Raw genomic sequence first — 144,179 nt, 5'->3', positions numbered from 1 at the left:
GTATCTCGGGATTATCCAAGTACTCCCAGTCTACTCATAGGATCCCTTTCTCCCACAATAAGTAGAGGAGGTCAATTAGAGAGATTCATGAAAATAACTTAATCTACCATTGCTGGTTCTGAAGATGGGAGAATGAGGATCACAAGCCAAGAAGTTCAGTGCTTCCAGAAGCTGATAATGACTTCCTCTCTTACCTCCTTTCCTCTACATTCTTAGCAAATAACTTGTTGGAACTTTTTGCTACTTTTCCAATATTCCACACAGTGACTTCTGCTATATACTACTTAATATGAAGATTAAATCCATTATTCCCTATCTCCTTTTCTTATTTTTTCTCCTTTTCTTATTCTACTCATTTGAATTTCCATTTCAATATGTTCTTGCTCCTTGGCATTTATTATTTCATTAGAGAAGCTACATCTCTTCCATATAATTCATTGGTGATGCCAAAAGATTTTTAAAGCTATCTTTCAATTGTATTATATTTTTTAGAGAAAAACATAGTGAATAAAATTTATTTCAACTATTTAATTAAAATATTTAGTCAAAAAACCTGTACAATAAAAACACTAATTAAGCTATAATAATATATAGAATTGTATTTTCCAATGAAACTCACAGAGACTGGTGATACTATTCACTATTAGCTTACAAACAATTTTAAAGATACAAATAATTGAAAAACACAAGTGAATATGGAGAAGTTGAAGAATCCCAGCATTTCTGCATTAGAACTCAAACTGTCCAGGGTGTGTCACATGACGTCTCTGAGTCATGTATGATATCACAAGTGTTTACATGGATAGGACTGTTTCAGTTATGAAGAAGCTCCACTCTTTACTACAATAGTTGCATAGTTTACAAAATATTTTCCAAGGAACCTTAATAACCTAATAACCTTCAGATTCCAGATTTGTTCACAAAGTCCAAATATATATAAAAAATTGTATCACTGCACAAATATTGTTGCATTTGCAAGAAGTGTGCCTTTGATATGTTTACAAGGAGATTCAACAGGTCACCATTCTTCATTCTTTCCAGTTGGGATATATACCATTGTACCTTTGTAAAGAGAAAGAATGGATTGCATGACTACTATTTTCTTTCCCTAAACACTGTGCATGTATCTTAAGATTTACTAATTCACTTTCCTTAGAACCAATCTCATTAGGCATGTATAATGTCCATGTGCTCAAAATGCTGCTAAAGAAACATTGTTAAAAGCATTCAAATCCACCCATTATAGTTCAAACAAGTGTTTACAATTGTCAATTTCTAACCCTTTGCTATGTCTTGCTCTGAGTTTAGTAAGCTTTTTTCTTTCCCTGACACCCCTCAAGCCTGAGCAAATGCTAAAATGCCTACTCTACACCCTCCCTCCATACACATTAACAAATCCCAAAAATCAACTTGCCATGGAAAAACAAATTTCCTATTTAACCATGCCATCGTACTGTCTGCTCATTCTGCCTTGCATGCCCAACTTTTCATTTTTTGCTAGGACTAAGCATTTCACTGTTTGATTCTGAAGTGCTTGCAGATTTGAGATCACAGTGTTCTCATTGCAATAACTTTTTTGAGTAAAGTCTCTCTTTATCTAAGTCCATATTTGTTTTTTTCTGACAGTTTCTACCTGAAAACTTCAGCCGCTGCTTCTACCAAATTATTCAGTTTTTACAACAGATTTGTAAACTGTTACAATATGTCACAAAAGGTCTAAGTATTTCTGTTTCACCGCAGCATTCAAAAACTGATTTCTGGAATCAGATTTCCTAATCTCAAATATCAGCTAGCCACTTACTTGGTCAAATCACTTTATGCTCATTAAGAATTTTCCTTATCTGAATACTGAGAAGAGAGATATAAAATCTCTTGTATATATGATATGAAGTTTAAATGAAATAACACTTTAAAAATTCTCAGATTAGATTGTACATAGAAAATGCTCTATTTTAGTTATTATTAGTATTATAGTATTTCTTCACAATATCTAGTTTCTTTTGAATACCTCTTGTTTGTAAAAAAAAAGAATGAAAATGCCTGTTTTATTTAATATCTCAAAAACCTCACATAATAATCTAATATTACAGATATTAAATTTATATTTTTCAAATTGGAAATTTAATTTTTAATAGTCAACTAAAAATAAAATAAAAATAAGTGACATATTAAAAGCAAAATGATTAGCACTAAAGGAAATAAGAGAATTATTTAACAATTACTCATCATATGGGTGCATCTTTTTTTTTACCAAAAACGACATCAAAAAGTTACTACTAAAACAATATATACTTTATTAAGCAAAATACTAACTTTATAGCCTAGAATGCTGACTTGTCATTTCTATGCTGAGTCCATAAACGAATTGGATGTAAATTTGAGAGGAGCTATATATGTTTACATAATCCATGATCAAGAAGTAAGGATCTCACTATAAGTAAAATGAAATTACAATCAATTCAATTAGTCAATATTGGACTAATTCTAGTAATCCAAGTTTTATGAGTACAATTTCTATATTAAAGATCAACTTGGGCAGCCCAGGTGGCTTAGCGGTTTAGCGCCGCCTTCAGCCCAGGTCCTGATCCTGGAGAACCGAGATTGAGTTCCATGTGGAGCCTGCTTCTGCCTCTGCCTGTGTCTCTCTGTCTCTCTGTCTCTGTCTCTCTCTGTGTCTCTCATGAATAAATAAATAAAATATTTAAAAAAATATAAAGATCAACTTGATAATATACCAGTTTAAGAGTGAACTATTGCATTGTATTTCTTAGATACAAATCCAAGTAAGCATGTCATAAATAGATTATATTTCAATGCTGTTTTTCTTTAAGTCACTGAATCTATTTCTTTCACCATATTCCTGTAGAAGTAAAAATAATAAAAGATTAAATGTTCGATTTTACTTCCTTGAAGGAAAAGACATTCTATGCTTCTTAAAAAACCTAGTCATGAAATACCTTAAGTGGAAAGTGAAATGACCATATGGGATGTCAAAGAAAAAAAAAAGCTTATATAAAAAATAGATCTTTATCTAGAAAAAAGAAGTTGTAAGGTTGTCAAAAAATATTTGAAGAATGAGAATACTTGAAGAACCACCTTTTAGTGATGATGCTGCCACACCTCAAACTATTCCATTAGGGACAGTGGTGGAAATCTTTAGCTTTGGCTTCATGACTCACTTTAACAAAGTCTAGTACAGATTTCCACTGAGCTCTGATGTATTATTGGCAATATTCAATAATGAATTATTCTCTCTTGCAGATCTTTTCCCAGTAGAACCTCTTTCACAAAGATTTTAACCTGTTTGCATCCCACTACTTGGTAGCGTAAACGAAAGTTCTTATTACTCTTCTATGGCTGTCTTGATATTAAAACAAGATTACTCTTTAGAAAGATGAATTGCCATGGCTTGAAAACACTATCATTCTCTGCTTCCTAAAGATTACTACTTTATTATCCCTGATGGCCATCACCATGATATCAAACTTGTGATAAAAGTAGAAAAAGGTATAAGTCTAAAGACACAGATGTGTTTTATTCATGGTATTGCTATTTGCAACAGCAAACCTTGTCTCATGAGTAAATTATATTAATCAAATTAAGATTATCTTTTTCATAAATGAGATATATATTTTAAAATTTATGCCTAATGTGCAAAGTATTTGTTTCAATTGACATTAAACAATGAATTAGTCCTTTGCTGTTCAATAATAGCCTCCTGGTGACTCTACATATTAAACAAGAAAATATAAAATAGGCTAAAAGTGATGAGATCGAACTATTAGAATCATGATATTGAAATATATCCATTCTTGGGGCACTTGAATGGCTCAACTGGTTGAGTATCTAATTCTTGATTTCAGCTTAGATCATGATCTTAGTATGAGATGGAGCCAGAGTCTGGCTCTGCACTCAGTGGGGGAAATCTGCTTGAGATTCTCTCTCCTTTTGCGCCACCGTCCCTTGCCTCTGTCTCTCTAAAAGAAATAAATAAATCTGAAAAAGAGAAATAAATTGGGATGCCTGGGTGGCTCAGTGGTTGAGCATCTGCCTTTCGCTCAGGGCATGATCCAAGAGTCCAGGATTGAGTCCCACATGGGGCTACCTGCATAGAGCCTGCTTCTCCCTCTGCCTACGTCTCTGCCTCTCACTCTCTGTGTCTCTCATGAATAAATAAATTAAATATTTCAAAAAAAAAAGAGAAAGAAAAAAAAGAAAGAAAGAAAGAAAGAAAGAAAGAAAGAAAGAAAGAAAGAAAGAAAGAAGAAAGAGTTTGTTCTCTAAAAGAAAATAGTGTTTAAACTTGTCAGCTCCTCTATGTTAAACTTTTATCTTTTAGATTTATTTTAAGACTTTCTTTATACAAAAGCAAAGTATAAAAACCATTTGCATACAGTATCAATTTGTTAGTTTATATATGAAAAATAACAAACATAGTAAAGAGGGTGTTTAGAAATTTAAATATTTAAAAATTAAATTTGATTTTAGATTGATTTCTTATAATCAATTCAATGGAAAATGTCCTTTGTATATATAGTCACATTTTCAAGCCTACCCATTGTTATAATTATATGTAAGTCAATAACCATTTTGTACTAAATATTTAATTTATCTAAATATATATCATCTAACATTCTCTCCAGTTCAAGTTTTTCTTTTATGTATAATTTCTACACATGTGCTGTATTTCATCTACAAAATACAGTATTGGGACCCAAATACTATTAATACTAATACCCTTAACTATTATTATATCTACATCTTTCATATTAAAGCATAACGCTCAGGATGCCTCAGTGGCTCAACGGTTGAGCATTTGCCTTCAACTCAGGGCATGATCCCATGGTCCTGGGATTGAGTCCCACATTGGGCTTCCTGCATGGAGCCTGCTTCTCTTTCTGCCTGTTTCTCTGCCTCTCTCTCTCAAGAATAAATAAATAAAATCTTTTAAGAAAAAAAAAAAAAAAGCATGACAGTCAGTCAGAATCTATGCCAGTAAAATTTTGAGTATAAACCATGCCTATGAGAGATTTGGAAACCAAAACTGAGACTTGGATCTTCATTTACACCTCAATTCATTATGACATTTTGTTTATTCTCAAGATTTGCTTAGTGGGAAAATCTGAGACAATGCGTATAGAGAAATTTATTTTATAATTATCAGCCTAACTCATAATGCAATTTCCATATGGTATAATGCTGGCACAATTGGATTGATCATAACCAAATCTATAGGATTAATATCATTGATCAAATGTATTGGGTGATTGATCTTAAATTTCCACAAATAGTCCCCCTAAGGAAACTAATTACCCAGAGGAGAAACTAGATCTAGTTAACAATTAGTTAATTGTTATAGATTGGATAACTAGAAAAAGTCTTTTGCACATGTACTCGTGTTTCTAGATGGGAAAACATGTTAAACTAAGTGTACATTTTGTAAAATTAAAAAAACTATTTTTTAATTAATTAATTAATAAGTATTTTGTGTCCATATACCTCTTATCTAATGTATAGAACCTCAGAATAATTACACCACAATAAGGGATCCATTATCCATAAGAGCAACTTAAATCTGTGTTTTCAGTGCCGACAGAGTACAATGTTACCTATTGGTTATTTCATAAATGTGTATTTTAGGTCTCATTAGAGGCAAGTGATTATGCATAGATAATGCAAATGTATCAGTATATCTCAAAAGATGTTTCTCAATAGCAGTATTACCCCAGAGGAAAAAACATATTTTTAAGCCAGCATTTCTTTTAGTTTTTTTTTATTTTTCTTCCATCTGGAGGAGCATATTTAACAGCCCATCTTTGGTCAATGCATGCTTTTTCCTATTTTTCTTCTCTAGCGTGCAGTACAACTACCTGTTGAGTTTGTTTTATTCATTTTTCTAAAGCTGTGTTACATGTGCAGGCTAATTACCATTTTTTCCTCTTCCTTCTGAAAAAATGTTCTTTCTTAGTGGCCAACCTGGGGCAGTACACTCTTTCCTCAGTATATGTGTCTTTTTTAAAAGTAAATTCAGCTTGACCTTGGGTTCTGGAGAACTGTCAATGTTGATGCTCCAAATATGTCATAATCCAAGTTATAGAAACATGAAATTGATGCAAATTCCCCAAAGAACATAGTACATTGAGCAACAAGAGGAAAAAATGAAGTGAATGACAGAAAATAAGAAAAAAATAAGATATATTGGGACAAAAGAAGAAGAAAAACAAAGATGGAAATGGAAAAATCAGGAGAAAGAGATGAGAGAGAAAAGGGAGATTTGAAAATAGGTGTATTTGATGTACTCAGAATAAAAAAGTAAGTACTTAGAAAGTATTTCTTTTTCCTAAATATAGATACAATAACATGCAGTAATTGTCCTGCTGTAGGAGAATCATAATTTATACAAGGATGTAAAGAAAAATCAAAATATAAGTAGCACAAGAAGGCATAAATCTAGATACATATACTATGAGGCTCTAGCGAAGAAGGAGTGACAATGACTTAATTATTTGAGACTTTAGAGAATTCTTCAGCTCAGTCTTCTTGCAAGAGAACATACAATGTTTGCTCAGAGAAGCAAGTACTTGACTTTGGGTAGTTTTTGGTTTCCTTAGACATGTTGATTATGAATTTTAGAAAGAAAGGAGAAAAAAAATGCCAATAAATTTGGAGCAGGAAATTGACCTTTAGGATGAAAACAATCCAAACACTTAGACTACAGTGGTAGCCGCTGCTGAAGTTCATTTCTGAATGTGACTATTAATGAACTTCCTGTGGCTTCTGGTGAAACTTAAACCTATACTCAAATCTGGAGAGATCACTATAAAGGCTAACAGTGCTAACATAAATAAGTGTGAGGGGCAAAGCAGAGCTTCTATTAGATTAGTTACACAAAATATATGCCAAACAACAAGAACTATATTATAATTTAAAAGAGCCAAAACAATATCAATAACAGAGTGCCGATTTAATAATAAATAGCAGTAGATGTCAAATTGCTGTAGTCTTCATTTTTGTCTCTAACAGACGTCGGTGTAGTTATTGGGCGATACAGCAGTGTAAGCCAGTGAGGAGTCTGATGTTTAAGAATAATAATGGCGAGTAGAAAGTCCTAATATATATATTGTCCCCCCGGCCCACATTTAACATCAGAGTGCATTGTTCCTTGGCATCTACCTTCAAGTTGTTCGTTAGAGAGCAGTTATGGAATTTTCATTGCCTGTTCATGCATGCACTTAATTGTTTGTCCTATTGGCACAACAGTATAATTGCAATTCCTTGTTATAAAAGTCAAGAGAGGGATCCGTGGGTGGCGCAGTGGTTTAGCGCCTGCCTTTGGCCCAGGGCGCGATCCTGGAGACCCGGGATCGAATCCCACCCACATCAGGGCTCCAGGTACATGGAGCCTGCTTCTCCCTCTGCCTATGTCTCTGCCTCTCTCTCTCTTTCTCTCTCTCTCTGTGACTATCATAAATAAATAAAAATTAAAAAAAAATAAAAGTCAAGAGATTAAATAAAGACATTGGGGGAAAGAATATGAATATTACTTGTTATCTAAAAACCTTTTATTAAATCTTCCAGAAAGATCAGGTAAGCAATAGTATCTAAATATGCAGAAAATATTAGTATCTTAGGAAACATATTAAGAGAATACTAGTATCATAGGAAATATTGTATCACTAGAGCTTTACAGAATATTATAACCTGTGCATAAACATATATACCAGTGTCTCTTAAGTCAATAGATGATCCACAAAAAGGTGATCTAGAAGAGCCAGACTCTGAAAGTATAAAAGTATTAAGAATATCCTAAAAATATATTTTGTTTACATTATCCTTGTGATATGTATACAAGTTAGTATTATAAAAATTTGTATGTAATTCTAAGAGTTCTTCCAATGAGCATAAAATTTCTAATTTATAACAAAGAATACATTGACAGTATATTTTCTTTTATACTGGTTCATGAAAGAGGGCAGGTGTTACAATTCATGGTAACTTAAATTTGATGAAAACATGGTATTTAAAAGTATTATATGAATAGTGTGGAGGACCCACAATTATTGTTGGAATAAACAAGGAGATATGAAGAAATGAAAAGCCACTCCTTATTAGCTGACATGTGGCAGAGATTACAATCTCCACAGAAATTGCTTCAGAATGATTAAGCAGAGATTTTATAGAGCTTTGGAGAGACAGGGATACTCTGAAGACATATAGCAAAAATTACAAGAATATGAGAGATATTAAGAAGTACCAACAACAGATTCTCCTGACCTTGGTTAAGCATCCTTATGAAGATTATTTTGAATTCTCTGCCAAGTAAATCATATATCTTGCTTTCATTCGAGTCACTTTCTGGAGATTTATCTTGTTCCTTTGTTTGGAATTATTTCCTAATTTCTTTATTTTCCTTGTCTCTCTATGTTGGTGTCTGCACAAAAGACGAAACAGCCACTTTTCCCGGTGTTCATGAACTGAGCTCATACAGCAGTAGCCTGTCACCCATCAGGCTGGTTATAGATTCTAAAGGCCTTTCAAACTTGTGGTTGTTCAACCCACTTTCTTTGTTCTTTGTGGTCCCTAGGTGTCTAGAATATGCCGAGATAAGTGGAACTAAAGTCCCTTCCTCGAGCAGTCCCCAGGAAAGTTAGATCATGGGAGAGTTGGTCCATCTATTTCTCTCCTCAGGGAGAAGTTGGGGTCCGGTTTGTTTGTTTGCCTGTTTGCTCTGTGCTAAGCCATGGAGAGGTGCTATCACAAGTTGCATGCTAGATCAAACTATCACCTTTCTTTCTCATTGGCCTCCGATGGCTAGAATATGCTAGGTCTCCTTAGCACTCCAAGATAGTCAAAACTGATGCTAATCCTTTGGGCATCCTCCAGAAGAGCTGGGGCTTTGGATGGATGGAGCAACTCTTTCCTATCCCAGGGAGAAGCTAAGAGATGGGTGTATTTATCCACTTGCTTTGTGCTATTCAATAGGAGTGGCTATGATGAGTGTCAGCCAACCCAACGCTGGGTCTCTGTTCTTACTAGCTAGCTCCCAGAAGGACAGATTATGCTGGGTCCTGTCAGCACTCTTTCACAAGCATAGCCAAAGGGAAACTTTTTGTGTTGAAAGCACAGACTAACTCCTTTCCTCCATGGGGAAAGAGATAGAACTGTGTTCCAGGGAAATGTGTATTTCCAGCTTGCTAAATATTGCCAAGTAGCCCTTCAAAATGAAGTGCCAATTAACTCTTCCTCTAGTATTCCTTGAATCTCTTCTTCTCTTTAGCCTGTTTCCCAACTCTCTACTCTGTTCCTCATTCATCGTGTTTATTCTTGCATATCATCACAGTTTCAATTTCCATGTTCCCAGATAGGCCCCATGGATTTCTGTAGGACTAGTCCCTCCTTTTTTCTTCTTCATTATCATCTTGGCTATTCCTGGACTTTTTTTTCCTGGACTTTTTCTTTCCACATTTTTTTTGAGTAGCTTACCCAGTTAAAAAATATTATAATAGGGATATAATATATATAATAGGCAGTGGTTGAGCATCTGTCTCTGGCCCAAGGCATGATCCTGGGGTCCAGGGATTGAGTCCCACATCAGGCTCCCTGCATGGAGCCTACTTCTCTCTCTGCGTATGTCTCTGCCTCTCTCTCTCTGGGGTTCTCTCATGAACAAATAAATAAACTTTAAAAAATATATTATAATAAAAATAATAAAAAGACGCTGATGGGTTCTTGATTGGGATTGTATTAAATTCCACTTATATAAGGTATGTAAAAATAGTCAAATTCATAGAAGCAGAGAGTAGAATGGTGGTTTCCAGGGGATGAGGGGAATAGGAATGGAGAGTTGTTATTTATCAGGTATGTGCAAAATTTCAGTTATGTAGATAAATAAGTTCGAGAGATCTACTATATAATATAATGCCGGTAGTTAACAATATAACAAACTTTAGGGTTTGTATCACAATTAAAAAGGAAAGATAAAAAGAAATAACTTGTTTTCATATATATGAAATATATCTGTGTATATATGTATATATATGAGTGTGTGTGTGTGTGTGTGTGTTTTAAAAGAACTGTTCTATTCATTTTGGAGAACTTCATAAGTGATCTGATGTGTTCACTTGCACTCAAGAATCTTGTTTTGAAATATTAAGTTAAATTTTCTCCTTAATGTCTTGTATTTCTAATATGACTATCTTTGATCTTTCTCTTCCCTTTATTGGCGTTTCTTTCTTTGTTCTCTTTCTTTAGATTTTTGTAAAAGATGCATTCACCTTCATTTTCATTTAATTTTTGACTGTGCCTTCTACTGCATCTTTGTTGTCATATTCCTGATGTCTCTCTGTGGTTTTCTTTTTATCTAAGAATTCTATTCCATTCAGCTTTTAATCTTTTAAACCTATTCTACCAACACAGTCTCTTTTAATCTTCTCTTGGTGTCCCTTTTTGTGTGGCTCTTGATCTTTTGATTTAGTTTCCCACTTTATCAAAAATGACTCACTGTCCTGCTTTGTTTTCTGATTAAGAATCTTAGATGGAAATTATTTTATAATAACTAGGAGAAAGTTATCACAGGCATACAACTTTTTAATAACATGCTAATTCATTAGTAAATATCAGATTCAATTTAATTATGAAATATTCTATGCTGATTGAAACATTTAACATTAATAACAAACCCACTTCATCCATGTACTGTCTTCCATAATAAAAATATAAAGATTTCCCCAAATCATAATCCAGTGAAGGATTGAAGGGCAATCCAGTTTATATTTGCCTATAGTGTTTAAAAAAAAAGGGAAGATTACTTTCCTTGTTCACATAAAACTTACTTTTTATTTCTTTATAGTTTTATACATATATATATATTTTATAGCTTCGATAATTCTGATGGCAATATTTTCAAAAATAATCCATAAATGTATGGAACAATATTGATAAATTGCAGTAATTAAATATAGTAAGAGTAAACTAAAAATCATTCAGGATATATAAACTTCAAACATTGTTACAAGCAGAATGATATAAGTCACAAAATGTTTAAATATTGTGAGTGAGTGGAAGTGCAGATTACCCCTTTTGGCTTTTAAGTGGTTTGAAACTCAAGAATAAAAACTAGAATAGCAATCAAGAAGGGATATTTTTCCTATGAATTTTTCCTATAATTTATAATTTATATATGTGTGTATATATTTTAGAATTACTTTTTGCTAACTATAGTATAGTGAATGATTTTTACTTCTGTTTTGTATTGCTTTCAAATTTAAACCATATTTACACCATAGCTGAAAACTTCTTATGAGATTATGATATGATACCTGAAGTCAAATAAAACATAATGACTTATTTGACTTAATACTATATATTTATACTGTGCTGAGTGCTTTATATGTGTTAATTCATAAGATCCTCATCTTTACTTCAGTATTGTGAATTATAAGATATATATGTGTGTGTATATATGAAAATTATATATATATATGTATATATACACCAAAATATATTCTTCATATAAACTTGGTCTTCATCCATAATTTAGAGTTTACAGCTCCCAAAACCCTTGGAATTTTCTGAGAAATAAGAGCAATGGGAGCATCTTTTGTCTTCAGTTCCTGAAAAGATTTCAGAGCCAGTGAAATGGGTATGTGGTTATTCATAACAAGGCAGTTTACATCAAGAATGGGTTTATGTTAATGGATTTGACTTTTGGAAAGCTCCAAGGATGGGGGCTGGTTGTTAGGGGAATCAATTATAAATTAGTGGGTCGGAATTTTCAGTCCACCTCCTGATTTCTGGGAGGGCAGGTGCTAGAGGTTGGATCAATCACCAATGGCCAAGGTGTTAATCAATCGTGACCATATAATGAAGATTTCATAAAAATCCAAAAGCAGGGGGTTCATAGAGCTTCCAGGTTGGGGAAACCAGAGTACTTCTATGTGCTACTGTGCCAAGTCACAAACCCCAAGAGGACACCCTGCTGGTGTCTGGGGATTGCTTGCTGGTATAGGAAAATTCCTCTTCACATGCTGGAGTTGGGTCCAGGAACTCAAAAGATTTATTCTCCCTACATCTAATTAATTTTTGATCAACTTTTTCCAGCACAATATATGTATAAGTGCTTATCATCTATAGTTATATAAAATACTTATATAAGAAAAATTTTTAAATGTATCTTGAAGCAATCTAGTATTGGCAAAGAGGGAAAAGCATAATTTAGAATCAAATTATCTCTGACAATTCTCATCTCAAATGAAGTATCATTAATTCATGCTGGTTCAAACTAATTCTCTGAACTAATTATTTTTTTTACTTCACACTGGCTTCTAACAGTTGGAGATGGAACAATGAAACTTTTCCTACTTCTTTGTTCTCAGAAAAATAGGTTTCTGAGTAAATGACAGCCATATTTTAGTGAGGTTTTGCTATGCCAGTTATATAAAGAACTAAATAGGGAGTGCAGAGATAAATGGCTCTCAATTATAAACAGCAGATAATTAAATATCTGGGAGGAGGCAAAAGTAGTGTCCCTCCTAAAAAGGAAAAAAGAAAATCCTAAAAGCCAGAGAAGGGCAGAGGTACAGGAAGAGAGGCTTGGAGAAACCATGGTCTACATGGGTGTTATTTATTTTTTATTGTTGCTTCTGTTTATTAAATGTAAATGGTGGGTGCCTGGGTGGCTCAGTTGGTTAAGTGTCTGCCTTTGGCTCAGGTCATTATCCAGGGTCCTGGGATCTAGCCCCATGTGGAGCCTCTTGCTCAGTGGGGAGCCCCATTCTCCTTTTCCCTCTGCCCCTCCCCCTTGCTTGTGCTCTCTGGCTCTCTCTCTGTCGAATAAATGAAATCTTTACAAAAAAAAATGAATAAACTTAAATGTTTCTGTGACCCCAAAACTTCAGTAAAATCTGCTACCATAGCCTGCTAAATAGTCTTTGTTTGCTTTTGGCAGAAATTAAAGAAGAGCCATAGTCCCATTTCTGAAATAGCCATTACCTAGAACAGGAAGAGTTGTTCCAAATTCAGGTTAAATATAAAAATCAAATTCACATTACCAAGTCATGAATAGTTGTAGTTGTTACAAAATAAACAACAACGACAACAAAAATCCAAAAAACAAAACCCATAACATCCTCAAATACCCTCCACTCACCACCAATCTTTGAAGAGTTTAGGGAGTTATGACAACAAGGAATTTACAAGATAAATGAGGTGTGATTCAAATATATATACTTTTTAATTATCAAAGGCAATGTCACTAGAAATATTGAAAATATATCATTATGTATGTCACATATTTTATTGTTATCTATTATATTCAAAATATTGAACATGTTATAGTAGATCTAAGTTACATGGGGCTTTGAAGAGGCTTGATGTAGGATTTTATCTTTATACTGAACACAATAGGAAGCCTTTGAATTATGGTAAGCAGGGGATATAATGAGATCTGATTTGAATTTTTGGCAGAATTCAAAATGAAACATTGATTTTGAGGAAGGTCAGTGTGGCTTCTGGGAGTTCAGCAAAGCATTTTTATATAGTTGAGGTAGAGAAATAATAGTGGCTTATCCTACTTTTATGAGATTGCTAAATTTCCACTCTAGAAAGGTGGTGTGTCTACGTGTATGTATGTGTGTCTGTGTGAAGACTATGAAGACTGGTCTTCACTGGTAGGAAGTGTTGGTAGAATCAGTGGACATTTAGAAATGTACATGGAAATGAAACGTTAAAGATAACAGACTTCCAGTGAATGGATAAAGCGATTATGGTACATCCATACAGTAGAATGTTATTCAGTGATAAACATAAATAAATAATATATATGCACAAAACTTAAATGATTCTTAAGTATATATCGCTAAATGAAATAGTCTGTAAAGGCTGCATTATGTATAATAACATTTAGTCATACTGGAAAAGCTAAAACTATTGAGACAGAAAATACATCAACGGTTGCCCAGGGTTTTGAGGAGAAGGGAGATTAAATGAAGCACAAAAGCATTTTTAGTGAAACTGTACTGCACGACATAAAGATGGTAATTAAAAGGCAAAATACATTTTTTACATGTTGAGTGCATTTTTACATGGTAAATGGTGGGCACATGACATTTTACATTTTTCTTCCAAGACATTAGAACCATACAGAACCCAAACTGAACCTTCATGTATGTGAATTTTTAAAAAAGCAATTAGAAAAATCAAGGAGTCCCAGGATGTACAGGAAACCATAAAAAAGAATTCTGAGGTCTTAAAGAGGTGTGAAAAAGTCTTAGTATTGGAAGAGGCCAAAAAGATGCTGATTGAAGTCATTTTGGAAATTACTGTTGTCTTACAAACTATGGGCAAAAGGAGAGATGCATAAGCACTGTACTTTAGGTGATAAAGTATTTTCCTGTGAGGATATGGGTCAACAATTCTAAAACCACTATAGATGTATATTAGAATTTAACAATTTAATTAAGTAGATGTCTGACTGTGAGAGATAGATTTCTAACTGTTGGAGTGGAAGTTTACAGATTAGCAAGAAGAGAAGGCTACATGATCAAGGAGGTGGTGGATTAAAATTGGAAGCATCAGCATGAGTGATATTTGGCTAAACATAGATGAAGATGGTTGATTACACATAGAAATATTTATAAATGCCTGTATAAACACTGATCAGAAAAACATATATTTCTTGCTCTCTTAGATAAAAGTGTCTGGAAACAATGATACTTCTGTAGCAAGAAGCACACTTAGTGCTCACATCTTTATTTCTAATAGCATTCTTCAAAATGAGAACAAGAAATTTCTAGATAAATCAATAATTCTAAAATCAGGAAAATAGATGAGATGGGCCTGGACATCTTATAGTTCCAGAAAGTAAGGAAGTACTGAAACAAATAACAATTACCCAAAAGTACTATGATTATAGGGATATGACAAAGAGATATGGGATCCAAATGAAGGAGCTCTCAATGGACAAAATCAGAACAATTTAAGCAAAAAAAATTGTATTGGATTATAACCCAGTGTAAAATATAAGTATCCACATATTCATAATAATATAAACACATGGAGTACATAATAAATGAGAAAGAAGAGACGATCTACTATGCAGAAAAATCCCAAATAATTTATTCTCCACATTTAAGGAAGTTGCTGATAACATCCCATTCAAGTGTGGGCACATAAGTGACTTCCTTCCAAAAAGTAGAATATGGAGTTGGAAGGAAAAGAGTAAATGGAAAGATCTGAAAAACACTCTCTCAGCCAGGTAATCATGTGTGACATCAACAGTGACCAGTCATTTTGACAGGATGTATTCTTTATAATGATGTACTATAGTGATGGAAGCTGTGGAAGTGGGAGTGAGGTAGATGGTAATGGTCTGTGCTATCTTTGAAGTTTTACTATATATCTAAAACAGAAAGGTTAGTAAAATAATAATGATGTTATCGATGATGATGATAATTATAAAGTTAATACCAAAATGTTTACCTCTCTACTTTTAATTTCTCACAAAATATGGAATTCTCTTCCATGCAAACTGAGAGAATGTATTAGACCTATTTCTGGTCCTCATTTCTTCTACTGAGTCTGTACCAGGATACTTGACTCCCTCTTTCTGTTTTTTATAAACCACTTTACCTTATAAAATCCAAACTGAGTCAAGCCCCCAATCCTCTTTCTCTTTTCTATACCTTGAAAGCTAATTTCTACAAGGAAAAATAACCACAACACCAAAACAAATAAGACATTTTGACCTGACCCCCATAGTCATTTGGGTCCCCCAAACTTCCAACAGTTTAGCATGAAGTTGTATGGGCTAGAACTCCTCTCTCTATATCTTTCATATAATCTTTGTGCTTTCCTGTAGCCTTAGGATGAAGAGTGCCTCCTTCTCATGGCCATTGTTCCCATGCTTGCACAGACTTCTTTTCTTTCGAATCTCCTCAAATATCTATTTCATCAAAATCACTTCTATCTCCTGTGTAGTCAACTATTTTTGCTACTCACAAATTCCTCAATTTATAAAAACATCATCAAAAGATATATATCAAATAAAACCAACCAACCGAACAAGCAACAATAGCAACGATAGGCCCATATATTCTCTCCACTTCCTCATTTCCTTCTCATTGGTAGTTTTATGCATTTTAACTTTCCTGAAAAAAAAATCCATGGACAATATTTTACCTTTGTCATCACTGGTCTCTGAAGTTCCAAGGTCCATGACTAATGTATTCTTTATTTTCATTGCTCTGAGACTTACAAAACTGTTTCTATTTCCAACTTCAAGCTCTTTTCCCTGTCATTTGTTTGACATTATTTATTAGTTCACCTTTATAATAATTGTAATGGTGGGTTAAAAAGAAAAGCAGGGTAGGATAGTAGAAAGTGATTGAACAGTGAGAATTTTAGAAAAGATGATAAGAAAGTAATTCTTTGAGGGGTAAATTTGAGCAAAGATCAAGCCATACAACGATATGAAGATATGTGAGAGGGATGTTTAAGGTGTAGTGTACAGAAGATGCTCAAGTATGGAAGCAGGAAGAAACCTGGAGTAATCTAGTATGAAATAACAGGAAGGCCAACATGGTCAGGGTTAGTAAAGGGTAAAGGGAGAACAGATCACAGAATTAAAAAGGGACTTGACGTAGCAGGAACATAGTAGTTTACTGTATTCTGAATGTGATGGAGTAGTGTGTTGTGATAGAGTTCTTGTAAAAGATAATCCCAGCTATAAACAAAATTGACTGCAGTGAGATGAAGATAGAGATAAAGAGATGTGTTGGAGACCAATACTGTAGGCTAGTAAGAGGGTAGTGTGGTAGAGAAACTGAGATATTTCTAGCTTCACAGTTTAAGAAATGTTTATTAAAACTATTTTGTTAATCTGCGTTAAATCTTTAAAGACTCAATAGACAAATACACATTAAAGAAATGTTATAACATTTTATTGCTGTAGATACAAGTGAAAATGTGACAGAGAAGTAAAAAAATGAAACCAGCTTTTATATTTTATGCACATAAAATATTTCTGTAAAATTCTATAGTTTCATAATACAAGCTAACAAAATGTCCTAATGTAGACAACTACTATCCTGATATAGTTGATATACTTTATTGGGCCTGGCTTAGTGCTGTTTATAATTAATTGACAGCTTAAAAAAGTATCTTTGAATAAAAATATTTGAAGCATTGTATGAAAGTGTCCATTGTCTGTCAAATGTAATAAATTTATCTGTAAATATATTTCAAATTATGAGATTATTCTGAAACAAATGAACACTTTTACATTCACAGTGTAATATAAAATGAAGATTAAAGAATATTTTTTACTTTCAAAAATCTTTGCACTGGTAAAGTTATATCACGTAAATTTTTCCTGTCATTATGAAATATGTTAGTATTTTCTTGACAACTTATAAACTATCTTTTTCTTTTAGGTTTTTTTTTTCTCTTATAACAAAGAAGCTAACAGCAGGTAGGAAATTTCAAAGTAAATATATGAACATGTTAACATTTTTGTATTTCTTTTTTCTCTCCCTCACACACCTTCTCTCCTTGTGGGAAACTTCTATGAATTTTTAAAATAATCTTTTCAGAATTATCTTATTTCTTCTATTTCAAAGAAGACTTCCTTACCTACCATTATTCAAGAAATATAAACCACAATATTTATTAAATTTTAGCTTTAGCACTGCAGGAATGTACCTGGTATTGATTTGAAGTTTGAGTAATAGTAATTATGTGATTCATTAGAGCATTGTTTTTATTTAAGGTTTATTTATTTATTCATAAGAGACACAGAGAGTGTCTGTGGCAGAGAAACAGGCAGAGAGAGAAGCAGGTTCCTTGCAGGGAGCTCAATGTGAGACTCTATCCCAGGTCCTGGGATCACGCCCTGAGCCAAAGGCAGATGCTCAACCATTGAGCCACCCAGGCATCCCCATCATTACAGCATTGTTGTAGGTTGTATTATACGAAAGAAGTTCATAAAAGAATATTAAGTCCTTAACTTTCCTATATTGTTTCAAAGTTCACTTATTTATATGTTTTTTTTTTTTTTTTTTGTTTTATCAAGAGTCACGTGCTTTACTGAGTGAGCCAGCCAGGCACTGTTCTTTTTATATTGTTTCAGGAAAAAAAAAAAAAAAGCCATCTACATACTTTATATTTCACTTCATCTTTACACACATACATGTATGCATAAATATTATGTATATATATTATATTTTTTCTTTTATAACTGAGAAGTGTAGTAGCTATGCTAGAGAAGAAAATGTAATTACCTTTACCAATGTGCTCCCCTTGTTACATTCTGCTTCATACTTTTCTGATCCCTCCACCAAACAGAAAATTCTGAACTGAGGAAATCTTGGTCCACCAAATGCCTGGTGTACTGCTAGGTTTAAATAACTTTGAAAGATATTTAATTTCAGTCTTTTAGGATTTAATTTAATGAAAACCACTAAACCTAATAAATCCCATGCTGGAAATGGACTCTAAAATATTTGCTTTTATGAAGGAGAAAATCTCTATAGCAAAGACTTTCTCCTAAGCATCTTAGATATTTCTTACATTCAGTTTATCATTAATAATTACTCTAATTGGTGTGCTCTTTTGTTTTATTTGATGGAGACCCATTTGGAACACAAATATTCATTAACATGAATTTAAGGAAGTATAGTTATTTTTTTGTTTATTTTTTGGTTTGGTTTACAGAATTTTCAGCTTCAGGTCATGGTATAGATTTATTGTTCAAATTGAGTTCACTGAACTGTAAAGTGTGGGTGTGTATTTGAGAGCTGTTAGAAAAGGCTTTCTGCATAAATGCCTGTAGAAGCAATCTGTTCATGTTCAAAATAGCATTCTCTTTTCACTTCTCCTTATTTCCTACATATTCTGTGCTTTATCACTCTCAACATCACTCATTTAAAATATACGCATTATTTTACAATTCTTGAGAGAATTTGTTCAACACTTTTATTACTTTCAGTGGCCTTGTTAGCAATATTATTTTCTATCATAACTTCTCTGAATATTGATTTACTCCAAAATTTGAATTTTGACATTTAGGTTTGCCAAAGAAATGTTTTATCTGAGAATATATTTACTATGTTCTTGATATAGGTCAAACAGTAATGATGCTACTTTTGTGTAGTTGGCATCATGAACATTTTATACCATATAAAAACTATACAATAAACTCATTGCAATGGCCTGTAATTTTATGATTCACCTGTACGATAGGTAAATTCATCAATCCTGTAGGTAATATCAAAATAAATATTTGGCTGACTATATAAAACAAACAACTATGCAGTGACACTAATCCCCTAAGGACTCCATGCACACTGCAGATACCACGTTTTGGTAAATTGCACCACTCCCTCATTTGCTCAGCCAAAATCTCTTTGTCATTCTCATCACTTTGCCTCAGCCATAATATCTAAACCTCCACCATTATTGCCCTTGCAACATTCATTACACTGTTTACTTTCCTCTGCCTCCTATGTTAGCACACCAATCCAAGCTGCCATCATCTCCCACTGAGATGTTTAAAAAACTCTAATTGATCCCCCCTCTTATAGTGTTGCTGCACCACAGCACACTTTCCACATAACAGACAGAATCATCTCTCCAAATCAAATTATAAATATTAACAAGGTGCTTAACTTTTAATTTTCTTCTCGATGTCATCACAAAGAGGTTTCTTTTCAAATGTCATCACATGGAAGTGGTCTGTTTGACCACCAACACAAAACTGTTGTACTTTTATTTCCTCATAAATTTATTTATGTGTCAAGAGATTGTGTCTCAGTCATATATATGTAGTTTCCAGTATTAAAAGATACATTTCCATAGAAAGTAAAATCATGAATCTCATACAAAAATTAAAAAATGAACATATGCCAAAGATTTTATCTTACTTATCAGTGAAGGAAATAGACAAAAGTTGTAAGTGGTTTAAAAGAGAATCTGAAGAACAGATACCTTTAAGTTCAGTAATATTTAAACAAATATGAAAGTGGAGACAAAACTGGTTTGCCTCAGGGTGGGAGTAAAACATCAGGACAGGACAGAATTTGCATCCTTTTCAGCCACTACTACTAACAGAGATGCAAAATAGCTTGTAAAAAAATAAAAGTAAATTTATTCATAAGGCTAGTATTTAAAAAATCAAAGGCTGGTATCATGTAACCTGAAAATGTGTGTCACATACAGACAATGTATAGGTTGCGTGAAGCACAGATTTCTTTCTTTACCAAGATAATCCCTCATCAATAGTTGGCACATGCAAAATATGACTCTTTGAGAGATTCCTTCTTTTATGGGATAGTCTAAAATATATTCAATATTTGCATTTTTTGGTTATTTACAGTGTCAAGAGTCTTATCATAAATGTTTTTCCATTTAAATTCTATTGAAAGAGAAAAATAAGTTTATTAACTTATATTAACCAATTATGAACTACATCAGATAATTTAGAAATTGAAATAGTTGTTAAAAGTAATTTAGTATAATTGTTCTTTTGGTAGACAAGGGAAATTTAGCTAGAAAGACATTAACTTAGAACTAGTTACACAGATGTTATATTTATGTCCACACTGACTGAATCTTGTAAAATAATAACCAAATGATATTTACACTATGAAATAGCATTTCAACTTTTGATAAGCTATAATACTTATCCTATTAAAAAGCTGTCACTTACATAATTCATTTATTTTATATATTAATAAAACGCATTTCTAAGCATCATGTATATGAGCTGCTGAATTAACTCATCATGGAACTTTCTGAATTTGTTATGTTAGGTAGCAAAATATCATATTGGATTCACTCACTGAGGTTTTTGTTTTTTATTTATTTGTTTGCACCCTAAATCGTCCTAATTATTATATCATTCAACAAAGACATAGTAAGTTCATGCTATGGGCTATACTGTGGAAATGTAAGTGAATGGGAGAAAAAATACAACATGGGAATCAATGACAGATTGAAATATAAGCAAATAATGCCTTTGTCTCCTAATTTGCCTTTCAAAAATAGAAATAATCATAAAAGTTAGAATTTGATTATCTATTATTCTAAGTATTATTTCCAATCTAATTTTAATCTAATTTCATATTTAAATAATTTGTGTAAAGTTATATGGGCTTACTTTGATAGAAGAGAGATATAAACTCAAACATGTTTGGCTCATCTTTTCTGGCCTTACTTTTTACTGTAATACACTAAGAAATATTTAAAACATTTGAAAGAAGTCTTGAATGATAGGCTAAATTTTAACAGATTTCAATGACAGAGTAAGGGTAAGATTTAGATTACAGTACTGTTGTGTTCTTCTTATAACTAAATGTAAAATCTCTGATCTGCCCTTGGCTCTAAATATTTGGTCAATAAGATAGGTAAAAATGCTCATGTCATTTCTGTTCAGAAGTTATTATATATAATTCCTGTCCTCATAGTTTATAAACCTAATGCTTACCAGGCAGTATTTAGAGAAGTTGCATTGTATTAACGATCTGTGAGAACAAAATAGTCTTATTTATTAGAGTATATTTTTTAAAGATAAAACGTGATTCTTTTTAAACAAAATGAATTCATGAAAAATATTATCTTCAACTCATTAATTGATATGAGAATCAGCAAGATGTTAAAAATTGCTTCAAAAGCATTGGAAAAAATAGGTACATATAAGGCAATTTAATAGATTGCTGGATTAAATTAAAAACCAATTAATGACTAACAAGGTCATAAAATACAACCTGCAGAGTATTTGCTTTTATTGAAAATAAATTATTTTTAACTTGACAGGGCAAAAATCTATCCATTAAGGTTTTCCCCTTCAGAGCCATAAATCAACCCAGACAATAGAAAGTCAAGCTCAGAATTCACTTAAAAACATCCACTAATTCACTTAAAGATGTCTATTTCTAAGCTTTGGATAATTTTTATGACATATTCTAATAACAATTCATAGAGAAGTTGCTGTCTGTTTTGACATCATAACGTTTGCAGGAGTGACTCTTTGCCAGGTGAATTTAGATTCGTACTTCAAAACATCTCTCCCACACTTTACCTTCTCATTCAATCTTTCCCAGAAACCTGCCTCTCCTCTACCTTCAACATGATAATTTGAAGTACTTTTTGTATTTCCATGAAAAGTTTTGGATTCTTATATTTTACATTTACGTTATAATTTATTGAGAAAGGAATTATGTTTTATTTATCATGCATTCCCAGCATTGCATGTGTCTGGTGCTTGAGGGTATAATATGTGATTCTAAACAAAATACTTCTGTCATTGAAGTTCTATGGTAGAAAATAAATAGTTGTACACAGATACTGCACTTTAAATTATAGACATTTTAGAAAGTATATTAGAGAGCTCAGAATAATGGATATAATCTGATAGTATTTTGGAAGAGAAGAAAGCTATGACCCATGATAATGGTAAAGAGAGTCACAAAAGTCAGTTAAGAGTGGAAGAGACAGATCCAGGGAATATGGAGTAAAAAACTAGCATAGTATCTGTTTAAGGGCCACACAATCAGTGGAAAAAAAACAAGCGAGTCTTCTAATTAAGTAAGCCAGCAGTCTTCTTCAAATTCAGTGTCCTTTTCATTGCACTGTAGTAATTCAAGTAAGGCAAATGGGAAAGGTGATATTTAACCTTTTATTTTCTAAATTGAATTGTGTTCGTAAAGCAATAATAGAAGGTGTTCTTTTAAAATCTGGTTCGATTTCCTATATTTATCTATTTTTGTATTTTGGTTTACTTTTTCATAATTTATCTCCAAAATCAGCTTTTATCTAGGTTTTATAAGATGGGGGTAAATAAATAAACCAATTCAGCCACATAAAAATGTATCAGTATTACACAAGTATGAATATTCATCTAGAATTAAAGAAACTAAATAATCACTTATATATTAATTTTGTATCTGATGACTGACAGATGTAAGTTGTATATCTCTAGGGTCTAATCTGTTCTCACTAATTTATATAGGATTTCCTTTAATAACAGATGTCAAAAAACGTACAGTAATATATTAAATGTTTATTTTCTTAGTTTTCCATATAATTATAAAGTACACTTTTGCTTTTATTGATCTATTGCAATTTCAATAAAATTCATTTACAAGGGAGGTCCTGTGAGGAATAATGTTAACCTCAGTTTGACAGATACTAAGTTCTGTCTCTTTGCAATACCAATTATCAGAGTTATTATTGGGGGTTATCATATTATCTAAAGAGAACAATTGATTTACTGTTCTTATACAATGCTAAATTAATATATAAAAATAATTAACATAGATTAGATTAATAGAATAGTTGAAACCTAAGAGAAATCTTGAATGCTGGAACATAGGCAAATAGACACTGATATAAATAGTGACATGCTGAGAAAGAGAAGGAGGGAGGGAATAAAGGTGAATGATCACATGAGGAAGCATAATATCATCATGGTTATACTGTAATCCTGTTGCTGTTCTAAGTTTTCATGTTTTAAAAGATTGATCGATCGATTGATTTGAGAGACAGAAAAAAAGGGTGGGCCAGAGAGTGGGGAGATGCAGAGGGGGAGAGAAAAGAAGCGAGAAAAAATCTCAAACTACCTGTGCTAAGCCCTGAGACCCCACCTGGGGCTCAATTTCACCCTGGGATCATAACCTTTGACTGAACCAAGAGTCTCATACTTAACCAACTGAGCCATCCAGGCACCCTTTAGGTATTTTTCATACATAAACTTAACTAACATGGTGTCTTATATTTTGAACTGCTTTATAAAAATTGGTGACATGTATGTGAAACGTAAAAAAATTCAGAACAGAGAATTTAAGTGCAGGGTTTTATGATAATTTTTCTATTAAAACCAACCAGTAAACATTATAAATTATGCTATTAATAATAATAATACTAATTTTCAAGTTGAACTATTTTGAATAAATCTAGTATTTTTTTAAAGGCTTTATTTATTTATTTGAGAGAAGGAGGGAGAGAGAACACAGGCAGGGGAGAGGGAGCAGCAGGCTCCCCAGCGAGCAGGGACCTGGAGGGCAGGGCTCAATCCTAGGACTCCAGGATCATGACCTGAGCCAAAGGCAGCCACTTAACCAACTAAGCCACTCTGACGCCCCAAATAAATCTAGTATTATTAGGCACAGTTATAAAATAAAATTATTTATTTTTAATACCTGTAGCAGTATTTTTTAAAGATTTTATTTTATTTATTTATTCATGAGACACACAGAGAGAGAGACAGAGACACAGGCAGAGGGAGAAGCAGGCTCCGTGGAGGGAGCCTGTCGTGGGACTTGTTCCTGAGACTAGGATCATGCCCTGAGCCGAAGGCAGGTGCTCAACTGCTGAGCCACTCAAGTGTCCCCTGTAGCAGTATTTTTATATAAAATAATGGTGAGGTTGCAGGGAGACTGAATCATTTATATATTGCTGGTAATAATGTGAAATAGCACAGCCACTCAGAAAAACAATTTGATACTTTCTTAACAAAATCAAATGTATAGTCACTATTTCAACCCAGATATTGTACTCTTGGGTATTTATCCCAGAGACACAAAAACTTATATTCACACAAAAACTTACACAAAAATGTTCAAAGCAGGTTTATTTGTAATGTCCCAGATAGAAAAAAAAAAAACAAATATCCTGCAACAAGTGAATGATTAAACAATGTGTGGGGCATCTGCACTATGGAATACTGTGTAGCAAGAAATAGGTACAAATTCCTGATACATACAACAACCTAGAGGAAGCTCAAAGACATTAAGTGAAAAAGGGCCAGTCTCAAAGGTTGCATATGACTTCTAACTTCAGTCCTGCCACCTAAAGAATTGGGTATGTGTGGCTATAAAGGGTAGCATGGGGAGCCTTTTCTTTTTCCCTTAGGTTGAGAGGAAGGGCAGAGGGAGAGGAGAGAGAAAATCTAGCAGGAGGCCCAGCAAAGGGCTCAATCTCAAGACCTTGAGATCACGATCTGAGCTGAAATCAAGAGTCCGGTACTTAACTGACCCGGCCATCCAGGCACCCCAAGGGTAGTTCAGGAAGCCTTATGGTGATGGAGCACTTCTTTATCTTGACTGTGGTATGAAATTGTGTAGAACTAGATACACGAACACACACACACACACAAACACACCCCACACACAAACAAGTACATATAAAACTGGGAAAATTCGAATACATTTTGTAGATAGAATGAATGGTAATTTTCTGGGTGTGATATTGCACTATAGTTATGAAACTGTTACATTGGTGAAAACTGTTGAAACTACACAAGGCATCTCTCTATATGGTTTTTGCAACTTTCTGTGGTTCTGTAATTATTTCAAAATAAAACTTCTTGAAAAAAGCTAAAGAAAATGTGAGATAAGTTTGATTTTTAGATATCTTTTGTTTCTTTGAAGCATTAGATCGCTGAATTAAATTTTAAATTTATAGTTTTGAGTGTGAAAGAAGGGATTATCATCTTATTTTTATTACTAAATGCATGTTTCACATATTACTAAATAAACATATAATTACAGTCATTAAAGTTGTAACTGGTTCTCTGACTTTTGAATTAGGAATAGGCAGGGATCTTACACTTTTTACAATGATAATCATGTTACTCCCTATTTTTGGTAAAATTAGCCTTACAAACTGTAACATCCTCTTTTAAACATCTTGCTAGAGTCTATATCTTAACTATTAGATTATAGATTTCATTTTTTTAAGGAGGCAGCAAACCACTATATTCAAGGTAGGTGAATAATAGGGCTTAGAAAACTCTGGAGATAGTTACTAAACAAGTGAGCAAACAAAAAGCTCCAAAATATCTGGAAAAAAATATTTTTTAGTGGACCCATTGCATGTAAGTATAATTCCTTTGAACTGTAGTATTATTTTGATATAAAAATATTGTTCATAGTTTTAAGCTGTATGGGTAATATCTTAAAAATTTTCCCCAAATGATTTTTAAATACAGTTTATTGAATATTCAGAGGCTATATGTACGTAGCCTCTATTTTTTTATGGTTCAGTTTACTGAGATACCTGAGTCTTACCGGAGTGACTCAATGGTAGCCAGATATAAATACCCTTATAATCTAGCCTCAGTTTACACCTTCAGCTTCATCCACTGCTGTCATCCCTCTTAAACTTGGTGCTTCAGCTGAAATGAACACACCTTTTATGCTCTGAGACATTTGTAAGTTTTTCGCATTTTATGAATATTATTTTCTGTTCATGATATACTTATAGGACATATGATAGTACAGTTGTCACTCAGACAAAATTGGAAACTGGTAATATTTTGTGTATTATTGGAATTATTATATATTTGATGGTTTTCTTTCCACTATAACACTACCAAGTACCCATGGCAAAGATAACTTTTTACTCCAGGCCTAACAGATTTCCTGGCCTATAACATAGTCCAAATGCTGAATCAATGAATAGCTGATATGCAAAGTCACCAAAAATGTGTAGTTTTACTTAAGAAGGCTTTTATTTTGGGGTATCTGGGTAGATCAGGCAGTTAGTTGAGTGTCTGCCTTTGGCTCAGGTCATGATCCCGGGGTCCTGGCATCAGGTCCCATATTGGGCTCCTGCTCAGTGGGGAGTCTGCTTGTCCCTCTGCTTCTCCACCCCCCCCCCCCCGCTCATGCACTCTCTCTCTCTCTTTCTCTTTCTAAAATTAATAAATAAAACATTTTTTAAAGAAATTTATATTTTTATAGTTGGGCAGAATTAATCTATGTAACATTATGCCAATCGTTTATTTTAAGGGCAGCTGTATAGTACTATGCTATTAAGTAATAAGGTAAATGTCCTGCAATTTTTTAGTTGAAAAATGCCCTGTAATTGAGCTGTTCTTGGCCGGTATGATATATTTTCTTATTTCATTACATGCTATCTGTGGAGAAAAGGGACTATATTCATTTTATAATGTGTCTTGGTTTTATAAGATAAAATAGGACAGGATGGTAATACTCTCTATTCTAAAGACAGTGTAATCTTGAGTAAATGGATCCTGATTTAACAAAATGGACTCAAATTTTATATGTGACCTCAAAAAACATTCTACATTCTTATGTGAAATCATTTTTTAAAAAGGCAAGAAAATAAAAGAAATGACCAATTTTTACTAGAAAAATCTTATTGGGGACATGGGATGCTAATTATTCGATAAGCTTGAAAACTTTTTGCCATAAATGTGTATTTTGTAGATCCAAGTATTCCTCATCTTTTTCTTTTTTCTTTTAAATAAAACTACTTACACAAAACTGCTAAAATAGCAACATTTCTATCAATTAGTGACTTAGCATAGTGGAGAGGCAATTGGTAGATTTCATGGACCTAAAATTCTCAAGAACGTTTTATAGATTTCAGTTTCCACTTGAGTCTAGGAGTATTTTGGCATATGCATATTAGGTACTCAACTGTATATTTGAAATATAGTAAGTAGACCATATTTGTTTGGGTTTCTATCTGGCTTTCTATTCTGTTTACTAATTTGTCTATTCTTTCACCAATACCACAGTTTTATGATTATAGCTTTATAGTAAGTCTCGAAATCAGGTTGTCTCAGTCCTCTGAATTTCTTCATTCTCGGTATTGTGTCTACTATTCTGAGTCTTTTGCCTTTCCATACAAACTTTGTAATCAGTCTGATATCCACAAAATAGCATCCCTGGGATTTTGACTGAGATTATGTTGAATCTATAGATCAAGTTTGGAAGAACTAATATTTTGGCAAAATTCAGTTCTCAGTATGAACATGGAATCCTCTCCATGAGCATGGAATATCTCTCCATTTACTTAGATCTTTCATTCCTGTCATCAGAATGTTATAGTTCTCCTCATACAGGTCTTGTACATATGTTACAATGGGTATATTTACACCTAAACATTTCATTTTTTGGTCATAATGTAAATTGCATTGTGTTTTTAATTACAAATTCCAAGTGTTCACTGAGTAAACAACTAATTTTTTTATATATTAACCTTGTGTCTTGCACCTTGCTGTATTCACTTTTTAAGTTCAAGGAGTTTTTTTATTTATTCTTTGGGTTTTCTACATAAACAATCATATCTTCTTGAACAAAGACAGTTTTAGTTTCTACCTTCTCAATCTGTATACGTTTTCTTTTCTTATCTTATTGTACTAGCTAATACTTCCCAGTATGTTGAATGAGAGTGTTAAGATGAACATCTCTACCTTGCTATCAGTTTTAGGGAGAAGGCATCTAGTCCCTTGCTATCAACTGCAATGTTAGGTATAGATTTTTTGTAGATTTTCTTTATCAAGTTAAGGAAATTCTTCTGTACTAGTTTGCTGAGATTTTTTTTTATCACATATGGGTGGTGAATATATCAAATGCTTTTTAAAAAAATTTATTGAAATGATCATGTAATTTTTTCTTTAATATAAATTTGTTAATATGAATTACATTTACTGATTTTCAAATGTTGAAACTGCCTTGCATACCTGTAATAAATCCCAATAATTATGCTGTGTAATTCAATTATACAATATTAGATTCTATTTGCTAATATTTTGGTGAGAATTTTTACATTTATGTTTATGAAATATTTAATCTGTAGTTTCCTTTTGTAATATCTTTCTATGGTTCAGGTTTTAGATTAATGCTGGCCTCATAGAATGAATTAGGAAGGGCTATTTCTGCTTCTGTTTTCCAGAAGACAATAATGAGAACTAGCATCATTCCTCCTTAACTGTATAATAACAGTCATTTATGGCTAACCTATATGGGTCTTGTTCTTTCAGTTTTGGAAGATTTTTAGTTGCTGCTTGAATTCATTCATAAAAAGAGATCTATTCAAATTACTTACTTATCTCTGTATGAGTTTTGGTAGATAGTGTTTTTCAACAAATTGGTCCATTTCATCTAAATTATCAAAGGTGTGAGTATAGAATTGTCCATAATATTTATCTTTTTAAGGTTCATGGGATAAGTAGTGACACTATTTTTTCATTTCTGATATTAATAATTTGTGTATACTGTCTTTTTTTTCATGACTAGAGCTATAAGCTTTATTATTATTTCAAAGAATCAATTTTTGCCTTGTTAACTTTCCTGTTGATTTCATGTTTTCATTTTCAATGACTTCTGATCTAATTTTTATTTTTATTCCTCTAATTATCTTGGATTAAATTTTATCTATTTTTTCTAGTATCCTAAGATGGAAAGTTAAATTATTGAGTTTAGGATTCTTCTTTTCTAAATATTCATTCAATGCTACAAATTTCTCTCTGAGCACTGCTTTCACTATATCACATTTATTATTATTATTATTATTATTATTATTTGTATTTTCATTTACTTTAAAACAATTTTTAAAAACTTTATCTTGGTGTTCTGGGTGGTTCAGTTGGTTAAGCATCTGCCTTTGGCTCAGCAGTCTTCCCTCTCCCCCTGCTCATGCTCACTCTCTCTCTCAAGTAAATAAATAAAATCTTAAAAAAAAAAGAACCAAAAAACTCCATCGTACATTTCTTTGATCCATAAGTTATTTCAAAGTGTCTTGTTTAATGCTTAAATATTTTAAGATTTTTCACATATCATTTCATTACTGATGGAATTTCATTGTGATTTAATTCCATAGTGACCTGAGAATATTCTTTGTATAATTTCTATTCCAAAATTTGATAATTTTTTTTTCTCAGAATATGGTTTATCTTGGTGAATGTTGGGTCTAATAAAACCTCGACCAGTTATACTCTGGTTAAATAGTTGCTCCTGAGAAGCAGAAAATGCTCTAGCATATTACAAAATGGTTCTTTTTCACTGTCCTTGCTGGAATTGCTAGGGGATTTTTTTTTCTCCTATATTTACTATGAGAGCCAGGTAGAAATCCAGTAGGTAAAACGGAGAAAAGTGTGACTTCAGTATGCCTTTTTATGAATGTAATGTTTTCTGGAAATAGGGACTTTCCATCTGTAATCAAGTTAATATGATGTCATTCTGAATTTGAGTGGGCCCTAATCCAATGACTGGTATCTTTATAGTAGAAAAAAAGAGTGGGATTTGAACAGTGATACTAAGGTGACACACACACAGATGAATTTCATGTGACAGTAGAGACAGAGATTGGAGTGATGCAGCTAGCTGAGAATGCCAATGCTTACTGGCAACTACCAGAAGCCAGGGGAGAATTATGCCACAGATTCTGCCTCTGATGTCCAGTAGTAACTAACTGTGTCAGCGTTTTGATTTTTAAAGCCCCCATAACTGTGACTTCTATTATTTTCAGTCACCTCATTTCTGGTATTTTGTTACTGTAGCCCTTGGAACTAGGATAATGAGTCACAGAAGCACCTATTTTCTCTTGTTATCAAATTTTGACTTTTTTTACTCTGATATTTACAGAGTAAACATATAAGCTCTTATATATGAATGTTGCTTCCTTTATATGTATCACTATCTGTGTGTATTCCCATAATAAGTGCACTTCTTAAAAGCATGAGATCTACTATAAAGAGAAAGAGAACTGACTGGTAGTAGCCCATTGAAAGCATTCAATAAGAAGGCCTAATAGTGTGTTTACAATGATGTTTTTCACTTACAAGAAAAGGAAGGGGGCTGCACAGAAAAATTCTCATTTCTGGGAAACAGATGTGAGTAATAATGAGATGCAAAAGGCACACTGAATTGAATGCTAAATTAAAGTAACTCATCCTAGGCATACGAGGCAGGCTCAGTTGGTGGATCATGCAACTTTTGCTCTCAGGGTTGTGAGTTTGAGCCCCAACATTGGGCATTGGTTTACTTAAAAAATAATAAAGTAACTCATCCCAACTAAGTCATTGGAGGGCAAATGCACTAAAGAATGAGTTCAAAATGGAGATAAAGGGAACAATATTTTCACTATCTGAATCAAGATTTGTTGATTAAAGGCTCATTTAAGGAACAAAGACTCTCATGTAGGAGTTGTGTAAGTAATCCTTATTCTTTTCATTCCAGTGTATTTTAATTGGAGTCTTCTAAAAAACACAATGACTCCCATAATTCTCCATAACTGGGCAGAGTCCTAATCAAAGTGTTTGATGCTTTTGTTATGCACACTTACAGTTTTAATGGCCTGGCTCTAGATTAATAAGGAGGGTCAAATTTAGGAAGCAAGACAGCTTCATTCCCTAGTTTAAATGCAGCTTATAGTTTCTGCTACATGGCCAGCAGGGTTACTCATTAGCACGTTGTTTCAAAATACCCCATAATTGTAAATTTGACATTAAGATGAGGAAACAAAGAAAAGAACAATTCTTCTGTCACATAGATTAACAGAAATATTGGAGTTTTTTCCCAGAAGATAAATGATGTCCATAATGGAAGAAACCCCAGTAATCTGAAGTCCACCAGTGAGTACTTTTGCTGTGCAGGAAATAATTCAGAAGTCTATATTCCATGATGATTAATGTTGAATTTTAAGTTGGATACTATTCTGAGCTTTGGTCACCCTCCATTATCCACAAAACTTCAGTAAAATTAGTTTTCCTTCAAAACACTACATTATTTATAAGTTGGTGAAAAAATGCAGAAATGCAAGCATTGCTTTTATCAGATTTTAGATGAGATAGTAAGAATAAAAAAAATATTACAAGTGTATCAGAAATTTGGAGTACTGATTGACAAAGACAGTATTTTAAAATATTTACCACCCAACTAATAACTTCACACTGCATTTACTCAGAAATATTAAGGGGAGGCAGTTTCCAGAATGTGAACACGAGTAATTTTATTTGAGTATTAAAGGAAATGATGCCTACAGAATGCAGGAGATATTTGAGGAAAATGGAATAATTACCTTTTATATAATGATTGTAAAAAATTCAAGACACATTTAATGGGTTTTTAGTAGTTTCCAGAAACTGAATAGCTATTGGCACACAACTATTAGAAACTTTAGTCCAACAAAAAGAGACTGATAAATACAAAATTTACAATAATTCAATGTGTAGTATAAAAATATTTTGGGGGCACCTGGGGAGCTCAGTGGTTGAGTGCCTTCCTTTGTCTTAGGTCATGATCCTGGGGTCCTGGGATGGAGTCCGGCATCAGGCTCTCTCCATGGGGAGCCTGCTTCTCCTTCTGCCTATGTCTCTGCCTCTCTGTCTCTGTCTCTGTCTCTCTCTCTCTCTGTGTCTCTCTGTGGGTCTCTCACAAATAAATAAAATATTTAAAAAATAAAAATATTTTATGATAAGAATGATATATCCAATTTTGAATATCTGGGTGTAACTCAGGATAGGTGTGTAATAAAAATTAGTTTGTATTGGTCAAATAAGAAATACTGAGAATGGGGAAATTCCAATAAGGGAATTGGCAGGTTTATGACAAATCATTGTTGAAAGAGTAGATGTGAATTGAATTTCTAAGAGAGAAAAAAAGGAGAGACTGCCTCCTGTGGAGAAAGTCCATGCCATCATTGGCAGAGTGGAGCCACCAAAAGAAACCCTTGAGGTCAGAGAATCAGCAAGGTGTTGTTATAAAGCCATAGAAGAGACAGTTTAAAGATAGTAAAAGTAATTAATCATGGTAAAGTTCTGGAAAGAACCTAAGGATAACTAAAGTTGAGAATAAGTGAAGATATGAAGATATTTGGGTATAAAAGTTTTAAGAATCAGATGCTGTTAAACACACACGCACACACACACACACAGGAGAGGGGAATCTCATTTTTGCATTTCTCTTAGGATTAGCTAGACGTGTGTATAATTTTGGATTCACTTCCCAGAGTTAGGAGTCTCTCACGTTCTGTCTCCCTTTCTGATATTTCCCACTCATTTTTTCTCTTTTCCTTTTATTTCCTTTCACTATTTTTTATATTCCCCAAATGAATGAGAACATATAATGTTTGTCCTTCTCCAACTGACTTATTTCACTCAGCATAATACCCTCCAGTTCCATCCACGTCGAAGCAAATGGTGGGTATTTGTCGTTTCTAATGGCTGAGGAATATTCCATTGTATACATAGACCACATCTTCTTTATCCATTCATCTTTCGATGGACACCGAGGCTCCTTCCACAGTTTGGCTATTGTGGACATTGCTGCTAGAAACATCAGGGTGCAGGTGTCCGGGCATTTCACTGCATCTGTATCTTTGGGGTAAATCCCCTATGGGGGGATGGAAGGGGAGGTGAGCGGGGGTTGGGGGTGTCTGGGTGAAGGGCACTGAGGGAGACACTTGATGGGATGAGCACTAGATGTTATTCTATATGTTGGCAAATTGAACACCAATAAAAAATAAATTTATATTAAAAAAATAAAAAATAATAATTTTGGATTCACAAGAAAGAGCTAATAGAAAGTTAGAAAATAAATGATCCTCAAATTCCTCCCTGAGGGTTTGAAGACTACCAATCCTCACTTTCACTTGGGTTTTGTGTTACTGGATAGAATTTTATGTGTGAGTGTGTGTGTGTATGTGTGTGTTTCTTAGAGAATGATATGGAAACTTGAATCAACTACAGAGTAAAAACACAAGAATTATTAGTAGGTCTCAAAACATAACATTTGAAAAGCAATATTTTTAGATTTCTCTACAAAGGTGATTAAAATGGAGTCATAGTTATCTCGAGGTAAAATATACCACAATTTTATGAATTACTCTTAAATTCTTCCTACTTGATAAAAGTCTTAGGAGATACTTTGGTTTACTTTGCCCTTGAAAATTACTATAAACTTGAAATTTTTAGTTTAGTTATCAAGCTTAACAACATGGAATTTTGCCTATTTTAGACCTAGTAAGAACTATTTATGATTAATTTGTATATTTACAAGTTATTCTTTATTGTGATGGATTGTGTGAAAATATAAAAAGTTTAAAGCAAAAATACATAAATCAAGTTTTATGCAATGAAAAAGAAGACATCTGTCATATACTTTGCATTTATTCTCTTTGTGGCTGTCGTAGAGGTTAGGAAAACTAATTAGTGAAAGGTTAGTTCAGTTTTTCACATGCTGGCTTTTCATTAATCTCTTCTAAGTATTCAATAAGCACTCAGATGACTCAATCAAAAGTGTAAAAAATATTGTTTTTAAATTCCAGCAGTCTAAAACTCTGAGATTAATGGGTGTGATTACATTTTAGTTTACTCTATGCTTCAATTACAGAAAAGGTACACAAAAGTGCTAAAGTTCTCATTTCATTCATATTAATTTTGCTGATAAAGACAAAAGCTATAGCTAGAAAATAAGCTTTTAAGTTCCATAAGAGAATTATAACCAGAATTGTTATAATACATTGTATTATACATTGTATTCCCCTTTCTATCATTGGATTAACACTACTAATAACATCTCAATAGGAAAGGTTAAGGCTTTGAAATTTGTGAGACTTTCTATGAAGCTGTAATTCCAATAAATTTCAGGGAGTATACAAAAAAGATGGTATATATTTAAAATCCATTTCCGGATTTTTTTCTAATTCAAATACTTTGGCATTTATAAGTAGTGTTCCTTAAAATGATGAAGAGTGGTAACAAAAAGAAAATTTTGTCTAGGGATCCCTGGGTGGCATAGCGGTTTGGCGCCTGCCTTTGGCCCAGGGCGCGATCCTGGAGACCCGGGATCGAATCCCACGTCAGGCTCCCGGTGCATGGAGCTTGCTTCTCCCTCTGCCTGTGTCTCTGCCTCTCTCTCTCTCTGTGACTATCATAAATAAATAAAAAAAAAAGAAAAGAAAATTTTGTCTATTTTATCATGATATACATTAAACAAAGTCATGCAAAATAGTCTCAAGCTCTATGGAGTCTTCTCTGGGTATTAGAAACTGTATTTAGAATAACTTCTAAATTTGGCCACATTTCAATTTTTAAATTTGGCTACATTTTACTGGATTTAATTATTTGAACACAGTTTTCATTTGTTTTTAGGAATATATGTACACTATTTGTTTGTATGTATATAAAATAAAATACATCATACACCAAATGTGACCTAAATACAAGAAAGACTTCCTGTTTTATAACCACCTTCATACAACTGAATTGTTTTCACTGGTAGCTAACAAAGGACTTTACTCAGCATCGATTTGAATTGTAAAGTCCATTTTCTATCACAGCTCTGACTAACATAGACCTAAGGAAAAATGGACCCAGATGCCCCTCTGAGGAGCATCTTGGAGAAATTTCCCCGTTAGGTAGATTCACATCCATTAGGTAAAATCCCTCTTCGGGTGTATTGATTCAGAAACATTTAGACTTAAACCACAAAAGGAATTAAAATAAATAAAGACAACTGACAGTTATTTAGATATAAAACAAACATCACTGATTATCAGTTTGACATATTTGTCAAAATATTTATGATTAACTCATTTCCATTTAAATTGGAGTCTGCAGTGCATTTCAAGACACGGGTAGCTGCAGCATCTGATTGTGACCCCCAACTGGGTGTCTATGCCATAACACAGGTCTACTGTCCTACAGTATCTGACCTGTGTATTTAACATATAGTGAATGGTTCTTCTTTATGGATTTGACAGAATAAAAAAAAAATACAATCTGAATCTATTATTTTTTAAGAGGGAATTTGTTTTTGTTTTTTGGATTTGTTATTTTAAACCAAAAGACTTGTTAGAATAGTGGCACTATACACAGCAGCATTGTTTGACTCAGCAGTCTGTCAGTCTTTGGACAGCACTGCACTCTCTTTGGCAGTGCTGAACAATTGTCTGTGGTCTGCCATCTGCATAATTTGATGCATCACAGAGGTGATGATCTGAATGTAAATTGACATATTGGGTATATAGTCCTTAATCTTTGTGATTCCATTAATTTCTTCCTTTACATCATCTTTAGGTATTTTGCAGAATTGGAGCAAATTATTACTCAAAATAGCCCCCTGGCTATTTGCTATTGTACAATATGATCATGAGATACATGTCTTCATCCACTAATTAGCATATGAGTGAGTATGATAGGTTTAGCAAGTGACTCACATTTAAATCAGAACCGAATTCTGGAATAGCTTACTAGTGCAGCACTAAGCTATTCCAGAATTCGGTTCTGATTTAAAGAACAAAGTCACACCCACATAACTACAGGGTAACTATGTCTCCTTTTAATTTTTCTGAAATATCTCCTCTCTGTCATATAGAGAATGCAGACATTCCATTCTTAACATTTTTAAACAGATTTATTTACTTAAAGATTATTTATTTAAAGATTATTTATTTAAAGATTTATTATTCATTTTTTAAAGATTATTTATTCATGACAGAGAGAAAAAGAGAGAGAGAGAGAGAAAGAAAGAGAGAGAGAGAGAGAGATGGAGGCAGAGACAAAGGCAGAGGGAGAAGCAGGGTCCACGCAAAGAGCCTGATGTGGGATTCAATGCCAGAACTCATGCAGACGTTCAATTGCTGAGCCACCTAGGCACCTCCATTCTTAACATTTAAGGGAAAATATGCTCCATCTATACATGGGTAAATGTCCATATAACCATTTGTTCTCTAAGCAGGATGCTACTGGAATTACCTTTTCAGATACTGTCTTGTTTCCTCTCTAAAGGAATATTTCCTAGAAAGAAATAGATGTTCACTTCTATTCATTCACCAAATACTGGTAGTTGTCAGTTTTGTCACCCATACTCTTCTGGATACTTAAGGCTATATTAGTGAATGAAACAGACTAACTTCTCTGCTCCTGTGGTGCATACATTATAATTGGCTGGGGTGGGCATGATGGGAAAACAAAACCCAAAATAAATGATTCAAAAAAAAAGCCTGATAATTTATATTTCTCTGGAAGAAAATAGAAAAGAGAAATAGAAAGGTACACAGGCAGTATGAGAATATGCAAATGGCAGACCACTAACTGGGAGGTGAAATGAGAGGACATTTAGGTGTTATATGCTTTAGATTTTACTTGAGAAGAAGTCATTGGAGGATTTTAAGCACAAAGAATATTATTCCACTTTAATGTGATCACTTTCACTATTTTGTTAAAATATGTTACGAAAAAAGGAAAGAGTACATCTAGGTGTAAGATTGGAAAAAATATTGTGATTATTTCGGCCAGACGTGATGACAGTTTGGACTAGGTGGTAGCGATGGAGGTTTTGAGAATCAGTTTTATCCTACATAAGTTTTGAAGCATGAAACAGCATTTTCTTGTCTTTTGTTTGAATTTCTCAGGTCACTACTGACTAGTATATTTACTTTTCCAGTAGAGATTTATGGCTGCCTCTACTACTCCTTATATTAGTTTTCTATTGCTGCATAACAAATTACAAGAAGCTTAGTAACTTAAAACAATACAAATTTATTATGTCTCAGTGTCTGTGGGTTAGGAGGACCGAAAGTTGGTTAACTGGATCTTCTGTTCAGTCTCACGAGGTTGAGATCAGAACGTTGGCGAGTGAAGATTCATCTGGAGGCTTGATGAGGAAGAGATTTGCTTCTTAGCTCCCTCAAGTTGATAGAGAAATTCAGTTTCTGCCACTGTAGAACTGAGGACCCTGTTTTCTTATTGGCCATCAGCTAAGGATCACTCTTGGCTCCTGGTGATCACCCTCAGGTTATTGCCATGTGGCACTCACTCTCCACAGCCAATTCACAACATGAATATTTGCTTCTTCAAGTACAGATGGAGAAGTTCTCTTTTTCAAATCTCTCCCTTTAGGAAAGACTAAGTCCTTTTTAAACATTTACTTGATCAAGAGAAGTCTACCCAGTAAAATCTTCCTAATGAATAACACAAAGACAATGGATTGGGGATACTAGCTACATTTGCAAAACAGTTTGTAATAAAGCCTAAACTTACCACAACTGCAAATTATATCATATTCACAGTCAGTCATATTCAGGGAGACAGGGAGACTTGCAGATCAGGTGGTGATCATGCAGCCCTCTTAGAATTATGCCTACCACTTTTCTCCAAATAAAATATAACCAGTCTCTGAGTATAAATGGTGCTGTATTATGAGTTCACTTACTTGGCTTAGGACCTTTGGATTTTTCAGAGATCACTTATCTTAAATTTACTTTTTAATGTTCTCTAATGTATATGTAATATATTAATTATTGCTGGCCATTGTTCATAGCCACCAGTGTTTAGGAGGATATAGATTTAGAAGAATCCTGAATGTTCAAATGCTGTCTATACTGCTGCCCAGTGCCGCCACGGATGTTGTGCTTCAGTGCTTTATGTAACAGATGCTTCCTGGTATTACTTACAGGCCTTGCACACTTAAGCAGGATGATGTGCTACTATTATCAGAACTCATAACTGCTCACTAATTCAATGATCTCTGGACAAGCTAAGCTCATGTGGTATAACCTCTTGGGCCACAGCAGACACTTGCAAAAATCCAACAGATTTCTGAACCTACATTGTATATGTGGTTTAAGGTCTTTCCTATAGAGGACCTGGGCCTATTACAAATCAATCATGTCTCTCAGTATCTCTGATTCCTTGACTTTTCATTTCTTTCACAAAGTGAATTTATGTCCTAACTACAAGGACACAGATTTGTAACAGCTAAAATTAAGCTACTTTCTTCTCCTAAAAGAGAAAAACAGAAAGCAATTTATCTCACAGACAATCTTCACCATCATAATCTGTGATCAAAATCAATATCGTCAAGGTTTATTGGATGATCATGCTAACTAGTTTTATTTTTATGAAAGACTGTATCAGTCAACATTTTTATTCCTTTACATATTTCCTCATATTAGAAGCTTTTCTTCATGTCATCAATATATGCTGCTCTTTATTATGCTGTCTAAAGTGGCAGATGCAATACAAATATAATGTAGAAAATCCTTTGCTGTCTAAAGAGTATGGTCTGGATTTTAAAAAGGCCTTACAAACTTTCAGATTCACCATATGCATAGCAGCATATGTTTTTGTATTCTGTTATATAGAGCACACTTTCCTGGGCACTTCTAAAAGACTTCATAAGTGTAATTTAATATAATGCTATTTAATACTCAAGTTTCTTTTGAGAGAGATAGTATAATTAACCTTATCTTACAGATGCAGAAAGGAAGCCTAGGAAGATTAAGTTACCCAGTAAGCCATATAGTTAGCTTTATTTAGGGCTGCAGTGTATGATCCTGGTCACTGCACTTTGGTACTTCTCTAGTCAGAGAATAAAGGACAAACCAGCAGCACTAGAGTCAACAACTCCTGGATTCAAGCCTTAAGATAAATACTAAAAAGGAATGAAGGTATGGCATGGAAAGTCTATAGGAAAAGAAGGAAAAGCAAAATCAAGATCACCTTACTTCATCAGTTCTTTGGTGGGGAGGATCTTTCATCCGTATCCCAGAACCTTTTTTTATGCTTCCTAAGAACTTAGTGTTTCACTTTATGGTATAAAGATGTTTTTTGGCAGTCTCTGAAAAAATACAGTGATGAGTTCAGGTCATGGCTTATTTTTATTTTATGTATTCATGATTCATTAGCTATTTTGACCAGAAAATCCTTTGCTGTGACACTACACATTTCCTTCCAAGAGCTAAGTCAAGATATTTTGGCAAGAAAATAGGTTAAGCTCTCACATCTTATAAATTTGTTATTCCACTCAGGACTTTTTTTTTGTTAATGCTAATTACTTATTTATTTACTATAGGCATGTGAAATATAAAGAAAACACTTCTGTTTGACTCCTGTTTACCCATGTTATGGCTTTCTTTTCGTCAAGCAATAGTAATTATGACTGTGTTATCACAATTACAATTCAAAGAAACAGACTGCTGTCCACAGGATTTTTATTCTAATCCAGACTCATTATCTTAACTCATCTGATACAAACCAATTTGTAGTAAGAAGGTGATAGTAAAGTGATAGTGCAGAGAATCAATAGGAATTACAGAATGCTTGAGAAATTTGCTTCCTGGTGTCTTTTGGCAGGATTCAAATGCAGAAGGTTAATAGGAAATAAGGAAATGAGTCTAGACTACTTAACTATCACTTTATAAAGTAATGAAGTCAGAATTACATTTGTAGTCAGTGCTGCTTACTGGTGAGAGAAATAATAATAAAAATATAATCCAGTGACAAAGACCTGAGTATTCAGAAAGTCCAATTACACCTTGACTTGCTATGCTTTTCATAGGATACTACACTGCTCCATGATAACGGATGCCCAGTTTTCTCTGCTTATACATCACCATCAGGAATTTCTTTATCATTTATTATTCAAATTTTGAGATGGGGAAGTAACAATTCTATTTTGTATCATCTTGAAATTATAATTATTAAATGTATTAAATGAAGACTAATTCTAAAGGCTGAGATAACTGAAGAACATATAGAGCATGCCATGACTAAGTAGATGTCCTCTTGTTAAGAAATATATTTTATAATGCAATCCCACTACACCCAATCAGTCATTTGCAAATAATGTTTGAACTTCAGTGCCAGCTTGATTGATTAAAAATGGGTAACATAAAAAAATGAGTAACATCAACACATTGCCTGATTTAAAGGCAAATTGAGAGTTGTGTGCACAGAGACAGAGGGAAGAATATCCCACAATTGATCTTTTCAGAGAGTTCTCACACTTATTACACAAATTGCTTTTTAAAGTACTCCTCTGAAGTCAGAAAGAAAATAATTATATTTACCCTCAGTTTTCAGAAGAAAAATAAAAGATTGAAACTCATATAGGTAGAGTGTTTACCCAAAATAACATAAATGTTAGAGCTGTGACTAGAGTTCACGTGTCTCTAGTGGACTACTAGAGACATGTGTCTCTATGTCAAGTGTTTATTACACTATCCTGTGCCTTCAAATAGATTAAATTATTAATATAATAGCATACTCAATAAATCACTAAGACATTCAATAAATACTTAATGCCTGCTAGGCATACTTATAGAGTTTACACAAAAGATAAAAACAAAATCCTTACCCTTACGGAACTAATATTCTTGTGGAGGAGACAGGTACTTAAGGAACTAGTTTATCTATAACCAAACAGTATGGCTTTGTGTACCTTAAGAAGAAAAATGGAACGACACACAAACTGATTACTGTATTTCATACCTTAATTTTTTTTTCCTTTAGCTCAGCTCCTTTTTTAGCCAGATGCTATTTTTGGTCATTTTTGTAAAAAAAAAAAAAAAAAAGTCCCTCAGAGAATTGAATATTATTATTATTTTTAATGGTAAATGATTGTTTTTTTGTGCTTGATGTTTCCTTCCTCTGAAAGATGCTTTGCTAGTATTTTTGGATTCATTCTGCCTTTTTTATTCCACTTCAGGAGAGGTGTTCTGATTAATCTTATTTGGTAAGTCATTTAATATAACTATCTTTTTGTCTTCTTGGAGAAGAGTGGCCTGTAAGATGTTTGCATTCCACTGGTCCTTCAGAGGAAGGCCTTCTAGAATAACCTAGGGCTGAGTCTGTGTATGATTCTGAGATTCAGTTAGAAAACTCATCTGGCTGAAAGATATAAAGATATATGGTCCACTTTAGCTTTCAGAATTAATAAAGATGTTATTTTGGTTCTGCATTCACTATGCTCTTTATTTTATTTCTTAACTTGTTTAGAATCTAAATGGGAAAGAAAATGCTAGGGGTGGCAGGGAGTGTGCTTTCTTTATTCTCAATCCATTAATGCTGCTCTTGTCAGTCACCAGTGCATTCCACAATACAAAATCTGTGTTGTATTCTAACACTTAAACTTAGTCACTGTCTTAAGCTACACGAATACAGTTGCTTACTTTCTAGCTCCCTAAGTCCTATTAAAATACTATCTATTTGATTTCTTAGATGCCATACTTACCTGGTTTTCAATGCCACATGCCACACTTACCTGGTTTTCTTTCTATCTCACTGGAAGCCATTTCTCAACGTCCTTTGTTGATACTTCTTATTCTGTATGAAGTGCCTTAAAACTCAACCTTTGACTTTCTTCTCTTCCCTATCTAGATTTACCCTGAAAGTGATGCCATAGAGTTACAAGTCTCTAAATACCAACTGTATATGCTAATTACTCCAAATTACTATCTTCGATACTGACTCTTCCCTGGATTCTGGAGTTGAATCCAAGTGTTACTTGATATTTCCTTTTGTATCTCTACTAGGAATCTCAAAATAACATGATAAAACCCTAACTCTTTCCTATCCCTACTACTCAAAGCTGAGTATCCTTTAATAGTTCTATTTCAGTAAAGGACAAGACTATATACCCAGTTGTTTAGACAAAACCCTTAAGTTCCTCTATAGTAAGCCTACCTACAAAAAGTAGAAAATCTTACTGACTCCACTTGCAAAATACATCCACATTTTGACCACTCCTCATTACCTCCACATCCTTCTTCTAATCCAAGGAACAGCTATCCTTCATTCACTAAGCTGCAATAGCCTCATCAGTAGTCCACTCTTGCTCTATTCTCCACACAACAGCTAGGCTAAGACTCCAGAACTATCATTCAAATTATGTCGTTATCATAGTTTCACAAATTATATCATTATTCATAGTTTCCACTGGCTTCCATTTAAATTCAGAATATCACCAAAAACCTTGTCATGGTCTGTAAACTGCCGTGACAATCTTTGTGATCTTGCCCTAGGCTTACTCTGACTGCTCTCTTGGGGTCTTGACATTTTTCATTGCTTTCTAGACACACTGGCATCCTTTTTCTATTCTGAATAGGCCAAACTTACTCCGATCTCAGGGCCTCTGCAAAAGAGAATGGTCCTCTGCCCTGAAGCTAATTCGTTCATTCACTTAAGATCTGCTCAAACGTGATCTCCAAAGAGCGATCGATCGATCGATCTATCTATCTCTCTATCTATCATCTATCATCATTTATCTATCCCTCTATCTAAAGTATCTCCTACTATAATATAATATCTATACAGGCAAGTACTTTGTGCTTATTCCTTTTTTTATACCCAGACTGTAAAATGATAAGTAGCATATAATAGGTGCACAGTCAATACTTTTTGAATATATGAGGAATCTGGGGCATATGGGTAGCTCAGTCAGTTAAACATCTGCCTTCTGTTTAGGTCATGATCCCAGGGTCTTGGGATGGAGCCCCACAGTCAGGCTCCCTGCTCCTTGATTTCTTTCTTTTTTTTAAATTTTTTTTCCTTCCTTGATTTCTTAGATGCCACACTTACCTGGTTTTCAATGCCACACTTACCCAGTTTTCCTTCTATCTTACTGGAAACCAATTCTCAACTTCCTTTGTTGATCCTTCTTATTCTGTATGAAGTGCTTCAGTGGGGCTCGGTGGGGATCCTACTTCTCCTCTGTTTCTGCCATTCCCCGTTTGTACTCTCTCTTCCTCTCTCTCTCTCTCAAATAAATAAACTATTTTAAATATATATATACATATATACACATTAAAATGTATATATGTATGTATATAATGTATATATACATGTATATATGTTTATATGGAATCTCCAATCATGAACACATAAAGAAAGTGAAAAGGAATAGTGATACACAAAAAAGTAAAAAGGGCCAACTGATAAAACAATAGATTACAGAACAGGCCTTCAAATATTGGAGGCCCAATGTATTGTTATACATACACACAGAGTATCAGGAGACATTTTGGTTCACTGTTAGTGATTTCAATTCCATAACATTTCTACTCTTTTGCTTCTTGTTAAAAAGGAAAACACCACACCCTAAGTTTAGTCCCAAAATCTGGCTATGCACTATAAGTCTATCACAATTAAAGAAAGAGCCTAGATGCATTTATTCCAAACATGCACTATCTTTTAAGTCTAATAGTTCTTTGCTTTTCTTAATAATATAGGTTCATCTAATTAATAGCTAGCCCAATTAAGAACATGTTACCCATGAGCACAGTAGGGTTGTATTGAAAAAATTGTTATAAGGTAATGATGCAATGAAAAACAACAATAAAGGAATAATAACAATAATAGTGACAAAACGTAGGCAAGATATTGAGGGAACAAACCTTTCTGTGTGAGTTTTGCAATACTGCTAACAAACAAAATAGATTAGAATCTCTCTCCTTCAATAGGATGGCAATATTTCTGTCAGGACTGGGGTGCATAATAGCCATTACTCAAGGCCAGATGTATTTAAAAATGGAATACAGAAAAATATCTAGAATTAAGGGTGGTGAGGAAGTTTTAGCAACATGGAAGATTTATCTGTGGTAAACTTTACAAGCAAACCCATCAGACAGCCAGGAGCAAGGCAAATAAAGGACATTCTCAGCTCTTTGCTTTCTAAAGTATTTCAGAAAGATTTAAGTAGGGGATGAGTTTAGAAACACACATTTGTTAATGTGTTAACTTTATCGAATCCCAATATTAATTTATTTAAGAAAAAATACATATACATAAAAGAAGAACATAAAAACCACTAGGATAATAGATAAAACTAAGTATAGAAGCAAAACACTTGAGAGATGTTGAACATAAATAATATAAGTAGAGTATGTCGGTACCAAACTGACAGAAAAAAAGACCAAGAAGTAACAAACATCCAGGATACACTTACATGAGACACATGAAGAAGAAGTTGACAATGACACAGTAAGATACATGAGTCATACATATATTCAGCATAAATGTGTTCTCCACTAGTGACCACCACTCTGGTCATATTGATTCTGGCCCCGAATGCCTTTGCCCTACAAAACCAATAGCTGATCAGCAGATATTTTTTGCCTGTGTGTCATCCATATAGAAAATGTGTACTGGTTGTTGGCACCTTTTATCTGCTAAGCCCTTTGTCAACCTCACCATGAAAGGAATGGAGAGGTAGAGAGAGAAAGAGAGAGACAGGACATATGAACATGACTAGTGAAACAAGGGTCCAGGTAGCAAACCACTTCTACACACTACGCTATCAGTGTGTTCTCTTATTATTTGTTACCTTTCTCTATTCGCTTGGATTTTTGCTATAATTCAGTAACTTGTGTGATTCATGTATCTTAATTCACTCAGTGAGCCTTTTTTCTGGGACCTATGGGAGAGCCTGGATGGGAGCGAATGTGGTGGCTACTGTTGCATTGGTGTAATTTCTCAGATGACAGATGCCTTCATCTGAAGATCAACAGCAACGTCTCCTATCATTTGTCATCATAATATAATAGATTTGTTATTGCAGCTTTGATGGTGTCCTCCACAGAACAGGAATATAAGAAAACTAATGCTAATAGAGTAAAATTGATCATTTAAATCGTCTAGTAAATTGGTCCAAGGAAGTATTTTTCAATGCAAAAATAAAACATATTTGCTTGACAAGTATATATTTTCTTTCCAATTAAATAAAATTCATATTATACCATATTGTTCTTTAATAGGTTGGCTCAAGATCTAGGAAAACTAATAAATCTAGCAGAAGGATAGATTAGGGCATACTGTGACAAAAAGGCAATCACAAATAGCCCGAGGCAATGACTACACTAACTGAAGTTACCAACCAAGAACAGCTTTTAAAATACAGAGTGGAGAAGCTTTTGTTCTACACTGATCTTTGAAATAGGAGTTGGAATGATCCCCTCCCAAAAGAAAAGTGTGCATATTTGCATATATATATATATATATATATATATATATATATATATATATGTTTTACACTCATATCTATAAATTATAGCAAAGATTTAGACTGACATTCCCCCAAACTACTTGCTACTACTTAGCTAAACAGTGTTGAGGGCAGATTGGGAGGGTGAATAGTGATAGTTATAAAGGGTAGAAATGCCAGTTTCATGCTAAGAAGTAAGGGAGAACAGTTTTGATTATGATATGCAGATGATTTAAGACCCTTAAAAACAAATACAAGTGTTCCTCAACCAATGGTCAGAATTAAGAGAGGGAGAGAACAAGAAAAGACAGAAAAATGGAATGGAGGGAGGGAGGAAAGATTCAAGAAACAAGGCATTTCCACTGCACACATGCGTTCTGAGAAAGGAGGGGGTGAAAGGAAGGAAAGAAGGAAAGAAGGAAGGCAGGAAGGAAAGGAAGAATGCACGTGTTGGAGACTTTGCAGTGACTGCTTTTGACTTTAAAAGCCCAGAAACAACTGCAGATACATATTCTTGCTTGAGTGATTAATGAAAGTCTAGCTTGACTCCCTAGTTGATGAAGCTTAAAACTATAAATCATACTTCAATTTCTCTTTTTAGCTCAGGCGACAAGATACAGATAGTGTCACAAACTGTTGTATTTCAAATGTTTAAGGGACTGATTTTTTGGTTGGATTACCCAGGCCCCCTGCCTCTTTTTCTCCCTCTTCCTGATGTCTGCCTTTGGGCCATTTCACTCTCATTAACACTTTCACCTCTATGGGTAAATTTCAAGGCAGGGAGATTAAACCAAAATCCTTCTGTGCCTTGGATAAAAGAAAGAACAGAAGTTATTATAAGTAAATTAAATTTGGTGAATACATATAAAGTTTAGTTGCCTTGACTTACTCTTTTTCTATTTCTATGAACAATTGAAAAGTTCTTGCATTGATAATTTATTCAATATTATTCAAGTTTCTACATATTTTCTCCAAAACCATCAAATTAATAGAGGGACTGAGAATGGATTCTCAGTTTTCTCCATAAAATGCATACCTGAGTGCCCTGTGACAAATTAGGTGGCATTTTAAAGAACTCTACTAAAGGGCCTGAAATATATTACTACTTAAAACATGTTAGAAACGTTCCTTCCTTTCTTTCCTTCCTTGTAAAACAAGTAAAGTAAAACAAAAACAAAAGTAAAACAAAAAACCCCATGAAATTAATAATTTCCTTATTTTCACTTTATTTCCTTTGTAAAAAAATGTAATGAAAAAATTATTTTTAGGACTCCTAGTACTCTGCGCTGATACAGTAACTTGGACAACTCTGTGGCATAATCTTCCCAAAATTCTTTTTAAACAAATTGCACTCTTTGAGGTTCTGCATCAAGGCTTAAGGTTCTTTCACACAAGAGACTACACAAAAGGAAGCTTTCTTTCCAAGGACTATGACAAAAAATGTATTTGCCATCAAAGAGAACAAAGTGATTCACGAGTAAGTGTAAAAAATACAATGCATGGCATACATATACAGAAAAACAGTTCAAATTCTGATGTTATGATTCAAATTTTATAGGTATGTTTCACTTATTTTAATTTTGTTAAATGGTAGTTTTATTTTTTAGTGTTTTAATTTAATATTATTAAAAAGAACTGACCACACATCAAATTTTGACTTGTTTTATATACTTTCCTAGGCATTATATTTGTTTTCTCTGTGGCATAACAAATTACCATGAACTAAGCAGCTTGAAACAACACAAATTATTATCTTACATTGCTCTAAATCAGAAGTCTTACACCAGTTTCACTGAGCTAAAATTAAGATTTAATCAGGGCTGCATTCTTTTCTAAAAAGTCTAGAGGAAGATTAATTTCCCCAGTCATTCAAACATTGGCAGAATGCAGTTTCTTGTGGTTTTAGGGTTGAGGTTCCTTTTAACCTTGCTGGTTATCAACTAGAGATTGACTGCCAAGATGTTTAAGCTTGAGGGTGACCCTCTCCCATAAGTCCTTTCTATGTATGTTCCTACAATTATGTCTCTCTGAAAAAAAAATAATTTGTCATGACTTCTTTTCTAATTAAAAAAATATTACCTTTGTACAGAATTTATTTTCATTAAAATTATGCCCACACGCCTAAAGAATACCTAAAAGTTGGGTTAAAAATTAAACGACTTTGGAAATAAAGTAAATAACCTCAAGGTTTTCCTCATTAAATGAAGATCCATCCTTGCCATAATTCATTTGAATTTTCATTACTCGTCTTGTGAATAAAATAAAAATACATTGTTGAGATCATTTTAATCAACAATTATATATTGACTAATCATATAAGATTATACTGATTTTTAGATTTATTATTATTATTTATTTATGAGAAACACACACAGAGAGAGAGAGAGAGAGAGAGAGAGGGGCAGAGACACAGGCAGAGGGAGAAGCAGGCTCCATGCAGGGAGCCCGAAGTGGGACTCAATCCCAGGTCTCCAGGATCACATCCCAGGCTGAAGGTGGTGCTAAATCGCTGAGCCACCGGGGCTGCCCTATACTGATTTTTTAAAATCTTTTTTTTTTTAATTTATTTATTTATTTATGATAGTCACAGAGAGAGAGAGAGAGAGACAGAGACATAGGCAGAGGGAGAAGCAGGCTCCATGCACCGGGAGCCCGATGTGGGATTCGATCCCGGGTCTCCAGGATCGCGCCCTGGGCCAAAGGCAGGCGCCAAACCGCTGCGCCACCCAGGGATCCCTGATTTTTAAATGATACTATATTCGAGCTAACATAAATTACATGGCTTCTGATAATATATAAGAATATGCATATAAAAAAGAATATGCATAATAAGTTAATAATCAGTGGCTTACTTATAAATACCATAGCAGTTATAGGTTTGAGAAAAATTGAATTTGTGTATGTTCTTGCATTTTCTTCTGTTTAATGGCTCAAATTAACTTTGATTTACTGATTATACTACTGAAACATATCTTTCTTTTCTGGGTAGAATTACTCTCTTTGTTTCCTTTTTAAGACCCATATAAGGATAAGACTCCAAAGTATTTTACAAAAACGATACATTACTTTGGAGATCCCTCTTAGATCTGTTCTTCCTTAGTCCAAAAAAAAAACAAACTTTTTATCAGATCTTTCCGTTTTGGGTTTTATTTTTTTTTTGGGGGGGGGTTGATTGTAAACCATTCCAAGTATTTTCTATTATTTATTGATTAAGTAAGTAGAATAAGTATATTTATTATCCTGGATAAAGGGCATAATCACATCTTCTTTGCTTTTTGTTCTTTTCCTTGTGGTTGTTGCTGCTTCTGTCTTTAGGAGTTTAACTCCTTTATCTCTGGAAGTGATTTGATCACCTGGGAGAGAGTGGGACAGTTAATTCCGGTTTAGCATAGATTGTGACTGGTTATGGCCCACCACCTCCAAGAGGATTTTCTATTCTGAGAAATCACCATCTTATGAACGAAAACAAGTGGTTTGTTAAAAGTCGTCATATTGGACAAACACTATTAAGGTATAAAGTTCCCATAGTAAGTGCAAATTTAAGGTAGTTCCTCCTCATAGAGTGTGCTATTCCTACTCCCAGAGCAGTGGACAGATGAAAAGAGCTACTTTTATTTGCTGTGCTTCACCTCTGGCTTCCAAACAGGGAAAAGTGGTAGGAAGCAGTGATTCATCCCCAAATATACTGCAATATCTGCCAGAGATCAAACTGGTCCCATATCCCGCAGCCTGCCCTTTCCCCAAGATCACTGCTTTGTTGCTCACCTGTATATGCACAATAACCTTAAATTTCTCTCTTAACACAGTGAAGTGACAGGGAACTGCAATTCAACAGTGAAGTGACAGGGACTGCACATCTTGAGAATCCTTCATTTGATCATAAAATACTGTATTAAATATCTGAAAATACACTTTCTGAGAGCTCTACATATTGTAGCAACAGCAAGTCCTAATAGGGCAAATTTCCCCAGAATTTTCTTATGTTCAAGAACACAGTATGGAGAGTATTAAGCATCTCTTTGTCATAATAGGCAGAGGTAGGGCAAGAAACATTTGGAAAAATAACAGAACAATTGACATTTGGGGGAGCAATTTGCCGTCAATTATGTAGAGTAGCACATATGTAAGTTTAGCTTGAGTTTTATTGGTTTAAAAGAAATTGTTTTTACCTATTACAAATCAGTAAGCAGAGTTTACATATAATAAAGGTCATTTTTATTCCATTTCATTTAATTGCAAATATGGAAAATGACTTCAGGTTTTTCTATGTGCCATTCTGCAATTTTTGTTTGATTTTGAAGTAATCTGGCACCTTTCTTTGATCACAACTTACCAACCATCCAAGGTTTTCCCAAATATTATGCAATAGATTATGTTCTTCTTCTTATTGTTAGTGAGCTCAATCAATTATAGTTTTATAATGTAGTCAGGGTTATTTTTATATCTAGTATTAAAAGTCACCATGATTTAACAGTGTTTAAGTTAGCAGAATTAAATTGTTTAAACCTACATTCATATAAAAAATAGAATGGGGTATTTCAGTTTTCTATAAGTCTCGATTATAAGGAAATCTAAAGGTAGATTCATGGGAAACGTAAAAATACATTTTTCTCCTTACATGTCTCCTTTTTATAAAATTTCACAATAGCCACATGCTCTATATCAATTCTTTTTTTCTTTTTTTTAAATAAACATCTAATTATATAATATGCCATGGTGACTGACATGCATTATGTTCAATATTCAGATAGGCAGTATTATCTCAATAAAAAAAATTATCCAGTGCTACTCATCCTGACCTTGTAGAGTATGCTAATAATAGTTTTATCTTCCAAAATATTTCCACATGTGATAATTCTTATTTCCTGTGGCATTTCAAGAAAAGCTGTCCAATCAACCATAAATATATCAGTCTACCTATGAAGGTTCACTACCCAAATGGCAATTCCATTTTCAATTTTCCTTGCTAAATAGATATAGAATATTTGAAGGATAAATTTGTTTCAAAAGTTGAAAAGACGAAAATGACAATACTGCTGGAGCTCCTTTTACTTTGGTTAGGCAACCAAAGTGTCATTTGAAAAGTTACCTTAATGTTGCCATAGCCTCCAAGAACATTACTGAGCAGGTTATCTGAGAGACGGGGCTATAAACCATATTAGAATGCAGATATCATGTGGCTTATTACATTACTTTATGACATAGCTAACAACAAAGCAGACATGAGGGGTTGGCTAACACTTAGGACAAGGTGAAAGTGGGTAGAAAGAACACTCTACCTTAATCCCATATTAACCAATATGTCTAATATCCTGTGTCTCTCTCTGTCCGTCACCTCAGGCTTCCCCTGTGATCATATGTGTATAATATCAGAGTTGTGGATGAACAAAAGGGTTCAGCAGACAGAAGATGCACAAAGCAACCACATATTGAACAGAGGGCCAACTCCTTGCCACAGGTGTATCTCCTTGCACAGCCTAAGGATATGTCATACTTTTTAACTGTTTATGGAGAACAACATATATGGGGCTAGAACATCATACCAGTTGTCACTAGTCGGGGATGGGAGGTGCAATTTAGGGAGGAAGAAGCTATAATCTGGAAGTAACACCATCTGTACTTTATGATGAGGTCTTCCCATTCCTTTCCATCTATATGTAACATTCTTCTTTGCTCTATCCTTTTAACCATATATTCCATTTATTCGATTTTAATGAGTCTTACAAGTTTTTGACTTAGTCTCTGTATCTCATATATCTTATGATTTCTACCCATATATCACAAGGTATTAGATCATTTAATATCTATAATTAGCCCTTTTAGGAATTTAATGTCCCTTTTTGTTTTGTTTGTTTTGGTTTTGCCCTCTCTACCGTAATTAAATATTTCCAAATAATACTGCAAAGAGTTACTACAAAAAAATTTGGCTTCCAAAAATTAATATCTTAATTTTAATAATATCTTGCCAATTGATCCAGTCATTCGTGACAAAGATGACCTTGTATTAGCAATAGTCTAGAAGCAATCTGACCTATATTGAGCAACATCATCTAGGCATAACAGATTGTTGAATGGCATAATTTGACTGCCATGAACAGTTCATTGCTGTGTTAAAAATGTGTGAAGTACATGATGCAACAAGTTCCATTTGGGCTGATTTTTGTTCTTGTTATATTTTGATGGAGGAGTACCAGTGCTTTTGGCCTCTCTCAACTTCTTTAATGATGATTTTTTTCACTAAAGTTACCTGAACATTTATACAGCAGTCAAATTGATTCCCTGCAAACTTCCTTGATGGAATACCAGAAAAAAAAATAAATGTTATGTCATTAAAGTCAGAAAAAAGACATATAAAAGTTGTTAAGTTCGGCTTTGTTCTACTAAGCAACTACTTCAACCTTGACCATTTTGACAGTTGACAAACTCAATTCTGGCCTTGTGAACATGGCCTGAACTTCAACCTATACCAGTCTGTTTAGAATTCCCAACATATCATGACTGCTGTGATGAGTGGCCATTTCCCTTGCCTTTTAATTTCTGGTTTAACATGTGTTACTGTTATGCTAGCTAAAATATTTGCATCTTCTAGAAAAGTCAGTTATCCCTTCAGTGATACTACTTAAATTTTTCTAGAGAATGCCCTATTTTGGCTTTGTTTTTTCTCATTTCAATATTCTTTTGCCTGATAATTACTCAATACTCCAGTCACACAAGAGGAAATTAAGAAAAATTAGATTTAGTCCATATACAGTATTTATCAATTTGGCTATCTTTGAAATTTAAAAAGATTGACTCCTCAGAATTATTTTTCCTTTAAGAGTTTCTATTTCTGGATGGAAAAATAAATTTGTGGACGATAAAAATTGGAAACTGTTTCTGAGATCATCATTGCTGACTGTAAAGCAGTCCCCAAATTCCAATTACTGGTAGCTGATAACATATGCTCTTCAACATATCTCAAGCAACTATCAAATAGAAGAGTAGGTGAATATTTCTCTTAATAATTATTTTTTCAGCATTTTCTCATTTTTCTCTTAGGATTTAGCCATCATGGAAAGTGATAATCTTAATTCGGTAAAGTGGTAGCACAAGTTATCTAAAAGGTAATCATCAGAACATGCTTGTTGAAAATTTGAAATATTTCATGCTGCAAATATATGTTCCTGATTGGCATTAGATGGAAGATGTCACAGGTATAATCTTATATTATTTGTTCTTGCATATTTAATTTTGATATTGAAATCAGTTAATAGCATAAACTACTGAACAAAGCTTTTAATTCACCTGTTTTCTTTACTAAGTTAAATAATCTCCAGTCACTTCAGAACACATTTTTGAAAACCATTTCTACAAGTAACCACATAATTTTTCATGTTATAATTCAAATTTAGTGTTACCAGCACTAATCAAGAATAGTGTAAGTACAAAGAATAGTAATAGACATTTTTAGGATGGAATTAACATAAATAGAATGTTTTATGTAAATAAGTAATGATTGTTTATATTTGAAGAATTACATATGGTGACTTAGTAAATAGATGTTCTCTTTGATATACTGGTATCTTTAGATAAATATATTAGTCAATAAATTCTAAGCCAATAATGGATAATTTATTTCCCATCCTGAAAGTTCAAGGAATTATAGATTTTAAGGTGAAATGATATCAAATGAGTGAATTTATGATTTACTGTATTATTACCCTTTTTGTTCTAATCTTAAAGCTACATTCCCAAGGTTGTAGTATAGAATAATAATTCCCTGAAGTGTGGTTCCATAGCTAAAGTTGCTTTTTCTTTTACTTTTTTTTTTTTATCTTCTTTCTTTTCTCTTTTGTTTGTTTTGAGCAGTTATCTTCATGCTGCTCAGGGTCTAACAAGACTTCGATCAAGGTGTTACAAGGTGTTAGCTGAGTTCCCTTCTATAGCTTGGGGTCCTCCTCCAATTTTATACCATTGTATCAGGCTTCTTCCTAATTCTAGGCGCTTACCTCACATATTTTAGGTAAATTTTAGATAACTTATAATTGTGAATTCTTTCTCTGACCCTTTGATATGTAAATGCCTTAAAAAAACTTTTGCCAGTTTTACTACCCAGAAATATCTTTTTCAAGAACCTAAAAATCTATTGAAAGGATCATATGGTTCTTATCTATCTGTTTATTAGTGTGGTGTATCAGATTGATTGATTTGTGAATATTGAACTACCCTATGGTCCAGGAATAAATTCCACTTGATCATGGTGAATGATTCTTTTAATGTGTTATTAGATTCAGTTTGCTAGTTTTTTTTGTTGAGAATTTTTGCATCCATGTTCATCAGGGATATTGGCCTGTAGTTCTCTTTTTTTAGTGGAGTCTGTCTGGTTTTGGAATCAGGGTAATGCTGGCCTTATAGAATGAATTTGGAAGTTTTCCTTCCATTTCTATTTTTTGGAATAGTTTGAAAAGAACAAGTATTAACTCTTCTTTCTTTCTTTTTAAAAAAGATTTTATTTATTTATTTGAGAAAGAGAAAGATCGAGGAGGGGAGAGGCAGAAGGAGAGGGAAAGGGAGAGAGAGAGAGAGAGAGAGAGAGAGAGAGAGGCAGACTCTGCTGAGCAGGAAACCCGAAGCAAAGTGAGGTTCAGTCTCAGGACCTGGAGATGATGACCTGAGCTGCAGGCAGATGCTTAACCCACTAAGCCATCCAGGTGTCCTAACTCTTCTTATGTTTGGCAGGATTCCCCTGCCATGATGTGACTAGAACTAGAGAGTATTATGTTAAGCAAAATAAGTCAGTCAGAGAGGACAAATACGATATAATTTCACTCATATGTGGAATTTAAGAAACAAAACAGATTTATTTAGGAAAAAAAAGAGAAGTACCAGGAAACAGACTTTTAACTATAGAACAAACAGGGCTTCTGGAAGCGAGGAGGGTGGGGGGATGTGTCAAATGGATGATGGGTATTAAGATGGGCACTTGTGATGAGCACTGAGTGTTGTATGTAAGTGATGAATCACTAAAGTCTATACCTGCAACTAGTATTACACTGTACATTAACTAACTGGAATTTAAATTAAAATTTGGAGAAGAAAGAAAGAAAGAAAGACCTGAAAACCATCTCTTTGAAATGTAATGACCAAGGATAATAGAGCCCCTAGTTTTCTATAGGAGGATAGGAGCCTAACTTCAAGGAGTGTTGTTTCACGTTCCTAAGTGATGGGAAGTAAGGAGGGCACATGATGTAATAAGCACTGGGTGTTACATGCAACTGATGAATCACTGAGCTCTACCTCTGAAACTAAGAATACACTATATGTTTACTAATTAAATTTAAATAAAATAAATTTTTTTAAAAGTTGCATAACTACCTTCTCTCACACAAGATATAAGTTGACTTTTCCTTTGATTAAAGCCAATTAGCAAACAGAGATGAACTTTCTATTTGTCTATTGCTGACCTGAATTTTGTTTTAAAGAAAGAATCAAAGATGTTTATATTCTTTTGAAGAATTTTTAAGTTGTTCTAGTATGTGTTATGGCTGGAACTATGTGCCCCCTCAATTTAAATATTGAAGCACTGACTCTCAGTGTCACAATAGTTGGAGACAGGGCCTTTGCAGAGCTACTTAAGAAGGTAACGGGGTGGAGGGTCCTTGATACAATAGGACTGGTGTCCTTTAAGAAGAATAAGGGATACCAGAGTTCACTCTTTCTCTCTATGTGCAACAAACCAACAAACCACAAAAACAACCATGACAACACCTTGATCTTGATCTCCTAGCCTCCAGAGCTGTGAGAAAACAAATATATGTTATTTAATTCACCTAGTCTGTGTTACATTGTTATGGCAGCCCAAACTGACTAAGATAGTATGGGAACTGTTATTATTACTTTAAAATTATTGTTTGTTTCGATGTTGTTCTTGTATCTAAGATTATGAGATAATGGAAACTCCAGAACATGGTGTTAGATGTAAAGTGAAAGTGGTGTTTAATCAGCAGAATAGACTGGAGCCCCTACTAACAAATTCACACAGCTCTTTTCAGAGTGACTGTGACACTTGACATTTTTGGCAATATCAGGGCCTTCTCATGGGTGTTTTTAGAATTAAATGAGAAAACAGATGTGAAGTCCTTTGAGCAAAAGTGCACTATCTGTATTTCTTTCTAGAAGAAAACATTTCTATAGGGACCAGAATTTAGTAATCAAGAATTTGTGATTAGTAGAACATATTGTCCTTTGCCCATAGGGAATTTATAAAATATTAAAGGTAAAATACACATTTAATAAATGATAGATCATTATGATTCTCAACAAGGAGCATTAACACACAAGCCATGTGGCCTATACATTTAAGAGATGCTAACAACAAAATCTGTCAAATTAATATAAGTGAAAGTACTAAAAAGTACTAAACATGAAATATTAAGGAAAATATATTTCACATTTAATTTGGGAGGCAAGAAAAATAAGATACGGTGTACAATATTGATTTCATTGTAATTAATTTGCCTTTGTGTTTTTGCATATTAGAAAAAGTTCTTAATGAGTTATCACTGACTATTCAGTCAAATGATATATTTATAGAGAGAAAATATGTTTTTGTACATATGTTTATCTTCAAGTATTTGTGCCTAACGAATTTGATTTTACAGAAATTATAAGAAAAGCATAAACAGTCACTTTCAAAAAATTATGCTTTTAAAACTTAAAAAGGAATTACCTATATTTGGCTAAGTTATTACATTAAATAATTCTTACCATTTAATTTACTCACACTTTCAATCAGTTGATTTTCATATTTTTACATTAGGTATTTGTAAAGCCTTAAATGAGGATATTGACTACTCAAAAATAATGCTTTAATGAATTACTTAGATTCCTACTGTGGTGTTCAATTTTTTTTGTTCATTTAATAGATATGTAATGAGCTTCTAACTCATTTCTGAACTACAGACACAATTAAAAAGTACTCTGACCTTGTAAATAACATGCTTTCGTGAATTACATATTATAATGTAGTAGAGGAGAAAAAACAGTAAATGAACAAAAATGTAAGATGATCATAATCTATTTTATAAAATGCTATGTATAAAAATGAAGCTTAATAAAAGTACAGAGAGTGAAGAAAGAATGTGGAAGAAAGATCATTATATAGATGCGATATATGAGAAGAGACACAAATGAAACAAGGGACTGAACTATATAAATTATACAATATATGGGGAAGAGCATCACATTCAAAAAAACAAGCAATCTCAAAGCCCCTAAAGAAGAAAGGTGTAATGGCATTGCTAAAGTAGCCTGGTGGTCATTAGTGTGGCAAGAGAAGAATGAGTGAGATTAGAAGAATTAGGAAATGAGCTTGCAGATATTAGCAGGGGCATATTCAAGATCACATACAGGGACACAAAGTCAGAGAAGTAGAGTGTAGTTGGTGGAGATTTGGTGGATATCAGATACGATTTGAAGGTAGAAACAACAACAATATCTGATAAAGAGGCTATTGAGGAGAGGCAATAAAGATTCTTGGATTTATTAGTTTAGCAAGTAGGTAAACTGTGCCATCACTTAGAAAAAAATATAACAGAGAAAAACAGTTTAGGTGGGAGAAACAAAGATTGGTTTTGAATATTTTGGATTTTAGATCCTTATTAGACACCAAAATGGATATATTGAATAGGCAATTGTACACACATATCTAGAATGTAGATAAGAATATGGGATGGAATTAAAATATGGGAGTCATCATTATATGGATGGAACTTCAAGGCCTTGGAACTAGAAACAACTACCAAGATATTAATGTAAATGAAGAATGTATAAAGTGCTTTGGTCTGGTGAATTCCAACAATTAAAGATGGGAAGAAAAAGATTGGGCAAGAATGACTGAAAAGGATGGGCCATGTACTATTTATTTCTGTGTTATCTAGAAGTGAAGTGAATAATGTGTTTTAAGGAAGAATTGCTGACTGTGAGAATAAGATGAGAATTCTCAGCACATCCATATTGGAAAGATGAAGATCACTGGTGACCTGGACAAAAGCTGTTTTGGTAGAATGGTAAGGCTCAAACCTAATTGAAGAGAATAGGTTGCAAATAAACGGCACAGAAAGTTCAGGATAAAAAAAAATTAAAAAGGCAGAAAACCAGTGACTTTTGAATAGTTTGTCTACAAGAAGGTACAGAAATATGAATCAGAAACTTGGGGAGAGTGGGATGCCTGCATGGCTCAATGGTTCAATGTCTGCCTTCAATTCAGGTTGTGATCCTGGAACCTCCGGGCTCCCCACAAGAGTTTGCTTTTCCCTCTGCCTATGTCTCTGCCTCTCTGTGTGTGTGTCTATGAATAAATTAAAAAAAAAAAAACTTGGTAAGAGGAAAGTCTGTGAAAAATAGGATCGATGTTTTTGTTCCTAAGATAGAGGCTATTTTACCAATGAAGATTTTCATAGGAAATTAACTTGAAAGCAGCTGACGACTCCTCTTTAGCTTCATGATAGCAAAACATGCTCTGTTCTGGTTTCCATTTACTTCCCGTGGATCCACAGATGGATCACCGCAGATCAGGCCGTAAATGAAAATGAGCTGGTTGCAGCTAGCCATGTGAAAACATGGAGCCACGGTCCTATCACTCAACAGTTTTGGAGTCAGCTACAGCAACTCTGTATGGAGCAGCATCCTTCTAGTTAATGTCCTGGTTCTTACTCTTCCACCACCCCTTCCAGACATCTAGCCTGAATCCCCTACTCTGGGACTTCAGACTGCCAAAGATAAAGGCAACAGCTCTTACCACACTGCTGATGACTACCCAGTGATGGTTACTTCAATACCATTTATGTGGAGGTCTTCTCCTGCCACAGAACAGGCTCTTACCTCGGTCTGATCCTGCGACAGTGTTGGGCCATGCCCAGTATAAATCTTCTGTGTCATCTACAGTGGCTCATGCTAGGGAAGGGATGCCTCTAGCTCAGAGATAATTAACAATCCAACTGGTCCTTATACAGAAAGCTTGTATCTACCATTTCCTTCTCACCACCAGCACTTCAGCATTTTCACCTTCAGCACTGCAGACTCCGTGGCAAGGCTGGCATTTAGGACATTGGTGTATATGCATTGCAGTGCATTAGTCTATCAACCTACAAGACATCATCTTGTATGATAACTTGTTATGAAGATGAAGTGCTGACATCCCTTTTTAGAATAGTAATGTTAGCATTTCTAGTAAAAACCCCATAATTCTACTACAAGCTACTAAGGATTCTTCAGAAAAAAAAAACCTAAAAACTCAAGTTCAAGACTCCATAGCTCTGAAGGTGGCAGGCCTTTCTAGGCCTTAATTGTGGACACTTGTTAGTGTCCTACTTGAGTATCAGAAAATAGACATGAATTACTCAGAGCTAATGCGTTAATGAAAACAGATTGCATTAAAAAGGGAGAAGGTTAGCCCTCTAGGAGATGCCTTTTCTATCTGTTTGTCTGCATCAAATGGCTGCTGAGATCAAAAGTGAGACTTTTGGTTTTGGGTACTATTGGAAACAAGCATATTTGCATGAATTCTACCTTCTTGAACTGATGTACCAGGAAAAAAGTCTTGAAGCTAGGATCTGAATGTAGCAGATGGAGCTTGCTCCCTAGAAATTCTTGACATTTGAAGAAAGAAAAAACGACCCCATAGAATTGTTAATTCCAAAAATCCCACAAATATATGGAATTGCTAACTGACTATCTTATCCCTGAAATTTGGAAGTTATAGAGTGATCTGGCAGGATGAGGGCTTCCTGAAAGTGCATTAGCAAGTGGCCAATGGCCAAGCCATAATTCTGCCAAACAGCAAGAGACGGCTTTGCTCTCTATCTTATTGTAGTGCCGCCCCACTTAGGGTATTCCAGCAAGTAGAACTGAGTTCAATGAGCTGAAAAATAAAAGCAACCACTGACAAAGACCACCAGCCGGAATTAGAGCATAGATGTACCCTTTGGGAGCCCCTGGAGAAGTCAGAAGACTCTTTCATTAAACAAATAAATATAAATATTAAAATGCTTAAGACTATGCATTAGCTATCTATTTGGCATAATCAGTATCACCAACTTTGTACCATAAACTATACATACTTATTATCTCAAAATTTCTGTGCATCAAAGCTTGGCCATAACTTACCTGGGTTCTCCACAAGACAACAAGCCAAGTGTTTTCCAGAGATGGATTCGTATGTAAAGGGTCAACTGAGGAAAAATCTATTTCTAAACTCAGACTGCTGGCATAATTCTCTTCTTCCTTTTCCCCCTCCCCCTCCTTCTTCCCCTTCCTCTCCTCCTCCTGCTTCTTCCCTTCTGCCTGTTTCTTTCTTCTTTCTTTTTTTTTTTTTTTTTTGGTTTTTGGTTTTTGATAAAACTGAGGACCCTGTCTTCTTCCTTCCTATAGGCAACTCTCAGCTCCTAGAGGCCACCTGTTATTTCTTGCCACATGACTTACTTCATTAAAAGAGGAAAGAGGGATACCTGTGTGGCTCAGCGGTTGGGCGACTGCCTTCGGCTCAGGTCGTGATCAGGGGATCCGGGATTGAGTCCTGCATGGGGCTCCCCGCAGGGAGCCTGCTTCTCCCTCTGCCTATGTCTCTGCCTCTCTCTGTGTGTCTCTCATGAATAAATAAATAAATATTAAGAAAAAAAAAAGAGCAAGGAAAATCACCAGAGAGCTACTGCTAGCAAGACAGAGTGCTATTTAATGTGGCATAATTAAGGGTGCCATGTTCTCTGGCCCACAAAGAAAGCTGCAGGTCCAGGAAGGGGAAATACATAAAGGCATGACGATCATGAGACTGGGAACATGAGCAACACATTATAGTGTCCTGTACACAAATGATAAACACAGTAAGAGTTTTGAAGCTAAAATAAGAACCTGAATTCGCATCAAAATTATTCGGTAGCTGAGCTGAAGTATATTTTGAATGACTTGGCCTATTATGATGTTATCTCTCTCTAGAGATGGCTCACTTTTTTCACTGATAGCCAGAGAAAAGTGGGGGTCGATCATCTTAATCCGGTCAAGGATTGAGATAAATCGAAGCTAGGTTCAGTTAGGGTAAGGCTCATTTTATATCTGCTTTGCTTCTTTTCATAGGGTATACTCCAGGGCTTTCAGCTACGAGCCGATGTTTCACTAGGGGCCCTTTCTGGAAGGGTTCTATATTTTAATCTTTCTTCCTAGAACTGTAAGACTACAAAAAAAAAAAAAAATCCCTTCTCCACTTACTTGGTCTTTTTAGGCTTATATTAAATCTCCCACTCTGCACAGCTTCTGCATCACCAACTGTTCCCAGGCAAAAAGCTGCAGATCATTAGCTGGCCTTTCCTAAATTATCCCCTCCTTGTAATCTTTGCCCCTCTAGTCCTGTTGGATCTAGGTTTCTGATAAAACTACATAACTGTTTTTAAACATTATCCCAATTTTGAAGTTGTTTTTAGAAATATTGGTCTCTCAAAATTTTTTTTTTACCTCACAGTAAATCAGAAGACCTTAATTCTGTATCTAAGAAATTATATACCTCCACTTTTCCCATTCTTCCTGTCATTTTATTACCCCATATTTCTGTTTTATTCTGAGTCCATTTTTTCTCCTGAGAGTACAGAGAAGTATATTCTATATTTTGTTTATTTTTTTATTTTTGTTTTATTTACTCTTTGCTACTTGCTTCTATATCATTTCCTCTTATTTTAGTGTCTACGCTCCTTTTGAATAACGTGAAAAAGGCTATTTAGACTAAGCTGGAAAACGAATACTCTATCTTGCATGTGTTGTCTCAAAAAAAGTCATGGGACTTCTGTTTATCTCTGATCCTATGTAGATCTGTCTCATTATCTATTGCTGCATAACAAACTATCCCAAAATTTATTGACTTGAAACAATGATCATTTTATTCTGTCTCATAAGTGTTTGGGTCATGAATTTAGGCAGGCTGACTCTTCCATTCCACATGTTCTTAAAAGATGTCACTAAGTGGTTTTTAGCTCACAGCGAGGGTGCTTTGGATGATCCAAGATATCTGGCCTTCCATGTTTTGTGCTTTGGCAGAAACACTTCGAAGGCTGGGCTCAGCTGGGACTCTCAATTAGAGAATCTACAATAAGCCTCACCAGTGCTGTAATCAGACTTCTTGCATGGCAACTCAGAAATTCCTAAGACAGTGAGGCTCAGGTGGAGGCTGGAGAGATTCTTATGTCCCACAATGCCATTGTAACTGAATTTGTTTGGTCAATACATTAAAGCCAGCCCAGGTTCAAGAGAGGGGAATCAGAGTCTACCTATGTGTGGAGGGGTAGCGCACACTATGTGATCATCCCTAATATATCACAGTATCACCGTTCCATTTTTAGTGTTTGCCTCTGCCCACCCCCTATCCTTTTCAAGAAGAACAAGTTATAAAGTGGGCTTATAAAATAGATCACAGTAATGTAATAAGTCAATTAGTATATTAGGTTATTTGGTGCTTAATTATCACTACTTAGCTTACCTTCTCTGCAGCTATAAAGCCAAATGTGCTTTATCTCTATCATGCACTGATCCATAAAGCTAGGTTATTTCTCAGGGTTAGGAGTCCTAATTAGAGTTTAAAATTGTGTCTTATTCATGCTGGTTATAAAGCCATTTAAATCTCAGATTTAAATCTACACTTTTATATTTTGCTTTTTGATACTACAGTGGGGATTCTGTAATGTATAATTCTTTGTCATGTGGATTCCTCATAATGCTTTTTCAATACAGGCACTGGAGGAGACTGAGGCAAATGGAGGCAAGAAGGGACTTGTCAATGCCTGTGGTTCCTATCAGTGTCACTTTATCAATGTTGTTTTCTCTGGCTGCAGCAGTGGTTTTTAATTCCTAGCATAGTTTGGCTCTTTCCAAACCATCCTCATCACCACCTCTCCCCTCTGGGGGGGTTACCAGACCTAAGCTGACTTCCAGTTCTACATGACCCATCATCTAGAATTATATGTCTGTTTTCTAAAATTTCAGTATCACATTTTACAGTGCTTAATATATGATCAATTTTAGTGCACTTATGACATAGACAAGAGAGGACAGAAGACACACACCCAGAGTTTACTCTGCAGTTGAAATTGAGTAGCCAGGTCAGGGGTGAAGAATCATTCCTGAAAAGACAGACACTATTATGCAACTGCTTCTAGAAAATGTTATTATTACTAACAGAAAGGAAACATATAGAATAAAATAAAAATGACTTATTATTAAGTATTTTCTCTTAGTCCTTGATCTCAGTTATTTTCTCCAGGTCAACTACTCTGTATTAGGCTAGGTGTAGTACTGAAGTTCTTCTAAACAGAAAAGGCCTTTATACATGAATTGGGTTCTTTCAGGATTATCAGGTAGATTGAAGAAAGTTGAGTGAGCCACCACAAAAGCATCAGAATCTTGACTTGTCTTTTCTTGAGATAACTGAGAAGAGAATAAAGAATGAAGGAGGATTGGTATCAGTGACAGTTTAGTTAGAAAAACAAACTACATTAGCTATCGCAACAGAGAACATTTAATCTAAGAGACTGATTAAACAGATATTGGAGAACTTAAATGGTGGAAGGGGAAGAAATGAAGTAAGGTAGGAGAAGTAAATGAGAAAATGGATATTGCCTTCAGAAATGGGGAAAAGGTTGGGAGTTTTGAGAACCTAGAGGTCAAGAATAGCATATATACAGATTTGTGAATCAGGCATACAGATTTTGAACAAGTCTTTTTATCAGTAAGTAATGAATTCAGAATTTATTCAGATGTGATCAGATTTGCTTATCCTAGTACTCTGTCATTGGGCTCCAATTCCATCCCCCCAAAAGGTATTTTGTTCTTTTTTGTTTATGGCTTTACATTGTCTTCTTATTCTAGAGCCAATATTTGTTATATCTCCCTCAAATACTTCATCTTTTCCTTAAATTAATCTTATTAATCCACCTTTCATACCAAATACTGCTGCCAAAGTTACCAATCTCCCTCTATAGTTTATCTTCTTAGTGATGACTCCTCTCATAAGGCCTCCATGACTTTGCTGCCAAAAGTCTTATTAGCTGAAGCATTGTGCCTGTTGTTCACTGCTGAGAGTTTTGTATATAGGATCACTGTAATCTTTGTGTGTGAGGATTCCTGATCTAGAGTAGAAGGAGGAGTGAATAAAACTAATAACTATTTTTCATTTCTCATTAATAACTAATAAAAACAATTCATTTAATTCCTATGTTATGAAACTCAAACATAAGGAGCATAGGTAAAGAAATAGTGAGAGACTAAAGAGAACAATTTCTGGGAACTGGGTGGGGAATATAGGATAAAAATGAGGGTTCTATGTGAAACTTAAAGGCAGTGCATAAAAAATCTGCTTGTGAATTTTATTATCTGAGCAAAGAGAAATACTGACAAAAATCGACTAGTTGCTATTTGCTAAAAAGGCAGCTATTCAGGACAATGGTTTTCTAATCTCCTTTGTGAATATAAGTTAAGGATATGTTACAGAGGCCACAGTTTTAGCACCACTTATAAATTCTTCTGGATATCACATTTAAAATGGAATCATTAAATTGTCTTTGTAAGTCTACCAGGATTGCATGCATGCACAGTATAACTATGTTGACCTGGCAATGAGAATAGAGTAAATTAAACCCAGGCACCCCTTATTCCAAATCCTTTGGTACTTTTCCCACTAAATTCTACTTCTTAATATAGAATATGTTGGCACAGCTTATGTAATAGTATATTCAAGGTGAGAGAAAGAATAAATGTACTATTCAGATACATTCCTGTTTTAAATTTCATAAGACAAATACTTTTAGTATGGTTTAGTTTCAATATCCCAATTCACTTATTATTCAATTCACTATGCAGTGATATGAATAGAAAAAAATGAAGTTAATACCATCTACTGATCTGGCTTTCCCACTAGAGACCAGCTTTCTTACTAATTCAGTCATCTTCCTCTTACTAGATAAATTTGTGCAGCCACTCAGTCTTTCACGCTAATTGAAAAAATGCTGATTTTGTGCACTGATGGACTACAAAACTTCATTGGAGAGTTTCTGTGATCATAAGTACATTTGATCATTTTAAATAGAGCTCAGGGACCAGATAGCATAGAGACTAATTCATCTCTGTTTGGAAGGTCTGTACCCAGCATAAAGAGGCATTTCTAATTCTACTCATTACTTCTTCTAAGAAAAAAAAGTATTTTAAGTATTTTATCAGAGTTCTACTAAGAAAAAAAATCATTTAAATAATGTAATCTAAAGTCTATAGCTGATTTTTGGATATCATAATTAAAATGCACAGAAATAATCAGTGAATAAAATTACTAATGGGCTTTAACGTTATCTTATTTTTATTTAAATTAGATGTCAAAATTAATTTTTTTTTTTTTAAATAAAATCTTTTTTTTTTTTTAATTTTTATTTATTTATGATAGTCACAGAGAGAGAGAGAGGCAGAGACATAGGCAGAGGGAGAAGCAGGCTCCATGCACCGGGAGCCTGATGTGGGATTCGATCCCGGGTCTCCAGGATCGCGCCCTGGGCCAAAGGCAGGCGCCAAACCGCTGCGCCACCCAGGGATCCCTCAAAATTAATTTTTAAGAGTGTACAATTCATGCCTTCATATCTCACCAATCTGTGGGTACAAATAATGTGAGGATTATTTTAACATCAATGGTACATTTTCTTGTCTTCACAGCTGTGGTTCAGCTTGTAGATCTTTGTTCTATTTGCCATTTTAAAGGAGCCACACAGACACTAACTAAAGACATTCTGATACCCTTAAAGTAGATAATACTTAAAATTTTTGTCCCAAAATGTAAGCCTGCATTGGTAATAACTGCCTTTCTCCAAACACTGTATTTACTTGTATCCTGAAGCATTATTGTTTCCCTTGAACAATGATTATGTGGCAGGCTTTGCATTTTAGATGCTTGGGAATTTAATGATGAATAAGAGCATAAAGGAAAGACTCTGCTCTCATGAACTATGCATCTTCAGAAGATGATGAGAGATGAATAATAAATAAGGAGACATAAAAAGAGAAGGAAAGAAATTGTAAATGAGATGAAAAAATAAAGAGGTGGATGTAGTAGAGAGTGATAAGGGCAGATGCTTTTTTATACAGAAGGATCAGGGAAAGCTTTCCTAAAAAAAAAAAAAAATCTGCAAAACAAGCAAACAAATGAACCAAAACTAAAGAAAAAGTGTTGAAGATAGGAGGCACTGTAAATGAAAATCACTTAAGAGAGAATAAATGGGTTGAATTAAAAACAAATAAAAAACATAAAGGTGATGAGTGAACTGTAATCAGAACCTTTGAGTCACTCACGGAAACAATTAACTACGGGGTTTTCTCCCACAGCTCCCTGACATAGTGCGTCCTTCTCTAGATCTACCAAAAATAAGCTGCTTTCCTACTCCTTTTAAAAATAGAATCTTATATGATGTATAGGTATCTGTTATGATCCCATTAGAAAATAGAAACCAGTTCAAATAATTCAAGAGAATATAATAAAAGGACAACTTTTAGACATGTGGGAAAAGTTAAGACATCCAATAAGTGATATTAAAGCAATCAGACTAACAATATCTAAAAATTGCTCTCACCTCCAAAAATAAAGAGATAAATTTGGGAAATTATACTTTTGGAATCCAGAGAGAGCTAAAATTATTGAGTAGTGGACAAGAGGAAATAAAAGTAGTGCAAGAGAGATTCAGCTGCTGCCAAACAGGCTGGAACAGAGGGCAAGAGGGGGAAGACTATCCCAGCCTCTCCTTGTCTCTCTCACCTCCCCATCTCTTGTCAATATCTCTCACTGGCTGAACACAATAACATACTAGCTAACAAAGGAGCACAAGAAATTCAGTGACTTAGGGTAAACCTCTGAGGCATAGAACAATAATGAAAGAGATGAGAAAACATCTGAGGTGTGGGAGGTGCTAACTGAAAAGAACAAGCATAGCATGCAGCTAGATACTTGTGGATAAGATAAAGAAAGGTATATTCTAAAAATACAATATGTGAGAATCAAATTCAGATAAGCAAAATTTCCTTACACATATCAGTGAAATTCATTAAAAAAGAGGCCAAAAGTTATCCCTGACTTGGAAATATGTCCTTATAAAATTTAAAATTATAAAAACACTTTATTGATTGAGATTAGTCATTTGTCTAAATCCAGCCCTAAGACATAATTTGCAACATTATTAGTAAACAAGTTAGGGAGAGAGATTTCAGTTTTCTTTTGGGAGGAAAATTGGGAAGTAGATAGCAACAACCAAAAACTGTAGCAACCAGACATAAAGTTTATTTGATGACTGCTTAATGGTTATTATTTTGACAATGAATGAAAATCTATAACTGTGATTATCTTGAAAACTTTTAGGGAAAAGTATACCTCAATCTGATTGATTAAATCAGAATAAATCTTAATAAGAAATTTGGTCTTTTCACACCCTCTGGTCTCAATAAGCAAATTTCTCACTCATTAATTCAGTTTTATTCCAGGATCCCACTAAGATACTAAAGTAGAGTGCGTTCTTGGCTCATTCCACCAAGATCTCAAAGCACTATGAGAGTGGTGGGGCGGGGCGGGGGGGGGGGGTGGGCGGGGATCAAATAAGGAAGTAGTGAGTGGAAAGTTCTTTTGAACTACCATAATAAATAAGCTAGTAGTATTAATCTTTTTTATTTTTATTTTTATTTTATTTTATTATTTTTTTTAGTATTAATCTTTTTAAAAGATTTTATTTATTCATAAGAGACAGAGAGAGAGGGAGAGAGAGAGAGAGAGAGAGAGAGAGGCAGAGGGAGAATCAGGCTCCATGCAGGGAGCCTAATGTGGGACTCTATCCTGGGTCTCCCGGACCACACCCTGGGCTGAAGGTGGCACTAAACCGCTGAGCCATCCAGGCTGCCTGTATTAATCTTGACCAGGAGGCTTCTGGCATAGTTGTTTGAGAAAAAAATAAAATCTGAAAAGGGCTGCTCCTGTTCTGCTCTTGCTTCTCTACCATCTTTACTTGAGATGATCAGAGTTGTCTTCTATACTTGCAGATGTTCAAACCAATGATCCAGTTGACCTAATGTGTAAAATCAAGGTAGTGCAAAGATTTTCAAATATGAAAAACTGGAAAAACAGGGAAGGGTTTTGACTGCTTAAGATGGTGATTTCCATAACCTTCTCTCCTTAGACCACTAGAGTAGGTGGGCTGAACTATATGGAGTGAAGCTTTCACTGACTATAAACAGCTTCATAAAATACATGAAATAACTGTCTTCAGAAATTGGACAAAGGCAACACAGAACTGTGATCCTTGATAGAAGGAAAACAAACAATATGAGTCTCAAGATGACATTATATAAGAACAAAGAAAGAAACAACTGCTCTGTGACAACATCCAGAAAATGAGAATTAAAGTCACAGATTAGGAGAGAGTATTTGTGAAAGACACAGATTATACAGGGCTACTATCATATATATATGATATATATTTAAAAATGGAACAAAGGCCTAAATAGAGATCTCAACACAAAGAAATACATCTGGCAAGTAATCATATGACAATATATTCCACACCATTTGCTCCACATCATTTGTTATCAGGGAAATACACAGTAAAACAATGAGATGCTATTACTAACCTACTAGAATGGCCAAAATCAGGAACGCTGACAATACTAAATGCTGACAAGGATGTAGAGCAATTCACATTCATTGTGGTAAATACAAAATGAGAATACAAAATGGTAATGCCACTTTGGAAGACAGTTTGGCAGTGTCTTGTAAAACTGAATATACTCTTGCCATGTGATTCAGGAAACATACTCCTTGATATTCACCCAAAGGAACTGAAAATGTATGGCCACACAAAAGCCTGCATATAGATGTTGATAGCAGCTTTACTCATTAATTGACAAAACTTGAAAGCAATCAGGACACCTGTGTGGCTCAGTGTTTGAGTGACTGCCTTCAGCCCAGCACGTAATCCTGGAGTCCCAGGATAGAGTCCCACAAAAGGCTCCCTGCATGGAGCCTACTTCTCCCTCTGTCTGTGCCTCTGCCTCTCTCTTTCTGTGTGTTTCTCATAAATAAATAAAGTCCTTTTAAAAAAATAAAAAAATAAATAAAAACAAATAAAAAGCAAATGTTTAAAAAAAACTTGGAAGCAATCAAGATGTTCTTCAGTAGATAATGGATACATAAGCTGTGGTACATTCAGGCAATGGAATATCATTTAATGCTAAAAAGAAATGAGCTATCAAGCCATGAAAAGACAGGGAGAAATCTTAAATGCATATTTCTAAGTGAAAAAAAGCCAATATAAAAAGATAATATATATACTGTATGATTTTAACTCTAAGGCATTTGAAAAAGGCAAAAATATGTGGGACAGTAAAAACGAGGCATAAAAAGGTTGTCCACACATTTTTAGGACAGAGAAACTATTTTGTATAATTGTGTAGAGCTGGATGCATGTCATAAATTTGTCCAAACCCATAGAATGTCCAACACCAAGAGTAAATTAATATAAACTATGGATATAAACTATGTCCATCAATGTAGGTTTATCAATTATACCAAATGTGCCATTCTGATCGGGGGGATGCTAAAAATGAGGGAGGTTTTGCATGTGAAGGGGCACGGACTACATGGGAAATATCTCTACTTTTCTTTCAATTTTGCTGAAACTTAAAGTGCTCTAAAAAGTTATCTTAATAAAAATTAAAAACCTGATAGTATATTCGCCCTACTATATTTTATTATTATTATTTAAAGATTTTATTTGTTTAATCATGAGAGACACAGAGGGAGAGGCAGAGACACAGGCAGAGGGAGAAGCAGACTCCCTGCAGAAAGCCTAATGTGGGGCCTTGATCCCAGAACTACGGGATCATGACCTGAACCAAAGGCAGATGCTCAACCACTAAGCCACCCAGGTGCCCCACCTTGCTATATTTTAAATTTACTTGGCACTTGTGATCCCTTTCTTCTTTATGATTTATCCCTTTTATATTGGGTGTGTCTAACCTATGCCTGTCTATCTCATCAATGTATTTTAGAAAAACATATCTTGTCTAGTTTCACAAGTTCACAGCTTAGGATGAGTCATAACTCAAGTCTCACTCATATCTGATTAATATTTTGGATAAGATTTTGGACTAAGACTTGATGATAGAAGGACTTAAGACTTTTGTAATAGGATGAATATATTTTGGATGTGAGAACACAAATTTGGGGGACTTATAATGTAGAATGCTGTGGGTTGAATTGTGTCCCTCCCCAATAATTCATATGCTGAAATCCTAATCCATGCATCCTCAGAATGTGACTGTTTTTTAGAGATAGACTCTTTATAAAGGTGATTAAGTTAAAATGAAGTAATTAGGGTGGGTCATAATCCAATATGACTGGTGTCATTATAATAGCAAATTTAGATAAAGACATGAACAAAGGGAAGACAACATGAAAATGAAGGGAGAAGATGACCATCTACAAACCATAGTGAAAAGCCTGGATGGATCTTTCCCCCTTGACCCTCAGTAGATAGAAACTCTGATGATACTCTAGTCTCAGACTTCTGGCTTCCAGAACTGTGAGAAAACAGATGTGTGTTATTTAATTTATCTAGTCTATAATACTTTGTGGTAGCAACTCAACAGACTAATATACATCCCAAGAATTTTAATCAAGAAGGCTATTAAGAAGTATACCACTGTTACTCAAGAAACAAAGAATGAGATCTGCATGAGAGACAAATTATAATGTTTAATCTTTGTGCTTTTCTTTTTTATTTTTCTGGCTCTCTGGTTAAGGTTTCTAGAATAACTGATGCATTTTACTGCTTAATTATGAAATCAGTGATATCCGTAGTTTTTAAAAAAAATTATGTATTTATTTGAGAGGAAGGGGGAGAGAATGAATAGGGAGAGGGACAGAAGTGAGGGAGAAGCAGGGCTACCCACTGAGCAGGGAGCCCAATATGAGGCTTGATCCCAGGACCCTGGGATTATGATCTGAGCTGAAGGCAGATGCTTAATTGACTGAGCCACCCAGTGTTCCAATGTCTCTAGTTTCAATATTGGTTTTTTCATTCCATTGTTCTCTTGTGCAATACTTGGTTATTATTTATTCTTGATTTGGTACACCATACAACATATTGACCAACTGTTGAGATTTTTTACTCTGAGGTGCACCCCAGCTTCTTTTGATATCATTTTCTTGTAAGAAATCATTATTTTATCTGATTAGTTGAAGTCAACCATAAAGTGACTTATAAAGATATAGTAATCATAGCTACAGTCCAGACAGAAAAATAATGTCCTTTTAGCTAGTCTAAAAATTATTAGATTAGGGATGGGATCAGTTCTCGTGGTTTAAGTTTAGCACTCTTGCTCCCTGTTTGGACAAACTATAACCATAATCTTTCTCCTAATACTGTTTATATTATATTACTTAAGTGTGCATCCTCTCCAGGATCTTTATTGCTGCTACACAGTCACTGTCCTCTAAATGATTCAATAAATTATCTTCTAAAGAAAAACAAGAAAATCTGTTTAGAACAGTACAGTCAAAAACTGCATGCATGACCCAGACTTATCAGACAATAATACAAAACTATATTGATGACATTCTGTGATGGAAATGATCTACTGTTCGGCTTAGTCATGAATGATCAAAAAGAAACTGAGAATATGAACCAACATATGAAACAATTAGGGATCAATTATATTCTCTCTCTGTGCTAAACAATTCTGTGACCAAATAAACTTCTCTGTTTCTGTGCTCAATAATACTTGTAACTGAGGAAATAATTTAGCTACATGCTCCAGCAAATATTTGTTCCTGGAAGATTAGACTATGAGAAAATTAAATTAGCTCAGTTGCCCATATGAACGTTTTGAATATTAAGGCTTTTCCACCAATACAAAGCTACTTTGTATAAACTCTGCTCAATTCCAACGAGTCCTCTACCTAGGATAATCTATTTTAAAACCATTGAGCTCAGGTCATGAAACTCTGCATATATTATATTGTAAATCCTGATGAGACAAAACTGTTATTTACTCCATGTAATGTTCTCCATGAATAACATTAAGTCCAATAACTCAGCTTTCCTTGATCAATTGCTGGTCAATGGTTTGGACCAATATTTTTTTTAGAGCAATGAAGAATTTTAATCAGGTTTATTATATGCAAATCTACATTTCAAAGATTACCATGTACAGAGGCCAATGAATAGGTTTAAGCTTCTAAATTTTTCAGATTTATCTTTTCATAATTATTTTTCATGTAGATCTTCTTACAGTTAAAAGAATAGTTTTTAGATAGTATTCTAGGCTTACTTTATATATAAGTACAAATCAGCATATACATTATACAACCAGATCAACAGCAGGTTTTATAAACTTTCTGTGTGGTAATATTAATATTTAGGGCTATCCGAGCTAAGGACTAATCCCAATTTCAAATAACTATAAACTGGAATTGCCAACTTGAAAGGCCGGAAATCAGTCAGCCTGTTTTCCAGCAGCAATATCAGGGTCAGTAAATCCAGTCATCCAGTTTTAAAGAGAAAATATTGACGTGAAAAATAATCAAATTATTTAATGGAAAATACTCCTTCTTATTGTTCAGTGAATAATTTTATATAATTCACTAGTCAACAATTCCCATTAAATTCACACTCCTTTCAATGTACATGCAATTCATACTGCATTTAGAAGCAGTCTCAGCACATTTTTATACATTGAACTATAATCCTAACACCAACCAGCTTCTGTTCATGTTCAGAACTTGTGATTACTAGGAACATTTCTCCTAGAATTGTTCAGCCCCTAAGGCTATTGATCTGGTGCCAAACCTTGCTGCATTTCTCCATCTATTTTCTCCATTTATTTTCAACTGATGTGCTGGGTTTGACCTTTGCTTTGCTCTGTAATTTCGTTTCTCTGTGGTTTCTTATAATGAGTATGTCTATGACAATAAATCTTTCCTTGAACATAGTTCTTGAATTAACTATAATTTATAATAGAGTAGCTTATCTACCATGACTTATTTTGGGTACTTCCAAATGCTTATCTTAGAATTCTTAATTACTAACTAAACTTTTATTTATTTAAAACAGTCATATATAATCACATATTTTTTAAAGCTTTTGTGATTTATGGTCATGTGCCTACATGAGATCTTTGAATTTGAAAGCTACAAAAGTGTGTAAATCATTATAAATACTAGGTGTCATATTACTATTTTACTACAGTATGAATTTTCATTCTTTTTTTTAAATTAATTTATTTTTATTTATTTATGATAGTCACAGAGAGAGAGAGAGGCAGAGACATAGGCAGAGGGAGAAGCAGGCTCCATGCACCGGGAGCCCGATGTGGGATTCGATCCCGGGTCTCCAGGATCGCGCCCTGGGCCAAAGGCAGGCGCCAAACCGCTGCGCCACCCAGGGATCCCTGAATTTTCATTCTTTAGATAAATTGTATTATATAATTTAAATCCTTTTGATGAAATTTTTCTAGAGTCACAGTGACAGCAGGTGTTTTTGTGTAGCTATGAATGAATCTATTTACTTCATTTCTATGTTGTTGTGGTACTCAGTTGATTTCTAAATACCTCTTCCCCTTTGCCCTAAATCCACTGATTTTCTGGTCCAGCCTTAAGTCATTAAAATTCCACATATGTCAATTTCCAATATTAAGAGCTTTCCTAAAGTTCAATTTCACTGAAAATTCTGCCTCTAATGTATTATTTGAAGATGATATGGAGCCAATATTAGGGATGTTGGTGGACTTCATATATGGGATGCTTCTCAACTTTTCAAAATAGCCTTGGAAATGGGTACCTGGGTGGCTTAGCTCGTTAAGTGTCTACTTTTGACCTTGGTCATAATCCCAGTGTCCTGGGATCTAGCATAGCATCAACTTCCCTTCTCTGCAGGGAGCCTTCTTCTCCCTCCCGTTTGCCCCTCCCCCCACTTGTGCTTTCTCTTGCACATGCTCTATCAAATAAATAAATAAAATCTTTAAAAATATAACCTTGGAAAGATAATCTAAACCTGACTGATATGCATTTATTGTGTCTCTAATAGGCAAAAATAATATTTAAACTCTCTTAAAGCTTGAGATACACAATTTAAGGGAAGGTCACAAACCTAATTTAGCTCAATAACACAGCTTTGAACTTCATTGTTGGAGCCACAAAAAATCTGGTACAGTGTGGTGTCTGGTATTTATATCAAAGGAAAAATTGACCTTTCTTTGTCTTAGGCATACTCTAAACTGTATAATCTAATGGTCCTTCCACTTTTAGGTGGCAATTTGGTACTCATTCGGAATTACTCATTTTGTATCCCTGCAATGTATGTGTAATTCAAATTACAGATCCACCTATTTTTTTTTATTTTTTTACGTTTTTATTTTAATTCCAGTTAGTTAGTATACAGTGTTATACTAATTTCTGGTATGCAATGTAATGATTCAACCATTCCATTCATCACCCTGTGTTCAACAGGACAAGTGCACTCCTTAATCCCCAACACCTATTTCACCCACCCCAACACCTCTCCCCTCTGGTAACCATCAGCTTGTTCTCTATAGTTAAGAGCCTTTCTCTTGATTTGTCTCTCTCTCTCTCTCTCTTTTAATATTAAATATTTACTATGTAAATATTAAACACACTACTGCTCAAACAATAGGCTAAATTAGAAATCAAGTGCAAAATCAAAATATGTCTCAAAACAAAAGAAAAAGAAAACAATATTCCAAAACCTATGGGATATAGCAAAAGCAGGTCTTAGAGTGAAATATATGCTATCAAGACTTACATTAAGAAAACATGTTCAAATTAACAACTTAATATTATACCACAAGGAGCTAGAAAAAGAAGGAACTTAGCTGAAATTTAGTATAGGCAGAAATAACAAGGAAAAATCAGAAATAAAACAGAGGCCAGAATAAACAATAATATAGCATTGAGGTAATAATGAGCTTAAAAAATAAACAAAATCGGCAATGCTTTACATTAACTAAGAAAAAAGAAAGAAATCTCAAAAATCAAAATGAGAAATGGAAAAGAAAACAGATAAACACAGAAATGCATAGTGTGATAACAGATTACTATTAACTCTTACATACCAACAAACTTAGAAAAAAAAATAATAATTCCCAAAAATGCACAGGTTACCACAAGTGAATTATGAATCTTGAATCCAAGAAAATCTTGAATCCAAGAAAGAGGAAATCTTAGACCAATAATGAGAATGAAAGTTGAATTAGGAATCAAAAATCTCCCAGCACAGAAAAGCCTGAGACCACATGGTTTCACTGGTGAATTCCACCAAGCATTTAAAAAATAAAAATTAATGGCAATCAAAAAATAATAATAATTAATGGCAATCTTTGCCAAAAACTTAAAAATAATGGAATAGAGAGAATATATTTGAAATCATTCCACAAGGCCAGTACTATCCTGATACCAAAGCAGTGTAAAAACAATACAAGGTCAAAAAAGGCTAGTTTGTCTGATATGAGTATTGCTACTTCAACTTTATTTTGACATCAATTTGCATGTTTCTCCATCCTCTCACTTTCAATCTGCGGGTGTCTTTAGGTCTAAAATGAATCTCTTGTAGGCAGCATATACATGGGTCTTTTTAAAATCCATTCTGACATTTTGATTGGAATGTTTAGTCCATTTACATTCAGAGTAATTGATTTATATGTATATTTATTGCCATTTTATTATTTGTTTTGTCATTGTTTCTGGAGATTTTCTCTGGTCCTTTCTTGTCTTTGTTACTTTTGGTCTCTCCATTGCACTTAAAGAGTCCCCTTTAATATTTCTCACAGGGCTAGTTTAGTAGCCATAAACTCCTTTAGTTTTGTCTGGAAAGCTCTCTCTCCTTCTATTCTGGATGATAGCTTTCGTAGATACAGTGTTCTTGGCTGCAGGCTTTTTGTATTCAGCACTTTGAATAGATACATCATGCTTCTCCCTCCTGGCTTGTCAAGCTTCCACTGAGAAATCTCCAGCTAGCCTTATGAGTATTCTCTTGTAAATTAAGGACTTCTTTAACTTGCTGCTTTTAAGATTTCTTTATCACTATATTTTGCTATATCGCTATATTATGTCTCGGTGTTGGCCTGCTTTTAATGGGAGTTGATTTTGATGGGAGTTCTCTTTGCATCTCCTAATCTGGGTATGTTTCCTTCCCCAGATTGGGGCAATTTTCTACTATTATTTCTTGAAATAAATGTTCTGCTCCATTTTCTCTCTCTTCTTCTGGGACTCCTCTAATACGAATGTTATTGTATTTGATGGAGACACTGAATTCCCAAGTCTATTCTCGCGTTGCATAATTCTTTCTCTCTTTTGTTCAGCTTTATTATTTTCCATTGTTTTGTCTTCTACATTTTTAATTCCTCTGCTTCTTCCATCCTGTTGCTCATTGTCATCTCCTTTGCTCCAGGGAAATGTCTCTGTGAATGCTTCCCCTTAGGGAAGCACACAGAGAAGAGCAAATAATATCCCCTACTGTGTGCCCCAGGCATTTTTCAGATGCTGTTTCCACACTGTCTGCCCCAGGTTGTTTGTCTGCCTTCTCTCCAGAAGCAGCACAGTGCCCTCCTGGCCCTATCTCAGTCAAGCCTACTAATTTTTAATTTAAAATTCAAGGCTTTAGAGTCATGGAGTAGACATGGGCCTGCACTGATCTTCTGTGGGAGGGACCTACCACACTGGGACTTGAGACAAGCTTGACCTAAAAGGGCAGTCTTGCCAGAGTGCAGGATAGTGGGACTTAGCATAAGCAAGTCAGGCAGCTAGCATTGGTGCTGCACTGCCTCCCATCAGTGGCTGTGTTTATGCTGAGAGGCAGGAAAGGGGAATGGTGTAGGTCAGCTCCCCTGTTTAAAAAGAAGCATCTATGTGAACATAGCCCCCCAGGAATACTCTCCTAGATGAGTGAATTATCTTCCCCACTGTGTGCCCCAGATGTTCTTCGATTGCTTTTTCCATGATCATCTCCCCCGGTTGTTTGTCTGCCTTCTCTCCAGGAGCTGGGCAGTGTCCTCAGTGCTCTATCTCTGCCAAGCCCATTGACCTTTAAAACTCCAGACTTTAAAAAAAAAAAAAAAAAAACTCCAGACTTTAAGTCCCTCTGGTTGCAAGAACTCACAAAATTCAGTCCCTCTCATTTTCTAAGCCAATGGTTTTGGGGAAATGTTCTCTTGTTCATTCCCCTGTGTGCTTCTCTCTCTCCCTTCTCCTTGGCCACAGGTACCTCCCCTTCACAGCAGCTGTGATCCAGTTCTCCCCTAAACCATGTCTCACTTCCTCACACTTCCTTATCTTCTTTGGTATGGACTCTTCTCTCCCTTTTGTTATGGAGTTTGTTCTGTCTTCAGACTACATTCTAGAGTATTTAGGATGATTTGATAGTTATCTAGTTGTGTTCCTGGGATGAAAGAAGCCTAAAGTTCTCTTACTCCACTGTCATCTTGGAGGATCTCACTCTTTCTCTTTCTTCTCCCTTTGTTCATCTGTTTTGTTTCTTAAATTTCACATATGACTTAAATCATACAGTATTTGTCTTTCTCTGACTTATTTAACTTAGCATTATTCTTTCTACCTCCTTCCATGTTAATACAAATGGCAAGATTTCATTTATTTTATGGATGAATAGTATCTGAATAGTATATATATATATATATATATATATATATATATATATATATGATATCTTTATCTGTTCATCAGTCTAGGGACATTTGGGCTCTTTCCATAATTTGGCTACTGTTGATAATGCAGCTATCAACATTGGGGGGCATATACCATTTGAAATCTGTACTTTTGTATCCTTTGGGTAAATATCTAGTAGTGCAATTGCTGGATCATAACACAGTGCTATTTCTAACTTTTTGAGAAACCTTCGTGCTGTTTTCTACAGTGGCTGCACCAGTTTGCATTCCCACCAGCAGTACCTGAATGTTCCTTTTTCTCCACATCCTCACCAACACCTATTGTTTCTTAGGTTGTTGATTTTAGCCATTCTGACAGGTGTGAACTGATATCTCACTGTAGTTTTGATTTACATTTATTTTCCTGATGATAAGTGACTTGTGGCCATCTGTATGTCTTCTTTGGAGAAATGTCTGTTCATGTCTTCTGCCCATTTTAAAATTGGATTATTATTATTATTTTTTGGTGTTGTGTTTTCTAAGTTCCTTATATATTTTAGATAGAAACCCTTTATTGGAAATGTCATTTGAAAACATCTTCTTCCATTCCATAGGTCGCCTTTTAGTTACTTCTGCTGTGCAGAATCTTTTTATTTTGATGTAGTCCCTATCGTTTATTTTTGCTTTTGTTTCCCTTGCCTCAGGAGACATATCTAGAAAAAAATTGCTATAATTAATGTCAAAGAGTTTGCTGCCTGTGTTCTCTTCTAGGATTTTAAACTAGGTTTCAGGTTTCCATTTAGGCCTTTAATCCATTTTGAGTTTATTTTTGTGTATGGTGTAAGAAAGTAGTCCAGTTTTATTCTTTTGCTTATTACTGTCCAGTTTTCCTAACACCATTTGCTGAAGGGACTTTTTCTTATTGCATATTCTTTTCTGCTTTGTAGATTAATTGACCATACAGTTGTGGGTTCCTTTCTTGGTTTTCTATGTGTCTATTTTTGTGCCAGTACCATACTGTTTTGATTACTACAATTTTATAGTATAACTTCAACTCTGTAATTGTGGTGCTTCCAGCTTTCTACCTATGTTTTTTAAGCTACAGAGATCTGTGGAAATTCTATAGCTGCAGTCTATGTTAGCCCATCCTTACTGACACAACCAATTGGTAAGTTCCATTCACTTTTATGATATATAAAACTATCTTAGAGTGTTTACTTGATATGACAAATCAATTATTCAAAGAGTAGAGTCTCATCTCTATTATGTCTTTCCTTTGTTCATTATTGTTCATTATTTGAGAGTTATAATAATTTTAATCCTTTCTGGCTTTCCTTTTACTTCTTAGACAACTGAAATCTATCTTGCACCACGATTTCCAAAATGGAACTCTAATAAACTGCTTGATAAGCTTCTTCCTGACAAAACCAATCAATCTTTTTCAAACTTCATCTTATTCGTGTTTTCTCCAATATTAATTCTTCCTCTTTGGACTCCCACTTTTTTGGTTTCCAGAACATAATTTATTTTTGGATTATTACCTACCCTTCTTGGACACTCATTCTCAATCCCTTGATGGTAGTATTCCTCCTCTTGCCAATTTTCTAAAACTAATATCTCACAGTCTCATCCTTAGCAGTTTTTCTGTCATCAAACATTGCTTTTTAACAATCTTCCTCACTTCATGATCTTCAACCTTTCCCTAAAGAGTCTTCAGCTTTTACATTTTTAAAAAAGCTTATTCCTTTTTTTTTTTTTTTTTTTTAGTAATCTCTATATCCAATGTGGGGCTTTAAGGTATGACCTCAAGATCAAGAGTCACATGCTCTTCCCATTGAGCCAGCCAGGCACCCAAGTTTTCACATCCTCTACAAGCTTTGCATTAGAATTTCTCACCATCCAGAGGATATCCTTTCTGTTGTGAGACAAATTACTTTTATCACAACTACTCTGTCTTCATTATCATATAATCACTAACGCCCCCCATTTTTTTTAAAGATTTTATTTATTCATGAGAGACACAGAGAGAGACAGAGAGAGGCAGAGGCACAGGCAGAGGGAGAAGCAGGCTCCATGCAGGGAGCCTGATGTGGTACTTGATCCCTGGTCTCCAGGATCACGCCTTGGGCGGAAGGTGGCGCTAAACCGCTGAGCCACCCAGGCTGCCCTGTACCAAAATTTGGCTTTAATTCTGTATTCTTTTTTTTTTTTCTTTTTAGGTATCTTTTATTTTTATTTATTTTTTATTTTTATTTATTTTATTTTATTTTTTAAATAATACATTTATTTTTTATTGGTGTTCAATTTGCTAGCATACAGAATAACACCCAGTGCTCATCCTATCAAGTACCCCCCTCAGTGCCCGCCACCCAGTCACCCCCACCTCCCGCCCTCCTCCCCTTCCACCACCCCTAGTTCGTTTCCCAGAATTAGCAGTCTTCCATGTTCTGTCTCCCTTTCTGCTATTTCCTACCCATTTCTTCTCCCTTCCCCTCTATTCCCTTTCACTATTATTTATATTCCCCAAATGAATGAGACCACATAATGTTTGTCCTTCTCTGACTGACTTACTTCACTCAGCATAATACCCTCCAGTTCCATCCACGTTGAAGCAAATGGTGGGTATTTGTCATTTCTTTCTTCTTTCTTTCTTTCTTTCTTTCTTTCTTTTTCTTTCTTTCTTTCTTTCTTTCTTTCTTTTTCTTTCTTTTTTTTGTATTTGTCATTTCTAATGGTTGAGTAATATTCTATTGTATACATAGACCACATCTTCTTTATCCATTCATCTTTCGATGGGCACGGAAGCTCCTTCCACAATTCGGCTATTGTGGACTTTGCTGCTAGAAACATCGGAGTGCAGGTGTCCCGGTGTTTCATTGCATCTGTATCTTTGGGGTAAATCCCCAGCAGTGCAATTGCTGGGTAGTAGGGCAGGTCTATTTTTAATTCTTTGAGGAACCTCCACACAGTTTTCCAGAGTGGCTGCACCAGTTCACATTCCCATCAACAGTGTAAGAGGGTTTCCTTTTCTCCGCATCCTCTCCAACATTTGTGGTCTTCCACCCACAGTCCTGAGTTGTTTCCTATTTCCTCCTTTTTTTTTTTTTTTTTTAAAGATTTTATTTATTTATTCATGATAGTCACAGAGAGAGAGAGAGAGAGAGGCAGAGACACAGGCAGAGGGAGAAGCGGGCTCCATGCAGGGAGCCCGATGTGGGATTCGATCCCGGGTCTCTAGGATCGTGCCCTGGGCCAAAGGCAGGCGCCAAACCGCTGCGCCACCCAGGGATCCCTCCTATTTCCTCCTATCCTATAGCTCACAAAAACATCATTTTTACTTGCTTAATATGTGTTGAATTTGTTCCCTCCTTATGATCATCACCGCTGTTGCATTTATGTGGGACTTTATCCATTATTTCAGAGTATGTATTTATATCCATACTGGATAATTATTTCAAGTCTCATCATTCCCTGCCTTACTTCATGAGGCAGAAGATAATTCTAAAATTAAAAGTTGATCATGTCTTTCTTACTTACACTATTTCCATGACTCCTCCACCAAATTCTTAAAAATTTCCCTTGTTCCATACCTTAGGGAGATATATAAACAAAATACATAATGGAATATATAAATTTATCTGATGATAAAGGAGCAGAATCTTTTTCTCTGACCTCTTGCTCCAACTCCATTTCTACTATACACAGAAATGACCCTCTTGGAATCTTCGGGGCTTCTTGGAATTATACTTTGAAATCAATAGTAAAAACCATACTAATGCTAAATGCTGGCAACAGTATGACATAAAGCACAAATTAGACATAGCACATGTCACTTTTCATTGTCCAGCTTTGCTTTATTTTTATGTCTTGTCTTTACTACATAGGACATTTAGCACTTATTTTTAGTTTCATTTGTTATTTTGTCAGCCTAAAGTGCATTCTCTCTTGGTATTATTCCTGGTTTACTTTTGCTAGAATTAATTAAAGTTAGTTGAAAGCTTTGCTATTGGATCTATACTAGAGGTTGTTGTATGTACAGTTCCTGTCCTTCTCACTATTTTTCCATGTGGCTATTTTAAAATAGATTAATCAAAATCTTAGTTCAATATCACAGGCTGCAATATTCAAAGCCTTCCCTGGAATTTTTGAAGTTGGTTATAAAGAGAGCAAAAAAGAATGTCCCTTATTATTAAAGATAAAAAACTCTTGAGCTGTTAGATTTCCTTCATTTTCTGTGAAACATTCTGCAACAAAAGAAAATAAACTGACATGTACAGCAATGAATGATGGTAAGAGAATTGTGGAAGCACTTGAATCCTGCTCTAGTGGTTCCTGGGTTTTGCTGCATCTTTGCCCTACCCATGAATTGAAAAGATTGAGTGTTCAGTCTTTTCTACACTCAATCTTTTCTTCTATTGTGCAAATTGCTTCAAATGTCCCTAGAATAAATACCCTTTTGCATTAGCTAATTTGAATTGGGTTTACTTATACCTAAAATATTTTCACATCTACACTATACCCACAGAATGTGGTAATACATTTAACAAAGTTAAAAATTTCCCTAGAGCCTACTCAAGGATCTCAACTCGAGGAAGTCTCTGCCAAAGTTCATCCACCTTTCCTCTGTGTTCCTATAGTTCTTCATTCAGAAGACATTTGTAGTTCAATCATGCTTTAACTCGGTTTATAGTTTGTCATTACTCCCCTACATACCCTCACCTTTGATTGGAAGGAATTGTGTTTTATTCATTTTATTTAATTCTCTTTATGATTATTATGTAATGTTTGAATATAGAATACAATAGAGAAAATTTTACTTATTTGATACTCTGAAGATTACTCAAGATTTTTGAAAGTTAAGGAGAACATTAGAGGTTGGGTCATTTTCTGTCCTATCTATATAAATATTTTCTATTCTTGGGATCAATTAACAGCTGGTTATGCACATCTGTTTAAATTATGGGACTGATTTATGAGATAGTTTGTTCTATCAATGGATAACTATAGTTGATATAGATTAATACGTATTTTCAATGCCAATTTTTAATTTCCATAAACACAGAAGATACATTTTGAAATTATTTTTATCACTTAGGGTTGCCATAACAAAATACCACACATATTGTGTGACTCCAACAATAAAAATTTATTTTCTCACAGTTCTAGAGGCCGGGAGGCCAAGATCAAGGTGTCAACAGGGTTAGTTTCTCCTGAGTCCTATATCCTTGACCTGTTTGTTTCTCTGTCCTCATGTGGTCTTTGCACTGTGCATGTACACTTCTAATGTCTTTTATCTCTTCTTAGAAGAAATCCAGTCATATTGGATTAGACTTCATTTAACTTTAATTACTTCCTTAAAAGCCCTATTTCCAAATTGGGGGCTAAAACTTCAACATACAAATTTAGTGAGGAATGCAATTCAATCTATAAGAGTAACAAAAAGAATTATGTTTAGCTTAATTTCTGCTAACATAATTAGGAAGCCATATTGATATTTTAATTTTGAACTATGATCCTGAAAAATTTCACTTGGTTTATAAATTTCATGTTGGTCTTTTTAAAATGATCTGTTGCTATTAGTAAACCATTTCATGCTCTGAATAACTTACAAATATCCTGATTAGTCAGAACCAAATCAAGATTATTGTTTCCCTTATCACTTTTGTCATATTTTCTTCAGTCATCTTTAGGAAGCATGATCCATTTCCTACTAAATGATACAAATTTTATAAGTTTAATAAGTAAAGTAAAGCAGGAGAGCAATTTCTCTGAAAAGTCACTTCAGTGTTAACAGAAAACCAGTCAGTGCACAAAGCACAACTGCTTAAGTTTCCACTGAAATCATTTTGATTATAAATTACACAGAGTGTTTATTTGAAATCAAATATGCATATTTCATATTATTCAGAATGACAGTGACCATATGCAGCTTTTCAACCACATAAATTATATTAGATATGAATACACTAGCATGTCCAACTTAATGACATATGGTTAGAATCCTATTTCTTTCATTTTCAAAACTTGAATGTTTTTTATAATAACTAAAATGAATTTCATAATAATCTAAGGCTTTATCTGAATATATACCAGTAATGATCTCTTAACATTCATCTTATAGTGAATAAATTAATGCTTTTTGTATATATTTTTGGAGGTTGTTGGTAGGAAGAACAAAAGAAATTTATGGTAAGCTATTTTAATGTAATTGATAAGGTGATTATAATGTTTTATTACTCATAATATTTACCATCCTCACAATTTAGAAACTACTGTTACTTCTGTATGCGTTAGTCACAGTACTAATTTCTACCTGAGTGCTGTGATACAATGATAGAAACTCAGAATTGAAGAACCTTTTCCCCAAAATGTATTGATAAACCTCTGCACCATTTGAGTCTAAAATAGTCCAAGGGTTCAAAATAATAGTTTAGATAAGAAAATCATTTTCACATAGAAAAAATGAAAAAGATTTTCTTTAAATTTTGAGAAATGATGTATAGTTACTATAAATTTTATATAGTTTTGAGTAATGCAGTACCCTTTGTGATTATGCAAAAGTTCATTTGAATTACATATTGCTGTATATTATCTTTTATATAATAATTTTTTACTATTTAGGTAAAAACCAACTTTATTATTATATAGGTAAATAAAGTTGAATAAGTGGGTTCTATAGTTAATATAAAGAATAAGGTTCTTATTTTTAACTTATTAGTACAAATTAGGTATGAAGCATTATTTGAAAAATAATGCACAATGTGTATGTCATATAATTGAAAAAAACTTCTTTTTCGTATAGAAATTCTATTAAAATGGAGACAATCCTTAATAATATATAATTAACACCTAAGTAATTCTTTAGTAATAAGGAATCTCTATTTTATCACAATCTGCCTCACAGTATTGGAATTCTGAGCCTTTCAGAGTTACAGAGACAGGCTTTATGAGAGGAACCCTTTACACTTGAGACTAGAAGGAAAACAAGTGGGCGAGAGTATTCAAATGGCTTCAGATCTTTGCTCCTCTCAGATGTTTACTAAAATAAAAATTGTTGGTAGAGGCCATGTTTACCTCTGGCTAAGACAATAACACTAGAGATGTCTTTCTCCAGATTTTAGCTCCTAAGTATCTGTGTAAAAAAGTTAAAATAAACTTGAGAGGTCAGGTAAATATGTATACTTTTGGAGATCTTCTGGCTACTTGAGATCGAATAGATACACTCCCTGTTACAAATAAAATAATCAAGAGTTTCTTTTCAGTCAATGATATTGTAATACTCTTGTAATGAGCATAGAATAATGTATAAACCTGTAGAATTACCATGATGTATTCCCGAAACAATGTAATATCGTGTGTCAATCATACTCAACTTTTTAAACAACTATTTCTTCTCAATTTTTTTCTAGATATTTTTCAATGATGTTTTTTGGTGTTTTCCAATGAACCACACATTATATATATTTACAAATGTTAAAAAAACTTTAATATTCTCCGTTATCGTAGGTTATATGTATGTTGGCTTCAAAAAGTTTAAAAATTGTTATAGCAGGGAAAGAACAATGTTTTGGTTGTTTTTACTAAGGCAAAAGTCTAAGCTCTTTCTGAAAGTTATTCCCACATGTAGGTTAAACTAGGTTACCTTTTCTGATACATATTTCTACAATTTCATTTAATCATTTAAAACTATTTTTTTCTGAAGGGAAATCTAATCCAATATTATATTCAGACATGTTTTCATTTCTTGCTGGTATTTTTTTACTCAACATTGAAATGAATCTATTGCTTGTGTAGTATAAATATTTTTATGTACTGTGCTCATGTTATTTGCTATTCAAGGGCTTAGTACACTTAACAAATACATGTTCTAAGAAAGCAGCTTTCCTTTCCCAATAAGAAGTATTCATGTGCTATTTTAAAATAAAATGGATAAAAACAAAAATTAAGTGAACATGATGAGTGACTGCTTTTCAGTATGTTTTCTATAGATTCCAGATATGTAATGTCTAGCAGTTTTCCTTTAGTGTTAAGTTCACTTTTTTATTTTTATTATACAATAATCTGAACTTATCCTTATCCTTTACTTGAAGTAAATTGAAGAAAAACTAAGATAAGTAGTATGCCTGTAAGATACGGAGTATAACTTCTGAATATGTTTATATCTGATAGATTAAGAACATTAGCCAATTGTGAAAACATCTAAAATTTATTTTTAAATATTGTATATATGTGCTATATATTATGTATATTAATATTTATAATCAAGCCTGTAAAAACAAAATTCACATGAAGAAAAACAAAATAAGTTATTCAGAATATTTTTCATTACTCTTAGTGTCATTAAATATTTTTGTAAAGATTTATCATTTTCTGATTTTTTCTATTCTAAGCTTCTGAACCTATTCTGAACCTAAAATGTAATTCTAAATGAGATTCTGTGTAATAATATTAATTTAAATAATCACAATTTGAAAAATAGCAATAGGATATTTACCTAAATTAACCAATGCGTTCAAACTTGTCTATAAGTACCTACACAAACCCAAGCCAATAATAACTGTTCTAAATAAAATTAAAAATTTTAATAAAAAACCCCTAGAATTAGTGAAAGAGTGATAAAAGGTTTATATTTTTTAGACATATTATTTATCCTTGGTTCAAACATTGCTTTCTGTAAACAGAACCTCTTGGAGTCAATAATATAATGAATAATAGTCATTAGTATCAGCCTGCATTTATATGTGCTGACACATTTTTCATGTCACTGGTAATCTGCTAGTATTTTGCAACACAATGAAAACCTATTTGGTTAGAAAATTACAGAGGCATAGAAAAGTAGATTATCATCTTTCTGGGCAGCCTTTATTTATAAGGCAATTCCTTTAGCAGTATTTCTCATTTGATTAGTTTAATGTAGGAGTAGAAGTATAAATATTTAAGTACATTATGAAAACAAGATGGTAGGCAATTATTGGTAAGGCTTTTATTTTTATGATTAACTTCTAAAAGGGAATCGTTTACAGAATAATTTTTGAAGGATACAGAAAGACTAAGGTTAATAGGGCATGGTACTTTCTGCCTTATCAAGAGAAACCAAATAAAGAAAAAAATGTTGCTGTATGAGGAAAACATACCTTTGAAGCAGTCAAACTATCATCCTTCATTAACTTGGAAACTCTGAGTGGAAGAAAACAATGTCTAGTTCATGGGATATGAGCAATTGTGAAACACTGTGCAAATCAGAAACATAAGGTATTTTTTATCGGATTGCATATTAATATTCAAGTAACTTTTATACTTGTAATATATCATGATTTTTATTTTAGTTAATATACATCAACTGATTTGCTCCTCACACCATCCTATGAACATCTTTGGTCTGTTTGAAGAATTATGTGAGAGAAAAATATCAGACAGATGATTATATTTACAGGGAATTTTCTGAGAGCTAGTTCAGTTTTCTTTTACTCATGCCAGGATTAGAACTTCTACATCCTCCAGAGAGAGTGATAAGAGCTTTACTTGGGTACAACACCAAGAAATAAATATGTAAATTTGAACAAAAGGCAGAATTTTTGTTAGTAAATCAGAATGAACCATACTAGGAACCCAGAAATAGCAGGCTTGTTCACTTAGCAATTTTCATTCATTTTCTATGAACATGGTTCATAGATACAAAACACTTCTTTGAGTTAAAAAATCAGGAAAATGAGATTGATATACCTTTTTATGCCAGTGGAAAGCATTTTTAGTCTCTTATTGCATTCTCTTTTTAAAACTCTGTAATATATAGTATAATCACCCTTTCTTACGCAAGTGGAAAAAGTAAATAATATAGATGAAATGTCCAGTCTTAACTTCATGTAAATAGTGTTACAAATTCTCTCAATAGCTCCAGGATTGGGGGAAAAACAGAATTGTGAACTTCTGAATTTAGTTTTTATTTTTGTATGTAAACCCAAACTTTCAAGAATTCTTCAAAGATCTGGATATCATTTACTTTTGTATTGAATACTTCAATTAATAATTAACTCTATTGATGGATGCAGCAAGATGCAGTTTTTTTTTTTTTTTTTGGAACAGGCTCACAATTCCGAATATAAGAAAAGCTTCTGAAATGAAGTAATGAGAAAATAAAAGATATTGATCTGCTAGGATCTGGGGCAAACAGTACACTGACACAGTTCTTTAAGAACTTCAAAGAATATACATGAGGGACATTTGTTCCTACTTTAAAGGACAGTTATGTAGGGTGGGAGGGAAAACATGAAGATATAATTTGTCAGAAAGCAAACCAAAAGCAAGATACAGCTTTGAAACTACTGGATAACGCAAACCTTCAAAAATAATCATTAATCACAAAGAAAAAAAGCCATGGACTATTGACATTTTTCGAGCTTATCTAAAAGTCAAATGATGTTATAAGAACTGAAAAAAAAAATGAGGTTTTCAGGAAATTATGTGATAAAAACAAAAATTCTGGCTTTTAACTTTTACTCCAAAGTCCTCTTAAAATAAATTCTTGGTAAAAGTTCTGACAAATCATAGAAATCTCAAGCTGCTAAATTCCTGTTATTTATATACAAATTAGTAATTTTATAAAATTATTAAATATGCCAGAATAGTACATGGCTTGATAAATGGCTCCTGACACTTATCTAAACTTTAAAAACTGTGCTGCTAATATGATATGTCAAGGTTATCACTGTTTATTCAAACTATGCCTTGGAACAATATTTTCCGTAATTAAATTATGTAGCTGATTAGTACAGGTGAGAGGTAACAGAGAAATTTATGTGGGCTGGCCATATTTATCGTTAATCTTTTATTTTTTAATACAAAATTTATGTGTTTTATTACCATAATGTAAGACCTAATATTAAGGCTCATCTTTCATTTTGTTGAATAGATATTTTCACACATTCTGTGTAACAAATTGATCAGAATTCAACTACAATGTAAAGTATCATCAGAGTCATATATGAATGTATTGGAATGAAATGTACATAAAATATTTTATTGCTCTTAAAATAGGTTAAAATGCAACCATCCTCTCTTTTAATGTTACTATTTGTAATAAGAAAAGACAGATCTATTTATTTCCATGATTATGCACATATGTAAATACGTGAGAGATGAGTCTAAAATTAAAACAAAAAGCTTCCATATGCTCTTTCTTCATGCTTATTTCACTTTCATCTTTTCTTGCCCCACTCCTTTCTTCTTTACATTTCAGGTAGTTAAGCCTACTCAGTGCCTCATTTCTTATTTAAATTTGGGGCACCTGTTCTCATATATGTAACTTTCTCTTCCAGTTTTTTTTAAGTAATTATATTACACAATGTTTTACACACATACAATGTGTATATATATATATATATACACACACACACACACACACACACACATATATCCTTGTGAGGCTACCACTCAACCTAGGATATTACCTATTATATGGCTGAAATTATCTTTACACTTCTCTCTAATTTCATTCTCCAGCTTCCTCCTTCCCACACCCAGTCATAAACACTATCCTACATTTTAAAAATTATCATTTGCATTAATTTATTAAAATGATTTATCATAGTTATATATGATCAGAACATATAAATTAGTTTTGTTGTTTTAAATTTATATAAGTGGAATTATGTTGTACACATGATTAGAAACAGCTTTTTTCACCCAACATCATGTACATATAAGATTTACTCATATTTAACCTATGTGTTCCTGGCTCATTCATTTTCATCGTTATATTCTATCTTACTTTGTGAATAAATCCAATTTAAAATTTTCATTTTTCTTACATTGGTTATTTGGCTGTTTTTTTATAGTGGATTGAATAGTGCCCCCCCCCCCAATTCACATCCACCTGGAACCTCAGAATGTGACCTTAGCTGTAAATACGTTTTTGCAGGATGTAAATTGGTTAGCGATCCTGAGAATTAATTATCCTGGATTTAGAGTGTACCATAAATCCAATGGTGCCCTCATAAGAAGAGAAGAGGAGGCAGAGACAAGAGGGAAAAAAGCCATGCAAAACCAGAGAGGTGGGTGCTGGAATTATGCTGCCATAAACCAAGGAATGGCAGGAAATACCGCAAGCTGGAAGATGCAAAGGATGCTGCCTTGGTCTGGAGAGACCATGGTTCTGTGCACACTGTGATTTCAAGCTTCTAATCTCCAGACCTATGACAGTGCAAATGTCTCCTGTTTTAAGCTCTCGGTCTATCTTCTATATCTCTTTAATCTCTATTTTATATTGTCCACTTTTCTGAATCTCTGGGCTTCACCATGGTTAACACCTTCAGGTTCATCTTTCTGCTCAACAGATACTTTTAATCCTATCTTTAGAGATATTTCATCTGCTGGTAAACCCATCTACTGATTTTAAATTTCAATAATTTCATATACTGTGTAGTTTCCTTCAATTTGCCATGAATTTTTATTCTTTCTTTTTCTTGATGTTTCTTATTCTATGCATTATTTCTTTAAGCCTTAGATACATGATCATTTAATATTCTGCATCTAATGATTTAAACATTTAATTCCTTGGGGGATCTATTTCTTCTTTCTCCTGGCTCTTCAGTGTTACTTTGTATTATATAATTTGTGTGCCAAAAACAATACTGGATTTCTAATTTTGCATAAGGATCTTGCAAGATTTTAATTTGTCTATCTATGCCCTTACTCGTAGGGACTTTGGTGATGATTATTAAATAAATATATTTAATTTAAAAGACTGTAGATAGTCCATTCTCTCTCTCTTTCTGTCCTTTATGTACTTATTTATTTTGTTTGCAGAATGAAATTTAAGAATAATTATGCAAACAAACCATAGAAATCTTAATTGTTGCTCTTTTATGTGATTGACTTCATTATTAACCATGGGATTTTTTTTTAAATTTTTTATTTATTTATGATAGTCACAGAGAGAGAGAGAGGCAGAGACACAGGCAGAGGGAGAAGCAGGCTCCATGCACCGGGAGCCCGATGTGGGACTCGATCCCTGGTCTCCGGGATCGCGCCCTGGGCCAAAGGCAGGCGCCAAACCGCTGCGCCACCCAGGGATCCCAACCATGGGATTTTTATGTATATCTTTGTTATATATATCTTAACCCAAAAATATATTAATGTCAATGTGAACATTAATATTGATACAGATATATTTTATATGCAATTTACCCAGTAGTTTCTCTAGACTTAGCAAACTCTGATTTATGAATAACTTGCATTTTTTTGCATCTTTGGATTATCTTAGTGGACTCTGTCCCAGATGGGATATAGTATATTAGTATGGAATGATCAATTTTTTTCTGTACCATTTACCTATTTTCCCCACTCCCAGCTCCTGCCAATCACTTTTGTACCATCTGCTTCTATGAGTAGGACTTTTTGTTGTTGTCATTGTTGCTGTTTGATATTTCACATATAAGTAATACCACGTGGTTGTCTTTTTCTGGTTTATTTCACTAAGCTTTATGTCTTCCAAATTCATCCATGTAATGGCAAATGACAGAATATATTTTTTAAGGTTTGATATATATATATATATATACATATATTTACACATTTATACATATATGTATACATATATCAAAATTTATGTATACATTTTTTGATCCGTTCAATATTAATGAACACTTAGGTTGTTCCTATACCTAGACTATTGGGAATAATGCTGTTATGAACATGGGGGTACATATATCTCTTTGAAATATTGATTTTGTTTCCTTTGGATACATATCCACACAGTGGGATTGCTGGATCATATACCAGTTCTATTTTTAGTTTTTTGAGGAGTCTTCATATTGTTTTCCATAGTGACAACACCAATTTAAATTCCCACCAACAATGCACAAGGGTTCCCTTTTCTCCATATCCTTGCCAACACTTATTTCTTGTCTTTTTGATAAGAGATATTCCTAAAAATTGTGAGGTGATATATTATTGTGGTTTTGATTTGCATTTCCCTGATGGTGTTATTGAGCACTTCTTTGTGTATATGTTGGCCATTTGTATGTCTTCTTTGGAAAAATTGTCTATTTAGACACTGCATCTATTTTTATATTGGGTTATTTTTTTAATTTTATTATCGAGTTGTATGAGATCCTTGTATGTTTTGGATATTAACCCCTTATCAGATATGTGGCTTACAAATATTTCTTCCCATTCCATAGTCTGACTCTTCACTTTGTTAACATTTTCCTTTGTTGTGCAGAAGCTTTTTAGTTTGATATAGTCACACCTGTTGATTTTTGTTTTGGTGCTTTGCTTTTGTATCAAATCCAAAATATTATTGCCAAGATCAATGTCAAAGAGTTTATTCCCCTTGCTCCATGTTTCCTCTAGGAGTGCACCATGTAGGTCTTAGGTTCAACTCTTAATTCATTTGAGTTTATTTTTGTGTATCAGTGTATGATGCAAACACTGTATCTAACTTTAAACACTTTCATTCTTTTGCATGTGGCATCCAGTTTTCCCAACAACATTTATTAAAGAGACCATCCTTTCCCCATTGTATATTCTTAGCTACTTTGTTGAAAATTAATAGACTATATATGCTTGGGTTTATTTCTGGGTTCTCTGTTCTGTTCCATTGATCTATATATTTATTTTTATGCCAGTAACAGACTGTTTTGCTTACTATAGCTTTGTAATATAGTTTGAGGTCAGAAAGTCCCACACATCCAGCTTTGTTCTTCTTAAATTTGCCTTGGCTATTTGGAGTCTTCTGAGGTTTCATACAAAATTTAGTATGTTTTTTTTCTTTCTTTTTATGTCTTTGAAAAATGCCATAGAGATTGCACTGAATCTTTAAAAAAGAAATTAAAAAGATCTTGAAACATATTTATTTCTCAGTCATTTTTACCCTTCTGTAAATCTTAGGTATTACAGATGTGAAATAACTGTCTTTTCCTCCCTTCCATCTTTGTGAAGGCAAACAAAAATGAATTTCCCTCACTTTAGGCTTCAAACCAGAATTCATTTTGTTATAAAAATAACTTTATGAATGATTGTTAGCTCCACTGAAAGGTTAAATATATTATCATATCCATAGTAATTTTGTGGACAACACGAAAATTTAACAATTCATAAAATCCTTTTCTAGTCAAAGTATTTTCCAAACTATAATTTGTATTTTTGGGAATACAATAAATACATATGTAAATGCAGTTTTTTTGAGTAGTGATGAATGCAATAAACTTACTTATTATTGTATATAGTTCTATTTATAATCTACACTTTAATGTAAACATGTATAAGTATTGTTAATAGTGTTAGTTCTACTTATTTGTCAAAAATTTTGGTTATATAAGAAATGAAGAGTACAAAAACTTGATATTTTGCTGGTAAATATACTAAATATCAATCAATATACACTTACCTTTTCATTTTGATGATACTGCAATAAACAGTAATTTTTAATAAACCATAATAATGCATTGAAACCTATAGCAAATGAACTATACATAAGCTAAATTAAAACTATTTTCCCCATTCAAATTTATAGTAGAAAAACATCACCTTTTGATACTTAAAGTAACAAGGGATTCAAAAACATGTGTATGGGACAATTTCAGTTCTTACTTGACTAATTTTAATCAATTAATCAAAACTGTAGTTATTATGTTTCTGTGTGTCATGTAACTGAAACTCTGTTTATATAAACAAGTGACCATTGATACCAGCTAGTATTTAATTTTATTTTATTTAGTTAAATTTTTATATTTCTTATACTGTACAAGATCTTGTTTACATACATTATCAGATTTCATATAACAATAATTTTATATGGTAGAATTTATTTCCATGAAGCATACAAAAAATTTATGTTTAAGTTTTTAAGCTTGTAAGTTATTTCCCAAGGAGTCACAGCATTAAGTTGAAGATCTAGGCCCTGAACCCATAGTTTCTGAAAACAAAACCCATTCATTTGGCCTCCATTTTCTAACTTTAAACATTTGTCACTTTATTAAATAATTAGTATATAATATTATTCCTAGAAATGTACTATGCAGGAATATTAAATGATATTTAAAACAAGCCAAGATTTTTAGTAACATCTAGAAACTTGATCTATTTATTTTGACTAAATTACCACCTTAATTAAATATAGAACTAGATAATAACTACATATTTTCCTTCAATCTAGTAATTATTATTATTATTTGGTAATAGCATCATAAAATTACTGCCTCTTACTGAAGTTCAGTTTAATTTTGCAACATAAACACAGTACATACACTTTTCAAAATTGTGAGTACATATAGTATGCACTCTGATTTTATGGTGAATGGAGATTGCATAGCCAACATACATCTTTTATCAAAAATAGCTATTGTCTTTCAGATATCTTACTCTTTCAGAAGAGTAAGTGTTGAGAAGACTATATATATCATTGGCACCCCCACTTGTGAATGACAAATAGACTTAGTTATATTTGTTATGAATATTATTCTGATGCTAAGTACTTTATGCTTTAACTGTTCTCCTAAATGACAGGAAAAAAAACATTGTTACCTTTTTAAAATTCCATCTTAATTTTTTTTGTTGTTGTTATATAGAAATGGATGACACTAGTGATAAGTTAAAAAGAAAGAGCTCCTGTTTCCAAGGTAACCAATCTAAATTAATAGCAGGCCTACGGAACTTCATGTTCAGAATATAATGTAAAAGGTTCAATCTGTAGTTCAGAAATGAAAGCCAAAATTATTATATTTTTGGATTGGTTTGGAAACATTTTTAAATTTCAAAGTTTCAGCTGAGAATTTTAATTTGGATTAGGCAGCAATATTTCTTTTCTGAGGGAGAAACATTTTCTTTCTTTTCTTTCTTTTTAGAGAAAGACAGCTTGTATGCTCTTGAGTGGGACAAGGAAGGGCAAAGGAAGGAGAGAGAGAATCTTAAGCAGGCCCAGCACAGAGCCCTATGAGGGGCTCAGTCTCAACTCCACGATTATAACCTGAGCTGAAATCAAGAGTCAGATGCTTAACCAACTAAGCCACCCAGGTGTCCCAAAGGAGAAACATTTTTTTGATACAATTTCAGATTGAGGAGAAATGCCACTGGCTAATCTATAATTTCATTATCTATACAACAGAATATGATATAAGCATGTAATAATTTTCCAATGAAATATTCTGATGAAGAACTAAACTAACTCATTGTCCCTATAGATCATGTTAACTTCTCTTACTCTCATGAACATTTTTCTCTTCTTTTTCCTTCCTTCCTTCCTTCCTTCTTTCCTTCCTTCCTTCCTTCCTTCCTTCCTTCCTTCCTTCCTTCCTTCCTTCCTTCCTTCCTTCCTTCCTCTTTCATCTATGTATCTATCATCCATACACCTATTATATGTATACTACATATACATATGGATGTATGTGTATGTATACTACATCCATACACCTATTATATGTATACTACAAATATATATATATATATATATATATATATATATATATATATATATGCTGAACTCTTAGCTTCTATGCTACAATGCCTCACAGAAGAGAGTGCAGAAGAGTGAGCATAAGAATTTACAGAGGACAGGAATCATTCAGTACACTTTCTATTTATTAAAAGAGTGTTGCAGAGGAAAGCCTTAAAATTTCAGAGACACTTAGTATTAAGACAAAAGCAGAGAGAAAGATCAAATAGATGAAAACAGTGGGCAATTAAGACTATAGAATTGAAACTCTAGTGGTTTCCAAGGGTAATGATGGTCAATACTAAGCTTATATTTTATAGTTTACCTTTAAAAAATTTATATGTGTGTGTGTATGTTACTGAGAGAGACTTAGATAATTCTGCAGTTAGAAGTTCATTTATATGACTGAGGTAACAAAAGGGTAGTATGCAAATAATTGTGAGAATTCTTATACTTCTTTCATTCCATTTCATATTTCTCCACTTCTCTGACATAAAGAGTCACATGTGATGTTTCTTTTTCCTATGGCATATATTACAGTGCCGAAATACTTGGGATAAGTTCACAAATAAATACCGCACATAATGTATTTTAATTATAAGCCAAATTTTATCCTTTCATAATGTGGAAGAATAAATTTAACAATGTAAGTGCATGAAGGAGCCTAAACATTCTACTGTATGATGTGACTTTTAAAAATTTACTTTTAATATTTCTAAAAGAATATCATCGTGCAATGTAATTAAGATGCAAACTCCATTTTAATTTCTTGTGAAATATTTATGTAATGTTGTCATGAATATCCGGTAACTAATTTAAAGCTAATTGTTAAATTTATCATTCATAGATGAATTAATTATTAATAGACAGACATTCAAATGGCAATATATTTTTGAAAGAAAAAACATGAAAATTGCCAAAATTAAATTCACCATAAACATGGTAGCCTCTAATAAATCAAGCTTTCAGTGGGGGAGGTGAGAGAGATGATCAACTGAGTACTAAGCAAGATATAATTAAAATAATTTAAAGGTTAATAATAGTACCAATTTTATTAGATGATATATTTTGAAGTTATGATGTAAGAATACATTATATGAAATATTGCTTGACTTTAAGTATTTAAATTACTTCATTCTTTTGCAATAAAACTATGTTGATAGATTTTAAAAATTGACAACAGTAGGTGTTGGCAAGGATGGTAACAGAATCTCATAAATTGCTGATGGGAGTATAAAACAGTACCACTTTAAAAAATTTTGTTCTTTTTTTAATTTTACACTTACAATATGATTTGGAAATCCTACTTCTAGATGTTTTAGAAAGGGAAATAATAGTATATGTTTTGACAAATTATTGTACAAGAAAGTTCCTAACACCCTAATTTATGAAAGTCCCAAACTGGAAACAACTGAAATGTCCACTAACAGATGAATGAAAAAAAAAATTATATATCCATACAATAGAATATGCTTAGCAATAGAAAGGTATTATTTTTTTTTAATTTTTATTTATTTATGATAGTCACAGAGAGAGAGAGAGGCAGAGACACAGGCAGAGGGAGAAGCAGGCTCCATGCACGGGGAGCCCGATGTGGGATTCGATCCCCGGTCTCCAGGATCACGCCCCGGGCCAAGGGCAGGCGCCAAACCGCTGCGCCACCCAGGGATCCCCGAAAGGTATTATTAATACAGATGAAAGAATGAATCTCAAAAGGAATATTGTATTGAGTAAAAGAAACTACCATTGGATCAGAGTAGGGACTTGAAGCTCTGATTGACTGTAGGAGGCATAAGGAAACAATCCAGGTGATACTAATACTCTACATGTTATTTTGGTTGGTAAATTCATGATGGGTATACAGCTACCAAGTCCTATGAAAGTGAACACTTAAGTTCCATGCATTTTATGTTATATAAATCATACCTCAACTAAAACAGTGATAAAGCTTCTTGATAGTAAAATCAAGTATCACACAAAATATATGTTCATTTCTATACATTGAAATATTTTTCAGATTAAACATGCTTATGAAATTTTGTTTATAGAGTGATTCTTCTTCAAATTACAAAAATAAATTGGAAAATATATTTAAGTAATACCAGTAAACCAGTATAATACTAGATGAAAAATATTGAAATATAGAGCTTTAATTTTTCATTTGTATACTCAATTCTACATAACTTTATTCTCTAACTTTCCTTTTTACAAAAATGTATTTAATATTTCAACCTGTTCAAAGATTATTTGTCTTGAAGTAGATTTCATCTATTGGGAATGTGACTACTTCAAAAAATTTCAATTGTAGGGTAAAATGAACAATAACTGAATAAAAATAAACAAACCAATACAAATAGAAATGTGTATAGGGACTATTGCCCATTTAATTTAGCTGACTTCTGAAAAAAAAAGATGTCATGGTTTTAAAATATCAGTCCTCTATATTAGAGATACTATTGTATAATATATTATGCATAAAGTAAATCTAAAATAAAAATAGTATTAACTTCTACTGTATAAAGGGTTATGGGAGACTACAGAAAAAAGAGCTTGATTTTCCATCTACAAAATTAAGAGACAGAAAGAAGCTTAGGTGACCATTGACTGATGCTTGGTGAAAAATATAGAACTTACATTTATTTATTTTAATATGGGAAATAAGTGAGATTGGCAAATAAATATGTTGCCTTTGATGTAGGACCGAGCTGGGGTAGACAGGGCTAGGCACGGAAAGATAAGGGAAAGGCCCCAGAGTCAGGCTGTTACCCATCCCAAGAAAACAGATAAGAGAGTAAAAGCAGAAAAAATAAACCTGGCTCCCTAGCTCCAAAATGTCAGGGATTATCCCCCTTTAATGACTACTAAGTAATCACACAAACTCACCAGATCACAAATAAATATGTCATTAAGTTGTTATCAATTGTCCTTGCTCAAACCATGATGGCAGAAGAATCTCAAGGCCATGGGCTACCTGACTAGGCTCACAGAAATCCCAGATGTAGAGAAATGTTATGGAGGAGATATTAACTTGAGAGGAGGGAACACTTTGTTTGGGCTTATGATATTTACAAAAACATCTGGTTTATTAATATGATAGTTATAAGTCCACCATGTTTGTTCTAAATATCCACCCTGATATTGACAAGAAAGTTACCAAGTACCCTGGTGAGTTTCCTATAAAAGATAGATCATAAAACCCCTCAGTGGCAACCCTCTCAGGACCCCCTCACTTTTGAGAGCTTTCTCTTGTATCTCTGCTTAATAAACCTTTGTGAGCTTTGCTCACTGTCTGTTGTCCCCAATATTCATTCTTCCACTCCATGAAATAAAAACAAGCTCTTCTGTCACCTTCTGTTCTTATGCAAATAAAAATAAGATCCTTTATAGTACATACATTATATATACCTAAATGAGGAAAGTAATATGTTTGTCATATTTCTATGAGAAATCTCTTTTGATTAAAAAAAATTAAGCTTACTTTCACTTTGTTTCTCTTAAAAATAAAAGAAGTATCTATTGATGCTTCAATGAAACCAAGAAGATGTGATGTGATTTCACCACAGTTCATCAATTTTTTTTTTTCCTACAGAAGCTAATAAATGCAGTTGCAAAACTTATGTTCTCTAAAGTGATAGAGCTTGGCAATAGTTGTTGGTCAAGTTCCCTGTTTACTATCCTCCTTCTCCAGGAGAGCAAGTTACTCTTGCAGTATCAGTAGGCATGGGCTTCCATGGTGATAATAATAATACATGGCAGTTTGTGTCTAGTACTAAGACCTTTACAAATATTAACTCACTGGTTCTTCCAACATTCCTAAGCATAAGCACTTAGTTTCAGAGATGTCACGTGACCTGCCTCAGGACACCTCGTTAGTAAGTGGTGGATCCAGGCTTCAACCAGCTGACAGGATCCAGGTGTCTACACTATACTTTCTATGTTGTGTGGTACAAGGAAAGCAGTGCATGTAATAAGAGAATATGATTTGTCATTAACTTGATAAAGAGTAATGGAATATACAGTAATTTTTTGAGCAAATGCTGCTCTTATTCTTGTATAGATTTAATCTCATGGCTTTAAAAAGTATAATCAAGTAGGCCTGGTCCAAATCAGGAGCCATTCCTGCTTTAGATACAGTTCTAAAACATCTCCAAGTGTTCTGGCCACTCTCTCATTTTTTATTTCTCTGGATATCCTATTATTGGGCTTATTCTCCCATGTTGTAGAAAGTTGTTCTTGTGGTTAAAGATGATTAAGAACTTTTTTACTTCTGTAGTATTAGTGTTGACACTTTTCTTTAAAGAGAACCACCTTCAAGAAACAATCTACCAGTTTATATGCACCCAGAGGAAAAGTGCTACCATCTGGTTTAGAACATCTTTTCTAGCATTTAGCATGGTGCTCAGTATGTAATAGGCCCTCAATAAATAATGTAAAATGAATCTATAAATTAAATAAATGTATGAATCAATTAATTAAACAGTGTTTTTCATTTTAGGGTCAATGTTTAATCATAGCTGATTGGTTAGCTGATATCAATAAGATGATTATTGGTATCTTAAAGATCAGTGAGCTATTTCCTTAAAAAAAATTTGTTTCAGTCACAATTATCTCTTACTTTTCCAGTATTTCATATATCATGAATAACTGCACTAAAATTTACTTCCAATGACTTCATAATATAATAAATAGAAAAACGGAGTAAGATTCATGTGTATATGTTACTTTGTGCAGTCTTTTGTTAAAAAAAAGAAATATTGATATATGCTTGACTATAATAAGCTGTGAATATTAAAGTGTATAATTTGGTAAATATTTATACATGCATACCTTATGAAATGAATCCAAAAATCAAGATTATTCAAGATTTTTGTGACAACTTATAAAAATGTCCATTGTAACTGTCTCAGTTTGATATCCCATTAGACAACACTGTTAAATACTCTACATTTGAGCAGTATACATTTACTCCTATCTTTAAGTACCTACATTAAAGACATTTCCTATTTGTGACAAATCTGTGTGTGTACATGTGTATGTATAAAACATTAAGATGCAGGTAAGGTTAAAAAGCATATACACGTGTACTGTATTTCAGAAGTTTGGTCCAATGTAATTTTTTCCTTTAGAAAGGTTTTTCTTTTAAAAATTTCATTTAGTAATATTACATTGTTTTATGATATATATTTTGATGTTTTGTTTCAGAAGGAAATGGTCTATCCCCACTAAGGCCAATTATGAAAAATTTTAACTTTAAAATAAAAAAAACTAACAATTTTTTGTCCAAAAGTAAAGCTTTTCACAAAATTTTCTTCAAAAAATGAGTATATGCCATCATATTCTTGCTACTTCTTGATATTAAGTAATCAATTATGTGCAAAATATTTTTCAACTTCATAATAAAAACAAAAAGAAATCATAGAACTTGACTAATTTCTATGTAACTGAAGTAACTGAAATAATCTTACTAGGGAGATTTTTCTCAGTTTGTGGGTCACAAATAGTAAATAAAAAAAATTTAAAAAAATAAAAAATAAAATAAAAAAATAAAAAAATAAAAAAACAAATAGTAAATAAAAAAACTAATGAGTATGTTTACAAAGATATAGTAGAAATTCTAATATATCCATTTATCTATTACTCCAATCACAAACTCTAATGCATTAGATATTTCCTGAATAATGAATAAGTTTAATATGATTAAATTCTAGTGGGCAATTAGAAAGCTGAAGCTTACACTCCACAAAAAGTTTCCAACTGCATTCAATGTAGATGTAATATGAAAAACATTCTACTTATATGTCTGTGTGCCAGCTTAAACTGTTTTTCACCCCTTTGTTGGCCTCCCTATTGTGATTGCCAACACATAAAAATAAACAGGAGTTTCAGTTCTTGATGGTCCTTCTGTCTGTTTCTTATTCTCAGCATATTATCCTAATCCTTTCTTTGTAATTTTATTATCATTTTCTGAAGCCAATTGTGATAGGAAACAGCATTTTGGATTCAGGTAGGGAAAAGATTAACGAATACAGTCAAAGCTTTCATGTGGATAATCTGAAAGAGTGGGAGTATGGAGAAAGGAAACAAAGGGCATCTAAATGTGACAGTGACAGTCATATTATAAGCTATCCTGATTACTGCAGTATATTTAAACCAAAGCAAAGATTTGTATTTGTTCAATTTTACATTTATCATAATTACCTTTGAAGTTTATTCATCCAAGCCAGTGTCTAAAAGTTTTACTTCATTTAGATATATTAGAGAAATGAAGAATTAAAGAAAGAAATTACACAGGGCTCTCAGAAAATCACATTTGAGCATAAATTGTGTATGAATTATATAAAGAAGGGCTTTATTTTTAATATGGGAAGGACTCTAGAGGGTTTCTTTAGGTTGTGTGATGGTAAGCAACAGGGTATTCCAAATCAAACCAACTAGATACAAATATTTTTTTTAAATAATACTTTTAAAGTTTTATGTGTAAATAGATTTTATTCTTATTGTATAAGCATGCCCTGCATTTGTAGTTACCTAAAGTAAGATGAAATAGGAAATGAATGAATATGAATACTATAGAAGGGATCTACAAAGAGGTTAAGTGAATGTGAGTCATTAATACAGAAGTGAAGTGGTTGCCCTCTTCCTTAGAATGACATTATGAAAACAAACTGCAGGAATGATAATGGTAATAAAAATACAAATTAATATTTATGAATCACTATGTGCCAGAAACTTTTCTATTTCATGTGCATTAACTGTTTATCTTTCCAGTTTTATTGAGACATAATCGACATATTATGTTCTATCAGTTTAAAGTATACAACATAATGATATTATATATGTATAAGTTTAGATAACAACCATCACCTCACAGTTACAAATCTTGCATGTGTGTGTGATGAGAGCTTTTTCAGATCTACTCTCTTAGCAATTTTCAAATATATAATACAGCGCTGTTAACAATAATAAAAATGATGAGCATTATATCCCCTGAACTTGTTTATCTAATAATTGGAAGTTCAGACATTTGACCACCTTTACATATGCCTTCACCCCATATGCACCACATTTAACAATTCCTGATCTGTTCTGTTTCCATGAGTTGTTTGTTTGTTTAGAATTTACATATAAGTGAGATGTATATCTTTGTTTGACTTTTTTCACTTAGCATAATGTCTTCAAGGTACATCTATGTTGTCCCAAATGGGAGGATTTCCTCCAACCTTCTGGGTTTTTTGTTTGTTTGTTTGTTTGTTTTGTTTTCTATTCATGGGAGACACAGACAGAGGCAGAAGGCAGAAACACAGGCAGAGGGAGATGGAGGGTCCATGCAGGGAGCCTGATGTGTGACTGGATCCCAGAACTCCAGGACCATGCGCTGAGCCAAAGGCAGATGCTCAACCACTGAGCCACCCAGGCATCCCTTCCCTGCCACCCAGGCATCCCTTCCCTGTCCTCCTTCTGTTTTATACAATATTCCATTATCTAGATATATTTTTCTTTATCCATTCAATGGACTTAGGTTGTTTCCATGTCTTGCCCATTGTAAATTGCCTCCTGGAATAAACAGGTATCTCCTTGACATAGTGATCTTCTTTTCTTTAGATATATGATCAGAGATGGAACTTCTGGATCATAAGGTGATTAAATTATCAATTTTTTGAGAAGCTTCCATACTTTCCTCTATTGGGGCCACACCAACTTACATTACCATCAACAATGCACAAGGGTTCCCTTTTCTCCATATCCTTACCAATACTTGTTATCTCTGCTCTTTGTGATAGCATTGTGTTGATGGTTTCCTTTGCCGTGCAAAGTGGTTTTGGTTTGATGTAGTCATGCTTGTTCATTTTTTGATGTTGTTGCCTTTGCTTTTGGTGTCAAATCCAAAAAAAAAAAACATTTGCCAAGACCAACATCAAACGTACCTCCTATATTTTAGGTAATTTATTAGTTTGTTTCAGATCTTACATTCAAGTCTTCAACCCATTTTGAATTTGTGTGTGTGTGTGTGTGTGTATGGGGGGGGGGTGTATGGTGCAAAATAGGGATCTAGTTTCATACTTTTGAATGGAGTGGTCTACTTTTTCTAATATAATCTATTAAGAGACTCCCTTTTTCCCATTGTATATTCTTAGCTGCTTTGGAGGATACAATTCTAATTTTCAAAATAATCTAAAAAGTATTGTTATCTTCACCCTCACTTTAAAGATAAAGAAACATGAGCATAGAAATATTGACTAACTTGCTTACGGTCTTAACAACATCTAGGATATAGTACAACAAGGCTTTGAGCCCATGAAGTTCACTGTAGGAGTCTCAGTCTTACCACTATGATGCATTGATTCCCATTTCTTGGTTTTATAATTTGTTTATAGGGTATTATGTTTTTCTTTATTAACAAATAAAGCTTTCTCTGTCCCACTTTCACCAAAGTCTTATAGCCATATGTGTGTATTTAATGGCTTCCAACATATTTTGTTCTCGTGCCTTCCAAAGCAAGATGCTTGACACATGATCTCTACTATCAAGACCTGTCCAGCACTTGAGACTTGTATCTCAATACTTTCTTCTAAATATATAACACTTTAGTCATTCTGTACTACTCTGTGTTCCAAAAAATGGATGGATATGACTACTTGAAACATACATTCATAATATTCTTTCTTTTTTAAAAATTTTTATTTATTTATGATAGTCAGAGAGAGAGAGAGAGAGAGAGAGGCAGAGACATAGGCAGCGGGAGAAGCAGGCTCCATGCACCGGGAGCCCGACATGGGATTCGATCCCGGGTCTCCAGGATTGCACCCTGGGCCAAAGGCAGGCGCTAAACCGCTGCGCCACCCAGGGATCCCATAATATTCTTTCAATCTATCATGTCAGTTTCCATTCTGCTTATCAAAGCATAACTTATTACTTAATTTAGCACAGATGTTATTCCCCTAAATTTTTTTCTAGATACCTGTGTCAGATTTAGTTTTTCCTTTACAGATTCTAGCTTATTATCTTATATCCTTATTATTGTACTTGTTTTATTCTTCTTTGATCATAATTAAATCTTTAAATCTCTAAGTTCGAAAGTTATCAAATATCCTTGGAGTTTTCACTTTGTTGTCTTGGAACAAATTTAATATAGCCAACTACAAATTCAGACCCTGAATTGTCATGCTTTCCTCAGGAGCACTCACTGTCCACGGGTTATGAGAAGAAGACTCTAGAATGAATTACCCTCCAGTTCAACCCAATTCACAGAATTTTCCCAGAGATGTACTAGAACAGCCTAGTTCTAGCTCTTAATTGATAGTAGGGTGAATAAAAAATTTCCAAGGCAACATGGAAATATGCTCTGCTGAAGTAAATCAAGAGCACAGACTGGTGTCTCAGAGTTAGTAGCCTGATTGAGGCCAGAGGGTTCCATTGTGCAAAACTTAAGAGACAGCAAAGCTGCACCATTATGTTGTAAAAGTATGTATTTCTCATTTTATACATTCAACACTCTCTTAAAGCACATCCAGATTTTGTGAAATTCTAAAAAACATTCTAAACTGTGGGTAAAACATAAAATGTGTAATAATGGCCAATAATGTACCTAAAAAGAAAAATAAGAAAAGATAATTGATACAATTAATTACTATAACTGACAATGTCTAGGAAACAAATAGATCAGATGAAGTACACAAAAAGTGACTCATGCATATAAAAAGACATAGGCTATGATTCAGGTCACATTTCTAATTATACTCAGTTCTGCTATAATGCCTGTTTTTACAACATGACTTTGTTCTAATATAATTGATAGATCACAGAAAAAAAAAAAAGAAATATAGTGTAAATTTCCCATTTGCTCATGTGTAATTTCATCCTAGAAAAGCACTAAACAAATGCAGCAAATTGCACCTAGCAAAGTGGAGCCTTATAGGAATATACAAAACACACTCACATTTCAATTACCAGCTACTTAGTTTATTGTGTATATTATGAGCCATACCCATGCACATCTGGTGTTGGAATTTTCTCCTCCTTTTACCCCTTCAAATTATTCATAAGCTGTAATCCTTCCAATGCCCACTTCTGCAAACTGTTTGTTTTCTAGATTAAGTATCATATTTACTAGGATTTATACTTGTTAACCATTTAATACATAATGAAATCTGTCATTGTTTTCCTTAGATTCTCACTTTTGTTTTTCTATGTGTTGCTGATCAGACTTTTTTAGTATGTTTCCCCTACCCCATTTTTCCAGTAAGATTGTATTTTTATTTAACAATTATGCATACCATAATGATTTTTAGGAATGCCTATGTTGTGTTACAGCAGAACTGAATGTATATTGTCCATGGGAATTAGTTATTGACTCTAAAACCATAGATTTCTAAATCATGTTATTGAACATTATTCAAGGAAAATACTCATGACTAAAGTATTAAATAAAAAGAAAACACAACTTTTTTTGTGTGTGATGAGAACACTTAAAATCTACTCTCTTAGCAAATTTCAAGTATACAATACATTACTGTCAATCATAGTCATCATACTGTACATTGGGTCTCCAGAACTTATTAATTTTATAACTAAAGATTTGTACCTTTCAATAAATATCTCCCCTTTCCCACCACCTCCCAGCCTCTGGTAACTGCCATTCTATTCTTTGTTACTGAGAGTTTGACATGTTTTTTTTTTTTCTTTTCTTTTTTTTTTAATTTATGAGTAAAACCATGCAGTATTTGTCTTTCTGTATCTGTTTATTTCAACTAACATAAGTTTATCCAGGTTCATCCACAACATTCACACAAATGGAAATGGTAACTGTGGGAGGTGATGAATATATTAATTAGTTTGATGGTAGGAATTATTTCACAAAGTGTACACATATCAGAACATTACATTATATACCTTAAGTATTTAAGAATTTTTGTCAAAAATAAATACAAGTTAAAAAAGTGAACATACCAAAGTAAACAAATGTAAATGAATAAAATAAAAACAATCTTATAACATAAGAAAATACCTGTTAGGCCTGATGTGGGAAAACAAACAAAATGCATTCACACAAACATACTACTTTCTAAGGAAGACACAAACTCAGAAAGCATAAAAGTAAAAGACTTCAAAATTTACTACCTACTTTATGTAAGATAAAAGGCTCTAAAATCAAAATTAAAATATATGTGATAAGATTAAATAATTAAAGTAATTATTGACATAATTAAAAATAATTAAGAAATGAGCTAAATTCCAAATTTTCCTCTACAAATAAATGTCAAATGGCCAATAAACTATAAGGAGGCGTTTATCTTATATGACAATATGAGCCAAAGTCTCTCTGCATTAGTAATTAGGCACAAGGCAAATCAAACAATGAAATAAAAGTTATTTTAAATAATCAGATAAAGAAAATAAATGATTCATAATAGTTACTTTTATGGATGTCAAGTGATTTGAGCACCTTGAATTTTTAAAGCAATTTTAGATGTAAATTTGCTAGTGACCCAGAAACTTTATGTCTATGAATCTGCCCAATAAATATAATAATACATGTACAAACTATAAATAGGCATGAGGTTGATGTCTGCATCATTGTTTATAATGGCAAAATTTATAAAAATGTTCAATCATCACGAGGGACTGGTAATTAAATTAGTTGATAGCCATACTCTGGAATAATACGTTTTTAAACATAATGAAGCAAATCTGTGTATTAAAATAGAAAATACAACAGTTATTATTATAGGGAGATAAAATTAATAAAGCCAAGCAATTTGATCTGATTTTTTCTTATAAGACTAAAACAAAAAATAATATTTGTGGTAGCAGAATAAAAGCCTCAGATGTTCACATCTTAATCCCTAGTACCTGTGACTGTTACCTTGCACAGCAATGGAGAATCAAGGTTGTAGATGCCATTAAGATTGTTTATCAGCTGAGTTTGAGATAGAATATACTGGATTATTTAGGTGGGCCCATCTAATCACTTGAGTCCTTAAAGGTCTTTAAAAAAAAAAAAACGGTTTTTGTCTGGTTCTCTAAATACGAGATGGTAGTGTGGAAAAACTATATCCCTTCAATGCTGTCATTGAAGACAGAGAAAGGGGGCCAGGAGCCAAAGAATGCAGGAAGTCTCTAGAAGTTGAAAAAGCAAGAAAAAAAATTTTTTTTTTTTCTCCAGAGCCTCTAGAAAGATAAGCAGTACTGCTGATACCTATATTTTCATTCTGTGCAACCCATGGCCAACTTTTGACATATAAAATAATATATCAGTGTTGCTCAAACCATTTTGATTGTGTTAATTTATTTTAGCAATAGGCAACTAAAACACTTGGAAATAGAAAATTTGCCTAGAAATATATACCAAACTGTCAATTGTTCTCTGTGGGAGCTGGAATAATACTGGGGAAAAGTGTTAGAGGAGAAGGCTGTCATATTATTATTTTCATAATGAAGAGGAAAATAAATCAGAAATTGAAAACATTATGAAAACAAATTATGTTGGACCTTGTAGGCCATGTCATGGAATTTTTATTTTATTTTACTTGAAATGGTGAAGTCATTAAAATTTTTGTATTTTCTTATTTTTGAGAGAGAAAGAGAGAGAGCATGTGTGCATGTACCAGCATGGTAGAGGAGGTGGGGTAGAGGGAGAAGGAGAGACAATATTAAATAGGCTCCATTCCCACAATGGAGCCAAACCTGGAGTCCAATCCCTGGAGATTATGACCCGAGCCAAAATCAAGATGTGGATAGTTAACTGACTGAGCCACCCAGGTATCCTCATTAAAAAGTGTTAAGGAAAGGAATAATATGATCTAAGGTTTTCAAAATCTCACTGGCTGACTTGTAGAAAATACAATTTTGGTGGCAAAAGGGAGACAATATGAATGCTGCTGCACTGGTCCAGGCAATTGATGTTGACTCACAGAAATGATATTTAGAAAATTATTCTGATGGGTTAGACAGGAGATGATTGTCCATGTGCATATGTGTATATATGTGCATATAAAAGAAAAAGAAAAAATAGAAAACATTAAAATGTGATGTTAAGACCACATGTAGTCACTAATGTGTTTTAGCTAATGTGCATTTAAAATGCGGGAATGATGTAAAGCCCTGGTAGTTCATGCAAGGTTTTTCCTTGGAGTTTAGTATTTTGTGCCACTAAAATAGTAGCTGAATTAAGGAGTTCAAAAGGAATACAGTATAGACATGATGTCCTCGGTGTTTTTCCTTTTATCTGATTAGACCATTGAATTTGGCTTGGGAGTGTTCATTGAATGGTGCTTCCAGATTTTGTGCATTTTGTGTGTTTCCTTGGTGAATTCTTTTCCCATCTAACTATTTGGGATATGTATCTTTTTTTTTTTTCTTCTAGTGATTACCTTAAGCTTTCTGAAGAAATCCATATTTTAAACTTCACAATCAAGTTCTTTTTATTGCCATGAAACATGAGAAAATTAATAAAACTAATCCCTCCTACCTCACCACCCTCCTACTCCATACCACCCAAGCCAAATGAATTCCTGTTGGGAAGCTTTGGGCTCTCAGGAGGACGACAGCATGATCTTTGTGATCCTCACCATTCTAGCTACCCCCAAAACACTCAGCACTCTTTTGTTGGGATCTTATGCCATTTCAGTCCATGTAATCTTTCCATGGCATTTATCTGTTTTCTTTTTCAATTTTTGAAATGAAAAGGACTTATCTCACTTTTTTTCCTGGAAAAATAATAAAAAAATAATTTTCAAATAAGATTGAATTTTAAAAAGCAGTATTTTCTATAAAACCATTAACTACTAAGTGTTAAATCATCTTCCATCTCTGGAGCTTGACTGCCTCGATGTAGTGCAAAGATTACAAAGATTAAGAGGTTTGTCTCCTTCATCCCTGTTGACTTCTCACCCACACACAAGTCAAAATACTATCCCTGCATCAAAAGTGTTTATCCTTCTAGTTATCTAAAGTCACTCTCTGGAGCTTTTAAAAACAGCAGATAAAGGAAAAATAAAAGATCACAAGTTAAAATTCTGTAGAGCATCTTCCTTCATTAAAATGGGTTTCTATAAACTCCCTGTTCAAAATGTCAACAACAAATCTCTGTGTTGTTTATTCCTTATTGATTACATTGAAACCTGCTTTGACCTCTGAATCTTCAAGATTTTATTTCAGGAACATTAATTCTATTGTATAATCTATTATAGGCTGTTTAATTGTTTAAAAAATTATTCCTGTAGACTTTTTGTCTAGCATTATAGTATTTGTTTGCTTTTACTTTACAAACTGTGCTGGAAGCATTCCTCCTAACAACAAGTCCTCTAAAAAGGATATTGATGTGTTCCTCCCACTATTACCTGATCTCCTTTTAACATTTTCTCCATAATTTATGCATAAGGTTTATAGTTTTAGTATAAGTAGACTGTAAATATCTTTATCATTTTTCTCCCTTTCAGAAATTAACCCAGTAACCACAATGAATGAACAACTGCAATGCAATTTAGTTTTACACAAATTTTGCATGTATCTGTAACCTCAAACCATAACATAGAAAAAAGGGTTGCTAAGAAATAAAGATCAATATAGGATATGAAAAGAAGTCAGAAGTATAACTATAATGAATGGTTCTCCACAATAGAGCATCTGAGGGGAGTTTGAGAGGGGACACTTCATTGCAGTTAACGGGTAAAAAGATTAAGAGGAAATTTCCTTGCAGTCACTCTTCTTTTCAATCAAAATGTCTACAGATTTTATCCTGTGTTGCACCATTATAGTGGTGCGTATGTTGGAAGCAGATAAGTTCTCTCTTTGGTTTCATGGGTCCAAAACTTGAGAGGAATCGTGAGCCCTAGGAGTTATATTTAATGAATTAAAACCAGAAAACTCATCAGTCTCGATGCTTTGAGATGATGAGGTTTTGATCTTTGAGCTCATGTTCTTTTGTGATGAGTATCTTGATGTGCCAATCAGAGAAATAGAACCAGTAGTAGGTATCTTTCTATATAAAGAAAATTATCTTACGGAATTGACTTATTTGGTTGTGAGGGCTGTATACAAGTCCAGAATCCACAGGGGAGGCTGGAACTCTCAAGCACAAAGTCGAAGCTGCAGTCCACAGGCAGAATTTTGTCTTCAGGTAAACCTCAGTTCTGCTTTTAAGGCCTGTCAATTGACTGAATCAGGCCCACTCAGATTATAAAATGATCTTTACATAAAGTCAAGTGATTGTAGACATTGATCGTATTTATAGAACACCTTTACAGCAACACTGAGGTTACTGTTTTATTGAATACCTATGAATTGCAGCCTGGCCAACTGGACTTATGAAACTGACCATCACCTTTGAGAACTTTAGGAGGAAGTTACTACATTTTATATGTGGGAACTTAAATCTTCAGGAGCCAGAGGGCAGACTGTGACAGACAAGTCCCAAGGTGACCACAAATGCTCCTGACTTTCCAGTATTCATTTCCTTTTATAATCTCCTTCTCAAGAAGTGTGAGAAAGAGCTCTGACTTGCTCCTAATCAACAGAATACAGTCAAGATGCTAGAATGTCACTTTTATCATTATGTTGTCTAAGACTGTTTAGATTCTGGCATCATGCAATTTTCTAATATTGTAAATATGATGGAGAAAACTGGGATCTATCTCACTGTTGCCTTAAATACTATTTTTTTCTATTTCTAATGATTTGAGAATTTCTTCATAGATTTACTATCATTCAGGTTTCCACTCCTGAGTGTTATCTATTCATGTTCTTATCTATGTTTCCATTGTGTTTCTGGGTGATTTACACAAGTTTCTTAAATCGTCTTGATATTAGCTTTTATTTATAGTCTATATTAAAAATTCTATTTTACAAGCCATTATTGGCCTACTGAGTTTATGTAGTCACTCTTTGTACAGAAATCCATAATTTTGATGAAATCAAATGAATCATATTTCTTTACGAATATATTCACTTATTTATTTAGTCTTATGCTAGAGCCCTTTTTGAAATTCTCCACACTACTAGGCTGAATATATTCTAAATAGTTATATCATAAATACTAGCAGCTACATTACTTTTACTTTCACATTTAGATATTTAACATATCTGAATTCCGTATCTATACAATACAGGTTACAAAATTTTCAGTTGAAATCTAGTTTTATTTTCCATAGAGTTTTCTCTAACACCAGATACAAAATCTTACTTTGCGTATCCATTTAAAATCACATCTTTAAACTCCATTATTTGGTCTTTGAGTTATCAATTCTATTTCATTAGTCACTGTTTTCAGTCCTTTTTTGCTTCTTTCTATTACTATTACTATTACTACTATCATACCTTTTAGAAAACTTAAAGGACATACATTTCCCCAAATCACTTCTTTTTGAAAAAAACTGATTTCACTTCTTATAGATCTTTATTATTCCAATGAAATTTTAAAATAATCTTGTAAGTTCTGGTTTATTTTAGTAAGGCTTATTTAAAAAAAAAACTAATTTAATTTTGGTCCAAGTTCTGCATTCTCTTTTATGTTTTCTGTTTTTCTTATACAAATATTAATATGTGATTATATGAGTTGTTATAAGATGGTGTTATATAGTAGGATTTATTTGATTCAATTGAGTTTTAATTACTGGTGAAAATCACTGATGCTAATCTTAGCAAATAACTTGTGACTATTTTCCTCTATAATATCTCAGTCATCAATTTCTTCACTTGTTTCATTTCTTCCTAGATTTCATATGCACACACACATGTACACATACATACAGCACAATGCTAAGGTCTTTTTTTTTTATTTATTTTTTATTGGTGTTCAATTTACTAACATACAGAATAACCCCCAGTGCCCGTCACCCATTCACTCCCACCCCCTGCCCTCCTCCCCTTCTACCACCCCTAGTTCGTTTCCCAGAGTTAGCAGTCTTTACGTTCTGTCTCCCTTTCTGATATTTCCCACACATTTCTTCTCCCTTCCCTTAAATTCCCTTTCACTATTATTTATATTCCCCTAATGAATGAGAACATACACTGTTTGTCCTTCTCCGACTGACTTACTTCACTCAGCAAAATACCCTCCAGTTCCATCCACGTTGAAGCAAATGGTGGGTATTTGTCATTTCTAATAGCTGAGTAATATTCCATTGTATACATAAACCACATCTTCTTTATCCATTCATCTTTCGTTGGACACTGAGGCTCCTTCCACAGTTTGGCTATCGTAGCCATTGCTGCTATAAACATTGGGGTGCAGGTGTCCCAGCATTTCATTGCATTTGTATCTTTGGGGTAAATCCCCAACAGTGCAATTGCTGGGTCGTAGGGCAGGTCTATTTTTAACTCTTTGAGGAACCTCCACACAGTTTTCCAGAGTGGCTGCACCAGTTCACATTCCCACCAACAGTGTAAGAGGGTTCCCTTTTCTCCGCATCCTCTCCAACATTTGTTGTTTCCTGCCTTGTTAATTTGCCCCATTCTCACTGGTGTGAGGTGGTATCTCATTGTGGTTTTGATTTGTATTTCCCTGATGGCAAGTGATGCAGAGCATTTTCTCATATGCATGTTGGCCATCCATCAAAATCCTAGAGAAGAACACAGGCAACACCCTTTTTGAACTCGGCCACAGTAACTTTTTGCAAGATACATCCACGAAGGCAAAAGAAAAAAAAGCAAAAATGAACTATTGGGACTTCATCAAGATAAGAAGCTTTTGCACAGCAAAGGATACAGTCAACAAAACTAAAAGACAACCTACAGAATGGGAGAAGATATTTGCAAATGACGTATCAGATAAAGGGCTGGTTTCCAAGATCTATAAAGAACTTATTAAACTCAACACCAAAGAAACAAACAATCCAATCATGAAATGGGCAAAAGACATGAAGAGAAATCTCACAGAGGAAGACAATGCTAAGGTCTTATGAAGATATTGGAAGATACTGGTTTAAGGTTTGTTTGCCAATAGTTTTGGGTATTTTAGTGATTCTGGAGTAGTCTGCATATTAATGTGCTCACATTAACTTTTTCATAACATAGAAAATATACATTGAAAATTCATGCCTGTACATGGTCTTGGAGTAAGGGTTTTTATTTTTTATTTTTTTTAAGGGTTTTTATTTTGAGCAAGTTTCTCAGTATTGTCAGTATTGATCTTCAGTGCTGGACATTTTATGACTACTGATAGATATTATTTTATGGCTGAGCATCATTTCTAAACATTATTTATAATAGGGAAGCCATTACACTGTGAGAAAATGGCAGACAGCAAGCTAGTTCCTAAGCACTCCTTCCATTCTGGGAGAAGGTTTGTTCTATTCCTTTCATAGGTGCTCCACCCTTCAGCCTGCAAACGGGACCTGTTCGGCGGGGTCCTTTGTAACTTCTTCCACCTATTTCCTGCCCTTTTCACTGCATAAAGTACATACTGCATACTATTATGTACAAATTTCTGTATCTGCTGTAAACTATAGAAGTTTCACTGTTATTTATCAGTTATTGTTGAGAGTTTGTGTTGGAGTTTGGAGCTGTCTCTCTGAAGTATACGTGAAATAGTCTATTCAAATGAGCTGAGACCTTATATTCCCATCTTTCCTGGAGAGCAACCATCAAGTATTTTTTATAGCATTGTTTTCAACACTTCTTCTTCAGCATAAAAAGTATCTGCATAAAGAGCCTTACTGCTTACCTAACCTACAAGATTGAAACTGTGCGTTATCTTGCAGCTCTATGACTCTCTTTAATAAAAGTGTTGTTTGTCTTCTGTGATCTCTAACAAAATCTACTTTTTTCCCCAAGTTTGAATTAAATTGTTTTAAGTGACTTTTGCAGAAAGTTAATTTTTCACTGGGATCTGGACTAACACTCACTCCTCCAGCTTTATACAACCATTAAAAATGTGTATGATTACATTTCTGCTCAAAGTAGGTAATACAGTGTTCTTGTGTAAAATGAAATGGAGTTCTCTTCAATATTGCATGGATGTCTTATGTGGAATTTACATTTATTGTTTAAGACAATTACTATATGTTTTTATATCAAAAAACAAAAAGACTGTTCTAATAAACATGGAAAGCTTAGAATGGCATGACAATGTTTATAAAGGAAATTTCTGTGTTTTCTGTTAGCAAAAAACCATGTGATGACTATTTTTTTTTTTTGGAACCAGGATAAAATTAGATAGATAGATAGATAGATACATAGATAAGATCAGTGATAAAGCAAGTAAAATGGAATAAAATGCATTTTAGAGTGTAACATTAGTAGATTACATTACTTGTGTGCATACTACCTGCCAGGTTCAATTATAAATCCTTAATAAGAGTTAATCCATTTAAATCTCAGAACAACTATATGAAATAGGTATAGTCGATACCATTATTTTACAAATGAAGTAATGAAGGCATGGAGAAGGAAATAACTTGCCCAAGATCCTACATGTATAGTAAGTGGTGGGGGTAATTTTAGGATGCAGAGGATCTAACTCCAGAGCTCACACTTTTAATCACTACATAATAGGTTGGTTCACCATAGTTAGTACTTCAAGGGTGTTTGGAATTTGGAGGCAAATTAAAATTAGGGTTCTTTTGCCATAAGTGCTAAATTATCTGTTTCATGGGTATGGATGATAAGCTTGTGCCACAACAAAGATGCAAGTCATAGCGCTATCATTCTGTTGTCCCTGCTTATTTTTTCTCAGTGTTTCAACATTAGATGTCTCGCATAATATGGATATTTCCCTTCCATCATGTGTATTCCAATTATCCTGTAGCTAGTCAGTGAAATAAAACTAATTTGAGAATACTCCACCTAATTAGTATTTTTTGTTCTAATGCCACATACAGTAAGTGATGTTGCCATTGATTCTAAACTATAAATATTGAAAACTGTGATTATCTCCAAAGCAGTGATATATATTTAATATATATGTAAATGAACTCTGAGTAAACCATATTGAGCTTGTTTCTCTCCCTGATGTGCAATAGGGCTGGCTCTGATTATGAGCTTCCCCAGGATGTTTGACTTGCCCACTCCTACCCCACCCTTAGTAATTCTTACACTCCCTAAAAATCTCTCCTAAAGGTTTTCAAGAATCTTTTAAAGTATTCAAAGGCATTAAAAGAGTAAGAAAAAAATAAATAAATAAATAAAAGAATAAGAAAGTTATCTCAGCTAGCTTTATTGTATCTACTTCATTGTTAGGAAATTAATGAAAGTAAGCAACAAGGCTTATTATTTTTTAGCTTCGAATTTCTCCATATGTTGCAGCTAATCCATACTGTAGCACATTGTTATTTGTAGAAGAGAAACCCTGGGCAATCTATAGTTCTGTTTCTAAGTCAAATTTGCAATAACACATAATATTTTTAAAATGCGTCTTCCTTTTGATTCACTTTGAAAATTCTGATTTAATGAACAATGATAGATTCATGCATGCTTTCGAGACACCCTTTACCTGCTATTATATGTGCGACTCATTGAGTCCATTATCCTCTTTTTCAGATAGAGGGCAAGCTGATTTACAATTTCAAATTATTTCCTCGGCTATGGAAGCTAATGAACTGAAAGCCAACTTGGTTCTTGGCTAAATACCTATAATAAAATGATTGTATTTATCCTGTATGATGAGTTTTTTCCTTCTTTATTTTCTCTATTTCTTGATACCAGGATATCCCCTTTGGTTGGGCATTTTCAATTGCTCAAATGTACCTTCAGTTGGGATGGTTACTATATTCATTAGCTATGTCTTAAATATACTAATTTTCTGGAATACTGGGCTTGAAAAATAAAGGATATGATATATAAATCGATATTTCTGTGAGTAGGAGAATGGAGTTAATTAAAATTGTCAAAACAGATTTTTTTTTGGTGAATTTACATACTAGTGGTCAAATAAATGTTTTCTCTATATAATGACAAGATTATAATTTTAATTCTGCTCTGAGCTTTCAGGTGTGTCAGGGTAACTTTTGGCCATAAATAACCCTAATATTGGAAAGATGATCTTTGACTTCCTACTGAGCTTCATTTTGCATACTTATTTTACGGAAAGAAAAAAGAGGCAGGGCAGGAGGGGATGTTATGCCCTTTTTTTTTCCCAACTCATAATAGAGGGTCAAGCACATAACAAGTATTTGCTTGAAAAGCCTGAATAATTGACTAGCTAAACCACTGCATGAGTTGATTGTCCAGGCCCTATAAGTAGGCTCTTTATGAAAAGGAATTGTGCTCTTAAAAAAGTAAAATTCCTAGGATAAAACTCCCTGGCTTGGAATAATTGTTTTATAAAAACAAATAATGCCTTATAGACATGAAACACTCATTTATTTCCTAGAACAGGGTGGATCATTTGCAACTATGTCATATCTACCTTTTAGATACTTATTTGAGTTATTTGCTTGAGCAGCTAGATTTGTTATTGAGTGATGCTTGTGAATCAAAAGTTACTAGTTACCCAAAGTGGTAATAAGTATTATCACAGCTGACTATTATAGCGGGTTATGTTAAATTAAAATCACAATTAAAATGGATCTAGTCTAAAAAATCTAAGATAAGAGTAACTGGATAGTAATACATTTTAAACAGCACAATCAAAAGTTTAATCTATTATTGCTGGTGAGTTAGTAATAAAAGTTTTTCATATTTTAGGAAGTATCTTGACCATGATTAATTTATGATACTGCCCTCCTGTCCCTTCAGTATAGTATCAGAGACACTTTGCCATATGGCCAATCAACATGTCCATTATCATCTTCCAGGACTCATTCCTCTTCTCCATTTTGCCACTCAGTATACACAAACATATCTTATATCCTGGCATGTGAGGACAGTCACATCTCTTTAATATAACTTGTTTTCATGCCTTTGTTCAGCATATGCTCTTTTTGAAAAGCTGTAACTATACACCTCTATTTATTAAAACAAAATCCACTCTTTGAAAGCTAATTCAAACATCATTGGTAGCCATAAATCTGATGTTTTATTGAATCAAATTTTCTTCCTTATTTTATAAGAATATTTAAAATGGAACTCTTATGTAACTAATCATATTTTATTCATAATTTTAAGAGTTAAATGTCTTCTATATTAAATAATAAACTTCCACTTCAGTTACATGAGATTTTCATGTTTAATCCCTCAGTCTTTAATATAGTACTTTGTACAAAGTCAACTTTAAATATAGATATTGGGGATGAGTTTGAGAATCAAAGAAAGATATGCAGGGGTTAATTTCTTTAAAAGAAAGAAAATAGGAATAATTAATAAAATATCAATTAATATTCTATGGTTACTTAAACTCTCTAAATGTAGAGATATTTAGAAATACTGAAAAATACTAGACTAGCAATCATGAAAATGTGTTCTGGTCCCTAATCTACTGATAAGTAGTTGTCTCTCTAGGCCATGTACCTCAATATTGAAATGAAAAATTAAACTTATTCCTACTGTTCCTTTTGTCACTAATATTTATGTGTCTAATTAGGACTCTCAAGATAAGTGAGAGGTTGACTCAAATTGCCTACGCATTTCACACTTTCTATTTAATGAATGATATTTCATTTATTATTGCTACATTGCAAATTACTCCAAAACTTAAATAATTTCTATATTACCTATGATTTTTTTAGGTCAAGATTCAGGAAATGTTTGGTTGGGCAATTCTCACTTGAGTCTCATGAGATTATGTCAAATGTTGCCTGGAGTGGTAGTCCATTTAAGGCTCAACTTGGTTGGCCACCCAAAATGTTCACTTGGAGCACCTGGGTGGCTCAATCAGTTAAGCATCTGCTTTGGGCTCAGGTCATGATCTCAGGGTCCTGAGATTAAGCTCCACATCCAGCTACCTGCTCAGCAGGAGCCTGCTTCTCCCTCTCCCTCTATTTGCAACTCCCCCTGCTTTTGTTCTCTCTCTCTCTCAAATAAATAAAATCTTTAAAAAAATGCTCGCTCATGTGATGATCTGTTAGGTTGGAGTTCAGCAGCCTGAACCCCAAATACGGTCTCTCCAGTAAACGAGTCTGAGTAGTAAAATTTGTGAAAACCAATGGAATGCCCCCAAAACAAGTAACCTATTTAATAAGGTAAGTGTTGCCTCATCTATTATGGTTTAACTTTGAAAGTCTTGCAGTTTCATATCTACCATATTCTTTAAGTTACTAGCAAGTTACATGCTTGCCCAAATTCAAAGGAAGGAAATTAGACTTCAGGTCTTCCTAGAGTAGTGGAAGTTTCTTGAGGAATATGTGGGATGGAGACATTATTGCAGCCATTTTTTGGAAGATAAACTTGATCACAGTTGATTAAGTATTAAATTTGAGTTTTATTGAACTTAAAATAGGGGCACCTGGGTGGCTCAGTCTTCAATAAGGGTATGCCTTTAGCTCAAATCATGATCCCAGCGTCCTGGGATAGAACCTCACATTGGGCTCCCTGCTCAGTAGAGATCTGCTTCTCCTTCTCCTTCTGGTATTCCCCCTGCTTGTGCTCTCTCTCTGTCAAATAAGTAAATAAAATCTTTAAAAAAAAAAACCTGAAAATAAAATTCTAAAATTAAAAATTACTGATTTTTACTTATCAAAATACTGAAAATTTTATTAACTCTATTACTAAGAAAAATTAAGACATATAGTATATATTCCCAAAAAGTTCCAAGCACTGACTAGACTTTTCATAATAAAAGTGAATTGATGTGAATTGATGAATTTAAGCTTGAAGAACAAATGTGAATTGATGAATTTAAGCTTGAAGAACAAGAGAACATCATGTGTGAAAGTTTTCAAAGTTGTTACCATAAATCACTTGGTATTTTTATATGGAGGAGGTATAAAGTGCCATATAGTTTGTCATATTAATTTACTCCAAATCATATTGAGAAGAGGATGTTAACTTATTTCAGGGAAAGAATTGTGAATATTTCTCAGGGGGAAACAGAGTTACTCTTCATATCACAAAACTCACATACTGATTAAAAAGAGTAAGTATTATGCAAATCAATTTTAGCAATTATTTTAGCCGGTATTATATATTTTTCAGTATCAATCTAAAGTACATTGCACTCATTTGTCCTTTTCTTTTATTTTAAATAATGTGGTCACTTCCTATTTTTTAAGGTTTATCTAGGTACAATCAATATACAAATAAATGCATATATTTGATGTATACATCTTGATGAGTTTGAACACATGCATATATCTATAATACCACTGCCACAACCAACATACTACACATATTCATAATCTCTAAAAACTTCCTTAAATCAAGCCATCTTTCTTCTAAGAGGTTAATATTCAAAATATGTGAGAATATCCTATAACTCACTCAATAAGATAAAAAAAATGAGTAAGAATTGCCTTTTAGAAGATATTCTAAAACATCTTGTTGAATTCACAAAATTTCTTTTAGAATGTGGACTAGATTTTTCTCTTTTATCTCTTTTATTCCTTCAATATTATCAGTGATCTGAAATTGTTGATCAGGACCCCAATTATACAGATGCATTTATAGTTTTCATAATGACCCCAAACTGGGGTCAAATACTGTTAAAAGTCATTGAATTGTTTACTTAAAGGTGTTTATTTTACCATATTTAAATTATACTCAAATAACTTTCACTTTATTCATTTTAAAATTTGAATTCAATTAATTAACATATAATATATTATTACTTTTAGAGGTAGAGGTCAGTGATTCATCCATCTCATGTAATACTCTGTGGTTATCACATCATGTGTTCTCCTCAATGTCCATCATCCTGTCACACCATTCCTCTCTCTCTTCCAGCAACCCTCAGTTTATTTTCATTTTTAAAATCCTCTCTATGACTTAATGGAGGTATTATCACAAGCAAACAAAATAGATTTAGATTACAGAACTTCCGTACATTTGAATTAAATATATATGAAATAAATAAAACTGTAGGAGTGATGATGGAATAGTAAAAAACATAAGACAATAGAATAAATGAGATGAGTGTTCTCTTGATATCATATTTAAAGTAAATAGGATATTAAAGAATATTTTAAGGATCTAAATGCCTTTGAAGTTATCCACCATAAGGTAACCAGCATTGATATTTACAGTGATCTTATTTTTTACACGTTTTATACATGCTAACATATAATTTGGAATAAATAACTCCATTAGAACACTATTTTAAAATCATGGGTAAATTTTTTCTTTTATACATATGTTTTTTACCTCCTTTCTTTTATCTATCAATAAATATTAAGTATCTGATGTGTTTCTACATAATTTCCTCAGAGTTGTGCAAAGATAAACACATACCCATAAATTGATCCTGTTATTTCTTTTATAAAATTTTATTATGTTATAAATATATTTCTGCTTCTGGCTTTTATCATTACATATTATGTTTGGAAAAACTTTAAGTCTTTGACATACAGTGAATTTATTCATTTCTGTTACCTTCATACTATCATATGGAATGAAAAGACCACATATAATCATTCCCCTATAATAAGTATTTTATATATTCCAAGATTTTTTAACTTCTTTAATTTGTTTTAAAGATAACATCCTCCTATAAATATTCTGATGTTGTTAGGCATTTATAAGAATGAATGGATCATCAAAAGCTGGTTTGCTTCAGTATATCTATAATTTTATATTAATATTTATTTATAGATTGATTTGAAAAAAAATTAAAATGTCTCTAAGGGATGCCTGGGTGGCTCAATGGTTGGGCGCCTGCCTTTGGCTCAGGCCATGATTCCGGGGTCCCGCATCGGGCTCCCTAAGAGGAGCCTCTTTCTCCCTCTGCCTGTGTCTCTGCCTCTCTCTCTCTCTCTCTATGTCTCTCATGAATAAATAAATAAACCTTTAAAAAAAAGTCTCTATAAGTTAAAATGTCTCTTTCCTCCCATTTACTAAAGGAATAAGTCATACAACAATAATTTTTGTCAAACTTAGGTATAACTTAATATGCACATTTCTGGCTTAATAAATTTGAGCATCTTTTCCAATATTAATCATTTTGAGTTGTTTGGTTTGAAGTATGTCTTTTCTTTTTTGCCCTTTTAATATTTGCTTGTGTTTCCTTTCTTGAAAAATTATGGCATGATTTGAATAGTACAAATGTTAACACTTTATCAGGTGCTTCAGAGTATAATTTGCTAATAAATAATGTATCAATATCTTTAGCTTATACACATTTGATAGGTGAAAAGAAGTTTTGGGTTACTTTCTTATTTTTTTATGTTTTCTTAGAAAATTTCATTAAATGTATGGCATTATTAATATTATTTATGTTTATAAATTTTAAAGATCTAGTATGAAAAAGGAATTATAGGCAAAGCCAACTGATGAATTATATTGCTAATGACACTTCATAACAAATGTATAGAAAAGTAGGTAAAGTCATATGCTTCTGAAGGTAGTTTTAAACCTGCATCATATTTAATGTAATCTAACAGTAGCTATTAAAATTACACATAATCATTGTAATAATTGAAGTTTTTAGAATCTAATTGATGTCAAAGAATAATGTGGCTGGACAAAGGACTCTTGACCGTAGAGGCCAGTATTTGCAGAAATTTTGTCAGTTATGCCAAGTAGATCTCACTAATATTTTAACAAAAAGATCTGCTAAAAAAATAGAGTGGTTTGTTTCATTTTAATTAATCAAAAGAAATTGTCAATGAAAGGAATAAATCCATTTATTCTGTATTTGAATCATCTGAACACGTGTAACAATTTAGCTGATTCAGTAAAAACACAATCAAAATTGTTAATTGACATTTGGTAGGTGAAATAATTCTTTGTATTTTAGTTTTTATATAGCATTCACTGTCTAGCCATTATAGAGAAGAATATCGTCTTAAGTTGAGTTCCTACAATGACAAACTTTTAAGAAACATTTTGAAGGAAGAAAAGTAAACAGTATAAATTCAAAGATAGGAAACACTGGACTATTTTCTTTCAGTATAAAATGTAAAGCCTGTAGAACAAAGGAGCTAACTCTTCATCCCCCTTCAACATTCTTTCTTACTGAACTTAATAGCTTATGTATGAAAACTGGAGTATAGCATAAGAGACCTGCTACTCTAGCAAATTTCTGAAAGCATATAAAAGGAAGAGGTAAAATGACGTGTGTTGGGCAGAGAGAATAAGGTTCAGGTTGGTTAAAAAAAGAATGAGGCCAAAGATAAAATATCCTGTAACTTTTGAAGATATGATTACCTAAAAACAGAGAATACAGAAATAGAAGCAATGAGTATCAATCATTCTGATTTTCTTGAACTCTGTATTCCTTTAAAATATACTTCCATATATATTAAGCATATTTTAATCTCAAATGATTGTGTTTTAGATATAAATATGTATCAGGATATTTTGTATTTGAGTGTGTATGTGTATAGATATGTGCAGATGTACATAATTAATTCTTTTATTACTTATATTATAGCTGACTTATATCTATTTTTCACTTGTTTCAACTGGGACATTCAAAAAAAGTATTACCAATATAAATATACCTTAGAGATATTGTGGGTTTGGATCCAGACCACCATAACCAAGCAAATATCACAATAAAGCAAGTCAAAGGAATTTTTTGGTTTTCTAGTTCATATAAAAATTGTGTTTACACTATACTATATAGTCTAGTAAGTAAGCAAAAGCATTCTGCCTAAAATAACAATATCTATACCATAACAAAATATTCTATCGCTAAAAAATTGCTAACCTTCATCTGAACTTTTTTAGTATGTCTTAATCTTTTTACTGGAGGAGGGTCTTGTCTAAATGTTGACAGCTGCTGACTGATCAGGATCCTGGTGGCTGAGGGCTGAGGTGGCTTTGGCAATTTCTTAAGAGATGAAAACAGTGAAGTTTACAGCATCATCGACTTTATCTTTCATGACTGATTTCTCTGTAGCATGTATTGTATTTGATAGCATTTTACCCATAGCAGAATTTCTTTCAAAATTGAGGTCAATCCTTTCAAACCTGTCACTGCTTTGCTAACTGTTTATTTCATATTCTGAATACTTTGTTGTCATTTCAATAATTTTCACATCTTCAACAGGAGCAGATTCTGTTTCACAAAACTACTTTTTTTGTTCACCCATTGGAAGCAACTCCTCATCTGTTCAAAGTTTCTCATGAGGTTGCAGCAATTCAGTCACAACCTCAGGCACCACCTCTAATTCTAGCTCTCTTACAATTTCCACCTCATCTTCAGTGACTTCCTCCACTGGTGTCTTGAACCCCTCAGTCATCCATTAGAGTCGGAGTCAACTTTTTCCAAATTCCTGTTCATGTGGATACTGTGGTCTCTTCCCATAAAATATGAATATTCTTAATGGCTTCTAGAATGGTGAATTTTTCCTAAAGGTTTTAAATGTCCTTTTCCAGATCCATCAGAGTAATCATTATATATGCCAGCTATAGTATTATGTATTATTAAATATTAAGACTTGGAAGATGATATTACTCCTTGATCCATGGATTTCAAAATGAATGTTGTGTTAGCAGGCATGAAAACAACACTAATCTCATTGTACATCTCCACCAGAGTTCTTGGGTGACCAGGTGCATTGTCAATGAACAAACAGTAATATAATTAAAGGTTTTTTTTTTTTTCTTTTCCTCTGAGCAGTGGATCTCAATAGTGGGCATAAAACATTCAGTAAACCATGTTGTAAACAGATGTGCTGTCATCCAGGCTTTGTTCTTCCATTATAGAGCACAGGTGGATTTAGCATAATCTTAGATTAGGCTACGTAGAGTAAATTTAACATAATTCTTAAGGATTTTTAGAACAGTAAGTGAGCACTGGCTTCAACTTAAAAGTCACGAGCTACATTAGCTCCTACTATTGGACAGACTATCCTCTGAAGCTTTAGAGTCAGGCATTGACTTCTCTCTGGCTATGAAAGTCCTAGATGGCATCTTCCAATAGAAGTTTGTGTCATCCACATTGAAAACCTGTTGTTTAGTGTAGTCCCATTCCTTAAATATCCAAGCTACATCATATGGATAACTACTTATAGTCTCTTTATAAGCATTTGTTGCTTTATTTGTCACTTTTCTGTTATCAAGATAACTTCTTTCCTTAAGCCTCACGAACCAACCTCTGCTAGCTTCAAACTTTTCTTCTGCAGCTACCTCATCTCTTTCAGCCTTTATAGAATTGAATGGAATTAGAGACTTTGCTCCGAATTAGGCTTTAGCTTAAAGGAATATTGTGACTGGAATTTTAATGAACACAGGATGTATTCACATTTATTTGTACCAGCTTTGATTTCTTTCATCAATGTTCCAGAGTTTTCATTGTACAAGTCTTTCACCTCTTTGGTTAAGTTTACTGTCAAGAATCTTATTTTAGCAAAAATTATTCCTAAAAATCCCCTTTCTCCATGCTCCTTATTAGTATATGCCTTCTGTTGCCTTATTAATATATGCTGTTATGATGATGATGTATCTATCTTCTCAGTTTGTTCTCTCTGAATTTTCTCTGCTAGCTGGTTTGCTTTTCCTCTAATGTCAGAAACAAGAAATACAGAGATACCCACTCTTGCCTCAGCTATTCATATCATTTTATTATAACTTGTTTGGTGGTTGATAATATTCTTTTGGTTATTTCTCATATTATAGTCTGAGGACAACTGCAGCTGGAATTATATAAACATTTCTTTACTCACCTGTCTGTAGTCTAGCCAAGAATAGATGAACTATTACAGGTTGTCAGGATTTCCTTCCGCCATGTAGCTTCTTCAAGTTGCTACCTTTGACTTCCAGCGGGAAATCTCAAAATGAATTTATTTGTAGTTGCCTTTCTCCAGAGTAAGTTAAAAAAAAAAAAAACAAAAACAAAACAGGTGGACGTTACCAGTTTCCTTAAGGCTAAACTTGGAACTGGTATAACTTCACTTCTTGGAAATTTTATGGTGAGAGCCATCATAGACTAATTCAAATTCAAAGGTGGAAGAACATATTCCATTCTCATTTGACAAAATACAAAGCAGATATTGAGAATGAAGGCATCGGTGGTGACCATCTTGGCAATAAGCTGCCAAAATGATCATATTAGGTGCATTTTTCAAATTGAGGAAATGAGTGTCAAAGGCATTATTTAATTCGCCCAAGGTAAAAGTGAAACCTAAATAATTTAGCTCCAAAGCCCATCTTCTTAACTATAAAGTTTTGCTGTCTCTAGATAATTATAGATAACACAGGCATCAATTTCTGCCAAATCAGTACGACAACCTCTAAATTTTATTTCAAAATAATTATGACAATGATAGTAATTATCATTTAATATCTACTAATTTGTTTATTTAGGTATGAAACCATGATGTAGTTTTAAATATCTACTTCAAATTCTTCAAGTTAAACTGATTTTACTTTTTATTCCATAGCACCCTATCACCATGTGTGTTTATAAGAACCTTTATTTTATTTTTCTAAATATATTTTCTTTCAGTTCCATTCATTTCATTCTCCACATTTAATTTCCTATCATCTCAACATATTAGATGCCCAGTTTTAGTGTATTTAACTTCTGCTTGTCTAATCACTACTATTAGATTTGTAATAGTTTCCCAAAAACATGCATATTTGGGGGAATAATTATTTTGTTATATTTGCCCATTCACTCAGAAATTTACATTTGAATTATTTTATTACTTCTTAGCATTACCTTGTATTATATGTATTTAATTTCAAATTATATTCCATTATAGAAAACAGTAGATTGATAATAGTTAGATACCTGTTAATGGACTCATGTGATAGATTACTTGTGTTATAAATTAAATGTGTCATAGAGTTAAATAGATAGTTCAGAGGTTATAGGTATAGTAAATTTCAATAGTACTTCTAAATTGGTCTTCAGAATGGTTTGATCAATTAAACTACCTTCAGCTGCATATGAAGGGTATCTTTTCCCCTCAATCCTAGAAAGTTCTAATTTTTACCATTGGATGGTTATGAAGTGGTATAATTTTAGTGTTTATTTCTCCGAGTTCTATGAAAGTTGAGGATTTCTTCACATATTAATAGCATTTGGTTTCCTGTTTCTTCAGGAAATCATATGTTTGACTTATTTTATTTTTATTTCTATTGAATATATTGCCTTTCTTTTATTGATTTTCTTTAACTAGGAATTTAAACTTAATTTTGTACTAGGTGGAAATTTGTAATTTCCTGTAAGATCAAAATTATGTCTGCTCCTTTGGTTAAAAAACTTTCCTAATATTATCTATTAAGCACACAGAGCATCAATGCAATCTGTCAATTTAATGTTTTCCTGATTATGATATAGCAAATAATTTTCTTTTTTGGATTTTATAGCCTCGTCACTATGTAACAAATCCCACTCAAGTCAGATGAATGCTTTAGGTGTTGGTGTTGGCACAACTTTCCTTGGAGTTTTCTTCTGTTCTAATCTTACTTAGGAAAGGCAAAACTTTGGGCCTACATCTAACCCATCCTGGGCTACATCATTGACCTTTCACTATTCCTTTGGCTGTTCTTTGTTTTTACTGAAGTGAAAAAATATAATTGTCTCTTTTTGGGTCCCAAATATGGGCTCCACTTATCAAATCTCTGCATAAGTAAAATTCTAATATTCAGAACTTGGATCCCAGATGCCTGACTTCATGTTTAAACCTCCTTGGTAACCTCTAGTGTATTTTCTTTTATAAATTGATACTTAATATTTCTCAATGGATGTTCATTTTATGACCCTGCATTTAAAAACATGCCTAAGGCAAAATGATTATTTTTCATTTCTCCTGCCCCAGCTTCTTCTTGCCTTCTCTGTATTATAATAACTACCCACTAAATGGAGCTCAGATGTACATATCTGTGGTTCAGTTTGGGGTCAGTTTCAATTAACTCTTTCTCTCCTCATTTTAAACATATTTTCCTGCTTTTTTGCAAGTCTAGTAATTTTTAGAATTAGATTCCCAAGTTTACAGATTTTACAGGAGGAAAACATTCCAGCTATTGTCTTATTTTAGAAACTTTCTAGTTGAGTATAAAGTTGCACATGTGACCTGATAATTCTGAGAATATGATTTTATAATTCTGGATTTTGTTTCTTTCGTTCTGCTTTTACACACAATTGAATAAGTTCAAAAAGCAGGTCTTGTTTGCTTTCCCTAGAAGTAAAGCAATTACGTAAGGTATGTCCTCTTTCCCAGGAGGATGAACATGCTGCATTACAAAGCTAGTAAGCTTCAGGGGTAGAAAAATAGTGACACAAGTTTCACCTGCCATAAAATGAAATGTTCTATTGGGACAAAATGAAGCTGGAAAGCAGTAAAATTCAGTGCAATGGAAATGTAGCAGTGCCAGATTAAGCAATATTTTTTCCCTCAGCACTTAAAAAGAGTGCATTAAAAAATTCAAAGCAATCAATGATGTTGGGTAGATACATTTGAAACACATCTGAAATTTAAGTATTAGTTCTACAGAACACCATTAACTAATTTAACAGAATGTTTCAAAGTCTTTGCATAATACTTTGTTAAATATATTTATTAGTATAATATTAAAATAAGATCAAATTACTATCATTTTTCCCTATAGAACATTTGTGGGAAGTCATATGTTCTCTAGCATTTTGTTCATTCTTTTTCTAGTTTCCTACCTGTAGAAAAAGAAACAACTTAAAAAAAAAAAAAGTACCTTCAAATTTTCATTTGGACAGATAATTAATGTCTAGAAACAACACCTTTTAAGTTTAAAGTTCTCATATTTCAAAAATGGAAATGTAATTACTAACACATGAAAATGCAGCATTTTCATAAACCTAAATGTATTATTTCCTTAAAAATTCAGATATGATCTCATATCCACATAATTATCTTAACATAGTCTTAACACAGAGTATATACTTTGGCTGGTTAATCACATGATACTGTTATATAAAATGTTAGGATGCATGAGATCAGAAAATATTGCTTAACTATTAAAACATAAAAATACAAAACTGAAACATGATTACAGGGTTTAAAAATCTACAAAGACAGCAGATAAAAGACTGAATTCTGTAGAAAATAGATTTACCGATTGAGAGCATTAGCTCAAGAAATCCTACCAGAATACAAGAATGAGTCACAGAAAAAGATGGTAAGTGAAAGGTTAGACACGGGGGAATGGATGGAAAGATTCAATACAAGTGTAAGGGAGATTCAAAAAATGAGTGCTCAGCAGAGGAGTAAGAAGCAACAACATAAAAATAATAATGAAAACTGAAAACAACATAACCTCCTGTCCCTATCCAAACCAATACTAGGACCAAATATATTTTCCTGTCCTTGGGTTAAGTGATTCTGTGACCAGGGATACTTAGGAAAGCATGTCTTTGTATTGAATAATCTGCTTCTCGGCAAAGTAACTACTTTCTCTAGAAAATAGTTAGGCCTGGGAAATATGGCTAAATATTTAACCAACTAAAATAGCATGTTTCACAAGCCTAACAGCTTACTATTCAAGTCTCTCTTCAAAACCCTTATCTTACTGTGTCCACCAATTACAAAACTGTTACATCATGAATTCTGCTTGATCTCAACTAGTTTTCTACTTTTTCAGACCTACCTTAGTAGAGCAGATAACTCAGGGTATGCTTACACTTTGATATGAAGAGCAAGAGCTAAAATTTACTTATATGTCTAAGATATTTCCTGTCTTAAAATTCAACTCCTAGAAAGGTATCTAGGTGGCTCAGTCAGTTAAGCCTCTGCCTTTGCCTCAGGTCCTGATCATGGAGCCCTGAATCCAGCCCCACCTCTGGCTCTCTGCTCAATGGGGAATCTGCTTCTCCTTCTCCTTCTGCTCCTCCCCCAGGTCATTTCCACATGCTCGCGCTCTCTCTCTTGCTCGCTTACTCTCTCTCTCTCAAATAATAAATAAAATATTTTTAAAAATCAACTCCTATAAATTACACTTTATTTATTATTTATTTATTTATAAATTACACTTCCATGCAATAAAATTTGTAATCTATTCTACAGATAATATTGCAAGGTATTGAAAACTTAAAGATAAGTATCAGCATCAAGGAACTTATTTATTTATTTATTTATTTATTTATTTTTAAGGAGCTTTTAAAAGAAGTAACATTTAGATATATATGTGTATATATATATATAAAAGGACTGTCTCAAACAACTGGAGACCTTTCTTTCTTAGTAAACTCTTAACTACTGCTGAGTCAGCTGCTTACTAGCAAAAGGTACACATTCACAACCAAGGATAAGGCTGAGTATCTGAAGCAGTACAGCTCTTAGTTTATCTTCAAAATGTGTTAATATAATGGATTTATGGGATTTCTTATCCAAATATGAAAACTCGTCTCCCCACCCCCATCAGGACTCTCTTCTTTGTTCAAACTAAAACTCATACACATGTATAGACATGGGCGATTTCGCATTGGTTTCCATGGTCATCCTACAGTGGTAACCTTGGAATGTGGGTGCTCTCTGCATACCCTGGTAATTTGACACGTGTCTTATAACTCAGAGCTTGTTCAATTGCTCCATGACAAGAGCAAGTCAGTGCTGACACTTAGGGCTTATTTGAGCAAGCCCAGGAAATATCTCTATAATAGGACAGGGCAGCTGTCAGCTCTCAAGCAGCTTAACTTTCTAAGTTCACCTGTTTCTTTTAAATATCATAAGCTATTTTTGGAAGAGATACACATTTTGAGTATCAGTAGTAGCATCTTCTCTACATCATCTTATCTTTGTTCCCCCCTAATTAACAGACTGGCATCCTAGGGGAATAAAAGTTAATCTTATTATCCTGCTGTTATTGGTGTATCATCATAAATTCATCAAACACCACACAGAAAATAACACCACGCTATATGCACACTGTGCCTCTGTACAAAGGAAATAAAAGATTTTTCTTTCTCTGAAGAAATTTTTGAATTATTTAATAAGAAATGATGGAATAGAACAATATCAGGCAACAATGGACTATTGCTAAAAAGGTCATTCAAACAAGATCTATAGGGGATAAGAGCAAAGAAAAAAAGTATGAAAGAAAGTGGAGCTGGATTTCAACCAAATTAAGAGAGAACTTAGCTACTTGGAGGAAAGAAAGGAAGCATCTTTTTAGGTATGAAAATGAATGTTCTGTGTCCCAGTAAGAAATTGAGAGCCCTACTAACTTCTTTAAAGACAGATTAAGAAAACATTATGCTAACCAAACTGAGATTCATTTGGAAGTGAAAGGTGGTGCTAAGTTGAAATAATATTATTATTATTATTATTATTATTATTATTTATTCATGGAGACACATCAGAGAGAGGAGAGAGAGAGAGAGAGAGAGAGGCAGAGACACAGGCAGAGGCAGAAGCAGGCTCCACGCAGGGAGCCCGACGTGGGACTCGATCCTGGATCTCTAGGATCACACCTTGGGCTGAAGGCGGCGCTAAACCGCTAAGCCACCGGGGCTGCCCAATATATTATTTTTAAGTTAGTTTTTATTGTCGCAAAATTGATCTTATGATGATGTGAACTTTTTAAAAAAAAACATTGTATATTTAAAATTATTTTCAAAAACAAACTTCTTTAAAAGAGTATCTGTTATTCAAGTGAAACATAGTAATAGCTGGTATTGTGAACTTAGAAATATTAAATATTAATAATATCTTATGGGAAAATCAAATACATTACAGGAAAATTGAAATATTGATCATCTAAACATCAAAAATTATAATAAGGATAATTTCTATTGGTTTATGTTTACATACTTAATTTGTTTCTTAGGTTCATGTGTCCCTAGGGCCTTATCATTGATATATTTCAGAGAATGATATTTTTTTCCATACGGAATTATGTTTTCATATAATAACCTGCAATATCATTCAAAATTGCATTTTATGAATAACATTGAAACCACTGACACTATTACTGACCTTTCCTGAGTACTGCAATAGGTCTTTTGTAATATATTTTTTGGCGAATGGTTCTATGGATTTTAACACATGTATGGGTATATAACCATATAATAATCTGAATGCAGAAGAGACCCATTTCCCCCAAACACTCTTGTGATATCCTTAAGTAATACTGTCCTCCTACTACTGGTCACTGGAAACTATATCTTCTCTGCCACTATAGATTTATCTTCTGGAGAATGTCATATAAATAAAATCTAATAGTTTGTGAACTTTTGAGATTGACTTCTCTCATTTGCATAAAACACTTTTGCAATTCATCCAAGTTGAAGAATATTTAGGTTGTCTCTAGTTTGGGGTAATTATAAATTTCATAAATAATCATGTACAAGTTTTTGTTTTAAGATAAGTTTTTCTTTCTTTAGGGTGAATACAAAAGAGAGTGTTCTCTAGACCATATAGTAATTATGTATTTATAAGAAATTGTCAAACTCTTTTCAGAGTAGGTGTACCATTTTCTATAACCACTGGCAATGCATGAGAGTTTCAAACGTTCAGAATCCTTATTATCAATTGATATTGTCAATTATTTTTGGCCATCCTACAAGTTGTTTTACTGGTATTTTATTATGGTTTTAATTTGCATACTCATATTCACTAATAATGTTGAACAATTTTTATGTCCTTTTTTTAACATTCATATATCATCTTTGATGAAGTGTCCTTTCAGGTCTTGTATGTATTTTTATTAATTGGGGTTTTTGTTTTCCTACTGGTGAGTACTAAGAGCTCTTTATATATTAAGATAAAATTATTTTAGCTAGATATGTGATTTGCAAACATTCTCTCCTAGTCTGTTCCTTCCTATCACATTGAAGAACTCTCCAACACCAGGGCACAAAGATTTTTCTTCCATTTCTTCCTTCAAAGTTTTATAATTTTATATTTATATTTATAATACACTTTTGTTAAAAGTATAAGTTGTAATATTTAGGTTGAATTTAATTATAAGCTTAAGGATGTCCATTTATTCCCGCAAAACTGTTGAAAAGGTACACTTTATCTATTATCTCCTTCCAAAATCCTTTGCCACTCATATGTGGGTCTATTTCTGGATTGTCTATTTTGTTCTACTGCTCTGTGTATCAACTCTTTGCCAATAGCACATTAAAAATAGTTTATAGTGCATAATAACTATTTTTATAAATACGAATGCTGTATATAGATTTTGTATAGATCCTTTAATATTCTACTAGGTATCATGTTATAGAAAATGTCACATAAACCTGATATTTATTCTAGGCTGTGCTACTTAACAGAGAAACTGTGACTCTGTACAACTTGTATAGAGGATATAACTTCCATTTCCTCATATATAAAATTGCCATAAATTATCTAAATTATAAGAGTATTGTAGGTATTAAATGAGCTAGCTTATTTAAAGTAAATAACATTTAATATATATTCTCAGTAAATGTTATTTCTTTTTGTTCTTTATTCTGTCCAGCACTATATGCTTGCCTGGGTTTATTGGATATTATTTTAATAAAGTAACCCTTTAAAAATATATAAAGCATGGGAAAAACAATAAGCTAATATAAATATAATTAATACAATTTTATGCATAATTGCAGAAAAACAAAACAATTAATATAAAGCTCGCATACTCATAATAAAATTTACCTTCATAGGGTATGAGGCTTTCAGAGAAGAATTACTATTTTCCACTTGTGACCTTGAGCTAAAGAAAAAGCGAAAAAGAACATATCATGCAGCTCAGTACCCTTTAGATTTAGTGCACAGAGAACTAATCCATCTGTTTATGGTTCCTTTTTTTGTCCCTAGATAACACTTTGTTAAAAGACACATGCTTCAACCTTCAAGATAAATTATCCTTTCAATTCTTAATGGTTGTAAGTGATAAAACCCAAGAGCAAATCAGTGTGTGCATTAAAACTGGTGACATCTATGCCTTTGGCTTGCTGAATGATTATCAAGATATTTAAAGGTTAAATGGTTATTTATACATTTATACATAGATGGAGTTCATGAATATAGTTGTCATTGCTCTCAACATTTGAGTGCCATATATTAAAAAGTGGATAGATGAAGCAGATGGGTGGTACAAATAAGGAGTAAATATGAATAAATATACAACTCTCAAACAATTTGATTTCTACCTTCAATGTAGCAGTCATTTTAATAAAAATAGAAAAATTTGGAGAAGGGGAACTGATTTCATGGAACATGTTTCCTCTATAAACACCAATTTAGTGCACATCTGGGAGAAGTCCCAGAGGAAAACTCAATAAACTTGCTTTGGAACTTTTTTCTATGAAAGAACTCAAGCTGATGTTCTAGGAATTTAATTTGCTGACTTCTATTCCAACACTACAGTGAAAATTTTCACCTCTTAAGATTACTATAATTGTCCTCATAACATCTATTTTGGCTCCTTTAGGTTATATGATAATAATTTGTGTTCATGAGAGCACATTAGTTGGGATAACTATAGACAAAATAAATACAATTCTCTCTTTAAGAAATGTTTTTTTTTTCAACTGAATACACCAATTACTCATGCAAAAATAGGAGAATGTTGATGGCCAAGGAAAATGGTGGCTCTAATATCTGCATCTCTCTCCATGTTCTCAAAAAAACAATATAGATCCCCCATAAGAACCTGTACAACTACACAAAATCTTCACGCTCAGAACATCTGAAAGACATGAAAACTACAATTAAAATACCTGTAAGTGAAAAAAAAATGCCAGATAAGCAGCTATTTCTCACATCCTTTGATCATACCACTATATAAGCATTGCTGTCCAGGGGAAAAAAGGATAGCAAGTAGAAGATCGACTTAAAAAGTTGCCAGGAAGAAAAATCCCACCATAACTGTCAAAATTCTGAAAAAGAAATATGTTTTTTTTTCAGAGGACTGAACACAGTAGGCATGGTTCCTATTGGTAAGTTTACAAGGCATCATGACTAAAGAAGAAAAAGTGTAAGGAAAGGAGAGATATTTGTTTCCATATCCAATGGTAATGGTAATGAGAGACACAAAAGGGAAATTTAAGGCTCTGCAGGGAAAAAAAAGAGGACAAAAAAAAAAAGCACAAAGATCAGAGTTGATAAATTCCTCCTCCCAATATGAATAAGAACAAAAATTAAAATTACAATGAATGACTTAATATTTGTGTTAGTGTTCTCAGAAACATAACCAATAGGAGGTGATAGATAAGATAGATAAATGATAGATGATAGAGATAGAAAAATAGATGATAGATGATAGATGAGATTTATGATGAGAATTGACTCACATGATTATAGAAGCTGACATATATCATGAAATGGTGTCTGCAAGCTAGAGAACCAAGAATACAGGTGCTATAATTCAGTCCAAGTCCAAAGGCCTGAGAATGAGGCGAGTCATTGGTGTAACTACGAGGCCAAGATCAAAGACCAAAGAAATTTCCCAGAGTAGGTGTTGATGCAAGTCCCAAGTCCAAAGGACCCCGAAACACGTTATAAGAGGGTGGTAAAAAATGAATATCTTGGTCAAAGAGGAGATAAAAAGAATTCACCCTTTTTCCACTTGTTCTGTATGAGATCTCAACAGATTAGATGATGAGGGTGAGGGTGAGGGTGAATCTTTACTCAGTTTGCTGATTCAAATGTTAATATCTTCTAGAAACATCCTCACAAACAGATCCAGAAATAATGTTTTACCAACCATCTGGCCATCTCTTTCCCCAACTGCTATAAAATTAACAATTACCATATTAATTATAAATCCTAAAGAAATTTTTGGCAACCAGTATTCAACATCACTTTAAGAAAGCAATTCACCATGAGCAATTGGCATTTATTATAATACTGCAAGGTTGGTTCAATATTTATAAATCTATTAAGATAATATACTACCAGTGTGTTGAAGAAGAATCATGTGATTACCTCTAAAGATGATAAAGAATTACAAAAAAATTAAATTTTCACTCTTCATAAAAATATAGCTAAGGAGATACATATTGATACATCTTTAACAAAATAAAAACAAATTAGTTGTAAAATCAGTATTTTGTTTAATAAGGAAACAGTAGCATTTCCATTAATACCAGACACAAATTAAAGATGCCAACTAAGACCCCCAGTATTTAACACTATATTGAAATTACCTGACAAATTAAAAACAGTAAGTTGTAAAATAGGAAGTACAACTCTTTCTATTTGTACACTCTAAGATAGTATACCTAAAAAGCTGAAATCAAAATTTTGATTAAAAAATAAAATTATAGGGATGCCTGGGTGACTCAGTAGTTGCGTGTTTGCCTCTGGCTCAGGGCATGATCCTAGGTTCTTGGGATCGAGTCCTGCACTGGCCTCCCTCTGCGGAGACTTCTTCCCCCTCTGCCTATGTCTCTGCCTCTCTCTCTGTGTCTCTCATGAGTAAATACATACAATCTTTAAAAATAAATAAATAAATAAACAAACAAATAAATAAAATTATACACTAAAGTAGCAGAAAACACTAACATATAGAATTTAAAAAGCCTACTTACTCATGAACAACAACCAGTTCTAAGACACAATGGTAGAGAAAAATCTATTCACTATAGCAATATCAAAAATGAGAAAACTAGGGTACCTGGGATGGCTCAGTTGGTTAAACATCCCACACCGGATTTCAGCTCAGGTCATGATTTTCAGGGTCATAGGATTGTGCCCTCCATTGGACTTGGTACTGAGTGTGGAGCCTGCTTAAGATTCTTTCTCTCCCTCTTCTTCAGTCTCTCCTCCCTCAAAAAAAAAAAAAAAAAAAAAAAAGAAGAAGAAGAAGAAGAAGAAGAAGAAGAAAAAGATGAGAAAACATAAATACACTTAAAAAGAAACATGGAAACTGTTTATGAAGTTAAAGTACTTCTCAATGAAACAAATCAGACTTGCACAAATATAAAGAAATATGTCTGTCATTCTTTAATAGAATGACTCAACATACTAAGATAACTCTTCTCCCTAATTAAATTTATGAATTTAGCATAATCCCAATAAATAAACCTACAAACTTTTATGGACATTAACACAAGGATTATACTTTTATTAGAATAACTAGTATAACTAGAAACATGAGGAGCAAGACTGACATAAAATTAAATATTCTCTAAAACCATGTTATTCAAAATAATGTGGTGTTGATGCATAAACAGACAAAAAAGCAATGAAATATAATAGGAAGTCCAGAAATTGATCTGAATTGTCAAGGGACATTTAATATATTATAAAGATAACATCTGAAATTACGAAGGCAATAGACTGACTTTTTAATAAGTGGTGTCCAGAAAATTGCATAGCCAGTTGGAAAAAAATAACATATGTTACAATTTATAAGAATAAGCTCTAAATATTATACAGCTATAACAAAACAAATACCACACATAGCAAAAGAAAACATATGTAAGGTTTTGAATATTCTAGGTGTAGGGAAAGAGTTTATATGACTTAAAATCCGGAAGGAATAAAAGAAAAAAATTAATATATTCAAATATGATTTAAAAATATACACAATGAAAAAGAATAACGTTTTGATGCCATAATTCTAAAGGCAAACAATATTTTTTTAAGATTTATTTACTTGAGAGACAGAGAGAGAGCAAGGGAAGGAGTAGAGGGAGAGGGAGAGAAGCATCTTCCTGCTGAGCACAGAGCCCAACACATGGCTGGTCCCATGACCCTGCGATCATGACTTGAGATCATGACCTGAGCTTAAATCAAGAATCAGACGCTTAATCCACTGAGCCACCTAGGAGCCCTGACAATCAATTGTAAAAGATATTTACAACATAAAGCACAGATAAACATGTCATCTTTAATATATAAATATCCTTTAAAATCTAGGAAAACAGAAAAAAAAAACCTGAGAAAATAGTCAACAATCAATAATAAACAAAGCAAAATTATAAAAAGGTAATTTAGTAATTTAAAATGTTCAACTTTGCTATGTATATAAGAGAAATGAAAAAGCAAAACTAAAAGAATTATCATTTATCACCTATTAGATTGCCAAAATTTGCAAAACCTGACAACAAACTCTATTCGCAAGGCTGTGGGCAAATAGGCTGATTGGAATTCAAAATGGTACAACAGTTATAAGATGGGTGTGAATAGGAGGGGAGAAATTAAAAGGGAAGTGAACATTTCTTTCAGGATAAAAGATCCTGACTTTTGGATCCATGTGATTATTAATTTTAAAAATAAGCAAATTAAAGCAATAAAAATGAAATAAATACTAATATAGAATACATAGAAAAACAAAACAAAAAATAACAGGACATAAAAGGGGAAAAAGACCTACCCTGCATATTAAACACAATACTTTTCTATGTATGCCCAGACTAAAGAGAAAAATGTCCACAAGCAAATATGGAAATCTAGTTACAAATTTGTTTTCAGAGAGGTATGGGATAACAATCAAGAAAGTGCTGTGTATTTAAGGATTTGGCAATTGAGTAAATGCATTGAGGATAATCAGAAGCTGGTTTTTCATTGTGGAAAAGAGACTGTTAGAAAGAAGGAAAATATAAGAATAAATGATTTTGTGAGTTTAATTGGAATATTAGAAAAACTTTGTATACACATACACATATACACACATAAATATGGGCATCTTCCTACCACATAAAACAAAAGAAATAGGGAAATGCACATAAAATAATAGTATGTCAATAATACAATGGAACTAACTTGAAGAACTCCCAATAGACTGCAGAAAATCTGAGTTTCAAAAGAAATAATAATAGTAACAGAATTTTTGTAAAATAAAGAATTTATGAGTGTATACTGATAGGAATAAATAAATAAGTGGGAGTGAGTATAAAGGTCTCCCCTGCTGTAAAGTGCTATAAAAATGATTTCACATGGCTAGATAATTGAAGACTCATAGACTTCAGAGTGAATGTTCACACGTATCTTAATAAAGTTGAAGTATATGGAAAGTATGTAGACAAGCATTAATAGCCTGAGAAACTTCCAGGCACAGTTCTTTAGAATTATTCATATATGATATACTGCATTTCTGGAATATGAATTTGTGTGTCACTACAATTTGTGTGTCTTCTTGGTTTTATAAGAGCTTCCCAAATGTTCCCAGTGGGATCTTTCATGCCTTTCTAGCCACATAACCGAGCCAAACTTGTAACTGGTTACACCAGGTGTAAGTGATCAATATGCCAACCGGCCTGGTGACACCAGAAAAGTTTCCAACTTTAAAAATCATATTATAGGGATCCCTGGGTGGCGCAGCGGTTTGGCGCCTGCCTTTGGCCCAGGGCGTGATCCTGGAGACCTGGGATCGAATCCCACGTCGGAGTCCCGGTGCATGGAGCCTGCTTCTCTCTCTGCCTGTATCTCTGCCTCTCTCTCTCTCTCTCTCTCTGTGTGTGACTATCATAAATAAAAAAAAAGAAATTAAAAAAATAAAAATCATATTATAAATCAGTAGTTAGAATTCTCACCCATCTTGTGGCCAAAAGTCAGTTCCATACTTCCAGGTATTCCTGGAGATTTAAAAAAAAAATGAGCTGTCCTAGTCCTGATCTATGAAAAGAATGATAGAGTTAAAAATAACACCATTTAGCAACTATCATAATAATTAAACGAGACAAAATCATGAGTGGGAACTAACCTCAAGGGTAAAATTTGATGAGGAGCAGGATATTTACATACTCTCCAAGTAATTCCCCTCTAATTACTTTTTCTTTTCTTTTCTTTTCTTTCTTTTCTTTTCTTTTTTCTTTTCTTTTCTTTTCTTTTCTTTTCTTTTCTTTCTTTCTTTTTTTTTTTACAAGTAGGAATTAGCAATTTTACAGTGTATTAACCTAGTTGTTATCACCTTAGGCAAATCATCAAAGTTAACATCAGCAGTAACAGAACAAGCTGACAGTATGTGCCCTCTTACCAGCCACCGAGAAAGATACAGCATCGCTTCTGTGATATTGCTGTCAAAAATACATCATTTGAATGAGATCATTAGTAAGAATGAATTAAAACTAAAATGAGGGACATTCTACAATACAACTGGTTTGGGGGATCCCTTTGTGGCTCAGTGGTTTAGTGCCTGCCTTCTGCCCTGGGCGTGATCCTGGAGCGAGGGATCCAGTCCCACATGGGTCTCCCTGCATGGAGCCTGCTTGTGTCTTTGTCTCTCTCTGTCTCTCTGTCTCTCTCTGTGTGTGTGTGTGTGTGTCTCATGAATAAATAAATAAAATCTTTAAAATAAAATAACTGGTTTGTAATTTTTTTTTAATGTCAAGTTCACAAAAGCTAAAGAAAGGCAAATGAACACTTACAGGTTGAAGAAGACTAAAGAAAGATAGCAATAAGTATAAATGGTCTGACCTGGAACCAACACAAGAAAACAAAAATTACTAATAAGTACATTATTGGAGAAATTTATGAAATTTGAAGGTATACAATTGATTTAATAAAATTACCATGTCAGTGTTCTAATTAACAATTTTGATAATTGTTCCAGGGTTATAGATTCTTGGAAAATGTATTCTGAAATATTTAAGGGTGAATGCATAGAATGTCATCAGCACAATACTAAATGTCTCCATTTCTTTATATATATGTATATAAGACACACTCATATTAACCCACAGAACTGAATGAAAATACAGTACTATTTGTGCTCTCAAGTGCTGATTTTCCAACTCAAAATTAAGCAACGGCAAAAATATTCAGAGAACTAAATGAATGCTATTTTGTATTATTTTTCAATTTAGTCAGGTAGGATAAAATGACAGTGCTGCTTATTTATTTAAAGTCTTATAGATTATGGTAGTAATAATTTAGTTATCCCTGATCATTTCATCATTTTAAGTAACTTTAAATGATGGGACTGCAAAGAAATGACTATGGGTCTCACCTTTTAAAGAGGAAGGGAATATACAGGTAATCACATTATTCAGTTCAGACCAATTGATTTAAACAATGCTAATTTGCTAAAACAAATTATTGATGATGGCTATTTTAGGGCTTTTAAAAGAAAATATTTTATATAAAGGTATATTTGCCATAAACCATTACTGATGAAGCTATCCAAATTCCTTTTAACATCAACTGTTTGAAATCCCATTTTATAACAGAGAAAAATGAAGGATGCCTGGGTGGCTCAGCAGTTGAGGTATGCCTTCAGCTTAGGGCGTGATCCTGGGGTCACAGGATGAAGTCCCGCCTCGGGCTCCCTGCATGGAGCCTGCTTCTCCCTCTGCCTGTGTCTCTGCATCTCTCTCCGTGTCTCTCATGAATAAATAAATAATATCTTTTAAAAAATAGAGGAAAATGAATCTTAGAAATTTTAGATAATTGTTGGAGATGACCCAGACAGTAACAATGCCAGCAAAATTTACATATTTGTCTGATTCCAGTACCAGTGCTCTTAATCACTGTCTATATTTTCTTATATCTAGTAAAATCCTACGGTTCATAAAATGTGAAATGTGCTGGATATTATACTGTGATTGGTATAGACCTAGATGCTAAGAGACCTGATAGCTTCCACTTTCTCTTTAGGAAAGCCTGTAGCTCTGCAGCAAATAGACTACAGGATAGAGTGAAAAATGGAGCACCAGAAGTCAGATGGGCAAATCAAGTTCAAGGACTTTCTAGCCCAGCTAAGCAAAGTGATGAATGTAGCCAACTGAAAAAAATCTAAAAAAGAAATTACTGAGGCTACCTAAAAGAGCTAAAGATTAGTATATCAAGTGGAATCTGTATTCCTATTTTCCAATTTTCCAAAATATTATTGGTTAGATTAGGTGGTGTAAGAGCTTGAATGATTAGGTTTATGGAAATGACATATATATGGAATTAGAGAGAGACACTTCCAAATAGCAGTTGTAGTAAAGATTTAGATTAAAAAAAATTGAAGAATGAATGATATCCTTTCTCATATATAAAAACTAGTAGTTTCAGCAATTTTTGATCATGACATAGGTCTAAATAATTTTATCAAAGTCTATTTGAGATACAAGAAATATAAAGACATTAAGCAAGGTAGCATCAATATCCCATTTTCTGCTCATGCTCCAAATCTAACTATCTCTAGGAAAGATCCCTTGGGATGTTTGATCTTCTCATTAACAACAGGGGCTCACATTCAGTCCACAAGGTCCAACTGAAGATAGAATACAGGCAACACCCTTTCTGAACTCAGCCACAGTAACTTCTTGCAAGATACATCCACGAAGGCAAAAGAAAAAAAAAAGCAAAAATGAACTATTGGGACTTCATCAAGATAAGAAGCTTTTGCACAGCAAAGGATACAGTCAACAAAACTCAAAGACAACCTACAGAATGGGAGAAGATATTTGCAAATGACATATCAGATAAAGGGCTAGTTTCCAACATCTATAAAGAACTTATTAAACTCAACACCAAAGAAACAAACAATCCAATCATGAAATGGGCAAAAGACATGAACAGAAATCTCACAGAGGAAGACATAGACATGGCCAACACGCACGTGAGGAAATGCTCCACATCACTTGCCATCAGGGAAATACAAACCAAAACCACAATGAGATACCACCTCACACCAGTGAGAATGGGGAAAATTAACAAGGCAAGAAACCACAAATGTTGGAGAGGATGTGGAGAAAGGGGAACCCTCTTACACTGTTGGTGGGAATGTGAACTGGTGCAGCCACTCTGGAAAACTGTGTGGAGGTTCCTCAAAGAGTTAAAAATAGATCTGCCCTACACCCAGCAATTGCACTGCTGGGGATTTACCCCAAAGATACAGATGCAATGAAACGCTGGGACACCTGCACCCCGATGTTTCTAGCAGCAATGTCCACAATAGCCAAACTGTGGAAGGAGCCTCGGTGTCCATCGAAAGATTAATGGATAAAGAAGATGTGGTCTATGTATACAATGGAATATTCCTCAGCCATTAGAGACGACAAATACCCACCATTTGCTTCGACGTGGATGGAACTGGAGGGTATTATGCTGAGTGAAGTAAGTCAATCGGAGAAGGACAAACAGTGTATGTTCTCATTCATTTGGGGAATATAAATAATAGTGAAAGGGAATAGGAGGGAAGGGAGAAGAAATGTGTGGGAAATATCAGAAAGGGAAACAGAACATAAAGACTCCTAACTCTGGGAAACGAACTAGGGGTGGTGGAAAGGGAGGAGGTCGGGGGGTGGGGGTGAATGGGTGACGGGCACTGAGGGGGACACTTGACGGGATGAGCACTGGGTGTTATTCTGTATGTTGGTAAATTGAACACCAATAAAAAATAAATTTATTAAAAAGTAAAAAAATAAAAGCATTGGGTCAGCCTTAAAAAAAAGAAGAAGAAGAAGAAGAAGAAGAAGAAGAAGAAGAAGAAGAAGAAGAAGAAGAAGAAGAAGAAGAAGAAGGAGATAGAATACATCCTGCGTTCTTCACGCTCCTCATCTGTATTTTGGTCACAATTTTTTTTATGCCATACAAACTATTTTCCCCTCAACTAAATGAGAACACAGACATAACAAACAACAAAAAAACAAAAAATGCAATGCACTGGAATGTGAATTGAAAACATATTTTTGAATGTGTGTGTTTATGTATGTTTATGTTTATGCCTGGAACCTTAGTAGTAGCTTCCTCCACTCCCAACTTAGATTTTATAAATACATGATAACATGTATGGATGAACAGTTTCCTTTCTTTCTTTCAATCTGAACTGAATTTCTTTATTGTATATTTTAGTAATGGTGACATTTGTTTAAGTGGTGAGGGCTGACATGCTTGTGTTTGTCTTTTGGGTCTGGACAAGCAGTCAGAAAAATAAATACCACCATTAAATATAATACTTTAGATAGGGAATTGCAAGTATTTTCCATTTATTTAGCATCTTTTTTGGATATTTGTCTTTGAGGGAGGAATAAGTGTTTACTGGGGCTCATGTAGAAGACTAGATGTACAAATAATAAAAAAGAGTGGTTTTGTCTGTTTGTATGTACACACAGGGAGTAAAAACGATATTTTATGGTTTATAATGCATTTCTAGCTTCTTTATTCTTAAGCTTATTGTGCATAGAAAAATTTCTAAAAATTAATATAATAATCCCCATAAAATAATATTCTTCTGCACTTTTAATTTATAGAAAGAAATAAGATGAATGACGTGTATTTGAAAATCACTCAGATATAAATCTCCCTGTTCCTTATAAATCAAACCAATACATTTAATATAGCATACAATTTTCAATAACATAACCTATAATTTTTCAGCCCTCTTCAGTCATAGGATAAGATCTGAATAAAATACGTATGATTAAAACTTTCTAATCATGACAAATGACAAATGCTCAAAATTTTCAGGACTTTAAGTTTCTGTTTAAATGAAAACTTCTCCCATATAATTAATGAATTGAAAGATGTTCAATGAATACAAAAATGGTTTCCAGCAAATAATGTGAATATAAGGATTTTCATGGAAAATACCATTTAATCAGAGAACATAATTCAGCTATTGAGAAATATAATTAAAATACAATTTTTTTAATGTAGTGACTAATTAGAAAAACCAAAGAAGAATATCCTGAAATCTTAAATCACTTTAAATAAAAGATCCTGACAATTCATCCAATGTAAGTTAATTGAATTTTATTTCAGAATCACTATGCTACTTGGAAGAAATGTTACCAACAGTGTGTCTTTATCTTTCCCTACACTATAGAGAAAAGTTGGAATGTATAATGAGACCTTATATAATTGCGATAGGCAGAATGATCCCTCTGAAAGATGTCTATGACTGAAGCCTTGGCATTTGTGAAAATGTAACATTACATGGAAAAAGAGACTTTGCTGATGTCATTAACATTACAGGAAGGTTATAATAGGAAGGTTATACTGGATTATCCAGAAGGACCAAATCTAGTTACATGACCTTTTAAATAGGAGGAAGTCGGTGAAATGCTCAGAAAGTAAAGTCAGAACTATACCTAGTAAGAGTCAGTGTGCCATGATGGGTCCTTAGATGGAGGGGCCCTTGTGGAAATAACAGAAAGCTCAAGGAGCTAGGTAGGAGTAGCCCTCAGCTGACAACTAGTAAGGAAACAGCGACCTCAGCCTTACATCACAGAGCAGATTCTGTTAACAATCTGAACTTGGGACTGGGTTCATACTCAAAGCCTCCATTAGGAAACATAGCCCTGCCTACATCTTGATTTTATCCTAGTGAGGCCATGCTGAACTTCAGACTTACAGAACTATTAGATAGTAAGTGAGCATTTTTTAAGCCACTAAATTTGATAATTTGTTATTATAATAGAATGTGGATACTGTTATATAAGACCAAAGGCAGAATAAGTAACCAATGTTTTCTTAGGCAGTTCAGGAACTAGAAACAGAATAATTTAGAAGGAACAAAAAAGTAGGCAAAGTGTCCTAGACACATCTCTGTTACAACTCACTGGATGCAATGATATAGTATATCTCCGATCTATTGTTGGAGACAGATCTACTGAAGTTTCAAAGCAGTAGACCTAAACATTGTTGGCATATATGCTAGGATCAGTTGAGACATTTTGATCTAAAATTTCTGGAATTTGTCCACAATTTCCCATTGATAAGCCTAGAAAGTCAGATAATAAAAACAACTCCACATTAGCCAGGAACTTTGTGTATGAT

The 144,179-nt window shown here is 33.5% G+C and overlaps 1 long non-coding RNA gene across 4 annotated transcripts; it reads right to left on the bottom strand.

Annotated features, from left to right (window-relative positions):
- Positions 1–62,661: 62,661 nt before the first annotated feature.
- LOC112658719 (uncharacterized) lies at positions 62,662–143,588 on the bottom strand. 4 transcript variants are annotated; one of them, XR_004804352.2, is made up of 7 exons: positions 143,492–143,588; positions 138,839–138,887; positions 138,448–138,487; positions 138,005–138,046; positions 135,142–135,293; positions 132,177–132,234; positions 62,662–62,951 (listed from the first exon to the last, which is right to left on the bottom strand). It is a non-coding gene; the product is annotated as an uncharacterized LOC112658719 (long non-coding RNA). The 4 variants fall into 4 exon arrangements; XR_007401333.1 differs by lacking the exon at positions 62,662–62,951 and adding an exon at positions 117,961–118,109; XR_007401334.1 differs by lacking the exons at positions 138,005–138,046; positions 138,448–138,487 and having other exon boundaries at positions 62,664–62,951.
- Between the last annotated feature and the right edge of the window lie 591 nt (positions 143,589–144,179).

Source organism: Canis lupus, chromosome 12, assembly GCF_003254725.2.
Source record: "Canis lupus dingo isolate Sandy chromosome 12, ASM325472v2, whole genome shotgun sequence".
In the NCBI taxonomy this organism is placed as follows: Eukaryota; Metazoa; Chordata; class Mammalia; order Carnivora; family Canidae; genus Canis; species Canis lupus.
This window is presented reverse-complemented; position numbering and strand designations above follow the sequence as displayed.